We start from the raw sequence: 144,179 nt of genomic DNA on the forward strand, positions 1-144,179 counted from the left end.
TCTTTATGGCAAATTTCAACCTCATTTTTATACTGGTCCATAAGAAACAGTGCAGAAAACCAACTCTATTTATTGGTATTTTGACTTGAATGGACTGACCTGTTTCTATAAATAGCACAGACAGATATCAATTGAAACACATCCAGAGTTATGTTCAGCCATTGGACCTTCCAACAAACAACATAAAAATCTCAATAGTTGCTTTCAAACTGTTTAAAAATTGTGCATGGTTTTCTATCAGCTATCAATTAAAAAAAACACAATCTTATTTTTGAAAATGGTTTATTGCACAAAGTAAAAAAAAAAACAGTTATAAAATAAATACATTTTTTGGTGGTAAAAAAGACAAAATATTACATTCATTTCACATGATATTTGCTGCAATTAATTTTCTTTAAATATGGTTCAGTTTTTCTTAAAGGGAAACATATGTACCAATTTTGATGTTCGATAGGTTCAAAAGGGTAGCTCTTTAGTGCATACAATCTTTATCAATAATGTCATTAATTTTCATTTACAATATTGCAGCAAATTTCATTGTATTTTTATACTTTTTAGATGAAATAAAACAAAATGTAGTGAAGCATCCATTTGTTCATTTAAGCAGATGATACAAAAAAAAACAACAATATAACAATGGTTCATTTATCTGAATACAATCTTGACAATAAGAACAGTGTACCTGCCATTAATGTTCCCAAGTATTTCTGTATACATGTATAAAAAGTTCTTTTTGTTTTGCTTAGTAATAAAATATAATTGAAAATATCAAAAACCAACATACTTCTTTGCTGAAATCTGTGTTTAATTTAAGGATATTCGCTACTGAGACTGTTTCAAAATAACAAGCATTTTATAAGACTGTTATGAATTGATAGGATATGAATGAAGTAGCTAAAAGAAGAAAAAAATTAGGGGTCTGTGTGCTTGTTTTCTAGATATAAGCCATTGAAAATTTGGCGGGAAATAATTCTCACTAGATTTTTCATACACTTAACATTTGTACCTTTTTTCTTTATAAAACAATGAAAAAATAAAAAGGATTCTGTAAGATTTTCAAAGATGACATTTTAAACTATATTTTATCAAATTAGGGGTTAATGGGCAAAATTTTTAATGGCACTACATGGATAAAACCAGAGGATTCCGAATATCTGGCAAAAATTCAAAAACATTAGGAACAAACATCCTTAAGCTGAATAAGGTATAGAACAACCAACCTAGGAAACAACCAGGAAGAAAAAATAAGAGTAGTACATATTTCACACACAACAATTTTTACACATGGCTTTCAAAATTTGTAAAATATATGTGAAATGTTGGTATGAACTGTTGTTTTGACATGAAATGATTGTCACTTTATTTAAATAAATGGGTATAAATACCTGAAATAGTCATTGATTTATACAAATTAGAAAACAATGGAGTCATGAATTAGTGGTTTGGTACTGTTGATTGTCAGAAAAAATAAGGAGTTTTGGAGGGGCCTTGAATTCCTGTTCCTCTGGCCTCTGTTCAGTCAATTATAAGTACAGAAACTTTACAATTCAATAAATCAAAGAATAGTTTATTTTACATAAAATTGCTAGATTACAGGAGATATGTACCTAATACTGCTTATGTCTTTTAAATTACAATTACAACACAGAAGTGCCATTTTTATCAAATTTTGCAAAAAAACAGGAAAATATATTAATTTTAAATCAAATCAGACTTCAACACATACATGCACAGTGATAAAAGCTCTCATCTACAAATACACATAAACACATCAATCAACAAAACAATGGTTCAGTTTAAGTCAAAATATAACAATTTACCGGGAAAATAACTTATCACAGAACACACTCTTGATGTAAAATGCCATTTATTCTGAACATCATAAAAGTTCCTTGTAGACTTATGAAAAGGAAAAATATGTTTGGCAAATAGTTAGATAATGGAAAGCTAAAAATAAAGTACTGCTGTTCCCTACTGTATATGTCAATTATTTTCATGTGGCCGTAAAGGGAATTGGGATTATGTTCAACTACCACCATTGAGCCAAATATTTTTCTTCTTCTTGTCACATGTATCTAGATTTGAGCTACAGCCTTACACAAAAAGGATATGCTGCAAGAAGTCTTACAGAGAGATTTAAAGAAGGTTAAATTGTCAATGAATCATTTGGAATTAGCTCTGAATTTACCTATCTTAATAACATTACGCATTCAGAGAGCACCAATCAAAGTGCTCGATTTGTGACATGCTTTTATCATATATATATGTTGATGCCCTTGTGAGTGGAAGAGTTAACCACAGGACGGGACTGGATTTTTTGGGTTAATATTTTATTTGGCTATTGAATTTTTTTGTTTATCTTCGCTAACCTTATGTAAAATTCCAACATTTTTTTCTCCTTTTCTCAAAAAATACAAGTCATGTAATGACGCAGGAAATATGCAACTGAATACTATGAATCCTGATCTTGATCGGAATGATGTTTTATGTGCCTATGACGTAAAAATGAATCTGAAGTATTATCACTATCAGGTAACAGTTCCTCTGTTGTTTCTCCACCTATAGTCTCTGTTTCACCAAACTCTGGTGAACTTTTGGATGTAGATAGTCTTTTGTCTGTAAAAATAATTGTAAACATTTTCATTATCAATTTTTGTCAATAAAAGTAGGAAGCATTATTTTAACAATTTTCCATAACAATCAACACAATTAAAAATAATATGATTTAAAAAGGATCAGTTTAGTAACTAGAAAAACACAATCATTCTATTTTCCTAAAAGAAATATCCCCATTATTTTCTGTCAATAGTAATGATATTATCGACATATACAAAGGGATCCAGGAACTTGACCACCCTTTTTTGTTAGATTGTTTTCTTTAACCATGTAAAAATATATCAAAGCTGGGACAAAAAATCTTGCCTGTCACAGGTGGCACCTACATTAAAAAAAATCTAAAATCAATGATTGGACATAAACATTGGCATGCTTTTCACAGAAAGGCGGATTGAAATTAGTACCTATTATGTTGATTAATGATAAATTCTTTACTCCATTTGATTCTTACAATACTAAAATAATGGACACACAAAAATTATAATTTAACAAATTACCATAAAATGTTAAGGCTCATTTGACAGTAGTAATAAGCAGGTGTCTGATGCTTGGTGATAACAGCTATTCCTACCCTCACAAAGTTACCAAAGGGGGTTATACAAGTAGTAAAACCATTTCAACATAGCAGATATCAGGGAATTTAGTTTTTGGACAACCATAAATTTTTGCATATTTTGCATATTTCTTTTAAATCAGATATTTCATATTCAGTTGTGAAATAGTGAGCTTACACATAGGAAATGAGAGGAAGAGTGGTTTTCAATCAAGTAGGAATAACTGACTCTCAATCTCTAACATTGAGACTAAGTCATTACCTTCTTTTTCTTTGTCCATCATTTTCCGTATTCTTTTTCTTCTTTCTTCCAATGATTCAAAATCATCATCATATGAATTGTATTCACTGCTGTTAGATTTCTTTGTTGACAAGCACTGATACCATGACAACAAGGCAATAAATAACAACATTACTAAATTACAGGAGATTCCAAACAGAGCAGACATCATTGGCCAGTGGTAAAGGAAATACCTGTAATATCAAAAAATGATACAATGACAGAGCAGACATCAGTGGCCAGTGGTATAGGAAATACCTGTAATATCAAAAAATGATACAATGACAGAGCAGACATCATTGGCCAGTGGTAAAGGAAATACCTGTAATATCAAACAAGAGTGCACACGCTGAAATGTCTCACCTTCTTTACTAATCATTGATATTATGTTGATAGTCCTAAATATAAAGCTTAATTACAACTGTCACATAAACTTAACATTAACTAAGAAAACTAAACATTGTCCAATGAACCATGAAAATGAGGTCAAGGTCAGATGAACCATGCCAGGCAGACATGTACAGTTAACAATTCTTCCATATAACAAATATAGTTGACCTATTGCTTATAGTTTAAGAAAAACAGACCAAAACACAAAAACTTAACACTGAGCAATGAACCGTGAAAATGAGGTCAAGGTCATATAAAACCTGCGCGACTGACATATAGATCATAAAATATTTCCATACACCAAATATAGTTGACCTATTGCATACAGTATAAGAAAAACAGACCAAAACACAAAAACTTAACTATAACCACTGAACCATGAAAATGAGGTCAAGGTCAGATGACACCTGCCAGTTGGACATGAACACCTTACAGTCCTTCCATACACCGAATATACTAGACCTATTGCTTATAGTATCTGAGATATGGACTTGACCACCAAAACTTAACCTTGTTCACTGATCCATGAAATGAGGTCGAGGTCAAGTGAAAACTGTCTGACGGGCATGAAGACCTTGCAAGGTACGCACATACCAAATATAGTTATCCTACTACTTATAATAAGAGAGAATTTAACATTACAAAAAATTTTAACTTTTTTTTCAAGTAGTCACTGAACCATGAAAATGAGGTCAAGGACATGAGACATGTGACTGACGGAAACCTCGTAACATGAGGCATCCATATACAAAGTATGAAGCATCCAGGTCTTCCGCCTTCTAAAATATAAAGCTTTTAAGAAGTTAGCTAACGCCGCCGCCGTAGCTGCCGGATCACTATCCCTATGTCGAGCTTTCTGCGACAAAAGTCGCAGGCTCGACAAAAATGATACAATGACAGAGCAGACATCATTGGCCAGTGGTATAGGAAATACCTGTAATATCAAGCATATAATGCAACAACAAGGACATAGACAACATATATATAAGTAGAGTATAAATAAAAGGAGAATGTGCCCATGGGACAGAGATGATGCCCCCGCTTACACATTACTTTATAAAGGAACTAAACTCGAGAACAGTAAAAGTAACGCCAACCAAATTCGAACTTGATCTGTGTTTTGTGTTGTGTATAACTTAAGTTTTTTTAACATTTGGTTGAAGCAAACTAAAGTTAGAGAACAGAAACCAATTTAAAAAAAAATGATATTGATAATTGTCCATTGTCTAGGTTGAATTCATTCATTACTTTTCTGGACTCCATTCAATGAAGAGATTTAAGAGATGATGTAGTGACAGATGTCATTCTTTACGGCTTGTACTGTGACTTCTTATTGCTTATGAAATTGTGTCAATGACTTGCTGTCTGATTAACATTAACATTACAACTCCTTTTATTCATTAAAAACAAGAATGTGTCCATAGTACACGGATGCCTCTCTCACACTATCATTTTCTGTGTTCAATGGACCGTGAAATTAGGATCAAAACTCTGATTTGGCATTAAAATTAGAAAGATCATATCATAGAGAATATGTGTACTAAGTTTCAAGTTGATTGGACTTCAACTTCATCAAAAACTAACTTGACCAAAAACTTTAACCTGAAGCAGGACAAACAGATGGACGAACGAATGGATGGACCAAAAAACATAATGCCCCTAGGTGGGGCATAAATACTTATTTCTTATATGCATTATTTGCTAGATTTATACATTACCTCAGCCCTGTAAATTTTGCATACATCTTTAGTACCATTGTATACAACTGTACATGTAAATTCTGAACTTCTACAATAATACCTACAGCTGGATTGTACTGTAATTATAGAATAATATACATCATTCAATTTTGTATCCCTGTATACCAGATACTGGTAATGACATTCAATTACAGAATTCCATAGCAGGAATTAGGTAATAATTTACAGTACACCTTAATCCATTGGGCACAAGTAATCAGCACTATCTGATAAACAGGACTTCACAGTGTACTTTATGTACTGCAATATGTTTTTGCCAAGAATGATGAACTTGAATACTTTTTTGCCAAAAATGATGAACTTGAATACTTTTTTGCCAAAAATTATGAACTTGAATTTTTTTTTTTCACCAAAAACAATTTTTTTTTTGGTCGAAATTGAGAACTTTAATATTTTTTAAGGTGAAACAATTATAGTTGTACATCCATTCTTTGAATGTTTTAATCTAATAGAATGATTTTTTTTCATAAAACTACAAAATTTTATTGATGTGAAATCATTACTTACTGCATCATCTACATAATTAGAGAAGAATTCTATCATCAACATCTGCTTCTGTTCTACAAAACCTGACAATAACAGAGGCGAGAAGACAAAGGTATCCAAGACTCGTAATAACTCAGATCTGTAGTGAAGCATTGTCTGTAATAAAAAAATAATAGTTACATATACTTTCTACATATATGCAGACAGAACAAGTATGGTGTAGCTGTATTATGCATTGAAAAGTTTCTGTCTACTTACAGAGGTAGATATATTTACAATTAAAAAACACACAATTGATCTTTTTGCGATGTCATATTTTCTGCCCACATTATTCTTCAGAATAAAAAATAAGATAAATAGCAGCTACCTCATATTACTCTTAATTATCTAATTACAAAAAGGAACTCCGACATGATGATATGATATGATCCTGAAATCTTATCTTCAGGAAGTCTTGGTTGTTAGCAGTTAAATGTTCTTTGACATAATCATAATGTTTGTCTCTGTTGCGTACTATATAAATATGTCTATCCTGTTTGTTTGAAATGAATGCAATCCCTTCTTTTCTTCAAATTTTGTAGTAATTAAAACAAATCTGGGTAGACATTTCCATATAATTTTTATCTTGATTTTTGACATTTAGGTATATCTTCTGATTTTTTTTGCTGTAATTTTTACCTTTGCTTAAAATATATCAGACATATTATTTTTTCAGTATTTTTTTGTGTCTTCAGACTGCTGTCTCGTTGAGGGCTATTCCATTAAAATGTATGTGGGAGGGTAGGAAATGACTTTCAAAATATCCCTACAACCAAGAACCATTTTTAGATAATTTGCATAATGGTAATAGACGCATACTGAAGAAAGACCTGTGACCCACATTCAATAATTAAACTTCCCTTCCTACCCTCCCACATACATTTTAATGGAATAGCCCTGATGTATACATCACCTATATGATTATTGGTATCTTAAAAAGCTATAAAAATTCATGATTTACTGATTGAAATCCTATGCCAAATTATTGATATATTTTGATAAGACTTACTTGACTGCCACAACAATCATCATCTCAACACATCTTGTCAAAGTAACAAATATATTTTAACACATTATAAAAATTTACATACAATGGTAAAAGTGATATCTTAAAAAAAAGACATGGTATTTAATCAAGAATCTATAGCATGGAATATTGTAAAGCAGTTCGAATTCTATACCTATAAAATAAATATATATGTATAGTCATAATTTTTTTGATTGATGCAATGTTGTTATCAAATTGCAAAATGCAAGTTTTTATTCAATTATGATTAATATTTCATTCCAGTCATATTAAAATAAACTTTTAATTTGCCCAATTCACATGATAATTGTAATTCCTTATTTGCATGTCCCAAGTCAGGAATCTTGTCAATGGTTGTCTTTTTTGTTTATCTTAGAGCTATTCCAGAATTAATTGAGCTTGGGAGTTCGTCGGCACCTAATATTAATGATAATGGGGTTTTAAAACATCTTTTCACAGAAAAGTGCATTCAATCTAAAATTAAAATTGTAGGGTTGGGGTGTGGGAAAGTGCCTTCAGTCTCCACCTTCATTGTTTTTGTTGGAGGCCTTATGATGACTTATATAGTTGTTGAAATAGGAATATGGTGGGTTAGTTCATACTTGACTTAACCAAAAGCTATAGGGTTTTTATTGCTTTTTTAAGATGATGTTTTTGGTTTCACATGCATTTTTCTGACACAGAATAAATGTAGTCAAAGAACTTGAAATTGGTTATATGATTTGAATTTATATTCAATTGAAGATGTCTTGCTGTTGTGCAATACACTGTGCTGTTGTGCAATACTTAGTAAATCTGTTTTCAGACTATATACAAAGAATTAGCAACATAAATTGTGACCCCCAATTTTTTTGGGGGAAAATTGATAATTTCTTAAATCTTGAGGGAAAAAAATGTTTCTTTTGTGCCCCTTTTGGGCCCCTAATTCCTAAACGGTTGGGGCTATCACCCCCAAAAACAATCCCAACCTTCCTTTTGTGGTATTGAACTTTTTGGTTAAATTTCCTAGAGATCCATACACTTAAACTAAATGTATTGTCTGGAAACTAAATGTCTTCAGATGTTGACGACGACGTGATAGCAATATACTAAATATTTAAAAAATGATTTGAAACAATAAACAATGATCAATAAAATAATCATTAAAAAGCCTTACTTTGTTGACTCAAAGCAAATGGTTCTAGTGACTAATGGTTTGAATGGTTAAGTGTGAGAACATGATTAATCTAGGATTAGTAAAGTAGTGCAGTGAAGATGGTTAACAGCCAGTAAACGGAAGCATCACTGTTTTCCTTCTTATATAAATCTATAAACAGTCATACTACTGATGATAAAGAAAAATCTAAATAAAACAAAACTATATAGCTAAGAACAGAAGAAATACAGTGATTGAAATGAACCTGAAACAAACCTGATTATTTTCCTTGCTTTCTCAGATAAAAGTATTTTGAAAATAGAAATCATTATACAGATAATACTTTTTCATTGTGAAAACCAAAAGCTTTAAGGTGGTGGTACCAAACACCTTGACTAAAATCAATTTGCCTCTTTTAATTTTCATAAAATTTTGACAAAATATTTACTTTAACCCTTTGACAAAAATATAAAAATTTCAAAAGCTTGAACCACACACTCGGAAAAATTTCATTGGATATATAGCAGTTTGACAAACACTAATTTTGATCATTGAGAAGCTTAATATTTCCTTACCAATAGAACGTGATTAAAACGATCAGCTGATTTTTCTCCCTGTAGTGCTATGTACCACCTTAATGTCACAATAAATTTTATAAGAATGAATTCAAAACTTCCAGATAAATACATGCTTAAGGAGCATGAGTTTTTTTCTTGGAAGATAAAATCAATTATTTTCCAAATTTAGGTCAGTGTAAATGTTAATAGGTTCACTGTTACATCAATGAAACATTGTTAACAAAGCTGCAAAGTTGTAAAGCTAGTTTTTTTTTTCAGTTGATTGCTATGGGCAATTTATTTCCAATCACAATAAATCAGATTTGAGTCTTCAGTGCAATAACTGTGCAAGGATTAGTAAAAGATCATACACCTACACTTACTGATCTTGTAGCCATAGACAAACTCTCGCCTTTCTTATTATACAACTGTAATTTTACAATAAACATTCCTACAAAAATAAGCACATGGTTCATGTCTATCATATGTGTTTAGTTTATATGTGTTATATAAAAGGCCATTAATTTCTCCTTTAAATTGTTTCACAATTTTCATGTCAGAGCCTTTTATAGCTGACTATACAGTATGGGTTTTTTTCATTGTTGCAGGCTGTCAGTGACCTATAATTGCTCCTATCCATATCATTTAAACTCTGGTGGATAGTTGTCTCATTAACAACCATACCACATCTCCTTATTTTAATACAGAAATAAAATTATTACATTTGTTTTAAAAGTATTTTTCAAAATGTATGTGATGTAGATTAATTGTTCAAAATTATATATGTTCTTATCAAAACCTTTTAAATAATGCAGGACTACAGGCTAGCTGCACTAATTGGTAAATGGTACCATTTCATTTCAAAACTTTTTGCAGTGAAGAAATGGCCAAACAAAAATTCAAATTGACCACTTGGTACTAAACATCTGTCTGTCAATCCTATGATACTAATATTAACATCCATCTGTTCATCCTATAGTAGTAGTACTAAAACATTCATCTGTCCATACTTTGATACTAACCTAATTCTTTATTTACATTAGATTCTGGTAAGTCTAAATTTAACACAATACTGTACAGCTGGCCTGTTACAAACATCTACAAAAAAAACAAAATGTTGAAGCTAAATTTAACACAATACTGTACAGCTGGCCTGTAAAAAACATCAACTAAAAATTAAAAAAAAAATTGGAGAAAAAAACTAATCAAAATGAATACCCATATAAAATATTTGTATAGCAATATAGCAAAGAAGGAGTAATTTGCTCTGACTTTAAATTGTCCTGATATACCTTTTCATTTTTGAGTGCAACAGTTAGATGGATCAAACTTTAAAAATTTATCATCAATTGTGCACTTGCTTTCTATTTTATACCTCCTTAGCATGGGAATATTTGCAGTTGTTGAAATATTATATGATACCAGTATACATGTATAACAAATTTTTTCCCTCCTGGATACCGGATTCGGCCCTGGTTTTGGTGTTATTATCTACCAGAGTTCAAATGATGAAGATAAAAGCAATTATATGTCAGCGTACGGCCTTCAACAATGAGGTAAAACCAGTTCTGCCAACTTTTAATAATGCAAATGCGTGAGATTTGGCCAAGATCGTAAAGATCAAAGAGAAAAAACAATAGATCAAAGGAAAATGCCGCCAAATAAGCATGAAAATGCGTGAGTCTCACGCTAAATGCGTGAGACTTGGCAGCCCTGTAAAACCCATACTGTATAGATAGCAACTGATTTTTTCTCATCAACTTATGGTTTAATTATGATAACCCCCTTGAATATTGGGCCTTGATATAACTTCTCCACAAAATCAACAACCTTACATAGCAAATATCATAGAATAGAGAATGGAAACAGGGAATGTGTCAAAGAGACAACAACCCGACCAAAGAGCAGAAAACAGACCAAGGCTACCATGGGTCTTGAACGCAGTGAAAAAATCCCACACCCAGAGGCGGGCTTCAGCTGGCCTCTAAACAATAATGTATACTAGTTTAGCGAAATGGACACCACACTAAACTCTGAAACATACAAGTGAACCAATATTAAAAAAACACACAACGCTAATAAAGGCTAGAGGTTCCTGACTTGGGACAGGCACAACAAAGCGAAGGGGTTTAACATGTTTTGTGAGATCTCAACCCTTCCCCTATATATACCTCTAGCCAATGTGGAATAAACAAACACACAGCAATACACATAGCAAAACTCAGTTTAAAAGAAGTCTGAGTCTGGTCTTAGAATAGGTAACAGAAGAAAGTAAGCAAAATGACAATAATCAACATTAATCAACAAAGAATCACTATCAATTACTGACATGCCACATTCTTTCTCCTGTTAACATTTGCAATAGGTCCAATATCATGGAGATATTTTTGAAGAGCTATTATTTGGTCTAAAACTCATAAGTGTTCCTCACTTTGAGGCCCATTAGAAAATATAGTAATATATTGTTCCTCTTCAATTCATATTGATTTTCTTATATCTATTATTTTGTTTACAATGTATTCATATTTTGATATACTTTTTGTTTTATTTTATGTGTTTCACAAGTTAAAGCATATGACTTACATTTTCTTGACCTGACTTTAACAGGGATATGTTAGCTGATGGAAAAGAGCAGGCACCCATTCCAACCTCACATGTCCTGAAATTGAGTACATGATATTAGTTCTGTATCTTAGCAACACCTCTTAGATTAATAAAGAAATCAACAACTCAATCTCCCATGAAAAATTAAAGGTAAAAGGTAAAATACATTTAGGTTCAAGATATCAGCATAAGATAATATAAGTTGTCGTTTGTTGCTGTATATCATATTTGTTTTTCGTTCATTATTTTGTACATAAATCAGGCTGTTTGTGTTTTGTTTGAATAGTTTTATATTTGTAATTTCAGGGCCTTTTATAGCTGACTATGCGGTATGGGCTTTGCTCATTGTTGAAGGTAGTACAGTGACCTATAGTTGTTAATTCCTGTGTCATTTGGTCTCTTGTGGAGAGTTGTCTCATTGGCAATCATTCATGTACCAAATTTTCTTATCTTTATATCTTTATATCAATTAAAATCAAAACATAAAACCTGTGATTGATTATTGAAACATTAACGTCTTCAGTACCCCAACACCACTGGTGTTAAACTGATAATCGTAACTGGAATTACAACGATCCCAATATGGGGACGGCAGAAATATGTAAAATCTTTTCAGTCATTTTTCTCAAATGTAGCCCGTTGTTGTCAAGAGTTACTCAGCTGCAAGGTTTTTCTATACCATTACATCATATTTGAATCGTAACGGTGCACTATAATTGTCTAAGAGCTAAGAAAATTGCCGTCGAAAAATTAGGGATGATAATCGTAATTCGATGGCATTTTTCTTGTTTGATAATCGTAATTTCTTTATGGGATAATAGTAACTGAAAAATAATAATAAATGTGTCTTCCAGCTTGTCAATGGTATTTTGTGTGTAAAAACTACAATGTCCAGGGGGGGGGGGGGGAGGGAGTGTTGTGTTATAAACTGAACGTTTATACTAAATTTCTGCGAGAAATGAACAAAATTTTCCATCAGTTACTTAACTGCATTATTTGATTTAACAGTTGATACTTTGATTGGTGGATATGAGTTTTCATTTTGCCCTTTTCCTTATATTTGGAGTGAAATGTATCCCGGTTAAAATAGCCGTTCATATTTTTCAAGTGAATTCACTTTTGTTCTGTTTTACACTGATATTTTATATGAACTTAAAAATTAAATTCAAATATTTTGATTAAATACCCATGTATTTTAGGACGTTTCTTTAAACAGGGTGGATGGTAAAGGATCTAGAATAGTTACCAGTTTATTGTTACTATTGTTTATTGTTACTTGTGTTTATTCTTCCTTGTGCTTATTGTTCCTTGTGTTTATTCTTCCTTGTGTTTATTGTTCCTAGTGTTTATTGTTCCTTGTGTTTATTGTTACTTGTGTTTATTGTTTTTATTAGCCTTAACTAAATGGCCCGTATAGTCTTGCGAAGCATTTGAAGGACTGAAAAAAACACAAATATATATTATATATATATGTGTATTGGTCCTCAGAAGGCAAAATATGTAGATCATCACGGTCGAAACTGGTTTAATTACAAAGATTTTAATAGACAATCAAACAAATATTTTGTGCTTCAGAAAAATGCATGACAATTATGAAAGGCTAATTTTTGTTTTCATTTGATAGAAAAGTACTAAGTATATGGTAATTATGCAAGTACAAAAATGTTCTTTGTTACCTTCAATATTTTTTCTCTACAATAACTTCCATGCATATGTATGCAGCATATTTTTCATATACCAAGTATTTATGAATTCTTGAATCAGTTTGTTTCTGATATGGTGGAATATGCGCTATGATTTCTTAAAGTTGCAGTCATTCTTTGAATAAATATAGCTTGTAGGGTAATTTAAGGCCACATCAATTTGATTTCTTGATCTTCGGGCTTTTGGCCAAACTATTAAAGAACACAAATCCATGTTTGCCAATGAACTCCACGTCACCATGTGCTTAACTCCATAACACACAAAGCATTCCAACTTTTCTCTACTCTTATATTATCATTAAACGTTTTAAGGATGTCATATTATTAGAATGCCAAACTAAATTGGTGTTGTTAAAATTTATAGTTATTTTCTTAGATATCGAAATGTCAGTGACGATCATGAAGTAGCTAAGCATTTTTATAGTATTTATGGGCTATACAACTATTTACACATTCAAAAAGGTGTGACATTTGTTTTCAAGTCTGTATTTAAATAGAATACCAAACAATATTTCTTTTTAACTCTAAACATGAAGAGAACATGATGACATTTTTTAAATTTTCTCCCATATTTTGTGACGGTCCTACATGTAGTTCCGGGAGTTTTCAGTATTTTAACATAGTTAGTGTTTCCCCATTTACAAATTTATTGAAGCTGGTCCCCCTTCCAATTTTATGATATATACTAGTATGTAGCTGTTTACATTAGAAGTGTTAATCATATATGCAAAAAAAGAAATGTCATAAGATGTGGGAACGTTTTCGTGATTAATTCATCACCATATTTTCATCATATGCTATTAGATAGACGCTTTTCGCGTCAATACCAATCAAACACTATCCAGTTACGATTATCTTCTTATTTATTAATACCGAAATTACGATTATCATTTTTGCGAGTTACGATTATCATCCCGGATTTTTCGACAGTAATTTTCTAAGCGCTTAGACAATTATAGTGCACTGTTACAATTCAAATATGATGTTATGGTATAGAAAAACCTTGCAGCTGAGTAACTCTTGACAACAAGGGGCTACATTTGAGAAAAATGACTGAAAAGATTTTACCTATTTCTGCCGTCGCCATATTGGGATCGTCGTAATTCCAGTTACGATTATCAGTTTAACATCAGTGAACACAATGCTGGACTTTTTAAAAATGAAGGATAGTCCATAAAAGCCATATACATGTAGCATATATTTCCAACAAGGACTTTGACAAGTACAATGTATCATCTTAAGTTGGGGTTTTAAAGGTAAATCAAAGTGCTTGTAAGCACTGAAGGGTAAAGATTGCTTTAATTTATCAGTGGGAAGTAAAATTAAATATTGCATTGTATAAAGCATTGGTTGTAGTTGATTCAGCTACAATTCTGGACAAAGGAAGATAACTCCAATTTTTAAAGATGACTTTAACAATGACATCATTGATATATTTTTAGAACAGATATTAAATTCCTGTACCTAGCAAAAGTTATGTAATTTTCTTGACAAGTATAACATCATTTTGTGACTTGAATCTGAGCATATATTTCATTGACAAATTTCTGGAAATGTTCATGGATATGATGTATAGAATGTTATGATCAATGCACTATATTTTGTGTATTTCAAAGGTAGTGATAAACCTTGGAAGATTTAGATATCAAGTCAGTATGATAGGGTTTCGATTGCATTTCATGCAATCTTTACCCAAAAGGATTGTGGTAATACATTGTACATGTAATAAGAATAAGAATAGTTATTCAATCGATAAAAAAAAATTACGCTTAGAAGTTTTTACTGGTACATTTCAAGTGACATCTGACCAATCTTTTCTAAACTTTTGTAAGCTGAGGGATGGTTTGAATTGAATAAGGTAGTGAATTCCAATCCATAATCAGGGTAATTGACCTCATTGACCATTGCACCTACAGCAATACAAGGTGCAAAACTAGAATACATGTACATTAATTCATAAATATAAAAATAAGAAAATGTGGTATGATTGTTAATGAGACAACTCTCACCAGGGACCAAATGAAGTAGAAGTTAGCTATTATAGGTCACCATATGGCCTTAGATTCAAAATAAATATAACAAGAGTGAACAGGCTGATATGTCTCACTTGCTTTACCAATAATATCTAAATGTTATGTTGAAAGTTTTTAAGATCAAGGTTTTACTACAGGTATAATATACACTTAACATAATCAGTTCAAGGTCAGATGACATACATGTGCAAGTGATAATCCTTTCACACACCAAAATGAAATGTAGTGGACCTATGGCTTACAGTACATGTATATTAGAAATGGACCTATAGGCTAACCCTGAAAACTTAACTTTGATGAATGAACCATAAAAATGAGGTCTTGGTTAAATGAAAAGGATAGACACTGAAACCTGACAATCATTCCGTACACCAAATCATTGGAACAAGCATTTTAAAAAAAAAGTTGTCTCATTTATTTCATATGCTTTATGCTATTTGGAGATTTTTTGTTTTTCAACTCGGTGCTATTTAGAGGTTGATAATAATACATTGTAAAGACAATTTGTCTATTGTTGAAGAATGAGGGTTAAAATGGCCTTTGAAGATGTCAAATGCCCTCTTTTTGATTTATGAGACTGAGAACGATATCTCTAAATTTTCAAAGCCTTATTGCTTTTTGGGAATCCGGGACACTTGTCCCAAGCTTTTGTGACTCTTGAACTATTCTCTTTTGAAATCATATTATTTTGGAAACGTGTGTGATATCCATTAATGGCGAGGAAATAGTAATAATATGTTTTATATTGGGTTATCTAGTCGATCTCTATCTATCTATCTTCCCGTCAAGGAGTGGACTCATTTTTGAGTGTATATACTCCAGCGTGAGTGAACAGCTAAAATCCTTCAAGTGTGTACAGTTAAAATGACATCTGTATGTACAGTTAAAATCAGTACTGTAATTTAGATGTGGAGTCAGTGTCGACACGCTGACATCTTGGATTTTTTACTTCCTGAGGACTCCTGAGGTTCCTATGCAGGAATCCAACAGATCTGGAGGCTTTTGCTGTGGTCTGGTTAATGTGTTCACGCCAAGACAGGTCCTTACTGATGTATAAACCAAGGTATTTCCCTCCTGGGACGCTTTCAAGGGTGTGGCCGTGCAGATGGTAATTGCATATTGTGGGTTTGCGTTTCTTGCTGATATGGATGGTGGCACATTTCTGTGGGTGGAATGCCATTTGCCAATCGTTTTCCGATTTTTCTAGTTTATCTAGGTCGTCTTGCAGCTTGGTTCACCCTGAAGGAAGCATACCCCACATGTCCCTATTTTTTTTTTTATCTATGCACAAATCCTTGCTATGCACAACTATTTTATGACACTTTTTATCTTGCTTTGTGCACAAATATAATTTAAAAATTACCTAAAGTTGAGATGAACTGGAAGAATATATGATTCTGTTGGCATATAAGAATAATAAAAACTGCCATACATGAAAACTGACAGCCATAATAACACTATAAATACAAATATCACAATGATAAATGTTGTTACAACATTTTTTAACTTGAAAAAACTTTTTTTTGTTGTTTCTTGAAACCAGTCTATGGTGTTTCTTATGAACATCAATATCATTGCAAAAGTTCTGGCTTTGTTTACATCTGAATATTTGTTTCGACCTTTGAACCTTAAAAATGATTTAGTTTCGAACTCATTTAAAAAAAAATCTTATTTTATAAGAAGAGACAACTTTTAATTTTAAATATTTTGAATAATTGAGTTTGTCTATTAATCCGTTTAATATAGAATAACGAGCTAATTAATTAATGTTGATATTTTTTGCGAAACAACAGATAAACTTAGTCCGCCATTTGGTTAATGGCACAATGAAATTAATCTATTTTACTGGTTTCTAGTCTCATTTTTACAACTCTTTTGTATCCATAAAGAGGTACTGATTGATATCACCCAAACAGATACATTTTGTTGAAAAATAATGACTCATAAGGTTATACACTGTAACACATTCTCACACACCATGTCCGTTTTGTCTTTTGACGGTCTGACTAACTGTTGAATATCACGTTTTGACATTATAAACTAGGGGTTGTCTTCATAGCGAACCCAGCAGTCTTTTATTTTCAAATTCTGCCCACGCATCAAGTCAATATTCGATTACCACTGCGAATTTTCATACTGCAGAGATATGCAGGTATGGTTCATCCTTTTCTATTTCATCATGTTCATGATTTAAAGTATTTCACAAAAATGGCTAAATGAATCAAAAGTTCATTTTTTTTTTAAATTCTAAATGAAAACAGTTTGTATCCAAGTAAAAAGAGTAAACTGACTTGGTTTTACATTGGTTATAGTGAAATCCCAGGATAAATAGATTATGATATGGACCAAACTGTGATTAAAGGGAGACCACTGTGTTCTAAATCTAATCAGAGTTGTGCCTTTGAAAGGCAGGACATTCATCAAGACAAGACAATCTAATAATGTATACCTTACATTGTAAATGTTATATTAATTTTAATGCATGAATTTAATCAAATGGAGAATATTTGTCAATTGATGTTAAATTGTTTTAACTTTACAGCCCTCAATTTAGGCTATTAAAACAGTCGCCTGGGCGACCTATAAAGCCTCCAGGTGACCTTAATTTCATTGTTGTTTGCCATTTGGCGACTGGTACTATTTGGACCTGGCGACCGTAAAATTCCGGATAATCAACCTGCCTCCGGTCGTATTTTATTAAGTTTTAATCACAGTCATACGAGCGCTTGAATGTATGCTAAAAATTGAATTTGATTTCACGCATTTCTAATCTTAACAGGGTCTATAATGCGCTTAACTTAACTGGGAATTCAAGGGTCTAGTGTTTTCAAAACAACTACCCAAAACAACGATGTTTCACCAGCTAAGAAACAAAAAGAAGGGGCCGAGAGTTCCTCTATAGAAACTCCGGCTTCTGAAGAGCCAAGTACATCTTCTAATGTTACGATTAAGCGAATAAGAAAAATATTAGAAAATTTTATTGATATGCTTTTTTTACTAGTCTTCATTAGCTCTACTGACTAGACTTTCATAACTAATTTCTAAGGCAAACTGAAATTATTTCCTGGCAACTAAAGTTTTGAATTGGCCACTGAAATTTTATATCTGGTGGCCAAAAGGCAACCTGGTCTTTCAACCTACTTTGAGGGCTGCTTTAAATGAAAAAAATCATATTGTTGTTATTGTGAAATTGTAAAAGAATTTCAGAAATTTCTTGTGTTTTTACAACTTTCCTGAACATACTGGCAATTTTTATCATGTTTAAGCTATTTACCATATATTTTCAGAATTGAGGACTTTTTAGATATCTTGGGTAACAGACCAATTTCAAGTTATTTTTTTCTAAAATCACGTCATTGAACAGTTGACTCATACTGTGGCATAATAAACATAAGCATTATCATATGACATAAAAAAGTCTGGGAATGTGAAAGTCTTCTATTGCATGGAAAATTAAAAAATTGCATATTTCAGAGTAGTATTGATAAAGCTTTAATTAGAGTGAACAATCTTGTGTCGGTCTAATTTTTTTCTCATAGGAATGTCTGACAGACCAAAATGTTTTCAACAGCTATGAAGACCTGGATTCATGTCATGTAATCTTTCTGCTGAGATAATCCATTCACACTAGGTTAGGCCAAAAAGGGAATGCATTTAGGATTTCCAGAAGACATTAAATTTGAGTGCCAATGCTTACATTTTCATGAGAATTTCTCCTTAAACCTTCTTCCAACATATCAGTTGTTGTCAACACTAACTTATTTCATCATATAATGGGGGGCCTCGATGGCAGAGTGGTCTAAGTAGTTACTACTGTAATCACTAGCCAGTCAACACTGAGGTTGTGAGTTCGAACCCCGCTCGTGCTGGTGCACTCAACTCCAATCTTAATTGACTAGGATTGTCAGTTTTCCTATCGAAGGTCGGTGGTTTTCTCCGGGCACTGTGGCTTCCTCCACCAATAAAAACTGGCCGCCACGAAATAGCCCAAAAGTGGCGTTAAAACACCAAAAATCAAAATCAAATCATCATATAATGTGACGGAATTGATCAAAACTTGTTTAATATCATATCTTTGTTAATTGACCATTTGCAAAAGTTCTGGTAATTTGATGTGTATTATATCAGATCCTTTGGCACAACCTACAAAGTTAAGGTTATCTTAAAAATGTAAAAAAAAAAAAAATTAGTTTACTTAAACATTAAATACATGTATTACAAAAATTTTATTTTTTAAGACTTTGAAGATATCCACCTCAAAGTCTTAAAAAATAAAATTTTTAGTTAATACTTAAATATCACATCTATGTATTAATGAAAGCAAACTGATAAAAGTTGACATGATACAAAACTGTTAAAGTAACATGTAGCCAAATGTTTGAGGATTGAATTAAAATATAAAAATAATTTGAAAAAGGACATTTTTGTATTGCGATTCCAAAAGAACTGAAGGGGGCTTGGACAATAATGTATTGTGTTTCTATTGTCTACATGTAATAACCATGTGTTAATTTAAATGTTTGAATTATAGTAATGAAAGGATGATTTTTTTGAGAGAATAACTTAATTGGAAATTTCTTTAGCTGTTTGCTAAAGCTCTTGCATTTAAATCATGATAGAGGCCATCATAGAGCATTTTGATTTATTAAGATTTTTTATTATTGCATATGAGTTTTTACTGTTTTTGATTCAAGTACATGTATTGTAGACAATGGCCCTAGATCAGTCAGGGCAAAAGATTTATCCAGGAGTGACATCTCCCATAAGTTTAGATGGCCCCAAGCCTTTGGATATCAAGCTATCTAACAAACTGGAAGAAGCTATGAGACCATATGGAGTGTTTGAAAGTGATGAAGAATTAGCTCATAGGTAATTCAAACTTTGCCAATTTTCCATCATGAAAGTTGCCATTATCCATTTAGTTTGGATACATACAGAACATATAAAGACGTACGGCATGTCACATGATTTGAAAATGACAGAAAGTCAACAATCAGCTGATTCAAATTGTTAAAACTTTTACAGCTACCAAATGTATGCAATCAAGAAACTACATGTTAATTATCTGTTTCATCTAGTGTGCTTGGTTGAAGAGCTTTCCTCTGTCACTTGAAGAACTTATTAAATGGCTTTAATTATCAAATCTTTAATCTCAACCCTGTTTTCTTACTGAAAGACAGAAAATGGATACTGAAACAATTTTCAGCCAGCTCTGTATGAATTAATTTGTAAATAATGAACTTTCCTTAAATAGACATGAATATGCATGAATATTACTGCCACTAGACATAAGCAAGCATCAATCAATCAAATTTTTATACTACCGCAAAAAAATTTTTGTGGTCGTATATTGGTATGACGCTCTAACTTTAGTTTAAGTGTTCTCAATGAAATTTTACCATAAGGTTCAATACCACAAAAGGAAGGTGGGGATTGATTTTGGGGGTTATGGTACCCACAGTTAAGGAATTAGGGGCCAAAAAGGGGCAAAAAATAAGCATTTTTGTAACTTCCAGACATAACTTGTGTGTAAGTGTATGGATCTCTCTGACATTGTACCACAAGGTTCCATATCACAAAGGGAATGCTGGGATTGATTTTGGGGGTTATTGCCCCCAAATTTTAGGAATTAGGGGCCAAAAAGGGGAAAAAAACAAGCATTTTTCTAGTTTCATGACAATAACTTGTGTGTAAGTGTATGGATCTCTCTGACATTGTATCACAAGGTTCCATATCACAAAGGGAATGCTGGGATTGATTTTGGGGGTAATTGCCTCAAAATTTTAGGAATTAGGGGCCAAAAAGGGGCAAAAAACAAGCATTTTTCTAGTTTCATGACAATATTGTGTGTGTAAGTGTATGGATCTTTATGAAATTGTACTACAAGATTCCATATCACAAAGGGAAAGCTAGAATTGAGTTTGGGGGTAATTGCCCAAAAAGTTTAGGAATAAGGGGCCAAAAATAAGCATTTTTCTAGTTTCCAGACAATAACTTGTGTTCAAATGTATGGATCTCTCTGAAATTGTACTGCAAGGTACCATACCACATAGGGAAGGCTGGGAATAATTTTGGGGGTAATTGCCTCAAAATTTTAGTTATTAGGGGCCATAAAAGGGCAAAAAAACAAGCATTTTTCTAGTTTCAGGACAATAACTTGTGTGTAAGTGTATGGATCTTTATGAAATTGTACTGCAAGGTTCCATATCACAAAGGGAAAGCTGGGTTTGAGTTTGGGGGTAATTGCCTTAAACGTTTAGGAATTTGGGGCCAAAAAGGGGCCAAAAAACAAGCATTTTTCTAGTTTCCAGACAATAACTTGTGTTCAAGTGTATGGATCTCTCTGAAATTGTACTGCAAGGTACCATACCACAAAGGGAAAGCTGGGATTGAGTTTGGGGGTGATGAATCATAAGGGTGTTCAAAAAATTGGGGGGGATTTTTTATTCCTTTTTTTTCTTTAAAATTTTCCATTTTAAATTGGTTATTTCTGATTTATATATAAAAGCAAATAATAATGATATGGTTTGAATAGGTAAATTAGACCACTTTCATTCTGTGTGAGAAACCCATGCTGTGTCAAATATTTAATTACAATCCAAATTCAGTGCTGTATCAAGCTTGAATGTTGTGTCCATACTTGCCCCAACTGTTCAGGGTTCGACCTCTGCGGTCGTATCAAGCTGCGCCCCAGGGGAGCATTTTATTATTTTTTGAAATCAGTTGCCATTATTTTTCATAAAACATGTTAAGAGATTTTTCCACAATTTTACCGAATTTGTTTGCAATTTACACAACATTCCTTTTCAACTTCCAGTTATTATACCCCACGCAACCAGTTGTTGTGGGTAAAATGTTTTTGACCCGTCCGTCCGTCTGTCCGTCCGTCAGTCAGTCCTATTTCTTGTCATCGCAACTCCTCTCAAACCACACAACAGAATTTCACGAAACCTTTTTAGATAATAAGGACATACTATGTAGTTGTGCATATCGACAGGAAATTACGATTCAATTTTTTTTCTAGGAGTTACGCCCCTTTGAACTTATTTACTTTAATGTACTACTGCAACAGTTTGTCATCGCAACTCCTCTCAAACCACACAACAGAATTTCATGAAACCTTTCCAGATAATAAGGACATACTTCGTAGATGTGCATATCGACAGAATATTACGATTCAATTTTTTTTCTAGGAGTTACGCCCCTTTGAACTTATTTACTTTAATGTACTACTGCAACAGTTTGTCATCGCCACTCCTCTCAAACCACACAACAGAATTTCATGAAACCTTTCCAGATAATAAGGACATACTACGTAGATGTGCATATCGACAGGAAATTACGATTCAATTTTTTTTCCAGGAGTTACGCCCCTTTGAACTAATTTGCCTAATATACTACTGCAACCTTTTGTCATCGCAACTCCTCTCAAACCACACAACAGAATTTCATGAAACCTTTTCAGATAATAAGGACATACTACATAGATGTGCATATCAGCAGGAAATTACGATTCAATTTTTTTACCAGGAGTTACGCCCCTTTGAACTTATTTTCCCAATATACTACTGCAACCTTTTGTCATCGCAACTCCTCTCAAACCACACAACAGAATTTCATGAAACCTTTTCAGATAATAAGAACATACTACTTAGATGTGCATATCGACAGGAAATTACGATTCAATTTTTTTACCAGGAGTTACGCCCCTTTGAACTTATTTGCCCAATATACTACTGCAACCTATTGTCATTGCAACTCCTCTCAAACCACACAACAGAAAATCATGAAACTGTGTAGATAATAAGGACATACTATGTAGATGTGCATATTGACAGGAAATTATGATTCAATTTTTTTCTCTGATACAATTTTTTTTATAGTACCAAACTCTTACTTGTCGGGAAAACTGTATGCCTCTTGCCTATAAATTGAACTAAATGACAAACACCATGACTGTCACTGCAATATTACAGAGAACTGTGCCCAGTTATAAACACCAAAACATCACCATAGTAACATAATGGCATTTAGTATAACCCAGGGCTTCCAAAATTATTTTTAGCCAGCCGGACATTTTATATATTATCCCGATTTTAATCCCTTAAGACTAAATAAACAAAGAAAAGGCAATTATGGTAATTAGTTGCCGAGTTGGCCATCCCAATAATTGATATTTAAAAAAAATGATATTAAACTTTCTTTGATCCAAATTCGAAGTTCTGACGTAAACTGTTAAATTGGCAGTGCATCATCCAAAGTGTGCAACATCAGCGTACTTATATCTGCCTTAGACTCTTTATTTGTGCAAAATAACGTTGTCAAAAACTTTACTTTCGTTTTTAAATCTGAAACCGGATGTTATCTTGACAATAGTAAAACATGGACCAGAGACGGATACGTAAATTCCGTGTTGGTTTGCAAAGCATGAATGAGTGTAAGTAGCTCATTCTACGTTATTTCTTCAAGAAAATATTCGAAATAAACGTGAGATAAAGGTATCAATGACAATTTAAGCATTTTTTTATAAGAAATTAGGATGCATAATTAAATTTCACACCTGCGCACATACACATACGCACACGTGTACTAGTTCAAACAGAGACATGTCTCTGGTTCAAACAACGTGGTTATGACGATTTTTCATTTTCACCTTCTTTAATTTTTTCATCAAATCTTATTTGTAAATGTATTTCTGATAATTTAAATCTTTTTGACTAAATTAATTAGATGCAAACTGGTGAAATGTAAGTAAAATAACTTTGAATAGACCGATCAATGTCCGGTTCAAAATGGTTTACCTGTCACCTGAACAGGTAAATTTCAGCTGTTCGACAACTAATTAGCCTTGATTAAAATGAGAAGGTATTAAAATAGGGGTTGTTTTGATAGTACTTAATGATCATGTCACTTTTATGACCGGAAATGTGTGGCTGTTAAAGGCAAAAGGTTTGGTCAAAAAGATCGTGAATTATGTTAAAATGACCATCTTTCAAGAAAGCCTTGAAATCTAAAAAGTAGATGACCGTTTCGTGCTTTGCCCAGCCGGACTTTTACCGGACATTATACAAATGTCCGGAATATATGACCGTTTTGGAAGCCTTGGTATAACCAAGGTTGCAGCTCTGACAATATCTGAATATAATAAGTCATTGTAAAATTAATATGATTGTGGTTTATATTTTGTTAATCATTTTAGAATGGAAGTACTGCACAAGATCAATACTATGGTAAAGAATTGGATCAAAGATGTCAGTCGCCAAAAAGTAAGATAGGAATACTGTTAACTTCATAATATTTTCATGCATTTATTATTGTTAAACAATGGAAAAAATGTGAGATTAATTATCCCTGTTTCATGAATTTCGGCATACAAATAATGGTATCATTATTTCAGGGCTCACCACACCAGATGAGTGAGCAAGATTATTGCCCTATGATTCCCAACTTCGCTCTTAGATGCATCAAGCAAAAATTTGGGTCGCCCTCTATTTTCAGTTAAATTCTCCAATGCCGCCTCATGATTTATAAAAAAATTCTCGATCTGAATGCACGATTCCAATATTCAATGAAATAAACATTTTACTACATTAAACCAAGGCTAAAATTATCCTTAGTTTTAAACATTTATTGCATAATAGTGGCGTTTCATTGTTTATTAACTGTCAACCAGGAAAATTTTAGGGGACAAATTTTTAGGAATCTTCCCTTCTCATATTCAGTAAAATGGAACAGTTCTTAATTAATTAACATGATCAAACTGAAATTGATAAAATCAGTGCACTTCATTTGTCCTTTAACAGAATAATATTCCAGAAGACAAGATTGACTCTTTTGGTGGCAAAGTGTGTACATTTGGTTCCTACAGACTAGGTGTTCATACAAAAGGTAAGTTGGTTCATACAGACTTGGTGTTCATACCAAAGGTAAGTTGGTTCATACAGACTTGGTGTTCATACAAAAGGTAAGTTGGTTCATACAGACTTGGTGTTCATACAAAAGGTAAGTTGGTTCATACAGACTTGGTGTTCATACAAAAGGTAAGTTGGTTCATACAGACTTGGTGTTCATACAAAAGGTAAGTTGGTACATACAGACTTGGTGTTCATACCAAAGGTAAGTTGGCATATAGAGCAAACATGTATAAGGAAAAAAGAACATTGATTAGCATAGATACATAGAATTTAAATACAAAATCACAATACAATTAGACTGTAATAAAGCCGTTGGTTTATAGTATATAATTTAGTTACATGAAAAATAAATAGATCTAACTCATATTGACTTTAATAAATTTTCCAACAGCATTAAGGACCTGGTTGTCTTCACAGGTTAATAAATAAACAAATTTTTGCTGATTGTCCAGTCTAGAAAAATGTGGAATTTTTTGGCAAACAAAGTCAAAGAGAGCATCTCTATCAGAGTTAAATTTTTCACATGAAGTTAAGAAATGGATTCCATCTTAACACAGCCAAAGGAGCATTTTTGCAAATTCTTTCAATTCTTGGAATATTTGAAAAATGGCCAAATTCAATTTGATGCTTATGAGCAGATATACATAATTTGCAAATAGCTGTTCTAAAATCAAAGTCCTTAACCAAAGAGAGATAATTTTCATAACCATGATAACAAAAATTTTGTTTTAATTTCAAATAATTTCTTTGGAGGAAGACACATGGTAATTGATAAAGTATTGTCCAATATGCCTGTTTTGCACTGATGTGATGTTGAGTAGTTATCAATGAATCAATCAGATTGACAATACAACCACATATGCCTGTAATGAGATGATATTATTTAAATAGCTAAGGTGTACATAAGTCATTTTGTTAATTTTTAACACTCTAAATATGTTTTATAGGTGCTGATATAGATACACTGTGTATAGCGCCACGGCATGTAGAAAGATCAGATTTCTTTTCTTCCTTCAATGAAATTCTTGCACAGCAACCAGAAGTGAAAGATTTAAGAGTAAGTTGATGTCGAATACTAGAAACAGAAATTAGATTGTAGTTAAAAGATTTGATAATAAATATATAATATATTTGCAAGACATATACTTGTTGAAAATTAACTTTGAAACCATCTTTGCATAGAAAAATTGATAAGTAGATGACTCATATTTATTTAAGAATAAGTTAAATTTGTTTTCCAATTTGTCCTGAATATGCATGAAATATTTGCATTATCCCTACTTTTATCTGTATGAAGGAAAAAGATTTTTAGTGGCAGAAGAAAAACAGAACTTAGTAGCATCTTATACCTTATTTTAACAATAAAAGGGCATGTACCAGTACTAAACCGGGGTAACAGGTCAAGATGAAGTTAAATAACTGTCCCAAAATAGTAACACATATTTTATTCCAATGCATAACATTTTGTTTATAATTTTCTTGTGTATTGAATCATCATTACAGGCTATAGAGGAAGCTTTTGTCCCTGTTATAAAGATGGAGTTTGATGGAATAGAGGTAAGGTTCTTTGTAGAAGTTAGCTGAGCCAAAACAAAAAAGATTGAGATTCAATAAGAGATTTATTTTAAAAAAAAATTCGTAAGGGTTCTACGGAACCCAGTGTCTCGCCTACTTTTTCTGTTAATCGCAGGCTCAACAAAAATGAGGAAGTAAATCAATAAAAATATTCCTCTTGATACTATCTTTTGATTGTAAGAACTTTCTGTCCAAGTTTGGTAAAAATCCAGGATAGTTTATGAATCTAATAAATGTTTAAAAACTTTATCTGCAGACTGAATGTAATGTTAACTTGAAGAAAACAAAATTTCCTTCTAGATACTAGCATTTGATCATAAACAAGCTTCTGTTAAAGTTTGGTGCAAATCCAAAATAGTATAAGAAAGTTATTAAAATTTAAAAAACTTTAACCACAGAGTGAATGTGTTGTTTCCTGACAGGAAATCTAAGTCCATTTAAAAGTAAAATACGGAAAAAATGGATTTATTATTTTACAAAATTTCCTTCTAGATACTAGCTTTTGATCATAAACAAGCTTCTGTCCAAGTTTGGTACAAATCCAAAATAGTATAAGAAAGTTATTAAAATTTTAAAAACTTTAACCACAGAGTGAATGTGTTGTTTCCTGGCAGAAAATCTAAGTCCATTTAAAAGTAAAATACGGAAAAAATGGATTTATTATTTTACAAAATTTACTTCTGGATACTATCTTATGATCATAAACAAGCTTCTGTCCAAGTTTGGTAGAAACCCAGGATAGTTTAAGAAAGTTATTAAAATTTTAAAAACTTTAACCACAGAGTGAATGTAATATTTCCCGGCAGAAAAACTAAGTCCATTTATAAGTAAAATACGGAAAAAATGGAATTTTATTTTTACAAAATTTACTTCTGGATACTATCTTATGATCATAAACAAGCTTCTGTCCAAGTTTGGTAGAAATCCAAGGTAGTTTAAGAAAGTTATTAAAATTTCAAAAACTTTAACCACAGAGTGAATATTTGTGGACGCCGACGACGACGACGACGCCGACGCCGACGCCGACGGAATGTAGGATCGCTATGTCTCGCTTTTTCGACTAAAGTCGAAGGCTCGACAAAAAGAAGTACGCTTCAGTTTTGGTGGATTAAGCCTTTTCCATCTATCCACTGTGGGTAGTCCACTCATATTTAATATCAAATTTGGTAAAAATATTGAATACAAAAGCTTTACTTATTTTTTCAAGATATTGTTTAGTCTGATGATACTTTTAAAAAATGGTTGTGGTCATTTTTGGGTCTTTTATAGCTGGCTATGCGGTATTGGCTTTGCTCATTGTTGAAGGCTGTACAGTGACCCATAGTTGTTAATTTCTGTGTCATTTGGTCTCTTGTTGAGAGTTGTCTCATTGGCAATCATACCACATCTTCTTTTTATATGTCTACTCTAAATGTCCTGCACAGGGGACATTTAAGTTTTAGCCTCTCCTATCATTGATGGGTGGAAATGACAAACATCCACTTGAGTGGTAGTGTAGCTTTACAAGGACAAACCATGACTTGACCGTACTAGAAAAACATGTTCATTTCAACATTGTGATACGAGGGAATATAATGTTGATCCTTATGTCAAATAATCTCCTCATTTTTAGTCCATCTTTTTATGCGACCGCAAAATTTTTTGGTGTCACGTTGTCGTCTTCGTCGTCCGAAGACATTTGGTTTCCGGACAATAACTTTAGTATTAAAATAAATAGAAATCTATGAAATTTAAAGATAAGGTTTATGACCACAAAAGGAAGGTTGGGATTGATTTTTGGGGTTATGGTCCCAACAGTTTAGGTATAAGGGGCCAAAAAGGAGCCCAAATAAGCATTTTTCTAGTTTCATGACAATAACTTGTGGAACAGTGTATGGATCACTCTGAAATTATACCTCAAGTTTCCATACCACAAAGGGATGGTTAGGATTGGCTTTGGGGGGTTATGGCTCAAACTGTTTAGGAATTAGGGGCAAAAAAGTGAGAAAAAACAAGGGTGTCCTGGTTAATGGACAATTACTTAAGTACAAATTACAGTGTAAGGGAGGTAAATCAAACACAACTTTGAATTACCTCCCTAACACTGCTTTTAAATTATGTATAAAGAATTTTTGTATTGTCTTGAGGTGATTAGCTGTCAATTTTAGAAGTTACTATTTTAATAATTTTAAAAATGCTGATTAAGGTAAATTAATTTTAGCTATGATTATGTATGTCATTTTCTATTTTAAGACATTTATGATGTATTTAAATGGGTTATTATGGTTGCAAACTCCAATGGAAATTTGAATTGAAATTATGACCATGACTGAGGGAAAGAATTTTTTTTTTTGGAAAAAGGGGGGGGGGGGGGGGGGGGGTAAAAAAAATTAATGGTGGTGGGGGACAATTTGTTCTCAAGATTTCAGAAATCAATAAGAAAATCCTTCAAATTCAATCGGGGGGGGGGGGGGGGGGGGGGTCAATTTGCAACAGCATAGTGTATAGCACAAAAGCAAAAAATTGAATATAAATTCAAATTTTATAACCAATTCTAAGTTCTTTGACTACAGTTATTCTGTGTCAGAAACCTATTATGTGTCAAATATTGAATTACAATCCAAATTCAGACCTGTATCAAGCGCGAATATTGTGCCCATTTTTGCACCAACTGTTCAGGGTTGGACCACTGTGGTCGTATCCAGCTGCGCTCGGCGAAGCAATTTATTTTATTTAAAAAAAATTCTCATGTCCTGATTAAATCTTGTATTTCTACAAAGAAAGTATTGAACTGTCAAAATTATCTGTCAGGGCTATCCTAGAATTAAATGTATGTGAAAAGGAGGGGGGGGGGGTTGTTTGATGGCCTTTTTTTTCCCGGACCCACACAGATGCAATTTTGATAAGAAATTCATTGTGTTCTTGTTTGAAAATTTGATTCCAACCTCACTACCCCTATATTATTAATAGTATGTGCGTTCCAATCCCCTATCGCTTTCAAACCTAAATTTGATATATTCCAAGCCTAAGAAATTGATATTTCGGAGAGAAAAAATATCCAACTGCCATAGAGTGTTGTCTTAGCTTTGTAAGATAGTGGAAATGTTATGAAACTTATACACAATGCTTATTACCACAAAACACATATGAAGTTTGAAATTGGGTGCCGTCACTTTTACCGTTCTTTAGTTATGCCCTTTATAAATGGAAAAATTGCTAAATCTGTCGTTTCCATTATGTAACTTTAGTTTGCCTTTAGTTTGCCTTTATATATAAAAAAGAAGATGTGTTATGATTGCCAATGAGACAACTCTCCACAAGAGACCAAATGACACACAGTCTGTCAGGGCTATTCTTTAGTTTGCCTCAACCAAATGTTATAAAACTTATACACAATGCTTATTACAATAAAACACAGATCAAGTTCGAAATTGGGTGGTGTCACTTTTGCAATTGGTACATTGACTCATGCAAGCGGGGGCATCTGTGGCCCATAGGCACATTCTCCATTTATTTTCCAATGATGCATCCATATTTAAAAATAATATTTGATCATGTTTTATTCTGATTCCAGCTTGATATGACATTTGCCAGATTAGCTCTGCCACAGATAGCTGATGACATTGATTTAAGAAGTGAAGCCTTGTTAAAAAATCTTAATGAAAAATGTGTTCGAAGTTTGAATGGTAAATATATTTAGTTTTTGAAAGACTGCCAATAATAATATATGCATTAAATTTGGAATTCATAGTTATTTGGAATTTATAAAACCATCAGTTGTTTCCAGAAATTGCAAAAAAACATTTTAGAAATACAAAGTTACATTGTGAACTAGGTGTTAATATTCCAACTCAGCATGTCGTTCTAGAACAAAGCAGAGTTCATATTCAAATCACTATAACATGCTTGTTTTCTAATATGCATTTAATGTAATTATTGCTGCAGAACATTACACATCAATCCATTATCACCATCAACTTTTGCTCTATAATTGTATGGTCTAATTAGCTAAAAAAAAAAAAAAAAAATCTTCAATGTTCTTTGTACAGCCTCCAGAGGTTAAGCTAACAACAATCAATAAATCCCTGTACACTGTCAAGTATATGTTCTATTAGATGACTAATTACACTTGCTATGAACTTGATTATGCTCAAGTATGAATTCTGTTAGATGACTAATTACACTTGCTATGAACTTGATTATGCTCAAGTATGAATTCTGTTAGATGACTAATTACACTTGCTTTGAACTTGATTATGCTCAAGTATGAATTCTGTTAGATGACTAATTACACTTGCTATGAACTTGATTATGCTCAAGTATGAATTCTGTTAGATGACTAATTACACTTGCTATGAACTTGATTATGCTCAAGTATAAATTCTGTTAGATGCCTAAATACACTTGCTATGAACTTGACTATGCTCAAGTATGAATTCTGTTAGATAAATAAATACACTTGCTATGAACTTGATTATGCTCAAGTATAAATTCTGTTAGATGACTAAATACACTTGCTATGAACTTGATTATGCTCAAGTATGAATTCTGTTAGATGACTAATTACACTTGCTATGAACTTGATTATGCTCAAGTATGAATTCTGTTAGATGACTAATTACACTTGCTATGAACTTGATTATGCTCAAGTATAAATTCTGTAAGATGCCTAAATACACTTGCTATGAACTTGACTATGCTCAAGTATGAATTCTGTTAGATAAATAAATACACTTGCTATGAACTAGATTATGCTCAAGTATGAATTCTGTTAGATGACTAATTACACTTGCTATGAACTTGATTATGCTCAAGTATAAATTCTGTTAGATGCCTAAATACACTTGCTATGAACTTGACTATGCTCAAGTATGAATTCTGTTAGATAAATAAATACACTTGCTATGAACTTGATTATGCTCAAGTATAAATTCTGTTAGATGACTAAATACACTTGCTATGAACTTGATTATGCTCAAGTATGAATTCTGTTAGATGACTAATTACACTTGCTATGAACTTGATTATGCTCAAGTATAAATTCTGTTAGATGACTAAATACACTTGCTATGAACTTGATTATGCTCAAGTATGAATTCTGTTAGATGACTAAATACATTTGCTATGAACTTGATTATGCTCAAGTATAAATTCTGTTAGATGCCTAAATACACTTGCTATGAACTTGACTATGCTCAAGTATAAATTCTGTTAGATGCCTAAATACACTTGCTATGAACTTGATTATGCTCAAGTATGAATTCTGTTAGATGACTAATTACACTTGCTATGAACTTGATTATGCTCAAGTATGAATTCTGTTAGATGACTAATTACACTTGCTATGAACTTGATTATGCTCAAGTATAAATTCTGTTAGATACCTAAATACACTTGCTATGAACTTGACTATGCTCAAGTATGAATTCTGTTAGATAAATAAATACACTTGCTATGAACTTGATTATGCTCAAGTATGAATTCTGTTAGATGACTAAATACACTTGCTATGAACTTGATTATGCTCAAGTATAAATTCTGTTAGATGACTAATTACACTTTCTATGAACTTGATTATGCTCAAGTATAAATTCTGTTAGATGCCTAAATACACTTGCTATGAACTTGATTATGCTCAAGTATGAATTCTGTTAGATGCCTAAATACACTTGCTATGAACTTGATTATGCTCAAGTATGAATTCTGTTAGATGACTAAATACACTTGCTATGAACTTGATTATGCTCAAGTATGAATTCTGTTAGATGACTAAACACACTTGCTACGGACATGATTATGCTCAAGTATGAATTCTGTTAGATGACTTATAGTAAAAAGGTATTAACCTGATAGTACAAAGGCAAACCTGATTATAGAAATAATTTGATATAAATTGTGTATTTTTTAGGTTGTAGAGTGACAGATGAAATTTTACATTTAGTTCCTGATAAGGATGCCTTCAGAATGACATTACGAGCCATAAAATTATGGGCAAAAAGTAAGTTGCGAACATGCTTGTATGTTGTAAGTACAATAATGTATATGCAGAAATCTAGAATGTGTGATAACTTGTGATTTTTATACGACCGCAAAAAAATTTTTGTGGTCGTATATTGGTATGACGTTGGCGTCGTCGTCGTCCGGCGTCGTCCGAAGACACATTGGTTTTCGCACTCTAACTTTAGTTTAAGTGAATGGATCTTTATGAAATTTTACCACAAGGTTCAATACCACAAAAGGAAGGTTGGGATTGATTTTGGGGGTTATGGTAATAACAGTAAAGGAATTAGGGGCCAAAAAGGGGCCAAAAATAAGCATTTTTGTAACTTCCAGACATAACTTGTGTGTTAGTGTATGGATCTCTCTGACATTGTACCACAAGGTTCCATATCACTAAAGGAATGCTGGGATTGATTTTGGGGGTAATTGCCTCCAAATTTTAGGAATTAGGGGCCAAAAAAGGGGCAAAAAACAAGCATTTTTCTAGTTTCATGACAATAACTTGTGTGTAAGTGTATGGATCTTTCTGAAATTGTACTACAAGGTTCCATATCACAAAGGGAAAGCTGGGTTTGAGTTTGGGGGTAATTGCCCTAAATGTTTAGGAATTTGGGGCCAAAAAGGGGCCAAAAAACACATTTTTTTCTAGTTTCCAGACAATAACTTGTGTTCAAGTGTATGGATCTCTCTGAAATTGTACTGCAAGGTACCATACCACAAAGGGAAGGCTGGGATTGAGTTTGGGGGTGATGAATCATAATGGGGGTTCAAAAAATTTTGGGGGGGGGATTTATTTTTTTTTTCCTTTTTTTTCTTTTTTTCCTTTTTTGTTTCTTTTAAAATTTTCCATTTTAAGTTGGTTATTTCTGATTTATATTTAAAATCAAATAATAATGATATGGTAGGAGATACACACCAAACAGGATGTGTAAATTATTATATAATAAGTATTGTGCAATAGCAAGAAATTTTCAATTGCACAGTATTGCACAATAGCAAGAAATCTTCAATTGCACAGTATTGCGCAATAGCAAGAAATCTTCAATTGCACAGTATTGCGCAATAGCAAGAAATATCCAATAGCACAATATTGCGCAATAGCAAGAAATTGTCAATTGTACAGTATTGCGCAATAGCAAGAAATATTTAATAGCACAGGATTGTGCAAAAGAAGATACTTCCTATAAATTGCTTATTTCTTGACCAATTTCAATGGGGTTTTATTCTTGATTTCATGGGGTTCTTTAATATGCTGAAAATAACCGTGTATTTAGTTTTTGGATTTTGGGCCCCGTTTTTAAATTGGTCCACATTGAGGTCCAAAGGGTCCAAAATTAAACTTTGTTTGATTTCATCAAAAATTGAATTATTGGGGTTCTTTGATATGCCAAATCTAACTGTGTATTTAGATTCTTAAATTTTGGTTCCGTTTTCAAATTGGTCTACATTAAGGTCCAAAGGGTCCAAAATTAAACTTAGTTTGATTTTAACAAAAATTGAATTCTTAGGGTTCTTTGATATGCTGAATCTAAACATGTATTTAGATTTTTGATTATGGGCCCAGTTTTCAAGTTGGTCCAAATCGGGGTCCAAAATTAAACTTTGTTTGATTTCAACAAAAATTGAATATATGGGGTTCTTTGATATGCTGAATCTAACCATGTATTTAGATTTTTGATTTTTGGGCCCCGTTATCAACTTTGTCCACATTGAGGTCAAAAGGGTCCAAAATTAAACTTTGTTTGATTTCATCAAAAATTGAATTATTGGGGTTCTTTGATATGCCAAATCTAACCGAGTATTTAGATTCTTAATTTTTGGTTCCGTTTTCAAATTGGTCTACATTAAGGTCCAAAGGGTCCAAAATTAAACTTAGTTTGATTTTAACAAAAATTGAATTCTTAGGGTTCTTTGATATGCTGAATCTAAACATGTATTTAGATTTTTGATTATGGGCCCAGTTTTCAAGTTGGTCCAAATCGGGGTCCAAAATTAAACTTTGTTTGATTTCAACAAAAATTGAATATATGGGGTTCTTTGATATGCTGAATCTAACCATGTATTTAGATTTTTGATTTTTGGGCCCCGTTATCAACTTTGTCCACATTGAGGTCAAAAGGGTCCGAAATTAAACTTTGTTTGATTTCATCAAAAATTGAATTCTTGGGGTTCTTTGATATGCTGAATCTAACCATGTATTTAGATTTTGGATATTGGACCATAATAGGTGAATGTCCAATTTAAAATTTTTAAGTTCTTAGACCACATTCAATCTGTGTTAGAAACCTATGCTGTGTCAAATATTTAATCACAATCCAAATCCAAAGCTGTATCAAGCTTGAATGTTGTGTCCATACTTCCCCCAACTGTTCAGGGTTCGACCTCTGCGGTTGTATCAAGCTGCGCCCTGCGGAGCATTTTATTTTATTAAGATAAGACTTTTTATACGACCGCAAAAAAATTTTGTGGTCGTATATTGGTATGACGTTGGCGTCGTCGTCGTCGTCGTCCGGCGTCGTCGTCGTCGTCGGGCGTCGTCGTCCGAATACATATTGGTTTTCGCACTCTAACTTTAGTTTAAGTGAATGGATCTTTTTGAAATTTGACCATAAGGTTAAATACCACAAAAGGAAGGTTGGGATTGATTTTGGGGGTTATGGTACCAACAGTTAAGGAATTAGGGGCCAAAAAGGGGCCAAAAATGAGCATTTTCTAGTTTCCAGACAATAACTGTGGAACGGTGTATGGATCTCTCTGAAATTATACTACAAGTTTCCATACCACAAAGGGATGGTTAGGATTTGCTTTGGGGGGTATGGCTCAAACCGTTTAGGAATTAGGGGCAAAAAAGGGGGAAAAACAAGGTTGTCCTGGTTAATGGACAAATACTTTAGTACAAAACATAATTTAAAGCAGTGTAAGGGAGATAAATCAAATACATCATTGAAATTATCTCCCTTACACTGCTTTTAAATTATGTATAAAGTAATGGTTAATGAACAATAAAGATAATCTAAAACAGTGTAAGGGAGGTAATCCAAATACAACGTTTTGGTTACTTCCCTTACACTGCTTTTAAATTATGTTTAAAGAAATGCATATTTATAAAGGAAGACCAGTAAAAATATCTGCAAATGTTTTCATCTTTTTTTTTTTCAAAAAAATCCATATGAAAGATTTGACACTATATTTTTATTAATTCTATTATAAAATAGATTAAGTTAGCACTATGGTAAATTTAAATGGGTAATTATGGTTGCCAACTCCATTGGAAATTTGAATTGAGATTATGACCATATCTTGAGGGAAAGAATTTTTTTGGGGGAAAAAGGGGGGGGGGGGGATAAAAAGAAATTGTGGGGGGCCAATTTTTTCTCATTTCAGATTTCAGAAATTAAAAAGAATTATTCTTCAAATATTATTTTTTTTTCAAATTTCAAATATTGAAAAATTTCAAGAAGTAATCTTTAATTGCACAGTATGTCGCATTAGATTTGTAAAATCTTTGATCACATTTATTTATTTGTTATGCCGAATCTAACAGTGTATTTAGATTTTTAATTTTGGGTCCAGTTTTCAAATTGGTCTACATTAATGTCCAAAGGGTCCAAAATTAAACTTTGTTTGATTTTAGCAAAAATTGAATATATGAGGTTCTTTGATATGCTGAATCTAAACATGTATTTAGATTTTTGATTTTTGGCCCAGTTTTCAAGTTGGTCCAAATTGGGGTCCAAAATTAAACTTTTGTTTGATTTCAACAAAAATTGAATATATGGGGTTCTTTGATATGCTGAATCTAACCATGTATTTAGATTTTTTATTTGTGGACCCCGTTATCTAATTGGTTCATATTGAGGTCAAAAGGGTCCAAAATTAAACTTTGTTTGATTTCATCTAAAATTGAATTATTGGGGTTCTTTGATATTCCAAATCTAACCATGTATTTAGGTTTTTAATTTTGGGTCCTGTTTTTTAAATTGGTCTACATTAAGGTCCAAAGGGTCCAAAATTAAACTTAGTTTGATTTTGACAAAAATTGAATTCTTGGGGTTCTTTGATTTGCTGAATCTAAACATGTGTTTAGATTTTTGATTATGGGCCCAGTTTTCAAGTTGGTCCAAGATAGGGTCCAGTATTTAAACTTTGTTTGATTTCAACAAAAATTGAAAATATGGGGTTCTTTGATATGCTGAATCTAAACATGTATTTAGATTTTTGATTATGGGCCCAGTTTTCAAGTTGGTCCAAATTGGGGTCCAAAATTAAACTTTGTTTGATTTCAACAAAAATTGAATATATGAGGTTCTTTGATATGCTGAATCTAACCATGTATTTAGATTTCTTATTTGTAGGCCCCACTATCAAATTGGTTCATATTGAGGTCAAAAGGGTCCAAAATTAAACTTTGTTTGATTTCATCGAAAATTGAATTATTGGGGTTCTTTGATATGCCATATCTAACCGTGTTTTTAGATTTTTAATTTGGGTCCCGTTTTTTAAATTGGTCTTCATTGAGGTCCAAAGGGTCCAAAATTAAACTTAGTTTGATTTTAACAAAAATTGAATTCTTGGGGTTCTTTGATATGCTGAATCTAAACATGTGTTTAGATTTTTGATTATGGGCCCAGTTTTCAAGTTGGTCCAAGTTGGGGTCCAAAATTAAACTTTTTTTGATTTCAACAAAAATTGAATATATGGGGTTCTTTGATATGCTGAATCTAACCATGAATTTAGATTTTTATTTGTGGGCCCCTCTATCAAATTGGTTCATATTGAGGTCAAAAGGGTCCAAAATTAAACTTTGTTTGATTTCATCAAAAATTGAATTATTGGGGTTCTTTGATATTCCAAATCTAACCGTGTATTTAGATTTTTAATTTTAAGTCCCGTTTTTATACGACCGCAAAAAAATTTTGTGGTCGTATATTGGTATGACGTTGGCGTCGTCGTCGTCGTCGTCGTCGTCGTCGTCGTCGTCGTCGGCGTCCGGCGTCGTCGTCCGAATACACAATGGTTTTCGCACTCTAACTTTAGTTTAAGTGAATGGATCTCTATGAAATTTTACCATAAGGTTCAATACCACAATAGGAAGGTGGGGATTGATTTTGGGGGTTATGGTACCAATAGTTAAATAATTAGGGGCCAAAAAGGGGCCGAAAATAAGCATTTTTGTAACTTCCAGACATAACTCGTGTGTTATTGTATGGATCTCTTTGACATTGTACTACAAGATTCCATATCACAAAGGGTCGATGATGGGATTGATTTTGGGGTTAATTTCCTCGAAATTTTAGGAATAAGGGGCCAAAAGGGGGCAAAAAACAAGCATTTTTCTAGTTTCATGACAATAACTTGTGTGTAAGTGTATGGATCTTTCTGAAATTTTACTACAAGGTTCCATTTCGCAAAGGGAAAGCTGGAAATGAGTTTTGTGGTAATTGCCCAAAACGTTTAGTAATAAGGGGCCTAAAAAGGGGTGAAAAATAAGCATTTTTTAGTTTCTAGACAATAACTTGTGTTCAAGTGTATGGATCTCTCTAAAATTGTATTACAAGATACCATACCACAAAGGCAAGGCTGTTATTGAGCTTGGTTTGGGGGGGAAGGGGGGGTGATGAATCATAGGGGGGGGGGTCAAAAAAGGGGTAATTATTTTTTTTCGTTTAAGGAATAAGGGGAAAAAAGGTTAAAAAACTAGGGTTTCCATTTTAATAGACAAATAATTGAGTAAAGAACATTATTTAAAAGCAGTGTAAGGTTGGTAATTCAAACTCATTTAAATATCTCACCTGCACTATGTTTGAATTATGTAAATTGGAAATTTGCCAATTATTTTAGTATAATAAACTTCATTGGAAATTTGCCAATTTTATATTGGAAATTTACCAATAGTTTGTTTATTTTTAGCTATGACTATGATGTCATTTTCTATTTAATTTTAAGGTTACAAATTAATTTCAGTTTTAAATATTATTGTAAAATGTTTGCCCAAAACATTTATTAATAAGTGGCCAAAAAAGGGGGCAAAAATAAGCATTTTTTTAGTTTCCAGACATTAACTTGTGTTCAAGTGTATGGATTTCTCTGAAATTGTACTTAAAGGTACCATACCACAAAGGGAAGTGGGTTAAAAAATTTGGGGGGGGGGGGGATTTTTTTTCCTTTTTTTTTCTTTAAAATTTTCCATTTTAAGTTGGTTAATTCTGATCACAAAGAGAAAGTTGGAATTGAGTTTGGGGGATAATTGCTCAAATGTTTAGGAATAAGGGGCTAAAAAAGGGGTTAAAAATAAGCATTTTTTTTTAGTTTCCAGCAATTAATTATATTGTGTTTAAGTAATTGGATCTCTGTGAAATTGTACTGCAAGGTACCATACCACAAACTGAAGGCTGGGATTGAGTTTGGGGGGGCGTGATGTGTGAAAATTTTCCACTTAAAGTTGGTTAATTATTTCTGATTTAGATATAAAAGCAAATAATAATGATGTGGTTTGATTTTATCAAAAACTTAAATTGAAGTTATGTATATTGTAAATTTAGGTTACATTGGAATTTAAGAATTGGCTTTGGGGTAGGGTTATGGCTCAAACCTTTAAATAATAAGGGAAAAAAAGGTGAAAAAACAAGGGTTTCCAGGTTAATAGACAAATAAGTACAAAACATTATTTAAAAGCAGTGTAAGGTTGGTAATTCAAACTCATTTAAATATCTCACTTACACTGCTTTTAAATTATGTAAATTGGAAATTTGCCAATAACTTTATTGTTAATAAATGCATTGGAAATTTGCCAACAATTTTAGTATAATAAACTTCATTGGAAATTTGCCAATATAAAATTTTGCTGATGAAGGTTTTTTGTTTACCTTTAGCCTTGACTATGAAGTCATTTTCTATTTTTATAGCCTTATGATGTAGTTGAATTATTTAATACTTTTATGATGTGTTTAAATGGGGTTTTATGGTTGCAAATTTATTGTTTTAGTTTAATAAACTCCATTTAAAATTTGGTAATAAAAAAAATTTTTGTTTATTTTTAGCTATGATTATGATGTCATTTTCTATTTTACTTTTATGGTTGCAAAGAAATTTTTATTTTTAGATATTACTGTTAAATGATGCTGATTAAGGTTTTTGCTATGTTTAGCCATGACTATGATGTCATTTTCTATTTTAATATCTGTCATGATGTATTTAAATGGGCTTTTATGGTTACAAAGGAATTTTATTTTTAGATATTACTGTAAAATGTTGCTGATTAAGGATTTTGTTTATTTTTAGCCATGACTATGATGTCATTTTCTATTTTAATACCTTTATTATGTAATTTCCATTTTTAGATATTACTGTTAAATGATGCTGATTGAGGGTTTGAATGCTGGGATTGATTTTGGGGGTAATTGCCTCCAAATTTTAGGAATTATGGGGGCAAAAAACAAGCATTTTTCTAGTTTCATGACAATAACTTGTGTGTAAGTGTATGGATATTTATGAAATTGTACTACAAGGTTCCATATCACAAAGGGAAAGCTGGAATTGAGTTTGGGGGTACTTGCCCAAAACGTTTAGGAATAAGGGGCCAAAAATAAGCATTTTTCTAGTTTCCAGACAATAACTTGTGTTCAAGTGTATGGATCTCTCTGAAATTATACTGCAAGGTACCATACCACAAAGGGAAGGCTGGGATTGTTTTTGGGGGTAATTGTCTCAAAATGTTAGGAATTAGGGGCCATAAAGGGGCAAAAAACAAGCATTTTTCTAGTTTCATGACAATAACTTGTGTGTAAGTGTATGGATCTTTATGAAATTGTACTGCAAGGTTCCATATCACAAAGGGAAAGCTTGGTTTGAGTTTGGGGGTAATTGCCCTAGACTTTTAGGAATTTGGGGCCAAAAAGGTACAAAAAACCCAAGCATTTTTCTAGTTTCCAGACAATAATTTGTGTTCTAGTGTATGGATCTCTCTGAAATTGTACTGCAAGGTACCATACCACAAAGGGAAGGCTGGGATTGAGTTTGGGGGTGATGAATCATAAGGGGGTTTCAAAAAATTTGGGGGGGGGATTTTTTTTCCTTTTTTTTCTTTAAAATTTTCCATTTTAAATTGGTTATTTCTGATTTATATATAAAAGCAAATAATAATGATATGGTTTGAATAGGTAAATTAAAAAATTTTAAGTTCTTAGACTACTTTCATTCTGTGTGAGAAACCTATGCTGTGTCAAATATTTAATTACAATCCAAATTCAGTGCTGTATCAAGCTTGAATGTTGTGTCCATACTTGCCCCAACTGTTCAGGGTTCGACCTCTGCGGTCGTATCAAGCTGCGCCCCAGCGGAGCATTTTATTTAAATTGGTCTACATTAAGGTCCAAAGGGTCCAAAATTAAACTTAGTTTGATTTTAGCAAAAATTGAATTCTTGGGGTTCTTTGATATGCTGAATCTAAACATGTGTTTAGATTTTTGATTATGGGCCCAGTTTTCAAGTTTGTCCAAGTTGGGGTTCAAAATTAAACTTTGTTTGATTTTAACAAAAATTGAATATATGGGGTTCTTTGATATGCTGAATCTAACCATGTATTTTGATTTTCGACATTGGACCATAATAGGTAAATTAAAAAAATTCAAGTTCTTAGACCACATTCTTTCTGTGTCAGAAACCTATGCTGTGTCAAATATTTAATAACAATCCAAATTCAGAGCTGTATCAAGCTTGAATGTTGTGTCCATACTTGCCCCAACTGTTCAGGGTTCGACCTCTGCGGTCGTATCAAGCTGCGCCCCAGCGAAGCATTTTATTAATCAATAATATAGCATTAGCTTTTAAATTGAAGATGAAGCAGAGAGACACTTTTTTATATATTCCACCAACAGTATACTGTGGATTCATAGTTTTTCTCAGGTTACTTTTTGTGGATTTATTACGTAGAGAAACCAGGAATTTAAGTATTCAACAGATTGTTAATTTCTTATTGGCTTGTATGGAGAATTTGATAATACCATGAAATTTATAAAGTATGCATGAAAATTTTTCCTTAATCCATACAAATTGATGCCTACAAAAATAAACTGAGTCCACAGTAATAGTTTTATATTTTGTTAAAAAAGATAAGTTTCTGTGGATTCATTGTTGTATATATGTTGTACATTGTAATTTATATTTTGTTTGTCACAAGCTTTACTTTATATGCTTTACGACAATAAAGATTATTAATAATTATTATTCGTGGGATACCAATTTTTGTTGATTACGTTGATAAAGGTCAACCATGAATTTTAATGTTCAACATATTTCAATTTTATATTGGTTTTGTATACTTTGGCAAAATTACGAAAAATCTAAAAATCTACGAAAACACAATTTTTTCTCAATCCACGAAAGTTGGTATCCAAGAAATAAATGAATTACACAGTATTGGACTTTGTTCATTTTTCTTAATTAAGACATTGCCCTAGATATATGTATACTTTGAGTAAGTGAGAAAAGCATAGGAGAAGCTGACTTGAATTGTTTTTAGCATTTTTGGCATTTACATAAAGGGTCTTTAAAGTTATACAACTATGCTAACGTTTCATTTCAGAAAGAGGAATATACTCCAATGTGTTAGGTTTCCTAGGTGGTGTATCCTGGGCCATGTTGGTAGCCAGAGTTTGTCAGCTCTATCCAAATGCAGCACCAGCAACTTTAATACATAAATTTTTCATGGTATTTTCAAAGTGGTAAGTGAAATAATTGACACATTTTCAGTGGTTAAATTATTCGTATTTTGGGAAATTTTGTGTTAGTAATAGATCCCTGCAGTCTTTGTTAAATCTGTTCACTACGTCTAGTTTCTTGATAATTGTGTTTTGTTGAGGAATGTATGTTGACCTCCTGACATCATTTGATTTCTTTGTTTTGTTGGGTCACTATCTCATTGACATATACTCCACATCTCCTTTTATTCTTATGGAATACTGAGTCCTGAAACTTTTGCAAGGCTTAGTCTTAGAGAAAAATGATCATGGTAAATTTTGTCAAGAGAGTTTTAATAGATATAAATTGCCAAAATATATAAACACTAAATATATCAAAACTTAAGTTTGTAATCAATCTTGCAAGAATCGAAGTGTTTTACCAATTTTCGTACACGTCACCAGAAAGGGAGATAATTAAGGACATTTAGAATTATGATAAATGATGTCATAATAGTTCATTAAATAGTTATTTATACTTCAATGAAATTGTAATTATATAGAAATTGGTACACTGAATGCAGTTAATTCAGTCATGAGAGGACTATAATATTTAATGATTTTATTGAGAAGAGAATAAAAAAATATTTCAAAGGGAGATAATTTGTTCAGTATGCAAGACTATTAAAAGTCAGCATAACAGGTTGTTTCTAAAACATTAATTACAGACACTAGGTTGCTTTTCTACAATTGTATTATTTTACTAAAAGAAAGAGCTGAGTTACAATAATCAATCACTGTTATGCCCCACCTAGGGGCATTATGTTTTTCGGTCTGTGCGTCCATTCGTCCATCAGTTCGTCAATCTGTCCGTCTGTCCCGCTTCAGGTTAAAGATTTTGGTCAAGGTAGTTTTTGTTTAGTTATGTTTTTATTTCATAGATGTGTGATATTTATTGTAGGGACTGGCCTCAACCTGTTCTGTTAAAACAGTTACTACAGGAAAACAAACTTGGTTTCCCTGTTTGGGATCCTCGGGTAAGAATATATTAGATATGATATTATTTAACAAATACTACTTTGTCATGTGTCTTAAGGGATTTTTACCAGTTTAAAGGGAGATACTAACCAAATAACTAAAAACTAAACTACAATTATATTGTTGGTGGCTGCGTTTTATAAAGTATTCCAGTTAATGTAATAGTATTGTAATAAACTGCTTCTTTTTTTATACTTCATACAGTGAACTTAATGTTTTGTTGTCAATTTGGCGGTATTAGATAGTTTTTATTGAACTGCCCTGAATACCATCAGTATCCATGCAAGGGAACTCTACCAACACTATATTTAGGAGTCATCAGTGCAGTAGTTCTTTTTTGTATTGTTATTGAAGTCATTAAGTCTCTTTCATATTTCACAGAAAATAAATGCAGTATTTCTGTTAAATCATTTTGATATATTGCTGAGATTTCTTATCTTATAAAAGAGCAAACAAGCTTCTTGGTAGGTCGTCAGTCAAGACCTGATGGTGTGTTTGATTTTGATTTTTAAATGCAAAATAAATTATGAATTTTTTATCCCTAAATGGATTAGGTTCTTGAAGGTATCTAGATGTTATTGTAAAATTGACATCAATCATATAACCCGATATAAACATAGGTATGAATAAAAATATACAGAAAAGCATGTGCAATGGTACAATGAAGATTTTTAAAGGTCTGTTTGATTTCATGTTAAAGATTAAAAATATATGTATATTATCATTGTTTTACCTGTTGAAGAATGATATTTTGTGGGCCGGATCAGTGTCCGAAATGTGATTTTTCCTGGTGTGTCCCTTGTTTCACTTTTTAATGAATTACCCACTTGCTGAACACATGCGTAACCCATCAACTAAAGGTAGAATTAAAAGTTGCATGAATACATATTGAAATGGGTTGAATAATTGACTTGCAAGCCGATTATAATTCAGCGAAGGTTTTTTTAGCTTATTTTGATGAAATTGAACCAATTCGACTGCTAATAGCAAAATATTATTTCTATATTCCACTTTTATAAATGTTGAAACAAAAAAAAATCACATTTTAATTTAATGAATGCCCTTTAATCAAACTACTAGATGCCACATTTTCATCTTTGCCGCAAAATATCAATGTAAGATTTATATTTGTTTATCAATGTCACATAGATAAGAGAAAAAGACAACACTATATATATAGCTTTGAAATTGTATGAATTTAATTTTTAGGTAAATCCATCAGATCGTTTTCATCTAATGCCAATCATCACACCAGCATATCCACAACAGAACTCTACATTTAACGTTACCATGTCAACACGAACAATCATGATGGAAGAATTTATGATAGGTAAACGTATGATATGGCTACAATAAAATATTAGATGTGGTTTATTTACCGATAAAATAATGGTCCATCATTTCACAATAATGGCCTTCAACAATGAGAAAAACAAATACTTCGATGATAAAATGTGAAAAAAATAATAATATAAAATAATTTTGTTTGCATATTTACATGTGAAGGTGAATTTGAAAAAGTCTACTGTTTTTCATTTTGCTAATTGATGAAGGAGATATGTGGAGTATAGTGATGTTAGAAGGTTGATCTCAAACAAACTAATGTTTAGAAAAAGAGGCAAGAGTAATCCTATAACGGATTTAAGGACGCTATCATTTATGTTATTGTGCAATCAGCCTTTTTACGGTAAAAAAATAAATATTGAGTATTCGTATAGTAAACAAGTATCCTCCCCTGATGCTACTTTGAGCAAGTGTTGATATAAAAATGACTATGTCACAGATCATTATTGGGTCTATGGTGGTCTTAGTATCTCATCTACTGTATCACTAGCCTATTAACACTGTGGTGTTGAGTTCTAACCTCAACTCCGATCTTAATTCAGTATGAAAGTATGTTCTAACCGATGGTCATGGTTCACCAATAAAAATTAACCGCCATGATATAGCCAATAAATCAATCAATCAAACTGTTTGGGGTTACATATGGTGGGCTTTTAAGTTATATTGATTCTTTTAAGATCAAAGATGGCAATTAGAAATAAACAAACTACAAGTTTAAGTGTCAGTCTTAAATTGCAAAACATATATATACATATACACTGTCAGAAAATATTAAGATGCAGTGTTCTCCCCAGAAATTTTTTAAGGTGCAAAAATTTGTAGCCTGTAACCCTTTTTTTTTGGAGTGAACTATCGTGACGCGAAACAATCCTTCAGACATGTCAGAACTACAAAATGAATTTAAAAGCTTTATGACAGTCTAAGAGTTTAATTATGCACACTATTTATAAAATATCAATTAATTAAATATAATCAATTTACACACATATAAAACACATTGATCATGCTGATATCACAGTCCATTTATAGAGTTAAAATTTAATTTAAGACACCAAATTTAGTAATTTCAAGAGAATATTCTTCTGTTCTTTTGAGCCTTTAAGTGCTGAACAGCTTTAAATATTTCCATAACCATGATAACTGGTACATCTGCTCTTTCTAAAAATATTGTATTATTAGCAGTTTGTAATTTTTGGAATACAACTTTTTAAAAGAAAAGATAAAATGAACAGTTGATCAATTTTGAAGTTTGACATTTCAAGATCACTTCTGTGTGTATTTACCACACTCTTTTCTTTGGCAGGTAGAAACCTGGCAAATTCTTCAAAGTAAAGTCCAACAAAATTATTTACATATGCTTCTGCGTTTCTGTTCCCAACTATTGACATCGAGTTGTGTATTGTCATAGTTTTCCGGTGCAAGGACCAAAACAGACACAACTGATTTATTAGGCAGTTAAGCTGCCTTATGCGAGCACCCTAGATTTGTGTTCTACCCAATAAATGCTGAAATACGTTCCATTGTTATTATCTAACTGGCTATTATGTTATTTATAACTAATTGGACACTTTTTTCATACTTTTCATTCTGGATTACAAAAAATATGACCAGAAAAACCTTAAATGATCGGCGATCCACCCAAAAGTTTTGAAGTTGCACATAGGAAGTAGTGCTCAATCGATATCCTTATGTAGTTTATTTTCCCATGTGCCTTTGTTTAAGACGTCAAAGAACAATTGTATGAAATATTTAATCGCTGAAAATCTCTAAAGACAAGTCGTTTACATTTCCCAAATGGCAAAAGTCGTAGTAATATTGTTTGTCGTCGATACGTATTAAATACGTCAGTAGTCTAATAATAATTAAATAAGTTGGCGGCAATTTCAAATTAGAAGACGAAATTAACATACCTTTTAAATTTGGAGAATTCTGATGATAGAAAGGTAATTATTGTTAATCATGATATCCTTTTATTTGAGATGAGCGTTAATAAATTGTGTATTCACATTTGAATTTCATTCTTTTATATTACTCTGTTTTTCACATATTAAATGACCTTGTCAAGTAATGCACCAACATATGCATGGTACGTGTTTACAATAGAATAAAACCGGAAATCAAGAAGGTCTCACTAATTACCGACAAAAAGATTGTAGAGACAATAAACGACAAGTAGAAAAAACTTAGGCCACTTAGCGACAGTAAGAACGAATTTGCGACAAAAAGATAAATTTAGAGACAAGAAAGTTTATACACTATTAAAATAATAAATTTATAGAAAAGTCAATTAATTACAGTTGATTATTTTCTGTTGTGTGAAGTTTAAAATTATGTTACATTTAACGTTTACGTACTTCTTGACGCTTCTTGTCTGTAATTAGTGAGACCTTGTAAACATTTTAAATTTGCCGAGAATGACAGTAGTATGTGATATATATGGATTTTAGACTCAGAAAGATCGTGTGATAATAGAAAGTCACATGAAAATGTAGAAAACCCATTCATATATCACTGTATACAGGTACGGATGTCTGAAAAATGTATAAAATCAGCGAAAATAAAAAAAAAGGGCAAATGTAAATTGGGAAATACATGCGGATAAAATAATTAGGTCTACATCACCTTGATCATGACATGAAGCCAGTGTCCTACTCTCAGGCACTTGTTTATATCCATGGGAAGATTTAGGAGCTCAAAATATACGTTGATAGTGGGTCTTCCATGCATAGACACAAGTGCCTGTGGTCCGACTTTGACATTTCAATGTCTACGATATTTTTTCTAAACCAGAACTTTTTTTATTTCTGGGCCTAAAACAAATCTTCATATATGGCCAATTTGAAAAAAGATATATCTTTCAAGAAGTATTAAGTCCAAGAATGTTTTACCAAACGTTTATTTATACCAATATTGGTATAGATCTCGAGTAACATCATGGACTTGGAGGGGGCGGGTCATTTACATTTACTAAAGTCAGGTCAATCAGACCTCACCTTTGATTCCTGTTATAGTAAGGCTTTGTCTGATTTGTGTCATACATTTTGTACTGTAGAACTTAAATTGAACGAACTCAGTGTTCTCCCCAGGGAAGCAAGTCAACGCGCACTATTGCAAAGTTGTACCATGCCAATTAACTTATACATGTACCACCAAAAGTCAACTCAAATCAACATTAACCACTAAATTTTGGAATTCACAATATAATTCTGTCTGATAGACCTATCAGAGACCATGTGTCAACTTACAACAGAGGCAGACTAGAGCATACTATATTACATGACATGTTCATTGTATGTATAAAATTGAATGAAAGTAATAAAAATTTAACATAATTTAATCGCTCTGACACTCAACAGGGACTTTCTATACTAACGTTAGTATAGAAAGTCCCTGCACTCAAACTGCTCATCTTTTTAATTTGTCGAAAATCAAACTTTGATCTGACCCTAAAAAAAGAATATCCCATGATCCCATAATGATTACTTTTCAATTTCATTGACAAAACTTGTGTAAATATATTTAATCATGATTGTATACATGTACATATGTCTAAATAAACAATATAAATATTTTTAGGCAGTTAAGCTGCCTTATGCGAGCACCCTAGATGTGTGTTCTACCCAAAAAAAATGCTGAAATACGTGCCATTGTTATTATCTAGCTGGCTATTATGTTATTTATAACTAATTGGACATTTTTTTCATACTTTTATTTCTGGAATACAAAAAATATGACCAGAAAAGCCTTAAATGATCGTCGAACTACCCAAAACTTTTGAAGTTGCACATAGGAAGTAGTGCTCAATAGAAATCGGTACATAGTTTATTATCCACTATGCTTTTGGCTACGATGTCAAAGAACAATTACATGAAATATTTCATCGCCGAAAATCTGTAATTACAATTTACAAGTCGTTTATATTTCCCAAATGGCAAAATGCGCAGGAATTTTGTTCATGTACAACAAATCTCTATGATAGAGGAAATAAAGTTATATATCTATATTGGTTATCTTGCCAAATAAGGTTGTTGTTATTTTATGAATGAAACGAGGTCATGAAACAGATCCGGAAATCGACGACACGTTGATGGGATGTTTTAAGTAATGTGGACAAGTCAGACAGAATCCACTCGAACCGTCTAAGAAGACAACTCTGACCGTTTATCAGATTTACTTAGGGTTTCATAAAATGTTAGACTAACATGTCTAGTGGAGCCATTAATCTTTTGTTTGTGCATTGGGGTCTATTTAGGGGTATTGGGAGGGGTTTACTATAGAACACTATGGGATTTTATTTTTTTAAATTTTCAAATGACTATTTCTCGAAAATAGTAAGTGACAGACACACGCATTCTTCAGTAATGAGAACAGGACGATAAAAAAAAATCAAACAAAATATAGGGTGAGTCCTTGGGGGTCATCCGAACCCCCTTCAATCTGAAAATGTACTTTTATCTTGTAAACCGTCGCGATCCCCACCCCTAAACAATATATATACTTGTATGGGACAATAAAACAAATAAAATTAAAATAATTTTTGGGAGTCTCCAGTGTCGTCCCACCCCCTCCTGTTTGAGAACTTGGAAATGGTCGAGATCCCCACCCCATAACCATTTATATTCATGTATGGGACAATAAAACAAATCAAATGAAATATAGGGGGTGTCCCCATATAAGGGGAAGTCCATGGGGGCACCCCAGCCCCTCCTGTTTGAGAACGTGTAAACAGTCAAGATCCCCACCCCTAAACCATATACATGTATATTCATGTATGGGACAATATACCAAATCAAATGAAATATTTGGGGAGTCCCTTGGGTCACCCCATCCCCTCCTGTTTGAGAACTTGGAAATGGTCAAGATCCCCATCCCTAAACCATATGTATTCATGTATGGGACAATATAACAAATCAAATGAAATATAGGTGGAGTCCCAGGGGTCACCGTCATCCCCTCCTGTTTGCGAACGTGTAAACAGTCAAGATCCCCACCCCTAAACCATATACATGTATATTCATGTATGGGACAATATAACAAATCAAATGAAATATTTGGGGAGTCCCTGGGGTCACCCCATCCCCTCCTGTTTGAGAACTTGGAAATGGTCAAGATCCCCACCCCTAAACCATATGTATTCATGTATGGAACAATATAACAAATCAAATGAAATATTTGGGGAGTCCCTGGGGTCACCCCATCCCCTCCTGTTTGAAAACTTGGAAATGGTTGAGATCCCAACCCCTAAACCATATATATGCATGCATGGGACATTAAAACAAATCAAATGAAATATAGGGGGGTCCATGGGGACACCCCACCCCCTCCTGTTTGAGAACGTGTAAACAATCAAGATCCTCAACCCTAAACCATATACATGTATATTCATGTATGGGACAATATAACAAATCAAATGAAATATTTGGGGAGTCCCTGGGGTCACCCCATCCCCTCCTGTTTGAGAACTTGCAAATGGTCAAGATCCCCACCCCTAAACCATATGTATTCATGTATGGGACAATATAACAAATCAAATGAAATATAGGTGGAGTCCCAGGGGTCACCGTCATCCCCTCCTGTTTGAGAACGTGTAAACAGTCAAGATCCCCACCCCTAAACCATATACATGTATATTCATGTATGGGACAATATAACAAATCAAATGAAATATTTGGGGAGTCCTTGGGGTCACTCCATCCCCTCCTGTTTGAGAACTTGGAAATGGTCAAGATCCCCACCCTTAAACCATATGTATTCATGTATGGGACAATATAACAAATCAAATAAAATATTTGGGGAGTCCCTGGGGTCACCCCATCCCCTCCTGTTTGAGAACTTGGAAATGGTTGAGATCCCAACCCCTAAACCATATATATGCATGTATGGGACATTAAAACAAATCAAATGAAATATAGGGTGAGTCCATGGGGACACCCCACCCCCTCCTGTTTGAGAACGTGTAAACAGTCAAGATCCCCACCCCTAAACCATATATATTCATGTATGGGACAATATAACAAATTAAATGAAATATTTGGGGAGTCCCTGGGGTCACCCCATCCCCTCCTGTTTGAGAACTTGGAAATGGTCGAGATCCCCATCCCCTAAACCATATGTATTCATGTATGGGACAATATAACAAATCAAATGAAATATAGGGGGAGTCCCTGGGGTCACCCCCACTCCTGTTTGAGAACTTGTAAATGGTTGAGATACCCACACCTAAACCATATCTATTCCTGTTCGTCATTTCAAAAAGATTTGAATGACATACAGTGTAAATCTCCTAGGTGTCACATATGCATATCACTTTACTAGATCAAACCAATATGAACTGGACTTTGCCCAATGTCAGGCGACCATGGGAATGACGAATAATGGGGGCTTTGTTTGGAAGACTTTGTAATGGCATCCTGTAACAACTATTTCTTGTTTATTATAAAATTTTATTGATGCAAAAAATGAGTCTAGGTTTATTGAATTTACTTTAATTATTTATTGAATTTTTTCTGGGCCTATAATATTTTTCATTTATGGCTCATTTTAAAGAAAACATATAAATCTTTCAAGATGTGTAAAGCCCAAAAATGTTTGACCAACTGTTTTATAAACACCTGTCATTTTATTCCAAACTTGGTATGGAGTGACATCATGGACTTGGGGGTGAAGATGGGGGTCATTTACATTGATATATGTGTTGCTTTTGAAAACCTTGATGAAATATTAATAGACAACTTTCGATTTCGATGCATTTCCGTCAAAAACTCTGGTTTTAGTGAACATCATTCGTGCGTTTAGGGGCGTCGTCACTTCCGTTCCCATGTTGAGCGAGTGGTTGGAAAACTATAAAGCTATATTGCATGAATTATTTTGCAAATTGAATTCTCATAATTGTCTTTCTGCACTGCTGTCATTAGGGAATTGTGATTAAGTACCTACAGAACAAATATTATTTCCAGTTTAGCCTGCACAATGACAATCACTAAGACGCTTGATGAACGTTAATAGTGCAGGGATACAGGCCATCCCCTCTATCTGGTAAATGACGTCATAAAGGCGAGCATAATTGACGAGTTTTTTCCGGTGACGGACAAACTCGAAAATGGTCTATTAATTTGCCTTAATAATCAATTCATTTAATAAACATAAATGTATAATATACGAATGTTTAATGTTTTTTCTTTCAAATCTTAAAAAAAAATTGAAGCAACACTGCCACAGTTTTCATAATTACATTTGCCTTGGTTTTTGGTTAACTGCCTACAGCGCTTACAGTGCTTTGATTTTTTAAAGATGACAATTTAAGAAGTATTTTATTTGCTAAGAACAAAATTTTACATTCTATCCCAAACTAGAGATTCATGTTATGAATTTACCATAAATATTAGTTTGCGTTACTTTTTTTCACGTAAAACGACTTCCATTCATAAATATATTTGTAGTTGTGTATTACAAAGTTAGCATGTGTTATCATCATGTTCATTGGTTGTATTAAAGTAGATTTTTACTATTGACCAATGAGAAAATTCGATATTTAATTAGGCATTATTATAAGGAAAGCCACACGTAAAAATGTTTCGTATTTGTATTTCGATCTTTTCTGTCTGAAAAAAAGTATCCAAGAAAAACATTTATCGATTCGATGATAATCTATGCAATTAGGCGATCTGATAAGGCAAATACAGGTAAAGGATAGACTGGAGTCAATAAATAAATGCGTAATTTGGTGTAGTATTGATTTTCATCTCAGCGGCGATCTTTAACTTTACAAAAGTTATCGAACAGTTCATAATTGAATATGAAAGTTAACACGCTGCGGGATCAAGTATTAAGGGACAGTGGCCAATTAAGGCGCTGCGGGATCAATGAAAATATTTTGAAGGCACTGCGGGACCGCAGCGTCATATCGGCCTGGGGAGAACACTGAGATGTATTTGTACTGGCTATGAAACAGAGAAAAGCGCAGCTAGCCAAGTGTTACTTCATTTTTAATAAGCTTGTACAAATAATTTTTACTATTTTGTAACAATGTGTGAGGGTGTTGATGGGTGTTTACAGATTAGAGAATAATGGTAAAAAATTATAAAGAATATAGAAAAATGGACCAAAAAAATAACGAATAAAGAATAATGAGGTGCTAAAATACAAATAATAGAGAATAATGGGCAAAAAGTATAAAGAATAGAGAAAAATGGCCTAAAAAATTAAAGAATATAGAAATGAACGACCCCCATTCAGACCCTCATGTATCTATATTGAATGAATAAATATTTGTATTGTAGAAGCAAACATAATGCTATAGCAAAATAACATAATATCTGTAATGACAATAATAACAGTAAATAGAGAACAACACAATAAAGTCATAGCAAGCACAGTCATACAACTGTTATGCAATTATAATTTGATCTTAGTTTAGCCTCTATGTCGCATCTCGAAATATACACTATTTTTTTTTTAATTCTTTTAGCTAGCACGCAAAAGAAATATAAGATTTCTATTATTTGGCCATATATTTTATTTATACAGTTTAGATAAAGATTGAATACTAAGTGCAAGCTCATACAGTGACACAACACAATAACCGAATAAAAGGGAAAAACAACAAGTTTAGTTTATCAGTATCAATTTGTTGGAAAAACTTTTAATTCCATCTATAAATATTTTTTTTTCTTTATCTAGGTTTAGAAGTAGTAAATAAAATATATACACCAGGAGACAGTTGGGATAAATTATTTGAGCCATCTGGATTTTTCCAGAAGTACAAGTAAGTTAGAGTAAATCGAGAATATCATATGGCTTTTAGAGTATTACACCCATATCAACCAGAGAGACCAATAAAATTTCAAGAGCTCTGCTCGAGGGATATTATAGGTGATAGTTGGAATGCTTTGTGATATTTAAGAAGTAATATCATATATCCTTTATAATATGCATTTATCAGACTAAATGACTTCTTTACACTAAAATCTGTTCGATGTGTACTGCTTGATACTTAAGTCTGAGAGAACATGATTTATTTATTAGTTGTAATTGGCTTTAAACTAGCTTCAGGTATTTGTGAGCACTCTTATAGGTGCTTTGTTTCTATTGTTTTTATGTTATATGATTTTTTTGTGCTTCATATTGATCTATTGATTTAAACCATTTGCGACTGTATCTTATGTTGTCCTTATACAACTATCCCATGTTAGTGGAGGGTTAAGTGCTCACGAACATGTTTAACCCCACCTCATTCTTATGTGCCATTTCCAAGTCAGGAGCCTGTAATTCAGTGGTTGTCGTTGGTTCATGTCTGTCATATTTATTTTTGTAAATTGTATTTCCAGTATTATAGATTAGGCTGTTAGTTTTCTCTTTTGAATTGTTTCACATATTTCATGTTGGCCTTTTGTAGCTGACTATAGGGTATGGGTTTTTCTCATTGTTGAAGGCCATACAGTTACCTATAATTGCTTACTCCACGTCATTTGAAATGTTGTCTTATTGGCAATCATACCACATCTTCTTATTTTTATATTAAAACAAATGTTTTTCTGTGTTAACTTACATGATGTAGTACAGATTTTAGGGTTAAAAATCCCTTGTGCAATGGTGACTGATATTGATATAATCACTGATGACTGATACAGCATGATTTCTATTATGTTTTCTACATACGAAATCTACTGATACCTACTACATAGTATATCATAAAAGTTGATGATATATAACAACAACCACTGATGAGTTCCTTATTTAGAACAGTCCCACAAACATGCTTCTTTTAAAAATCAAATTAGTTTTTTTTCTAGTCAGACAATAATCCTTGATTAAATACTATATCACAATAACATTGTACTTGTACAGTCAAACTTGTGTCATGTATTAATACACCATATTTCTTTTCAATGGTTATGTTTAGTTCGAGGTAAAGCTTTCATAAGTTCAAAAAAGTCAAGTCTTTTAACATATATTTAATGAAAAATAAATACAAGCACAAAACAGCTCTACTATACGCTTGATTCCAATCGTCATCTTTCCGTCAAAGTGTTTGGTTTTAGGTGACGTTATTTGACGTCATTTGTGTGTTTGTTGGGCATAAAATCTACGTCAGTACGTTGAGCTAAGTGATGAATATTCTAATGGGGATAACTTCCTTATGACTGCTTCTATAACTGTTTTCAAATGAGAAAATTGATATATTTCTTTAGGCAGGGTTGGATTATGTAAATAAGAATAAAGACGGGTGTATGAAAAATGTCAAGCAGTCACAATTACTTTATCAGTTCAAAGATTCAGGGATTCAGTTAGCCCATAAAATGTATAAATGGCATGATAAATTAGAGTATAGTTAGAGTATTTCTGGTAATGGAAATGATATGGATCAAATATATTGTTATATTTGATTTTGATTGCCTCTCTTGGTTTCTACATACTTTTTTCCTATTATCTGTTATGTTGTTTAGTTTATTTTCAATGTTCAGCTTGGCATTATTTTATTGTATTTTTTTACAGGCATTATATTGTGGTAATAGCTAGAGCAGATGAAGAAAAGAATTATTTAGAATGGTAATTTAACTTCTTTCTTTAAATTCCATTTAAAGACAACCAAGATTCAAATATTTTGTTAAAAATTGGTGGTGGTTGGTTGCATATTTGAGAGTGACTGTTTCACAGAAGAGGGTCTTGAAAACATGTAAATGGTGACTATGGCAAATATTTGAGTAGTACAAAACAGGATTCATATCTTATCACAGTCACATTAAAATGGTCTGATCCTGATGTGTTTGATTTACTGTATCAGATTCACTAGCCTGTCAACACTGAGGTTGTGAGTTAGAATCCCATCTTAAGTAACATAGATAGCCAGTTTTCCTGCCAAAGGTCGCTGGTTCTCTCTGTGCACTCCGACTTCCTCCACCAATAAAAAACTCTACACCACTATATAGCCAATACTTCGAAAGAGGCGTTAAACACCAACATGCAATCAATCAATCCTGATGTACATGTAATATTTGCAACTGGACGATAAAACTCCAATCCGTCGTCATCATATAAAATTGTTGCTTTTTTACACGTACTGATTACTGTAAATTCTGAAATTATTGCGAGACAAGATATTGCGATATGAGGGAAAAGCTGAGTACAGAAATATGTTTCAGATATCAGAATGTGAGTTCGAATTATAGCGAGACTCTCCCAGACGCATTATTCTCATCAATAAAAACCTTGCAATATTTTCTGAATTTACAGTAGTATGATTGAAGAATAAAAGTGGAACAAATTGTGTCTACAGAAAAATAACGAGTCTTTCAACTCATGTTTTCCTGTTTTTAGACTTTTCATCAGTGGATTTTAGTAGATTTTATATATACCTTTTTAATAACATACTCTCTTAAATTTAGGCATGGTTATATAGAATCAAAGATAAGACTTCTTGTTGGAAACTTGGAGAGAAATATGTTTATAAAACTAGCCCATGTAACACCGGAATCTCTGGGACCATTAACAGAAAGGTAAGTAATTGGTTAGAAAAAATAGATATAAAAAGATTGAACATCTATGTTTGAAGACCCAAGGCCTTAGGCTGTTTTCTGCTCTTTGGTCTGGTTATTGCCTCTTTGACACATTCCCTGTTTCTATTCTCAATTCTGTTGTATAATATTAATGGGAAAAGAAATATTTTCTATGAGGATGACAATGGAGAGTGTCTTTTAATAAAATGAATTTTGAAATATTCAAGGGCTGTTTCATTAAAACATATGTGGTGCTGAGGGAAGGCACTTTGAAAATGGGGTAACTCCTATAGAATAAATTTTAGAATCTTAATTTCATTGATCAAAAAGTATTTGTGACCCACCGGTAGTTGAGATATCCATGTACTTTCCCCGGGTCCAGTATGCTTATTACCACAAAACACAGATCCAAGTTTGAATTTTGGTGGCGTCACTTTTACCATTCTACAGTTATGCCTTTTACAAATGGAAAAATAGCTGAATTTTTTGTTTCCGTTCTCTAACTTTAGTTTGCCTCAACCAAATGTTATGAATCTTATACACAATGCTTATTACCACAAAACACAGATCAAGTTTGAATTTTGGTGGTGTCACTTTTTCTGTTCTAGAGTTATGCCCCTTTACATATGGAAAAATTGCTGAATTTTTCATTTCCGTTCTCTAACTTTAGTCAACCAAATGTTATGAAACTTTAAAGTTGTAATAAAAATAAATTGTTACAAGACAAGTCTGGGGATTATAAGGCCTCCCAACCAAATAAAACTTGCATAAAACAAATGGGGAATGTCCATGGCACACAGATGATGCCCCTCTTGCATATAACGTTATAACGGGACATAACTCAAGAACTGTAAAAGTTTGCATATAACGTTATAACGGGACATAACTCAAGAACTGTAAAAGTTTGCATATAACGTTATAACGGGACATAACTCAAGAACTGTAAAAGTGACTCTACCTAATTTGTACTTGATCTTGAGTTTTGTGGTAATAAGCATTGTGTAAAAGTTTCATAACATTTGGTTGAGGCAAACTTAAGTTAGAGAATGGAAACGAAAATTTCAAAAATGTTTCCTTTTGTAAAGGGGCATAACTCTAGAACAGTAAAACTGACACCACCAAAATTCAAACTAGATCTGTGTTTTGTGGTAATAAGCACTGTGCATATTAATAGATTACACCAATAAAAGGTTGAAGTGTAATTGGAAATAGATGTGATAATTTGCTGTTAAGAGTCCAGTTGCAAGTGATTATTTTATTGGTATAACTGTAAAAAATAATAGAACTTTAATTTGGGACTTATAAGAACAAGATAAGGAAAATACATTGATTCATAAATCTAAAGTAATTATAAGCATTTTGGTCATTTTTTGATATTTCAATATTTCTTTTGAATAAGTTCTCAATATGTTGATGGTTAGTTATTGGTTCTAAAATGTTTGCTATATTTTCAGTGAGAATCCATATATATGTAAATGGTTTATTGGACTTACGTTCGCTAAAGTAGAAAATCAAAATGTAGATTTGACCTACGACATACAGTCATTCACAAATGCAGGTAAGATAAATATCACCTTATTCAGGATGGTTTTGGATGGTGTTAATATCTTTCACTATAGGTGCATCTTTCCAAAGTTAAATCCTCTATACCATGTGACATGTGTGCTCACATATTGGAGAGTAACAGATTTTCATGAAAACATTCAATAACCTTGACCTAAATGTATTGCATGAAATATTGTGGTAAGATAGGTTCATGTTCTTGTTTTACAGATACAAATGTTTGAATAAAATTCTAATATTTTTCGTAAATTTCTGCCAGAATTTTCATAAGAAATGTATGACTAGAACAATAAATGAAAGAGTAAAATAATTCAAGAAGTAGTCAGATTCAGAAATTTTTGCCAGATTTTTTTTCGGATTGCGTATAAATAATCTGAATTCAATATAAAGGATGCTAGGTAATATCTTTAATGGATAGTTTAAAAAATCCAGGGAAATTGAAATCGAAAATGTGAGACAAAAACATATTTAATACTGTAATTTTCATAGTTACCTGTGTAACTCTAAAATAAAAGTAGGGCAAAAGCAATGAATAAAAGGAGATGAAGTTTGGTTTTCATCAATGAGACATGAAACCCACTGTCAGACACAAAAAGAGACATTTAGAGGTCAATTTTCAATATTAGTTTGTTTCTTCTCTCACACAGCAATTTACATGATTAAAATACATGTTGTTACATTTGCTTTTGCTAATGAAAGAGATGGATAAAGATTTACTATCATATGATATAATCCCTCCTGGTGATGTGCGTAAGACCCTGATCTTAATTGACTAGGATTGCCAGTTTCCTCCATTAATAACAACTGGCTACCATGACACAGCCAAGTGTCTTCAACGTGGCATTAAACACCAACAATCAATCAATCTTACTGTTTATAATTTTTAGTATACAGACAAGCACTACACATTAGAATTTTAAAAGAAGATATGAAAGTGGATATTCAGCATGTCAAACGGTAAGTCACATAAACACAGATCAGCATACAATAGGTGCCTTGGTGGCCAAGTGGTCTTAGTTGTTCATCTAAAGTGGATATTCAGCATGTCAAACGGTAAGCTATAGAGAATGTTAAATGGCTTTTTCAGTATATTCAGTCAGAGCTCAGACATAAATAAGTCTAAATCTGCTTTTGACTCATAGAGGTCTAAATTTGAAGATTCAAAGATTTGTCTCCCTTTAATTTAAGACAATTTATGACTTCAATAAGTCGATTAGTGTTAAGAAAGAAATATTTGACCTAAATTAAAAAGTTGCAAATATTGACTCCTACAAGTCGATAAGTTAACAAAATTGGTCAACTTCAAGACCCATGCATATTTATATAAAGGTCATGCATCTATATGAAATTATGACAATATTGAAAGACAATGCTTTGTCTTCTAAAGTAAAATAGGTATGCATGAGAGCCTAAAAAAACGGAAATAATGTTTATTTACTTTACAATGCAACCATCTATAGCCACACTAAATGAGGAAAATAATCTTATGTTAGGTAGAAATGTTCAATTAGATATTTAAATATAGCTAGCTCATGTCCTTGTGAACTTTCAGACAGGGTTATGATGTCATAGGTGGTGCACTTTGGCCAGCAAATAAAATAGTCTTTTCATAAACATAAATACACTTAAACAAGTCTGTCATTTTCTGACTTAAATAAGTCTGAAAATGAAAACACATTTTTATGATAAATGCATTTTTTGACTTCTGTAAGTCGAAAACATTAAACGACATGTTTATGTCTGAGCTCTGACTGATATTAGGAGATTATATTGCTGAGGGTTGATACAATGTGTGATAAATGAAAAATCCATATCATAAACACTTTATTATGAACAAAATACAGATGTTTTTCTGTTGAAGTTTGGTAAAGCCTGTGCAATTGTGATTGATAATGATTGCTATTGATTGCATTGCACGTAAAATTGACTTGTATTTACCACTAATAAAGATTGCTACAGAGACCAGAATACCGCATCCATATTTGCTTGCAAATAGAATGTTGAAGGAGCTATTGAAAGATCTCATTCAAATTTCAAAATAGCTCAGTTGAAATTAATGTAAAACATATATATTCTGTCTGGTCTGACTGTTCAACATGAGTGCTTTTGATTTTAAGAGGTAATTTTTTTTAAACAGAAAATGAAATTAATCTGATAGATTTGATCAAAAAATGTGCATTGTAAGGTATGCTGGACTTTGTGCCAAGAAATGAAAGAAGATTTCAAGAGATTCAAGTAGAAAGGTATTTTGTAACAGTAGCGGTCAAGTTGCTCAGGTTTAACCTTTGATAGATATTATCAACACAATGAAAGAGTGGAACAAATAAACCTTCTTTCCTATTGTGACTGGCCTGCGACTCATTTCACAAAAAATCTTACAAGAAAAATTAGTCGTAAGTCGTAAAGATTTAACAATTACAATCAATTTTTGTGAGAAGATCCCCTGAACGACAAATTTTAGATTGCACAATAGAACTAGCTTTATTTCTCTTGAAGGAAACAGTTAGAAATGTTTGTTCCACAATCAATATTACAGAGATGCAAAGGAGCAGAGGTTAAAAGAAAATCTGTAAGTTTATAGAAACATTATACAAACATTTTTATTGCACAAAAAAGTGAAAACCTGTTAGAATCTCCTCTCCTACTGTGAGAACTATGTGTGTCTGGTTTATTTTCTTAATTGCTCATGAATGAAGGTTCATCTTCAAGTGTGAAAACATTGAAATTTGAGCTTCACAGAAATAGCATAAATACTGGAAACTTTATGCTATAATGTGTATTTTAAAATTTAACTTTAAAGAATTAAGTTTTATGTCTGTAACTTCTAGGTGTTTTAAAAAATAATCTATTAAGTATTTTATGCTTTGATGACGTTTATCATGAAATATTATGATCAAATTGAGTTTATATGGCCATTAACTATGGTTAAGACAGCAAAGTTACATAAATTCACAATTTTCTTAGTTTTACATTAGTAACCATCTGTTCAACAAATTTCTTGTAAAGACAGTTCATTGCAAATTGTTAGAGACATCATTGAAAAGTTGTTAGCTGTTAAAATCTAATTTTTACATATTAAACAGCTTGATTCGTGTAATTTTAGTCTAAATTTTGCAGGATCAATTTTAATTTCAATAGCTACCAGTTTCTTGAAAAACTCTGTTAACTGAAATGAATACTGTGGATTCATTATTCCTGGGATACCAATTTTGTGGATTTCCTAGGTAAACGTGAACCACAAATTTAAATGTTCAACAAAGTATACATTTTTTTTATAGACTTCTATGCAGAGTCCGCAGAACCAAGAAATCAAATATCCACAAAAATAAAAATTTCCCTCAAACCATGAAAATTGGTATCTGCAAAAAATAAACAAACCCACAATAGACCAAAAGTTTGTTAACTGACGAAAGACATTAATTGTAACACAAGTATTTGTCAATCTTTTTATAGGAAGGAAAATCCAGTGCAGGCACTGGTAGTAAGATCTCACAAGCATTAACTCACAGTAAATCAGATACAGATTTAATACGCACAAGTAGCCATGTCATAATAGACACATCAGACGGAGAATCAAGCCATGATGCTCCAAGTTGTGAAACGGATACTAAAAAAAAAGTAAACGGAGAGGTACAGTATATTTATTGTATCATGTTACTATTTTTACTTAGCAGACACAAAGTCATTATGTACAATCAAAATGAAATTATGGTTATAAAATGAGGAGATAAAAGTATTGTGTCAGAAGAGATCAATTTAAAAAAACATACAAGTATTAAATTATTAAAGAATACATAACCAAGACCACCAAGGAAACTGACTTACAAACAAATACAATCAATAACAAACAAAACATATTAAATTGAGAATGGAAATGGGGAATATGTCAACGAGACAACAACCAGACCAAAGAGCAGAAAACAGCTGAAGGCCACCAATGGGCCTTCAACACAGCGATAAAAACCTGTACCGGAGGCGGGCATCAGCTGGCCCCTAAATAAAAATGTGTACTAGTTCAGTGAAAATGGACGTCATACTAAACTACAAAACATATAAATGAACTAAAATTATAAAATACAAGACTAACAAAGGCCAGAGGCTCATGACTTGGGACAGGCGCAAAAATGTGGCGGGGTTAAACATTTTATTACTTGTATTACTTGTATCTTATTACTTGTATCTAAAATTTCTGTAGTGAAATGACAAGAAGCAGAAAAGTTGATAGAAAATCAGCTCATTTACTCTGATCAACTTCAAGTATCTAGAGAACTGAATTATCTATCCACGTTTTGGACTGTGGTGGGTATTTGTGTCATTCTCTGTACCTTTGTTAATTGGTTTTAGAGAATAAAGTATCTGTCTATTGGCAATCATACCACATCACCTTATGATGATGATAGATGGCTGCATAATGTCCAGCGGTATCTCCTTATTTTGTCTAGTTTCCTTTTGATATTTCCATAGTTACCACATCCATTATCACCCACATCATCAGACAGTGCAATGCAAAGTCCATGTAGAAAGAGAGAGGGGTCTCCTTCAGGGGCAGAGAGTCCAGTTAAAAGGTCCAAATCAGAAGAAGAATCACAGGTATTGTGCAGATATGTTATTCTTATCAGTAATATTTAGGACATTACAATCAAAGTGGCATTCATCTCTGATATAAATTCAAATGTATGGGATTCAATTTTTCGGAAGCTGAACATACTGAATGACAGTGTTTCACTGTCTGTTTTTAAGTGTTTAAGAAAAACAGTCTATACACAGTTTGGAATAAAAAATTCAGTTAAATTGTTTTACTTAAAAAGTTGTTTTTTTTTTGGTTCTGAAAGTGGGACATATGTTGTTTTGTGTATTTTAGATAATTTTTAATAACATTTCATAATAAATTTACTTTCTGTTTTGAAATAAGCCAATTTAAGCTTCTATTCTCCAAATGATGTTAACTTTTAACCCATCAGTCCATGACTTACTTTAGTTACCCCACAGAAGATAATAAAATTTTCCAGTTCAACACTGTGATCATGAATCTTTTCAGAACATGCTGGGTTCACCGATGGTTGTAGATCCACAGTCACAAAGTCCAAGTCGGAAAAGAGAAGGATCACCAGTAAGGCCAGACAGTCCTGTTAAACGGACCAAATCTGTAAAGGATGTCCAAAGTTGTCAGGTTAGGCCAGGAGAATTCTATTTTTAGTTTGTCATCAAGTTACTCATTTACAAAATAAATAGTTTGAAAGGGGAGAGAAGCAGAATTCGGGTTCATGTAGCTATATACTGTAAACCAACTTATTTCCATAGATACTTCTTTTTATTTTTGGCACTTTGTAGCTAATTTCTCAAAGATTTCTTTTTGGCAATTTTCTAAGTTTGTCAGTGTATACATATGAGAGAAGATCTAAGTTTGACATATTCACGAAGAATTTGAATAACTTTATTTTCTATATGCAAAAGTTGAGAAATAAATGTCTCGCAAAAAAAATTAGCTGGTTAACAGTATGTAAATTTGTAAATTCAAAAATCATCACCAAGATTTTTTAAATTAGGAAAATGCGACAGTATCAAGCTCGCAATAAAAAAAACTCTCATTTATAATGTCAGAAGTGATTTCTGTTAACGAAATTTTTGCAATCACATTAATTAGATCTCAAATTTTTACCAGTATTAAATCAGTAATGAAAATAATAAATGTACACTTTTATTTCTGAATTTACAGTAGCCAATTTCTTGAAAATACTTTTTTCCAAGATTCTTTATATTAAAGAATGCTGTCCAGTTTCCATATAGTTGATTTAATTGAAGTAAATGCCTAGCATGAAACTTTTCCTCATACATTTTTGAAAATGTCATTTAGATAATGAGTAACAAAGGTGAAAGGCTAAAAATAGATAGAATTTGGCCTTTTTCCTGTTCGGAGGTTCAGACTACAGAATGTGTTGTCTTATATGTTGTTTTTTTATTTATTAATTTCGTTATTTTGCCTTTAGGCCAGGTGAGCTTTTCTCATCACTTGGAGTCTGTCATCTGTCATCGTCGTTGTTAAATTTTACAAAAATCTTCTCCTTTGAAACTACTGGGCCAAATTTAAACAAGCTTGACCACAATCATTATTTGGGTATCTAGTTCAAAGAATGTGTCTGATAACCCCGCCAGCCAACAATAATGGCTGACATGGCTAAAAATAGAACATAGGGGTAAAATCCAAGTTTTGCCTATTATTTTGAAAACTGCTATAAATAGATGAAATCTGACGGGGGCAAATATGTTCACAATGTTGAGCTCTACCTATTGTTCATTTACATCAAAACTCAAACAACTTCTCATAGAAGTAATTGCCCTTAAAAGATGAATTTTACCATTTTCAAAAATGTTTGCCTAATGTTTGCCTATTATCTCGAAAATTATAATAGTATTTTTCTGATAGATGGACTTAGTTTTTTTTTTACAGTTAACATTTACAGACAAATTGGGATTACATTTTTTTGACATGATAAGTTTGTTAATCTTCATGGATTGTTATGAAACTTGGATAGAAGCTAATCTTCAAGACCAAGAAATAGCATCTAAAGAGAAAGTTTGAATTTTTTTTTAAATTCTGAATTTACTGATAAATGGACTCACTTTTTAAGTCAACAGTACACTTTTACACTGACAGCAGCAATGGTAGGCTAGACACAGGGTTCCGTGGAACCCCTTATGAATCTTTACTAAAAAGTGGTTATTGTTCAAGATGCAGGTGAGCAACACAAACTCTTTAGAGCCTCTAGTTTGAGTTTAGTTGGAATTTTTTGTTGATAATATCTGAATATGGCTAAATAGAATTAATTATTTGGTTCTGAGATATATATATATAAAAAAATAGTTTAATTTTTGAATTCCTCTTAAAATTGCATGAAATATTTGCCACTGGATGTTATGCATACAACAATTAATCAATCAAACATTTGTAAAGTTCTCTCTTTCTTGGAGTTATGAATGAATGTTTGTCTAGAGGGGAGTCAAGATAAGTGTGTTAAATTGGAAATCTTATTTTTATCTGAAGAGACAAAAAAAAGAGAAAAACTTAAATTGTGCAAAATAACCTGATTTGTCTGTTTTGTTGAGATTTTCACTACATTTAATGTTATCAAATAAATATATTTATGGAAAAAATGCTACTAATTCTATTTTCAGCCTCCGATTGAAATAGGATCACCAATGCATATAGACGCAGAATCAGGCGATAGTGTGAAAAATGTTGAGGTATGTTTAAATATCTAAATGTCAAGAAATTGTTGTAAAAAGATTTTACATCTTATTTCAAATCATTTGTGTTCATCTAAGAGCATGTTTATGTCTTGGGAGTTTTAAAAAAGCATAATTTTAAGAATTGTATATGTTATGATAAAAGTGGGAGATGCAGTTTTCAAGGAATTTTCATAAGCAGTTCCTCATTAACTAGTGTGATTATTTATGCATCATGTAGGGAAAGTATTTTCCTTTGCAAATAAAGGAACATTTCTTTCAATGGTCTGTATGTGGCCTGTTGCAAGGCAAAATTAGTACCTTTATTGACATACCCTAATTTTCTTAAGGCAGTGCTGATTTCCTGCATCCTTGATGACCCTCTTTATAGTAATGTCTTCCCATTGGATATATTATTTATTTGTTCTCAACCTGATTAATCATGAAATATTTGCTACTGGATGTTAAGCAAACAACAACCAATCATTCTAGTGTGATTCTAAAATTGATCTTCTAGTATCTAAGTAACAGAAAAATTATAAGCAACTGTTCTGAATTCATTTATTTTTTGGGATACCAATTTTTAGCTCACCTGGCCCGAAGGGCCAAGTGAGCTTTTCTCATCACTTGGCGTCTGTCGTCTGTCGTCCGTCGTCGGCGTTAACTTTTTACATTTTGAACTTCTTCTAGAGAACCACTGAATGGAATGAAACCAAACATGGCATGAATGTTCCTTATGAGGTGCTGACCAAGTGTTGTTACTTTGTAGCGGATCCATCATCCAAGATGGCCGCCAGCGGGGGACTTAGTTTAACATAGGACCCTATGGGAAATACATACAAATGTCTTCTTTTAGAGAACCACTGAATGGAATGAAACCAAACATGGCATGAATGTTTCTTATGAGGTGCTGACTGAGTGTTGTTACTTTGAAGCCGATCCATAATCCAAGATGGCCGCCAGTGGGGGGACTTAGTTTAACATAGGACCCTATGGGAAATACATACAAATGTCTTCTTTTAGAGAACCACTGAATGGAATGAAACCAAACATGGTATGAATGTTCCTTATGAGGTGCTGACTGAGTGTTGTTACTTTGAAGCCGATCCATAATCCAAGATGGCCGCCAGCAGGGAACTTAGTTTAACATGGGACCCTATGGGAAATACATACAAATAAATGTCTTCTTTTAGAGAACCACTGAATGGAATAAAACCAAACATGGCATGAATTTTCATTATGAGGTGCTGACCAAGTGTTGTTACTATGAAGCTGATCCATAATCCAAGATGGCCGCCAGCAGGGGACTCAGTTTAACATTGGACCCTATGGGAAATACATACAAATGTCTTCTTTTAGAGAACCACTGAATGGAATGAAACCAAACATGGCATGAATGTTTCTTATGAGGTGCTGACTGAGTGTTGTTACTTTGAAGCCGATCCATATTCCAAGATGGCCACCTGCAGGGGACTTAGTTTAACATGGGACCCTATGAGAAATACATACAAATGTCTTCTTTTAGAGAACCACTAAGTGGAATGAAACCAAACATGGCATGAATGTTCCTTATGAGGTGCTGACCGAGTGTTGTTACTTTGAAGCCGATCCATAATCCAAGATGGCCGCCAGCGGGGGACTTAGTTTAACAGGGACCCTATGGGAAATACATACAAACGTCTTCTTTTAGAGAACCACTGAATGGAATGAAACCAAACATGGCATGAATGTTTCTTATGAGGTGCTGACTGAGTGTTGTTACTTTGAAGCCGATCCATAATCCAAGATGGCCACCTGCAGGGGACTTAGTTTAACATGGGACCCTATGAGAAATACATACAAATGTCTTCTTTTAGAGAACCACTAAGTGGAATGAAACCAAACATGGCATGAATGTTCCTTATGAGGTGCTGACCGAGTGTTGTTACTTTGAAGCGGATCCATAATCCAAGATGGCCACCAGCGGGGGACTTAGTTTAACATGGGACCCTATGGAAAATACATACAAACGTCTTCTTTTAGAGAACCACTGAATGGAATGAAACCAAACATGGCAAGAATGTTCCTTATGAGGTGCTGACCAAGTGTTGTTTCTTTGAAGCTGATCCATCATCCAAGATGGCAGCCAGCGGGGGACTTAGTTTAACATAGGACCCTATGGGAAATACATACAAATGTCTTCTTTTAGAGAACCACTGAATGCAATGAAACCAAACATGGCATGAATGTTCCTTATGAGGTGCTGACCAAGTGTTGTTACTATGAAGCCGATCCATAATCTAAGATGGCCGCCAGCGGAGGACTTAGTTTAACATAGGACCCTATGAGAAATACATACAAATGTTTTCTTTTAGAGAACCATTGAAAGGAATAAAACCAAACATGGCATGCATGTTCCTTTTGAGGTGCTGACCAAGTGTTGTTACTTTGAAGCTGATCCTTCATCCATGATGGCTGCCAGATGGGGACAATGTTTAACAAAGGACCCTATGGACAATACATACAAATGTCTTCTTTTAGAGAACCACATACTGAATGGATTGAAACCAAACATGGCATGAATGTTCCTTATGAGGTGCTGACTAAGTTTTGTTACTTTGAAGCTGATCCTTCATCCATGATGGCCGCCAATGGGGGGGACTTCCTTTAACATAAGACCCTATGGGAAATACATACAAATGCTTCTTCTAGGGGTGCACTGAATGGAATGAAACCAAAACATGGCATAAATGTTTCTTATGAGGTGTTGATTAAGTGTTGCTACTTTGTTGCCGATTTACTGTTCAAGATGGCCACCAGGATTTTTTATTAAATTACAGGACCAATATTAAACCAAATTTGGCCTCACTCATTATTAGGGTATCTGTTATGATTTTAATCTATTTTTACATGATTTCCAAAACCAAAGTAGAATCAGGTGAGCGACACAGGCTCTTGAGAGCCTCTAGTTTGTGGTTTGAGGAAAAAATGTATTTTCATTGGTATTTGATTTCGTCGTTTTTTTACCAAAGTCTGCATACATAACTATACATACTTACCTCTAGTTGATTTGTACTTTGGTGTTGACAATTATGTGGTTAACCTGTACCAATTAAATCCACGAAAAATTGGTATCCCACGAATAATGAATCCACAGATAATGAAGCACTATAGAAAACTGTACAAACTTTTTGTCACAGGGTAAAAATTCTCCAATGCAGACAGAGGACAAAAATCGTAACACAAAACCTATAATACCAAGAAGATTTGTAGTGAGTGACATTGTTCTTCCCCTGCTGCATGTATTTTATATATTGTTGATGATATAACACCACATGTTCATGTATTCATTTCACTGCTAATTTATTTGGGAAAGATGGTTATTTTAGCTCTGGATTTACATATTTAACTTCATTTAGATACCAGCTGATTGGGTCTCTCATCCAGAGATCGCCAATCAAAATCCTGGATTTGTGACACATTTTATCGTATCGGAAAGGCCAAAACTATTGAGATTATTTTAAGAACAGTTAATTCTGATATCAATGTCCATTCACTTTCATCAATAGACTCCAGACAAAAGTTAAAAAGCCATACAGGTTAATTTTACCTCAGAGTCAGCAGATGTAATTTTTAGGTAACTCTTATTGAAATCAATTTACATTTGATAAATTTGAAGCATTTTCAACGTTAAGTATAGTCAAAATTTTAATTATGGCAAAACAGCTATAGTTGATGATACCAATTTTCTTTTGACCAATCAAATCTGTTCATATGGCTTCAAGGGGAATCTGAAAAGGTGACCACAGTTGAATCCACTGATTGTCCACAAAATTATCTTACAGAACAGCTCTTAAATTCTCCAGTTTAAACAAAAATTGTTAATTATAAAGAAAATAACCTGCTGATTTGAGGGATCTCAGTTCTTCATTAGTCAAATTTAAATTATGACCTCAAATTTTCTGTTTTTCTCTGCCTTTCCAATTGCTATGTCTTAAAAAAATGGCAACCACGTCTGATGACGTCACATAAATATAACACATCTTTGTGCAAGTCATTTGCAAAGAAAGAGAAAATTTGTTTATATATTGTCTAAAAATCATTAGAGTAACAGATTTCACCACTGAATCTTGGGTAATGGGATATTTCTCAACTCTTGACTTTTAAATGTTAGGTATTTAAAACGCTCAGCAAGCCTTTGAAAATTTGAGCTGTCTCACAATATTGTATCATACTTGATGTAATGGTGGAATTTTATTTCATGCAGAGAAATTATTTTCATTATACTCTAGAAGAGGGTTGCTGAAGTGCTATTATTATACAACTTAATTATTCTTTAGCATAATAACTTTTTTGTTTGTTTTGCAGCATGTAAAACGACTACCAAGTGCTGAAGTACCAGATCTGATGAGTCCTAACGCAGCACCTGCTCAAACTGTTAATGTGCCTAGAAATAATATCAAACTGAGACTGAAATAAAACCTACCTCTAACAGAACAAAGGTCAATATGTAGGACACATTGTTAAAACCAGAGGTACTCACAAAATATGAGTGTTCCAGCAAAAAACAGACAGGGTCAGATATTTTTACGAATCAGGAAAATCTTAAACAGCAGGTGGCTATATGTGGAAAATCATCAAGCTTTCTATTCAACTCATTGTTAAACACCAAGTTTGTGACTTTCCAATTACTCTTGTGGCAAGGTTATTTCTCAAATTGATGAGTAGAACACAAGGAAATTTATGAAATCCATAAAAATGTGCAAATTGATTTGATTTTGAAATCTTGAAGTTCAATTGAATGTTTTTATGCGTCATTCAAGTTTAGTTTTGATATAAAAGAATTTGCGTTAGAAGCAATTTGATGTGTATGTAAATGTAAAATAGAACCAGAGTTGTGGTTTCTGTCCTGTCACAAGCTCAACATCTCTCGTTCTAAGAAAAAGAGATTCGTGAATTTAAAGTCTACTTATTTCTATTTTTTTATACTTAGTAGCAAAATAGATTTTTTTTATTATAACCAAGGAGCTGTTCAATTTTGTAGTCAACAACATTAAATTAAGGAAAATAATTAAATGTTTTGCAGAAATCTTCCATTATAAACACCAAATATACAGAGTTGAAAACAGAATTTCTATTTCTGACATTTGCTATCAAAATGTCATTATTGCTTTTAAGTAAACAAACTACATATGGTAGAACTTTTAACTTTAAACTTTATGTGGCTGCTTTGGTTTTGGGAAGGTAGAGTGGTTGTTGACATCTTCCTGTACATATCAGTTCATACTTTAGTTATTAAGGAAGGGGTTTGGGCAAAGAAATCGAAGAGGAACTCAAGCTACCAATATGTGCAAAGTTTACTAGTTGAGGTTGGTGGTTAATAGTTTATCCAAGGAGCTCCATTTGGCTCAAGCGAGACAGATTATCAGTTACTATTCAAAGGTCAATTGTAAAAGGTTTATCCTGGGCACATCAGTTTCCTCCCATATAAACATTTCTACAAAATACCATTAATGAAATACTTATAGAGCAATGTCACTATCTATTGTTTAAATGGAGTGGTACTATGATGTAAATGTCAAATAAAAATATAAAGTCCAACATATTTTTGAATTTATTTTAGTACACTTACAATTTCTAGAATTTAACATTATGAATTGAAACTTCATGGTGTTTTTTTTTCGACTGGATTTTGATGAGAAACTATCGTACTTTAACTTTATTAATTTGTGTAAACTTTGCAACATGCACAAATTTCATAGGAAAAAGGCAGTTCTTTGTGACAGTTTTGGTTATTTAGTAATGAAGTATAAAGGGCTGCGATAACCCACATAGTTTGTAATTTGTAATAGACAATCAATTACCACGGAGTTGATACTGTCCTTGAGAGTTACAACCCACTAGCGTGTCATTCTGTAATTGCATGATTCAAAGTACATTTTTGTCTGTAAATTTTCATTTTATAATAATAATAGGCTAAGATTGCAGCTACATTAGGCAAATTTGACCTGAAATGACCTGAGGATATTCTATTAAGACCAATTTGATTAAAATAAAGATCCTGTGTTCATGCTTTGCTAACGAGCATCTGACAATACTCATTTCTACTTTCTGTTCTAATGACCTTTCCGGATCCTCTGTTTTTTTATGCCCCTGCCAAAGCGGAGGGGGCATTAAGTTTTACCCTTGTCCGTACGTCCCAAAATTGGTTTCCGTTCTCTAACTTAAGTTTGCCTCAACCAAATGTTATTTGCTAAATTTTTCATTTCCGTTCTCTATCTTTATCTCAACCAAATGTTATGAAACTTATTCACAATGCTTATTACCACAATACACAGATCAAGTTTGAATTTTGGTGGCGTCACTTGTACTGTTCTAGAGTCATGCCCCTTTACAAATGGAAAAATTGCTTAATTTTTCATTTTTTTTCTAAAAATATCAATGATGTCATTGTTCAAGTAATTTTTAAAATTGGAGTTATCTTCCTTTGTCCATGATTATACTTTAATCAACTACAATCAATGCTTTATACAATGCGATGTTTAATTTTTCCTTCCACTGATAAAACACAGATCAAGTTGAATTTGGGTAGTGTCACTTTAACCATTATTGAGTTATGCCTTTTATAAATCAAAAAATTGCAAAAGTTTTAGTTTCTGTTTTGTAACTTAAGTTTGCCCCAACCAAACATGAAACCTATACACAATACTTATTACCACAAAACTAAGATCAAGTACAAATTTGGGTAGCATCACTTTTATTGTTCTTGAGTTATGTCCCTTTATAATGTTGTATGCAAGCAGGGGCATCATCTGTGTCCATGGGGACACATTCTCCATTTATTTCATAATGATACACCCTTTCAAAAATTGTAGGCAGGAATTTCATTGGCTGATCTAATAATTTGACCTTGGGTGGATTAACCGGTTTTATTTAGACCCTTCTGGTTTTAATGTTCTTCTTCCATTTAATTATTTTTGCTTTCCAAACATTTGTTCTGGAGATGCATGTTCTTGTTTAACTCTAAATGTATCTTGAAATCATATTTTAGGGATGATTATTAAAGTACATGTTTTTAAGTTCATTTTGATGTTTGATATACAAATTTTCAAGATGATGAAAAATATATTAAAACAGGCTGGAATTTTAACCTAAAATGTACACTGGATTCATTTATTTTCGTGGGTACCAATTTTTGTGGATTGAGGAAAACTTGCCTTTTTGTAGATATTTGATTTCTTGGTTTTGCCAAAGTCTGCATATAACATTATATCATCATTTGTTGAACATTCAAATTCTTGGTTCATCTGTACCTATGAAATCCATGAAGATTGGTATCCAATGAATAATAATGAGCCAACAGTATCTCATTTCAGTAAACCGACAGAATTAAAAAAAAAATCCTTTAACTTTATATCCTACATTTCTCATTTCAGACCATTAATCAATGTAAAAGACTGTATGCTCGTGTTTGTTATATTATATTGATTGAATGATTGATTGGTGTTTAATGCCACTTTCATGTTATATTATAAATGTATATTGAACCTCATTGAAAAGTGAATAAAATGTAGGGAGTGTAAAAAATCTGTCATGTTTACACAAAAAATCTTATGAGAATAGTCGGCGGTAAATGAACAATTCAGTGTTGTCTGTATGTTTACTATCAATTTTTCACGTAAGAATTTTTTGTGCTACAGCCTAATATAGTTTGATTAAAACTAGAACGGTTGATTAGTTTAAAATGTGTACACACATTAATACATACATGTATAAGTTGTAAAATAACATTATTGAAATATGTTGCTTTGGTCTTTCATTAACAGATTTGTAATACCCAGGAATAACACTGTTAAGATGTGGTACCAGAAGCAATTTGAACATTTCATGAGCTCTTTTGTTTGAAACACTTGTGTAATTTCTGAGTACTGTGTATGTAATGTTCCACATTAGATAAACTTATCAGCCTATATTAGGAATATTGTTTGAATTTTCAGCTGAATTTGAATTCAGGCTGGAGATTTTATTATTTTCATACATTTCAATAGTCAAACTGAACCTTTATAATGTAGAGAATTATACCTCCACACTGGAGAATCTTACATGTATTATTGAGATTTATACCTCCACACTGGAGAGTCTCTTATCTGTATTATGGAGATGTATACCAACTCACTAGAAAGTCTTGTGTATGTATGTTGTGCAGATGTATATATATTTCATTGTTATATTTTCTGTAAAGTTATTTATAGACTTTATATTATAGAGTTGTGTTTTCTTAACTTAGTGCTCTGATATGATTTCAATATTGAGGGTTATTCATGTTTAATGATATATATATAAAGGCAGCTCTCCACAAATTTACTGAAGGAAATCTTATCCACGGATTCAAATTTAAGATCAATATTTTAAGGCTAGATTACAGTTTCACTGAACCAACCTGTTTATTGTAATTATGTTTTAAGGACAAATTTGACCTTGGATGCTCTTTCAAATACTTTCCGTGGTTCTTTTTTACTCCTTTTTACTAAATGAAAAAATGAAAATAACTGCTGAAATGGCTACATGTTTTATTTACAAACCAAAAAAGTTGCTTTGTATTGTACATAGATAGTTCAAACACAATTGAAAAAGAAAGTATTATCTTTGATAATAAAAATTATCCACTCAAACATTCTACAAATTAATTTTAAATGTTATAGTTTTGACAATATAGTATTCATCATTGTCCAATTTGTTTCAAAATTTTTTTTTTTTTGTAGAGATTGTTTAGATGCTATAAAAAATGTCTGCTTTTATTATGTAATAGGTTAGTGAAAATGATAGCAGACTTTACAGTGTCTAAATAGTAAATCTATATATATAGTCATTATGGATAATAATTTTCTTATTAGATTTAGATACTATAATAAGAAAAAGATTGTTTTTAGCTATAAAGTGTACATTGGTTTGATTTTCAGTTATGTTCAGTTGTTCAGCTGCTAAGGATTATAAGTGGTAGACTTGTGTCAAATTAATAACTGTTTAAAAAATTTAGCCAATTTTTTTTTTTTTATTTTCACTAGCAATTTTATGTAGTATTGTATTTATTTAATTTTCCTATGCTTGGCTATATTATTCACAGGCTTAGATATATAATTGTGAAAAATCATTATTTTTAATGGAGAAAAGAAACACCAGAAATTATTTTGATTGGAAAAATTAAAAAAAAATTAAAACTATAAAGCTTCCGAAACACAAAAGAAGTAAAATGAGTTTTTGTGGCTTTGTTAGTATACTGTGGATTTGTTAGTTTTGTGGGATACCAATTTCCTGGATTTCATGGCTTTAGGTGTGTATGCAGACTTTGGTACTACCAAAAAATCAAATATCCATGAAAATACAATAATCTATCAATCCACAAGAAGTGGTAACCATGAAAACAAGGAATCAACAGTAATTTCTCAATAGAATGATTATTCTCTGTTGTATTGCCATTATCAATATACATAAACATGTACCATGTTTTTTCTTTGTACAGTATGTACAAAACTTTATAAGAGATATAAGTCTGTAAGTAGCCTGTAGTACTACTGTAATAATAACTTGACACAATTAGGAAAAAAGAAAAGGCTAAGGTGACAGGCAATTGTAATATTTAATTACAAACAATTTGTTTGTTCTTCAAGTAATTTTGTACTTGTTTGTTCTTCAAGTAATTTTGTACATACATACTGACTTTGTTTGATATTTAATGATACATGTAGAGGACTGATATATTATAGAAGGAAAGATAGTAGTTGGTACACATATGTTCAAATAGACTTAAGACATATGTAGAATGTATAGCACCAATATACTGTTTATTTATGGAAACCATGACCTGGTGTGATAATTACACAACAAATGCAATCTTTGAAGTTCAGTTGAACTAGACGTTAAAAAAAATAATAAAAAAACTTGTTTAGGGTTTCTCTACCTGCCCTTTTATTATTATAAAGCCTACCCTTAAGTTGTAATTGGCTTTTTTTATACGACCGCAAAAAATTTTTGCGATCGTATATTGGTATGACGTTGGCGGTGTCATCATCGTCGTCGTCCGAAGACACATTGGTTTTCGCACTCTAACTTTAGTTTAAGTGAATGGATCTCTATGAAATTTTACCATAAGGTTCAATACCACAAAAGGAAGGTTGGGATTGATTTTGGGGGTTATGGTACCAACAGTTAAGGAATAAGGGGCCAAAAAGGGGCCAAAAATAAGCATTTTTGTAACTTCCAGACATAACTTGTGTGTTAGTGTATGGATCTCTCTGACATTGTACCACAAGGTTCCATATCCCAAAGGGAATGCTGGGATTGATTTTGGGGGTAATTGCCTCAAAATTTTAGGAATTAGGGGCCAAAAAAGGGGCAAAAAACATGCATTTTTCTAGTTTCATGACAATAACTTGTGTGTACCTGTATGGATCTTTCTGAAATTGTACTACAAGCTTCCATATCACAAAGGGAAACCTGGAATTGAGTTTGGGGGTAATTGCCCAAAACGTTTAGGAATAAGGGGCCAAAAAGGGGCAAAAAATAAGCATTTTTGTAGTTTCCAGACAATAACTTGTGTTCAAGTGTATGGATCTCTCTGAAATTGTACTGCAAGGTACCATACCACAAAGGGAAGGCTGGGATTGATTTTTGGGGTAATTGCCTCAAAATTTTAGGAATTAGGAGCAAAAAAGGGGCAAAAAAAAAGCATTTTCTAGTTTCATGACAATAACTTGTGTGTAAGAGTAAGGATCTTTATGAAATTGTACTACAAGGTTCCATATCACAAAGGGAAAGCTGCGTTTGAGTTTGGGGGTAATTGCCCTAAATGTATAGAAATTTGGGGCCAAAAAGGGGCCCAAAAAAAAGCATTTTTCTAGTTTCCAGACAATTGTGTTCAAGTGTATGGATCTCTCTGAAATTGTACTGAAAGGTACCATACCACATAGGGAAGGCTGGGATTGAGTTTGGGGGTGATAAATCATAAGGGGTTCAAAAAATTTTGGGGGGGGGTAGGGGTTTCCTTTTTTTTTCTTTAAAATTTTCCATTTTAAATTGGTTATTTCTGATTTATCTATAAAAGCAAATAATAATGATATGGTTTGAAGAAGTAAATTAAAATTTTTTTAGTTCTTAGACCACATTCATTCTGTGTCAGAAACCTATGCTGTGTCAAATATTTAATCACAATCCAAATTCAGTGCTGTATCAAGCTTGAATGTTGTGTCCATACTCGTCCCAACTGTTCAGGGTTCAACCTCTGCGGTCGTATCAAGCTGCGCCCAGTGGAGCATTTTATTTGGGGTAGGGGGGATTGGGAGTAGTGAATCGTGACAAAATTGTAGCTGTTCCTGATGCTCTAGGGGGAAAATGAGCAAAATACAAAGTTACTTACCAGTACTTACCCAATTTTTCTGAAGGAGGAACCCTAAATACTTGTAATATTTTGTTTGGTCCAATGTGTAATTATGGTGGAATCTTAGTCCATTGTTGATTTTTAACGACCGCAAAAAATTTAATATAAATTCAAATCATATAACCAATTCTAAGTTCTTTGACTACAGTTATTCTGTGTCAGACCTGTATCAAGCGCGAATATTGTGTCCATTTTTGCCCCAACTGTTCAGGGTTGGACCTCTGTGGTCGTATCCAGCTGCTCTCGGCGAAGCAATTTATTGACATATGATAAAGGATACTGTTGGTTTTAGGGACCTGTTCATGATATATTGTAAACTTGGCGTACATGGTGTAAACTATGTCTTCTGGTTGTACTCTTTGTTTTCATAGTGTGAAGTTAGTTTAAATGGTGTGAACTGGATCTTCGTGTATACACTTGGTCAATAAGGTGTAAAATTGATGGTGTTAACTGCATGTTCATACTGTAAACTTTGTCATGAATTGGGTAGATTTGTTCTAGGTTGTATATACAGTGGCGGATCCAGAACTTTTTATAAAGGGGGGGGGGGCCACTGACTGCCATAAGAGGGGGCCCACTACAGTCATGCTTCAGTGATTCCCTATACAATCAACCAAATTTTTCCCACAAAATCCCCCCCCCCCCCCCCCCCCCCCTGGTTCCACTACTAATTTTGTCTAGTTTGGGGGCCTGCAGGCTCCCCTTTTTCAAAATCCTGCATCTGCATCTGCCAATCAAATCTTTAGATAGGTAACAACATGATGTCTGAAAAACCTGATTGGACCAAAAAACTTCTGTATTTACATTAGCTAACAAAAAGATTCATGCTTCTGCGAAAAATCAAGAAAGCTTAATTTTAATTTGATGTACTATTAAGTACTGTAAATTCAAAAATTATTGCAATTTATTTTAATAATGCAAAAAAAATGCGACAGTATCAGATTTGCTATAATATAAACTTATGTTCATAATTTCAGTAGTGATTTTTCTTAATAAAAGTTTTGTAAACATGTTCATTAGAGTTGACAATTTTCCCAGAAGGCAAGGAATCGTAATATAATAAATGCACACATTAATTTCAAAATTTACAGTATTCACTTAAATAGTTTAGCTGAAAAAAGTTAATTAGAAACACGGACCATGCTTATTAATATAATTTATACTTTATTTGGTTTAGAATGCTTTTTCTCTCTCGACTTTTACGAAGATGTCTGAATTATTGCTGCGATCATTATTATGTACATAGATTCTGTAATAATGCTATGTTATAATTTAGCAAGGTTTTAACAAACACAATACTGTAAATTGAGAAATTACTGCCAAGTTTATATTTTGTGCAAGAAGTGTGACAGTATCAGTTTAGAATAATAAAAGCTCGCAATCATAATTTCAGAAGGGATTTTCATTTACAAATGTTTGTAAGCACATTAATTTGATCTCCCATTTTTACCAGTATTCAGTGATTCCCAATGATAAATGCATGCATTAATACTTTAATTTCTGAATTTACAGTAAATAGAAGGCTGCCTTAATTGTTCCATATTTTTTTTTGAGATAATAGAAAGATATATTATATTTGTTTTTGAAGAAAGCTATTGTCACCACATTTTCACTGGTTTACATGGTTATGGAGAAACATTTCATTGTATGAGTTTGTACATAGAAGCAGCCTTGTCATCTGTATGTTTTATCTGGTTGGATAAATAATAAGAATAAAAGTGTAAGAAATCATCATTAAAGGGAGATAATTAAGTATGTTCAGAGCTGTCCTAGAAATGTTTGAAATTATTTTTCACTATTCACTTTAACAAAATTGAAATGGATCATTGTCTCTTTCTGTAGGCACTACTTTTCAAAAGCATTTACATCCCCTTACTTTTATTGAAGTGCATTATATGCCTCTTGTACAATCATTTACATTATGGCTAAGAAATATTAAAGAAGTACAGTAGTCAGATGTTGCAGAATGAAGACAGTTCCTAAGTATTAAACTTTTTATGAATGGAAGAAATAATCTACATAAAAATTATCTTTTTGAAACAAATATCCTCTTACCAAACTAATTTCAGTTAGAAATATTGTATAAAGATCAGCCTTGCTTATTGTTATACTTGGGTTAGTTTAGGTAAAATTGATTATTTAATATATTTTGTATGTATTTTCTAGTTTGTATTTTTATGTATTTTATGTACTTTTTGCAGTTTCTGACTATTAATTGTTTTGTACAGAAAAGGTTAAGCATTAATATTGCTTTAGTGTTTATGTTTAGATTTGACATTCAACTTGAGAATGAATTTCATCTTCCATCTCATCATTGCATTAACTGGTTCATATATATTTTTCAGATATCATAACTTGTGAGTTGTACAAAGTTCAGCACATATGTTGTATAAATTACTATGTCTATTTGTGAGGGAGGAAATCTTTTTACTTTATATGTAAGAATTTATGTGTGTACATATGTGAACATTGTGTTTCTGTAAGTGTGTTTGTATATATAAATGTGTAAAACTTGTACAGTGATGACAGAAAGTTGCACAGAGAAAGAAAGGTTGTGCGATGTGAAAAAGAATGAACAATTAATTGAGTGAAGTAAGCGAGAAATATATTAATTAAAAATTAAAATTAAAAAAATCAAGAAAACAATAAAAGATATGTGATAAACATTGGGTTTTCTTATCCAGGATGCATTTTAAGCCTTTCAAAAGATTACTAATTGATGGACATAAATCTCTCTGTTTCTTGGCTCACTTTAGTTTGATTGAAGGGAAAAGAGGCCCAGTACTTTGTCAGTTTTGTGGTTGTTTATCCTGGTCAATATGTTTTGTAGATTTCAATAGTATCACAATACTGAATTAAGAGACCTGTTTTTGCTTGTTGCTTCTTCATTTACCAGAGCAAATTAATCTGTATGACTCTTTATGTCACGAAGCTAGCATGCACAGTATAATTTGTTTTCCTTACTTTTCCTCATTTTGTATGGATAATTTTTGGAAATAATTTAACCGTTTTGAAAAGATAATGATTTCCAATATCCATCCTGTCAGTCGATTCAGATTTATGTCATTAATTCTGTATCCCATGAAAGCACACAGCAAGTAAAGATATGGACTGAATTATAACACCAACAGAGTTGGTAAAGTGTGTGAAAATGGTGAACTCAAGTTCTTTGAAAGAATAACCAGTTCCTGCTCCACTGATGGCACACAGGGTTATTCATTGCAAGTAAGATTGGTTTATAAGCGGGAGGTTTGGCTAGCCATAAAACCAGGTTCAACCCACCATTTTTTCTTAAAATGTCCTGTACCAAGTCAGGAATATGGCAGTTGTTATCAAATAGTCCGTTTCTGTGTATGTTGGCATTTGTTTTTGTAGCAGTTCAGTGTTTCTGTTGTTCCGTTGCTTTCCTCTTATAGGAGATGTGTTTCCCTCGGTTTTGGTTTGTGAACCGGATTTGTTTTCGCTTAATCGATTTATGGCTATTGAACAGCGGTATACTACTGTTGCCTTTATTTATAAGTCATATTCAGGTTTTTGCATTCGAATTTAATATAAAATAAGGAGATGTGATATGAGTGCCAACCAGACAACTATCCAACAGAGTAGTGGATTCAAGCAGGTCACTGTACGGGTTTCGATATTGAGCAGAACCTAAAATGTATAGTCAGCATTAAAAGTAACTGACATGACAAACTGTGAAAAAAACCAACAGCCTGATTTATGACAAAACAATAATCCAAAAAATAAATACATGAAATATGGCTGATAACTACTGAATTACAATCTTCTGACTTGGAACAGGAACATATAGAATGTGGCAGGATTAAATAAGTTTGTATTTTTATGCCCCCGCCGTAGCGGTGGGGGCATTAAGTTTTACCCTTGTTTGTCTGTACATCCGTCCATCTGTCCGTACATCCCAAAATTGGTGTCCGTCTCTAACTTTAGTTTACCTCAACCAAATGTTATGAAACTTAAACACAATGCTTATTAACACAAAACACAGGTAAAGTTTGAATTTTGGTGGCGTCACTTTTACCGTTCTAGAGTTATGCCCCTTTACAGATGGAAAAATTGCTGAATTTTTCGTTTCCGTTCTCTAACTTCAGTTTGCCTCAACCAAATGTTATGAAACTTATACACAATACTTATTACCATAAAACTCAGAGATCAAGTACAAATTTGGGTAGCGTCACTTTTACAGTTCTTGAGTTATGTCCCTTTATAAGGTTATATGCAAGCGGGGGCTTCATCTGTGTCCCATGGACATATTCCCCATTTATTTCCAGTATAATATGATATTGGATCTATTTTGGTTGGTGTTACTATCCCTTTCTCTAAAGTTGAAAAGTGCTCCCAAGTTCTCTAATGTTAGGTTGGTTCCAATTATGACTTTGTTCAACTCGCTAGTAATCCAAAATCCTGTACTAGGTCTAGCTCAAAATTTAGAAATCACTAATCAATCAATCAATCAATCAAAATTTAGTAGTTGATAAGATCTGTCCTGTCTGCATTGAATATTGACCAATCATCTATATACATGAAAATCTGAACTATTAACATCTGCAAGTATGCAGCTGATGCTGTTATTATTTTTGTAAATACAAGTCTTAGTGGAGAGCTTAGATCTATAACGAAAGGCATTGCATGAAATTGGTGATTCATAACTAGAAACATGGATCACTCTAACATTTTCTTTTAACAAAACGCTTATTACTATTAAATAACTGATTCTTGAATACCATATATTAGAAACGCAGGTTTCCTTAATTTTTGTACATTGCTGGATTGTAAATTCCAACCTTAATCCTTGTCATAAGGTATATTCAACAAGTGGTATCAATCAGATTTGGATTCTAAAAAATTCCAAAGATCTACTGCAAAATCTTCAATCAATTTTTTTAATGACTGTATAAATTGTTTTTATTTACTATTGTAGATATACAAAACGAGTTATTTAATAAAATATGTACACTAAATCTTCAATCACATGCTTTACAATTTTACAGCTATATCAAAACTTTTGATTTTTCTTCACTATTCCCCATGCTCAATTGAAAGATTGATTGCATTGTCTCATTTTACAGAATTTTATTTATTACCAAAAGTTAGAAATGTGGATATTGGATACAAAGGTCTTGTTTTTGAAAAATCTTACTTTGTAAAGAACTGCACCGATTCCATAAACAAATACACAAAAGATGATGTATTTGTTCAGTTTGTTGGGATAATATGTCAACATACAGTCGGTATTCTATTGGGTTGTGCACCCCTACTAGCCAACTGTTTTGTGTATTTATATGAAGCAGAATTCATACAAAACCTCCCCAAAGACCAACAATCTTACAAACTACTTTATTTTTTCTTTTAGATATATTGATGATGTCCTGTAACTCAATAACCCTATTAAGAATACTACAAGAACAAAAAGACCTCCTTTATAACCTTATCCTAGACATATTTTGCCTTAATGTCCTACGTCTTCAAATCCTATAGCAATCATCTTCAAAGGATTCGTCATAAAAAATATGCAAATCTAGAAAAATTGCTTGGCAAAATTGTCCATCGACGAAAACGTGGACTATTAACTCCAGATATATTAAAAGCACTTTTATGCCAAAATACCAGACCTTACTCAAAATTGTCATTCAAATTATGAGAAATACAGAAAGTCTTGCATGCATTTTTATTCGACCCCCAAAAAAACTGGGGTCGTATATTGCTATCACGTTATCAACGTCGTCCGAAGACATCTGATTTCTGGACAATAACTTTAGTTTTAGTGTATGGATCTCTATGAAATTTAACCTAAAGGTTTAATACCACAAAAGGAAGGTTGGGATTGTTTTTGGGGGTGATGGTCCCAACCGTTTAGGAATTAGGGGCCAAAATGGGGCCCAAAACACGCATTTTTCTAGTTTCAGGACAATAACTTGTGTATAAGTATTTTGATTGTTCTGAAATTGTACCACAAGGTTCAATACCACAAGTAGAAGGTTGGGGGTAATTGCCCAAACCGTTCAGGAATTAGGGGCCAAAAAGGGTCTAAAACAAGCATTTTTCTAGTTTCAGGCAATAACTTGTGTTTAAGTGTATTGATGTTTCTTAAATTGTACCACATTTTACAAAAAGAAAATTTCTTCAAATGTTATTTTTTTTGTCAATTTTCCAAACAAAAATTGGGGGTCACAATTTATTTTGATAATTCTTTGTATATAGTCTGAAAACATATTTACTAAGTATTGCGCAACAGCATAGTGTATTGCACAAAAGCAAGAAATTTCCAATTGAATATAAATTCAAATTATATAACCAATTTCAAGTTTTTTTACTACATTTATTCTGTGTCAGAAACCTTTAATGTGTCAAATATTTAATTACAATCCAAATTCAGACCTATATCAAGCTTGAATATAGTGTCCATTTTTGCCCAACCTGTTCAGGGTTGGACCTCTGCGGTCGTACCCAGCTGAGCTTGGCGATGCAGTTTATTTAATCGTGACGACCTTTTCGTCCATGTCACGTCCAGTTTTTTTTTTCAAATGCCCCTCTTCCCTTCTAACATGACAATCATGTCAATAATTGTACCTTCAAAGACATTTAAATTAGTGAATTTTTATCGGTACTATCAGCCTTAACCGTGGTGAAATGGATGCAGTAGATCCAACTTAAGCTGTAATCACTGTGGAGGCCAAACATTCAAACCATTACCTCAGGTTACTCTGGCATTTAAAAAAGGTGGGTGTAATCGAACATACATATTCAAGAAATGCCAACACAGGAACAGTTAAGTTAACATTAATCACCGATGTTTCTAGGATGGTGAGCTCAGTTGGTTTTGAAATACTTTTGGAATATGACCTAAGTCATACCATCTAAAGCAAATTTATTGGTTGGAGTGATAAGCAATACAGTAAGCTCTTCAAGAATCTGTACTCAATAAGGGGTCAAATTATTTCTATACGGTCGGAAAATGCAAGAGTCATAATCTACATCCATAACAATGGAAGTGCTCATTCCCCGATACTGTGTTATCTAACTTTTCATGTGGTGTATTCAGAACAAAAAGGATAATCTTGTAGTCCATATTTCTGACACGAAAAATATGTTAGCTGATGCGCTCGGAGAGGGGCAGAAACATGTGAGAATGACAGATTGGACACTCTGATATTTCACCACAGGGAGGCGAAAGACACCCAAACATAGATCTGTTTGTAATAGCTCGGAACAAAAAAGTCAGAATATATCTCACCACATCCGGACATGGAGGCGTTTAAAGTAGATGCCCCACTGTTAATTAGAGCGGCGTGTTTGCGTAAGCCTTTCTTCTTTCAATTATCGTTCCTCGATCGTTACAAAACGATTCGAGTAGAAAGGACTGTGATTCTGCTCATTGCACAATGTGGGCAGGACAATCTTGGTATCCTGAGTAGGTGTTAGATCTTCTGATGGATATCCCTATTACATTACCACATCTGTAATCGCACATTTACAATCGAGTAGAATTTTTTCATCAGAATCCAGAATCATTGAATCTTTCTTTTCTTCGTAAATTCCTCCGCATCGGAGCACCCGTGTCACACGGTAGTAAAATATAAAAAACAACCTTATCTTTAAAATATTAAAATTAATTTAAAAGAAAAGGAGGTTAGGGGATATATTTACAGCAGGCCATTATTTATCTTTTTATTATACGTTAAAGAGACATTAGCTATGGTAAGATACTTTAAAACAATGTTAAAAGAATAAAAATAAGTAAAATTTGTGCTCAACAATTTATAGTGGGAATATTTACATCATTAGAATTAATTGCATTAATTACATGTATATTGCAACTCATAAAATTCAAAAGTAACTCAAACCCTAAAATTATTATGATCAGATGTAAAAAATAGTAACTTCTACAGGTTTATACATGACACATGTGATAGTGTCCTCAACATGTGGTCCTAATCTTAATTTAGATTCTCAACCCTTATCTGATATGTAATTTCAATATTAAATTTATCAAAATTAAAAATAAAATGTGAAATATACAGCCAGAAGAATTTGTGCCCATTGGGTTAACATCACTTCATATAGTCTTAATCTTCTTTTGCATCAATATTCTCTGAGTAGGGAGACCATAGCACAGATCTCTACTGAGGTTTTCTATTTGAAGTCTTGTCTCAGGACTAAAGTTCATTTCCTGTGCCAATGCTGTGCAGTCTATAATTATTTGGATAATTAATGTCTGGTTCCCTTTGAATATTTCATTCCATTTGATGTATCCTACAGAGTGTATGATGAGTTTTTTCAGCTCTGGAATAGTATTTTGCCGTTTTTCATTTAGAGCTGGGCACCTGAGTAAAAAGTGTCCTAGAGTTTCTATTTCTAAATGACACAGAGTACAATTTCCTCTTTCTTGTTCCCTTTTGAATTTCTGTATGTCACATTCTAAAAGGTATGTACCGGTAAGTAATCTAGCTTTGATTTGTGCCTTTTGTACCTCGTATGTTACTGATGGTAAGGAGTTCCATACCGGATGAGTCTGATGTATTTTGAGCTGTGTTTTATTGCAGAATTTAAGAGTGGATTTTTCTTTCATTTCGGCTTGTAGCTTACTTGTCCATTTATCGGCTATGGCTCTTTTCTCTAGTTCTATTGGCAAGTCATTAATATAGGACTTGTAAAAATGAGTGGATAGGACACCTCCTTGTCTTACTCCGTGTTTTATTGGAAATCTTTTACTGATGTGATTATTCCATTTTACTTCCGTTGACATATTTGAATACAGATTTTTAATAACTTTCCAAACATCTGCTGGTACCTCATAATATAATTTTTCTAGTAAAATCATATGATGTACCACATCAAAGACCTTTTGATTGTCAAGGGTTGCTAAGATATAAGTTTTTCTTTTGTTGTTTTGCATGTAGTATACCATAAGACAATAAGAGCAGTCATGATTGGTGAGAGACCCTTTGTAAACCGAAATTGGAGTTCTGTCTGATTAACATTCAGGTCGCATTTTTTCTAGTAATGCGTATTCAACAATTTTTCCTAAGACGTAGGTGACTGTAATTCCTCTGTAGTTTGTTGTTAAAGATGGATCTTTTTTCTTTTTATGAACTGGTGTAAGAATGCCTGTTTTAAAGATATCAGGTATTGTCCCTATCAGCATGATATTGTTAAAGAGATTAGCAATATCTGTTTGAATTGTATCACCGGCATGTCTAAAGTGCTCAGCTGTTGAGGAATAACCATCCTCTGTTTTCCCTGTATTCAGTTTATTGATGACTTTTTTTTAATTTCTTGTTCTGTTAATTGTGTGATGTAATTTTCATTGATGGTAGATTGATGTACAATTAAGTTGATTAAATTGTATCTAAATTCACATTCCTCCATATAATCTACGTCAAAATGTTCCTCTGTAGCTGGGGTTGCTAATGTTTCGTAGAATTCTGCAAATATGTCAGTTTGCTTTTCTTGTTCTACAATATCCTTTCCATTTGTATTCTTTATTATCTGTGTTGTTGAATTATCTGATTGTGCTCTGTTTTTCTTAATCAGCCGGTGGAAAGTTTTCGAGTAAGGGTTATTCATCATGTTATTGTAAAATCTTTGGCTATCAAGATGATCTTCTTGGCGGACTTGTTTTCTTACTTCTCTTTTGCAATTTTTCATTTCAATATATATTCTGTTGTCCTGCGCTTTTAGTCTTCCATTCTGCTTCCAGCTATAAAAAGCATTCTTACTTTTTGTTATCAACTCTTTAACCTTCTCTGAGGCTTTCCAATTTGGTCCTTTTAGAGAAACTATTTTTTTCTTGACACTTGAATCTCTTGAATATCAATGATTTCAAATGCCTGTTCTTCTATGTCTGCTGTTAAATTAAGGTTGTTAATCTGCTCCTGTAGTGTTTCTATAGCTTTCTGATATGACCCTATGTTGGTTTCTTCCCATTTGAGTATGGTTTTTGGTTTTGACTTTTTCCCTTTGATCTTATCAGACGCTATTGACATATGAGTTTTCGCTCTTATTGGGACATGGGCTGATCCATTTATATGGTATTGATCTTCAATTGTGGTGCTCCTTAATATAGCTGTATCTTTATTCTCCAGGATATAGTCTATTTGTGAGCATGATTTACCATTATGGTGATAAAATGTAGAGCCTTGACTGTTCTCTAATGTATGGTTCAGATGATGTTTTCTGCAGAACTCTTTCAGAAGTGTATCATGGTTGTTATTTCTGGTTGATATTAGTGAACCATTTAGGTCGCCAGTTATAATAACACTATGCAATTCATCATACTTGGCAATTATTGATGAGATTTTATCCAGATGTTCTCTATATTGAGGTTCAGATCCTGTCATCATTGTTGGCAGATAATTGTTGATAAGTATTACATTATGAGTCTCTGCACATATTTCAATACACCTAATCGCTATTTATTCCATTCCGGATAAGTTCTAAAATTACACAACTTTTTCATCCAGTTGAAGCTATCTGGGACCCTGTTTAAACGATGCACCATGCATGATACTTTTTAAAGAGACCTGTTTAAAACATCGTAAATACTTCAAACACAATATTTTTTTACTATAATTTGAGTTTGGAAAAAGTGGATCACAATCTATCAAAGTTTCCTATTGATCGCTTTCTAAATTTTTCCCTCCCTCAGCTCGTTACTGATGACCTTTGTTTGCGGCCTGTTGACCCAAACAGGAAGTTGTCTAAATGACTGTTTTTTTCCGGATTGGACTTAATAGCGATAAGGTGTATTACCACTATCCTTTCCTCTTTTTCAATTTTTTTTTATTTTGTGCGAAAAAGTTTTTGGGCCATAGAGACACCTCCATTTTCTCTTCTATTGTGATTTTCTATACCAATGTTGTTATCATCAAAACAAGAGACATGGTAGTCATAATACGGAACAATTTTCTGTAATATGTTAGTCTCATATCCATGTAGCCAATGTTCTTGAAGACATAGACTATTTGAATCGGACTGAAATTCTTTGAGATATGGGGTGTTACCTTTAATCCCTTCAATATTAAAGGAGACAATCTCTAGCATTGTCTGCTGTTCTTTCTATTTCGATTTCTTCTTGATTTATGTTTGGAGGTATTGGAGACCGTCTCATCTCTAAAAAAAGTACTTGATATCTGTGTACTGTTTTTCTCATTGCTTCCTATAGAAGTCTTTTGTTCTGGTGGATTTTCTTTCTGTTGTTGTGGTATAGCTTGCTTTCTTTCTGCAGCTGGAGCTTTGTTGAAGATTACTCTGAATATATGGTGGTAGTAGTAGAAATTGTCTGTTTGGTATATTTCTGATGTCACATGTGGCTTCAGCTCTGTGTATATCTTGATGTTCCATACTTTGTGTTGGCAATTGATTAGCTGAATTTACTACAGGTTGTTGAAAGTTTATTGATTTACATGTATCCGCCGGGTAATTTTCCTTTCTATCTGATAAAAGTAGTTTGGTAGTTGTCTGTAAATGCTCCTGATGGACTGGTATATTCTGTTTTAATGACTCTTGACTTGAATTTTGCATCTGATGGTGTAACATCCAGTCTTTTGATCCTGGATCTTATTTACATGGTTCTTACGGTGGTATTCTTTTCTGGCCATATGGTGTTGATGTTCTTGATCACTTCTTTGTCTTTTGAAAGAGGGTCTACTATCTCTGTTGTGTAGAAGACCTGTTCTACTAGAGTTATAGTCCCTTTTTGATCAATGTTTATTTGATCCCATTTGTTGAGTTTGATGCACTTGTTCAGGTGCATGTCCTGGAAAAGGTGGTTGACTATTTATATTGCCTAATAGACATTTTCTGTTGGATTTATAGTCTGTATTAGGAATTTGATGAAATTGATGATCTTGGTTAATATTTCTGGCTAAGTGAATTCCATTACGATCTTGATGGTAGCCGTTCAGATAGTTTTCTTGTCTGGACAGGTGGTCTGTTTCTGGAGAGTGTTTTTGTGCTCCCGTCTGTTGCGTATTCCATATCTGATATAACTGATTAATTTTGTCTTCCCTTGTACTATGGTTGTTATCATTAATAGAATTTGTTCCACCTTTCTGGGATTGTAGCATCATTTGTGATGTGATTGCATTGTTTAGGCACATGAACTGAATCATTTGTTGTTCCACCTGTTTCACTCTCATTTCAAGCAGTTGGGTTTGCATTTCTTGCCGTAGCTGTGACTCAATTTCTCTTCTCATTTGTCCTGTATCTGAGTTTTTAGATTTACATGGGTTAGGGTATACTGCTGTGTTTCTTCCATATTCATGTGGTCCTTTATTTTGCAGCAGTTCCATATTTCATTTTAGAAGCTCAATGGTCTGGTCTTGTTGCTTGATACGTTGTTCCAGTGAGGTTATATAGATTGTTTTGTTTACATCGTTCTTCTGGTTTAGATTTGTTGAATACTTTCTTTGGGTAGTCTTTGTATTTTGTTTATTAATACTAGTACTTGATGTTATTATTTCTTCTGAGCCCATGTTGTTCACCTCTATTTGTTTTGGTATTGTCTCTTCAGTTGGGTTAATCATAGTTTGATTGGCAGAGTGTTGTTAAACGTGCCCTTTTTGTTCTTTTGTACTTTGAGCAATTTCTTCAGATATTTGTTCATTTTGCATTGCTTCTTGACTGATGTTTTGGTTCGTTAAGTCATCTTTAGAGGTTATGAGTATAGTTTTTTTTATTATTTTCATTGTTTACATTTATCTGTGAGTCTGGACTTCTGTTATCCTCATTATTTTGTACTTGAGTAGACATAGAATTCTTTTCACTTTTACTCTCTGGACTTTGTATTGGGGTAGTCTCTGGCTTCTGTGTATAGCTAGTATCTTCATTAGTTTGATCATTGTTTTCATATAAAAGTTCGTAGTTACACAAGTCACATATATGTGGAGGGTTCATTCTATTTACTTCAATTGGTGTTAGTCTTAGGCAGCTGTAATGATACCATTCATTCTATTCATCTTGTGCCATGGGGATTTTCAAATTGCGATACATGTCAGTAGAATTTTTGGAAAAAACTGTGAATATGGCAAAAGAAAGAAAAACATCAATACAAACAGTTTATGTTGCAAGACTCGGACTACATGAAAGTTGGTGTAATGAAAACAATATGAGTTCCTTTGCTCCAGCTTTGCCAGAAGGAGAAGACTTTTATATATATCCTTCTTCTGTCACAAAATGTAAACCGCAGATTATATCTTGTTCAAAATCATTTATATAAATAAGAAGATGTGGTATGAGTGCCAATGAGACAACTCTCCATCCAAGTCACAATGTATGAAAAGTTAACAATTATAGGTCAAAGTACGGCCTTCAACACGGAGCATTGATTCAATTGAGATTTTAAAAAGTTCTGAACTGTCGTCAGTAATAACGTGTCTACCATACGTCAGTTGACGCACGACTAAAATAAACCACCAGTTTTTATTGATGCTTATAAAAACATCCTTTCAAACCTCTGTATTCATTTGATTTAGTTTTGATTCTTTTTTAAACTGTTTTCCTGTAGCTTTTGCATCATAGAATTGATGTGTATCTTTAAATGATGGACACTTGAGAATGGAAAAAAGGAATAAAACTTTAACCAAATACGCACTGTCTTGCAAAAACACAAACATTGAACAAACCTTGGGAATTTTTGTTTATTCCGTTATCTAATTCTTATGCAACAGATTCTGAGAAAGAAACATTTTGTCCATGAAATTTTATATAGAAAGAACAATATTTAAAAGAAATGAACTAGACTGTATCAAACTTATCAGATGAACAATCACGATTTAAAGAAGCTTCTAAGGAATGTAATGTAAGATAGATAGTCTATACACTTCTGATTAGACATGACAGATCATTGATATGATCATATTATTATTAATTAACTGTTTACAAAACCTTGAATGTTTCGAAAAAACTAAGAATTTTCTACCCCAGGAATAGATTAACTTAGCTATATATATATGGCGAAACCTTTCGGAATTTTGAGTCCCCAATGCTCTTCAACTTTTCTTACTTGTTCTGGGATTTTTAACTTTTTTGCTTCGATTCTATTGTAGACGAAACAACCATATGAAGTACAAAATTTTAATCCTTGTATCTATGATTAGTTTATTTCTCTACAGTACTTTATTCATACGATTATGTAGATAAAGAGAGATTGAAAATTGTAAGCGAGCATGATACAAGACGGTTGTATGACAGATGACCACGGATATGTTCCAGTTGTCGTATTCACAATCCCGTCCTCTTTTCCTCGATGGTGTCATCGTCGAATTCATACTGGCATGAGCAACGCGACGGGTGTCACATGTGGAATAGAAATTGCTCACCCTTTCGGAGCACCTGAGTTCAACATAGTTTTCTATGTTATGTTTTGTGAACTGTTGTTTGTCAAAACAATACTTTTCTGATTATTTGTATAAATTGCTTATTTCTTGACCAATTTCAATGGGGTTTAATTCAAATTCTTGAATTCTTGGGGTTCTTTAATATGCCGAAGCTAACTGTGTATTAGGATTTTGGATATTAGGTCGCGTTTCTAAATTGGTCCACATTGAGGTCCAAAGGGTCCAAAATTAAACTTTGTTTGATGTCATCAAAAATAGAATTATTGGGATTCTATGATATGCAGAATCTAACCATGTATTTATTTTATTAATTTTGGGGCCTGTTTTCAAATTGGTCCACATTAAGGTCCAAAGCGTCCAAACTTAAACTTTGTTTGATTTCAAAAAGAATTGAATTCTTTGGGTTCTTTGATATGCTGAATCTAACGGTGTAGTTACATTTTTTTATTTGGTCCCGGTTTTCAAATTGGTCCACATTAAGGTCTTAATGTTCCAAAATTACGCTTCGTTTGATTTCAGCAAAAAAATAATTCTTTGATATGCTGAATCTAAAGATGTATTTAGATTTTTTATTTTTGACCCAGTTTTCAAGTTGGTCCAAATTGGGGTTCAGAATTAAACTTTGTTTGATTTCAACAAAAATTGAATATATGAGGTTCTTTGATATGCTAAATCTAACCGTGTATTTAGATTTTGGATTTTGGACCTCGTTATCAAATTTGTCTACATTGAGGTTCAATGGGTACAAAATTAAACTTTGTTTGATTTCATCAAAAATTGAATTCTTGGGGTTTTTTTTATGATATGTTGAATCTAACCATGTATTTAGATTTTGGATATTGGACCATAATAGTTAAATGTCCAATTTCATATTTTTAAGTTCTTATACCATACTCATTCTGTGTCAGAAACCTATGCTATGTGAAATATTTAATCACAATTCAAATTCAGAGCTTTATTGCACAATCAATAGAAATTGTAAGTAGATTCATAGTTGAAAATAGATACAGCATTAAATTCTAATTTCAGAGAAGAAATTGAATAAATTAATTTTCAGAATGCTAAATATATATATATATATATATATATATATTTTAATGAAGCGAACCCCTTAAAAAAACTTAGCTACTATTGTCCATTGATAAATAAAATAAATAAAATCGTTGGTGTACTTTGATATGTTGAATCTAACCATGTATTTAGATTTTGGATATTGGACCATAATAGCTAAATGTCCAATTTCATATTTTTAAGTTCTTAGACCATATTTATTCTGTGTCAGAAACCTATGCTATGTCAAATATTTAATCACAATTAAAATTCAGAGCTTTATTGCACAATCAATAGAAATTGTAAGTAGATTCATAGTTGAAAATAAATACAGCATCAAATTCTAATTTCAGAGAAGAAATTATGTACATGTATAAATATAGTTTTAAATTTACTGTTCATTATTAGATATTTGAAAAATAATTTAGGGTAAGTTTAATAGATTTTTAAAGGCATAGCATTATTTCCATTTTTGTTTTTGTAAATTTATTGAAGAATTTCGTTGTAGGTTTGTTTGCTATTCTGAATAAATTAATTTTCAGAAGGCTAAATATATATATATATTTTTTTTTAATGAAACGAACCCCTTAAAAAAACTTAGCTACTATTGTCAATTGATAAATAAATAAATAAAATCGTTATCTAACCGTGTATTTAGATTTTGAATATTAGACCATAAAGGGTAAAAGTACAATTTCAAATTTTGACCACATTCTTTCTGTGTCTGAAACGTATGCTGTGTCAAATATTTAATCCCAATCCAAATTCAGAGCTCTATCAAGCATCAATATAGTGTTCATACTTGCCCAAACTGTTCATGGTTCGACCTCTACGGTCGTATCAAGCTGCGTCCAGCAGAGCATTTTATTGTTTGTTACCTTGATTGGTATCTTCCTATCGAACATCGGTAAACTACTGTTGCCTAAGTCTGAATCGCGTTCTACACCACCAGTCTATTTTCCAAAGGTTGCAATTTTAGATTCTCGGTAGAGAGGACTACATAAATAAGTGGATGCAATTGTTTTACTTCTTATTTTATTGTTCTCCCACCAACTAGTGGGCTGCCAAATCCTTTGCAAAAAGTTATGGTAAACATTTCATGAACAATTAAGGATTTTACCCCTAAAATCTTAAATTGCCTTAATTTTTCTTCTACAGCCCTTGTGCTAAACTATGTAGTAAATGCCTTTCCACCGACTAACGTTTACATATTGCAAACAACAAAACTTACAGAAGACTTTTTATATGAGTTATTGCACTTTAATGATGATTTATCGATTTTTTTGGAGGTCAATTTGCCTACTATCTTGACAAGTATAATAGACAGTGATGTAGATAACATAAATGATCAGCAAGAAGTCAACACAAACAAAATTGCCAGTCGACTTCTTGTATGAGTTATAGCCCTTAAATCTCGAATTTCCCATGTTTTTCATTTTTGTTTTGTTTTATCTTGAAGTTTAGAATAGATAAATAGAAACTTTTGATATCAAAAATGGTCATCAAGACAAGATTTACAAATCAGTCAACATATCCGAAGTCGTAGGTCAACTCCATTGCACTGATTGATGATTTAAACAATATTTTTCGTTTTTGCCTTTTATCTTGAAACTGTAATAAATACATAGAAACTTTAAATTGCAAGAATGAGCAGCAAAACAAGATCTACATATAAATCATGGTTGAAATCTGACTGGTCGACTGTCACTCCTTCTATGAGTAATTGCCCCCAAATGACGATTAATACCAGTTTTGCGTTTTGTCTTTTACCTTGAAAACCATAATGAATGAAGGGACACGAACAAATGATCAGCAGGAGAAAATCTAAATTTTTGTCCAAAATGTCTGAAATTGTCGGCCTATACCTACCGCTATAGCGGTTATTGTCCCTAAATTTTCATTTTTGTCCAGACCTATAGTAGATAAAGTAAACATTATAAAACAGCAAAAAAAAAAAAAAAATCAGCAACACAAGATCAACAATTACATTCTAGCCTTCAATGTCGGAAAAGGCATACAGTTCAAGGTGACCGAAAACGGCTTTTTAGAGCCTCTAGTCGTCATAGAGCTCCTTATTATTCAACGTTTTAATACATCCATCGATTTCAAATGTTACGATTTGATTTTTTCTGATAAAGGTAAATCCAGAAAAGCCATTGGAAGCACGAATTATATAAAGTGTGTTTTTTTTTATTTACTAGCTCTGGGTCGAAATCGCTGTTAGTAGACTGTTGATCCAAGAGGATATCACCAGATAAGTAACAGTGCTTCGGCACTGGCATATGAGTTACAATCGCTAATTTTAAATATCCCCGTTGATGAATTAGGAATGAGAAACTAAGATTCAAACTACCAAAGGCAAAGTTGACCTTTGATGAATTTGGCTATTTTTTTTTTATGTCTCCTGACTATTTGCGGCCATTTTGAATTTTGGCGGCCATTATGGATTTTATTTAGATGGCTCCATATCAAAAAATGTTTATAAGAATCATAACTAACACTGCAAAATTTCATGCTTTTACCATAAAGTGATCACTTTTTGGTCATATAGATCATTACGTTTCTACATATTTATACATCCTTAGCTTATCAGTGTTTATAGGTTTAAGAGTTTCTGATGAAGGTAAATCTAGGAATTCAAAGCTCAGCGGACGCATGCAAACAATTCGGACCCCCCCTTGTCATTTAAAAAAGTTAAATTGTCACTTAATTAATTCAAGTTAAAACAAAAATAAGTCAACTATTAATATAATGAGTCAACACCTACAGATCCCTCAATGCGTTGTTGCAAGCGTTCTTTAACTGCAGAAAGTGTGTCATTCTCCATACAAGAGGCATTGGATTAAACGCCCCAATTGCGACCGCATAGTAAAATGGACTCGCCTATTTTCCATGATTTTTTAATTTTAAAAAAGTTCCGTACGTGGATGACTAGCTACTATCGTGTGTGAAATGAAGCTAGGATATTGAAAATAGATTAAATAGGTTTTGAGAGCGTCATTTGCTTGAAATATGGCGAAGGTTATTCAGTGATTTACACTGTAGTCTCTGTATATCTCTCTGTGTTATTTGTAAAACCTAACTAGGGGCGGATCCAGGATTTTTGAAAGGGGATCATAATTCCTGACAATTGAATCCGCTCGAAGAAACAATATATAGGCGATTTTATAAAAAAACATTTATATAGATAGTGAAAAACATAATTTTTTTTAATTCATTTTTTTTGCAATCAAAAAGGGGGGGTAACCCCTCTACGCCCTCCACTTGGATCCGCTACTGCAAACTCGTGCATTTGTGAAATGTAAGTTATTTGTTCTGTCTCCATTGATTTAAAACCTCTGACGTAGTTTTGATTGTTTTTGAAAAATACATAAACGTATATATCTAAGTACATTTTTATATAGGAAATCTATTATTATAACACTAACTGAAATATCAAGTCAATGTGTTCCGGTTAACGTTCGTGAAGAGGTAATTAATAGAAAATCTTGATCGATTCTTGTCAAACTGTTGTTTGGTAAAAGCCATGAATAGAATGCGGTGACGATATTTGCCATTGACACAACTATATACTTGCACCGAGATGTAAACAACTACAGATTATACCGTACGGTCTTCAATAATGAGCAAAACCCACGTGTGCCGTATAAGAAGTATTAAATGTCTTATTGGACCATTACCGATTCAAATTTATTCATAAACAGAATATACATTGCCATATACAATGCAACTGTTGATAATCTACTTGAATCCTTTGTTAGTCTTGTATCATATTTAATTTTAGTTTCTTGTGTATAATTTGGAGTTTAGTATGGCGTCCATTATCACTGAACTAGTATACATATTTGTTTAGGGGCCAGCTGAAGGACGCCTCCGGGTGCGGGAGTTTCTCGCTGCATTGAAGACCCATTGGTGGCCTTCGGCTGTTGTCTGATCTATGGTCGGGTTGTTGTCTCTTTGACACATTCCCCATTTCCATTCTCAATTTTATCTTTAACAAATTTCTCAACTGTACATAGCACCTGCATGATTGTCTTCACTGTTTATCATATACATAAATGTTTCCTGATTATCAAGTTTGTGGAACTTTTTTGATAGCAGAATCAAAACGTACAATCAATTCTATTCAAATTTATCGGATGAAGTAATGAATTATTTTCACCTTAAACATAGCCATCCGGAACATTTATTACAAATTCTTTCGATCTTTGGAATATCTGAACAACGGTCAAATTCATTTGAAGTCCTTTAAAGCTTTCATACAGACATATAAACAACGAGGAGCAAGTGCGGAGATTTGATTTTAATTAGATTGTCATACAGACATACGTAATTTACATAGTACATGGTCTACTAAAATCAAAGTTCTTTACAGAAGAATTTTCATTTTCACACGAAGAAGTATACAGGCATTTTGAAAGCCAAAATGTGAATTTTAAATAATAAAATTTCCCATTATGCAGAAGCATTGCAGTATTTCTCGTGTATTAATTTGCTAGACATATTAAAATATGTGTACTGTCTGAAAAATTTGAATTCTTGTTTGATTTCAAAAACATGTAATAACTTTGAAACCAATGAGTGCCAATATGTTTTATTAGTTTATGAAACTCCTAGCTGTATTTATAGTCGGCAAATAATTATGATTTAATATTAACAAATCCTTACCAGCGTTTAAGAATGATCGCTCCTCTTGTTTTTGAATGTTTGTCAGATATTCTGAATCATCTGTTTTTATCCATGTAGTGCCATTAAAAATTTTGCCCACTAAGCCCTAATTTTCTTTTCATGATTTTATAACATATAGTTTAAAAAGCCTTATTTGAAAATCTTGTAAAATCCTTGTTATTTTTTCATATTTTTTGAAAGAAAAAAGAAGCCAATGTTAATAGTATGAAAAATCTAGAGAGAATCATTTCCCGCCAAATTTTCAATGGCTTATATCTCAAAAACAAGCACACGGACCCTTCATTTTTTCTGCTTTTTTAGTTCCGTTATTTATATACTATCAATTTATAACAGTCTTTTAAAAAGCTTGTTATTTTGAAATAGAGTAGCGAACATCTTTAACAAGCGACCGCCGTTTACAATATCATAATGCAAGAGGAATCGTCCCAGTTCTGATATAACACGGCGAAATGAATACTCTCTTTGTGGACACTAAATATCAGGGGCGGATCCAGGATTTTTGAAAAGGGGGCGTAATTCCATGAAACTGAACATATACTGCCGAGAGGAGCGAGGCGGAAAAAATGTTAGTCGATTTTATGCCAAAAAATTGATAAACTTTCCAAACAACGGAGGAAGGGGAGGGGTATACCCTCATCGCCCCCTGAACCCGCCACTGAATATGAATTTAGAAAACTTGAGATATTTCTAACACTAAAGATTTTTATAAGGCATTGGCTATTTTGTAGGTTCCGGCAAAATAGCCTCTTAGGTGCTATTTTACCTGCTCTGGCAAAATAGCCTCCTTAGTGCTATTTTGCCGGCTCCGGCAAAATAGCGATTTATATAGAGTTTTGCTATTTTGCAGGTCTTATTTTTAGAATTTTTTTCAGACTTAATGAAATAAATATTTCATTGACATTCGAAAATGGAAGACTACACTTCTTTGTTAAAAATATGCTTGAAATACACGATATGTTCGACTTATATGAAGAGCTAAAACACGTTTTGGAGCACTTTAAAAAGGACAACTATGTGCAACTGTGGAAACATGATTCAAGGATTATTTATGAAAACAAAAGCATCAAACAAAACCTTTAATAACGATATAGTCTATGGTGCAATAAAGTACTGCTGTGTTCATGACGCAAAGACCACAATCTTCATCCACTAGTAAGTCAATTTGTCTCATAATTACATGTAGTATCTTCTATTTTATCGTGCAGCTATATGCATTTACATTTACGAATGGTGGCACGCATTTCAGATGACAAGCAGCACAGCGACTAACATTGTCAAAACTTTCGAAATTGTACGTCATTTCAACATCTTTCAATCGATTTAATCAAGCTTGGTATACTATTGGCACTAACTTGGCAAGTGCGTTCTAATGTAATGCATAATATTACAAACCTATAAAATAACAAATAAAACATAATTGTGTTATTCTCGCTATACTACAAATCATAAACAAACTGATCTAAAAACCCTATCAAACAAGTGTTATGTACAGTTTATGTCTGCAGTGGCTGCATTTTTCTTGTGCAAGACTAAAAAATGCACAAAAGCCAATTAAGGCACTGCATGGTTTTCTAACACTTGTAAAGCATTTTGCAGTTGTTGATGTTTTATTTTGATTTTTAATTAGAACATCAATTTTGATATGCATGCTTTGCTTAAATATCATATTTTTTAAAAAGGCATATTTTTTTGTATGTAAAGTAACTTTTAATTTCAAAACTTAATTATATAAATCGATATATTTTGACGGTGACTGCAAAATAGGGCTAAGGGACTTCTCATTTTTTTACCTGGGAAGGGGCTGGTCAAAATGTAGGGGGGGGGGGGGGGGGGGGGGGGGGGCAAGTTTTTTTTCTGTAAGTGGAAAAGGAAGGTTCAAATTTTTATATAAATTCAAAGTGGGGGGATCGACTTTATCTCTAATGAAACATTTGTGAACTTTTGAATCCTGAAGTATATCCTACATATCATGTGTGTCAAAGGTAAGTGTTTTGCATGTTAAAATTTTGGCATGTTTAATAAAAAGGGGGGTCACATTTTTTTAAATGTTTATTTTTTAAGGGGGGATAAAATAAAAATAGTGAAATATTATGGGAGGGATAAAAAAATTTTTATATGTTTGATTTCAAAATGACCCCCCCCCCCCCCCCCCGGTAAAAAATGATAAGTCCCTAAGGAGGCTATTTTGCCGGAGCCGGTAGAATAGTACCGAAGAGGCATGATTTTGCCGGAGCCGGCAAAATAGCCACTGATTTTTTAGAAATCATGATTTCCAAGGTAAAAGTTGAATAATCAGCCATAATTGTAGTTTATTACAATTAAAGATATATCACCTTCCCAAGCTCAGTTCTGCATTATATAGAGAATGGGTTTTAGCTGGGACTGTTATACTAATAGTTAGTATAATAGTCCCAGGTTTTAGGGTATGATGCAAACTGTGACATTATGTAAAATCAGAGGAATATATCAGATACTACTTAAACAGCATGCATATATATATAATCCATTCTACGTTTATAATAGGTTTTCATAGCCTTTAAGTTATTATAAAATCAGTCAGTCTTAGCCCTGATGTAGTTAAGTCAACCAACTTAGCTATTTATAATCTTATGTTTTATCACAATTTTCGCAAAACTTAATTCAATATATATGAGTGGGTTCGTTTCTCTTCCCCAAATGCTCTTAAAGGATATTCACACCGCCCCCTCCCCTTTTTACTCTTTTGCATTTTTTCGTGCTGTTTATTTGTCAAAAATTGAATTAGCATATAAACTAACGATATAAACTACGTTTATTCCCATAAAACCAATAAGATACATCAAAATAAAAAAAGGCTGATGAGTTATTTATAGAAATTCAAAGACCAATCAAATTAAAGGACATTCGGTACTTTTCTACGCTTATCACATTGTGAAAGTACAAATATGTTGGAGGGTTTGGCTTAGATGACAGTCAACTACAACAGATCGATAAAGAAGCATGCTGAAGATACAAGCAGGAATATTTGTGTTCTTTTATTTCTCAATTGTAAGTATTTTACTTTTTGTGTTTGCTTGTACATAATTGTGCAATAACAAAGCTGTTAAGAAAGGGTACGTGTCACGTCATCGAACAGTCAACGACATATTCTATCAACACGGATAAATTTGTTTTGAAAAAGAAAAGAAAACACTCTAATTTAGTGACATTAAATACTTTGTGTCATTGTTAGTGGCTTGTCATAAAAAATATCCCCGATGTACAATGCCAAGAAAATGGACAAACTTGTCACTTTACTTATTTACTAATAATGTCAAGATTTCAGAGCTGTTTTTGCTATTTAAAAGGTATATGTATTTATATGTACATGAATATTCTCACTTCAGTTTTCACTATTTATGTATTTCATATAAAACCACAATTTTCAAAATGTTATTCTAAGTTAATTTATACTAAATCATAGACTTCAAGAAACACTATATTATTATTAGGTTTATATTAGTTTCTGGTGAAGCATTTTCATATGGACTTGTATATCTACAGATCAGGCCTTTTCTGACCTGAAGACAATTGTCCCTATGATTGTATTTTCATTTATGATCAATGAAACAATATTACCCCTAATAATTCTGTGTCTTTCAACATTATTTTTGTAAAAATCCAACCTTGAATTAAACACTTCCATTTTTTTTGGGTTAAAAATAAGAATAAATATATGAAATATTTATAGCAAAAATTTGTTTGTGACAAATACTTATGTCCATGCACTAAGGACATGAAGGATGTTCTCCAAATCTATATTTTTAATGACATAATGTAATATATTTCAGTGAATTTGTAGAATGTTATTTTAGATATATAATTATCTTAAGGACATTTACAAGTGGAAACACACATATTTATTTTAAGGATATATACCCAGCATGGTAAAGTGAAAAAAAAGCAATTTATCATATAAAGCCATATAAGTGACACTGGACTACTTTTTAGTATTTTTAATTCATTTGCAGCAATTAAGCATTATGAATGTTCCATGATGGGTACAAAAGTGAAATAAAACTGTTGTTAAAATGCAAAGGCTTAATTTGTATCTGTTGCTTTTAAATTTCTGATGATCTTTTCTATTTGTACAACTCATTTTAAAGTTTTCTTTCATGGTAACTCATAGGAATACTTTGTGTAAATCTAGATATATAAAAATCTTTTTATCTATCATTTGAATAATTGCAAAGGTTTGCCAATCTTCAGAGAGTTGAAAGGTACATGAAATTGTCCAAGGCAAAAAGAAAATAATTTTTGAAATGAATTGATTACCAATAACAGTCGTTGACTGACAGTAATGTTTTATTATAAATGAACAATAAATGGTCATAATGCTTTAGCCTATAGGCATTATATCTATACAGCATGTACAGTACAGTTCAATTTAATCATTCAAAACAATTGTCATTTAAGACAGGTCAATAATCATGGAGAGTATGCAGTTTTTTCTTGAGGGAAATATCGCTGTGATTTAGCCATTTTGTGCTATGGTGGTGTAAAGCAAACATTATTCTATCAATTTTTTGTTTATTACCTGTCGAGGTGTTTTTATTACTTAACATATAAATGTGGTAGTGAAATATCAGATTGAAAGCATTACTTTTTAATTAGATTTTTTAAAACTATTGTTTTTGTCATTATATCTTATATTCAGAAACTCATTATACAATATTAAGACTAATAGTTAGGTTGTTGCAATATAATCAGAATGTTAATTTTAAAGCAAAATATACACTTTTAAAAAATGCTCTTTTTCTTTTGAAATTTTGACATTATTTTACTTTTAAGCATGCAGTTTAAGTATTAATTTTTTTATAAATAATTTAAATAATATTTATTTGCAGGAAGACATTAAAGTACAATAAATAGTTATGGCAATACAGATATAACATTACAATATACAAAATGTACTAAGTCAGGAGCCTGTAATTCAGTGCTTGTCGTTTGTTTTTGGGTATCATATTTGTTTTTCTTTCATTATTTTGTACATTAATTAGGCTGTTAGTTTTCTCGTTTGAATTGTTTTACATTTGTCATTTCAGGGCCTTTTATAGCTGACTATGCGGTATGGGTTTTATTCATTGTTGAAGGCCTTACAGTACCTATAGTTGTTAATTTCTGTGTCATTTGGTCTCTTGTGTAGAGTTGCCTCGCTGGCAATTATACCACATCTTGTTATTTTTATAAATACTAAGCATAATTTCTTATAAAAAAAGCTAAATGATACATATGGAATATAATCAAGTGTCGGATTAAGCTTGCATACTTCCTGTTTTTGTTAGACATGTATTAAAAAACGTGCAGTTAATTTTAGAATTATTGCTGAATTGTGATTTATATATATATATATTTATCTTTATAAAAGGTTAAAAGTAGGCATAAGTTTACATGGTTTAACAAAATCTCTATATTCTCTTATCTAATTTCAAAACCTGTAAGTTACACCATTTGATAGCTCAATTATCAAATGGTGTAACTTTCATATTGAAATGAGATCCTATTGTTAATAGGATCTCATTTCAATATGGCTATTTCACTATGATGTAGAGTATATGGAGTAGACAAATGATCACAGATTAACATTTATAAACATGATGAAGAAACAAATAATTATTCATTTACTGAATTCATAGCTTCAGAAAAACAATTACAGAATGTTAGGGGCATTATTTTGTTCCCAGCTGCTATATACATTGTAAGGCCAAAACTCCTATAAGGATTTTTGTTTAAGATTTCACTACCTATGCTATTTATTATTCCTTGAAGTACCTACCATTCAGTTGCTACTGGCTTTTAGTAAATTGTGATATGGAACTACAGGTTTTCTCATACTAAAAGTCATGAAGGTATGAAAATTGATCAAAATAAAACAAAATCCCAAGTAACTTCCCCTAAACACACATATATTTTTCTTTGGTCTATAGTGTTTAACTATTTTTGCTTATGATCTATATTAATCCAAGCTTTTGAGTTATTGACTTTGGAGAGTATTTTGCTCTGAAAGACTGTCTATTTGTTTCTATAAATATTTTTTTGTTTATTCTGTGCTTTTTGTCCATTATTTTCTTTTCTGTTAACCCCAGCTTCCAGACCCTCATGTATTATTGATAAAGCTGAAGAAATAAAAGCATTTGATACCGTAAAATGTTGTCAGACAAAAATTTAAACCAAGTGAAATTTTGTTCAGTGCTATCTTGTACTCCGGATTTTTGTACATGTGAATTTTTACATTTGCTAAAATTCAGATACCAGATCCAATGGTATAATTCAGCATTTGTTAAAATTTGTCAAGCACAATATATTTTGTGTTTAATTTCATACTATTTGCTTTTCATTAATAAAATGTCACTGGAAAATAAAACAACCACAAAAACTTCTCTATTTACCATAGCATTTCCCCAATACTGTAAAATATATAGAGAAATATGGATTTTATATTCCCACGATAAAACACCTCTGTAATGTGTAAGATAGGAGAATTAAAGTCTAATTGTTACTATCTGTTTACTGCATCACATTTCCCATCAAGGATGATTAAAAAACAAGAGAAATAAATATACTGTAAAAGACAAGTCATGTCCGATACTACCTGATTAGGAGTTCCTGATTAGGTTTCAGAGATAAGAAATAAATTTCGTCTCATGTCAGTTCAGTTCTTATCTTTTACTGGTATTGATCATTTATAGGTCAGGAAAAAATTAATTAGTTTCCAATCCAGTTTTCATTAACAGCATCTTTGATAATTAACTGTAACTAGAAAAATAATCATATCCTGTCTTTGATTTGAAAATAATTGATATTAACGCTTGTAGCTTAGACTGTCATTGGCCGTAAATTACATTCATGTTTTTGCATATGAAACAATCCATATTCCTTATTCAACATTTTCGTTAAGGATTATTTTATAGGAACAAATGCAGGGTTTTGTCATTACCAATTGTTTACAACTCATCAAGATTTGATGAGGGGATAATGGTGTTTTAATCGTGTTAGGTGTCTTCAGTTGACAGAGAATTCTTTTTACTAGCTTAGCTTAAAAAAATAACGCTATTGATTTTGTGTTTCTATGAAAATGATAGTCAGCAAGATGATAGCTGACTTTGGTTATGAAGTTCGAATAATTTTATTTAACACTTTCACTGTGTATGGTTATTTACACCATAATGCCGTTAAATGTTATTGAATATCCTGCATTTATCATGCTTTTACCATAAAACTATCAAATTGCTGTAGCAGAACCTCTTCTTAAATGATTGAAATACATCATAATTTTGAATAAACCTAGTATTATGGAGTAATTAGACTGTAGATTCAGAAATTTTCAAGATTCTATCATTATTGCAAAAAATGCCACACTCAACGGGAAAGATGTTGCAAAAATAAAAACTGGCATTTTAAGCTTTGATAGCATTATTTGTATGAAACAGCTACTGAAATAGTTAAACATTTTTGTCAGTTGTCAAAAATATCGCAAGCAAAATTTTCTTGATTTATAGTACATCTCATCATGATAACACCTTTAGGGGTATATTACTAATGATAAGTATATATTTTGTTACATATTGCCTTTCTTTCCAGCATTACCTTGTACCATGGCTTTTATGTGTTTTATCAATTTGAAAAATGAAATTTTATTTTTCAAAGACTATATTTTCCTCAGTTTAACAAGTATATAACCCTCTTATTTTAACTTCAATTAATGAATAATTCTTGTTTGATTTGCATATATATATATATATATGTATATATTTACAAATGCTTAAATGTTTTTAGTCAGAATTTTTCCCTTGGTTTACACAGCAATAGGCCATGCTGCCAAAGCTATTTTTGTAACCTATGTAAACACTTAAGTCCATTTTACTGTGCTATATTCATAGGGAATACTGGGGCTCTTAGAAAAATGAAATTGAAAGAAATGTAAAAAATGTTTGGGTTAAGAAGTATAATGATTAAATACAGTTTTCTTAAAGGGACACCAGCTATGAGATATGAAAAAATAGAATAAGATTTTGTTTGGTTCAATCATTAATATAAGTGAAATGTTGAAATAATAATTCGTTTTTAGCAACCAATTTGGTTCAATTTTGTCAAAATAAGCAAAGAAACATTGCTGATGAATTATTCACTTGCAAGTGAATAATTCGACCTCATTGAATCCCTATTCATGTGACCTTCAATTTAACCCAATAGCTAAATATTGGTTCCTCATGTATAAATCGTGGCCAGCCATTAAAAGGAAAAGAATGTCAACATTGAAAGTGAAACAAAGGTAAACCATTTCGTTGACTGATTCGATCCACCAAAACTCATTCTTATACAGGTAAAAACGATTATTAACTTTTTATTTAACCTTTAACATGAAATCAAACAGACCTAGAAAAATTCAATTACACGAGGTCGCTAGTTATTTATATTTATGTTTATGTCTATATTGGGTTATATGACAATCAGCAGTCTCCAGTGGTCATCTCGAAAGTTATTTAGATGGCGTCTTAGACTAAAATACACACGAAATTCTGATATATATTATCGAGTACATGCAGTGTTAACTGTTTATTTCAGACTTATTGTAATTTGGATATACGTTTTAGTATGTTATTAATCAAATATGAGAATTTGAGTCAAATCAGTGAACATAAATTTGACAGCTAGTGCCCCTTTAAAGTAATTGATGTGTTAACTTTGCTGCTGACTCACAAACTCTACATTAAAGCCATTCACACTTTTTTTTCAGTTTGTGAGTTAATGAAATATGTATCTCAATTTCTATATTTGTGAATAAAAGGACTTAGTATGATGTGAAGTGTCTAAAATTCTTGAATTTTTGCCTGTTATTCTCTATTCTTTATATTTTAGCACCCCATTATTTCTTTTGCTTTGTATTTGGACTCATTTTTCTCTTAGTGTGACCCATTTTTCTCTTTGTGTGACCCATTTTTCTCTTAGTGTGACCCATTTTTCTCTTAGTGTGTCACAGTTTTTCTCTTAGTGTGACCCATTTTTCTCTTTGTGTGACCCATTTTTCTCTTTGTGTGACCCATTATTCCTGATGATTCTGTAAACCCCATCCAGACACTCATTTAAAAGTTCTTGATATTGTGGGATATATATCACTAAGTTGATATGTAACTGTAAATCTGTTTGATTTATAAGGGTTTTTATATTATCATACGGAATTTGACATATTGTGGAAATTTGATTTTCAGTTCAGCTGCTAAATTGAGATTTGATTTAGATATTATGTAATAATTGTGTGTACATTTAGACGTGTGTGTACATTTAGACGTTCTTAATGTTTTAATTCCTATTTATGGAATATGATTCACTAACAATAAAAGAAATTGCATAGTTTATAAGCAGGAAAAAGTGACATGTAAAAATGGATCGTTACACAGATTATCGGAGTACTGCATCTCTGTTTACTAGCCTATTAGAGTGGCATTCCATCACCTACAATACATATAGGAATATAGAATAACCATACATTGTCTTGAAAATATAAATTTTATTTGTACAAGGCTTAAGAAACAGGTAGAAAGCGAGTACAAATAAAATTTATATTTCGAGACAATGTATGGTTATTCTTTATATACTGCAACTCCTGTTCCAAATGAAATATTTAGGGTAAAAACCATCATTTTTTTAATTTGGAGCGAACGACGTGAAAATTCCGCAAACCTGTACCTTTTAAAGATGTCATAAATAAAACTCTACGGAAACCCATTGTCAACATCATAGACAAGACGATATACGGTCAGTGACAGTATATCTCAAATGATTATACGGTCAATGCTATTTGCGCAAATAGCACAGCTGCAGTATATATATTTATTTTATGCTAAGATGCCATTCTACATGTTCTATGTAATTGGATATCCTGCATTTATCATGATATACCATAAAATAAGATAAAAAAAACCCCTCCTCCTTAATTATTGAAATCTATCCTTTTTCTTCAACCATAATATCTTGGTGTAAATTAGATACACCAAATCAGGCTAGCACCCTTATGGGTGTATCAGTCATTCTGATACATGTTCTTTGAAGGATCCTCAAGAATAAAATCTTCTGATAATCTCCCCCTTTTAACAACTGGATTTATAGATTATCGATGGTTTTTCAAACGAGAGAGTGTTTCTCAGCTACAATCTCATCGAGGGGCCCTGAGATGAGATTTGGCCGAGAAACATCCTTGAGTTTGAAAGACCATTGATAATCTGTTTATCGGTATTTTGCCTATGACGTCCTTGATGTTTACATTGACAACATTGCATGCGCCCCTAGTTTCTGACGATAATTCTCTATCTCAAGCGAGTTGTGTGATATGAAAAAATATCGCAAATAAAGATCAAAGGAAGAATACACAGAATAGCGATAAATTTTAAGACATAATTTCCTTATGTTGTGCTCACCTAAGTCCCAAACATTGTTTTGATTTTAATAGTACATTTAATAGCTTGTGTAAAAATAATGTTGTCACTTCAAACCCTCAGGTATCTTTTGTTACATAATTTAGGCTTGTTATTTATTATTTAACTAGCTCGGAACACCTTTTTTTCATCTTTTTATCATCTTTACAAGTGTTTGCTATATAACTACAATTATTATACAATTATTATAACATAGATGATTAAAGATGCGTGGAATATAAGGTCACCTCTCAAATCAGTCCCTGACAGATGAGTCTGCAGGGTGTATAAACATACCTGTATTGTTTTATGCAAATAGAGAGATTTATTAGCTTTTCATTTCTGTTAAACTAAATGTTTTATCTTTCGGAATTTTGGGTTCTCAATGTTATCCAACTTTGTACTTCATTTGGCCTTTTTTACTTTTTGAATTTGAGCATCACAGATTAGATTTTTTGGAGACAAAATGTCCATCTGGTTTACAAAATTGATGATTTTATTTATAAATTTTGTTGGATAAATATCCTTGATAAAACTAGAACTGTAATGGTTCATGTAAATTGAATGATATAACAAATTACGCTTAATTAGATTGTTTATACATTAGTCACTGGATTGTATATACCTATAAGATTGATTGATATTAGTAGGTAATGTACATGTTACTTTTATGTTCATTTATCAATACACATGACAGTCTTACATGTTCAGTAATGTAAGTTAATCTCATTTTGAAACTTGTGGAAGAAAATTTCAGGTATTGATTAAATGGAGTAAGAAGTAACTGTATTGTGAAGTCTTCCGGTGTTTTTGTGTCACAGAGGATGTCTACAATTGAGGGCAAAAAGGGCAACAATTGTTAAGCAAAAAACTTCTTCCTGTCTAGTGGATAGTTGTTTCATAAATGACAGTCATACATCACCACCTTATTATTGTATAAATAAGAGAAAATTTACAGTATCTTTTCACTACCAATAATCACATTTAAAAAACTTACAACTTAGTCAAAATCGTCATTGGAGTTATTGCCCTTGAATAAAAATTTTAATCATTTTTTTTATGCCCCATCTAGGGGCATTATTTTTTCGGTCTGCGTCCGTTTGTCCATCAGTTCATCCGTCCGTCCGTTCGTCTGTCTGTCAGTCTGTCCCGCTTCAGGTTATTAAAGTTTTTGGTCAAGGTAGTTTCTGATGAAGTTGAAGTCCAATCAACTTGAAACTTAGTACACATGTTCCCTATGATATGATCTTTCTAATTTTAATGCCAAATAGAGTTTTGACCCCAATTTAAAAAACAAAGATAATCAGCAAACTATATGTAGTTAAACAAATAGTATTTGTCAAATACATGTTCATGTACTGACTAAAACTGTGAATAGGAAAAATGATCAGCAACACATGATCTTCTAATAAAGCAGATTAATAGGCCGAGTGGTCTAAGTAGTCTAACTACTGTACCACTAGCCTGTTAACATTGAGGTTGTGAGTTCGAATCCCGCATGTGGCAGGTGCGCTCGGCTCCAATCTTGAATTGACATGGATTGTCAGTTTTCTATCCAAAGGTTGGTGGTTCTCTCAGGGCACTCCGGCTTCCTCCACCAATAAAAACTGACCACCATGAAGTAGCACAATAATACTGAAAGTGGCGTTCAACACCAACCTGTCAATCAATTTATGAAATGAATCAATATGAATGAAATCATCCAATGACTCCTTACAGGACTTTTTTGACCATTTTTTCCATCTCTGCTCATTTTAAACTACATGAACTACTGTTTACAGAAACTTGGTCTAACCAAAATGATCTGCAATACATTGTACATATTTAGGTCAACACAGGTTCAAATCACCACAAATATTCTTGTTGCATTGTATCAATTGTCCTATGCAAAAATGCCAGGTGATCAATGATACAAGGAGCCTCTAGTTTTATTAAATGTGAAGTACATACTATTTGATTCTGTTCTGTATCATTTCTGAAATACTGTCACAAACTGTTATTGGATCCAGATATTTTGAGCACAAACAATAAACATATAATCTTAAGCCTCTACGTCGTACCATTGATTAGGATATATCCATCCATATAGTTTAATTTTCAAACTTTATAATTCATTTTAAACTTGAAACTATTGAGACTTGAAGAATATTGTAGTCAACATGGTAAAATGGTAGAATCTGTGCCTCTATTGTTTTAATGGAAAATGCCAAGTGCAATGTTCTGAATGGATATGTTAGGAAATTACATTTATTAAGACAAATTTAATAAAAGTGATGGAGGTATATCAAAATTTATCAAACTGGTCAGATCAGCATACATGTAGATTCATACAGAATTAGAGATGTACTGAGTCTACATCGGCATCAAAAGTTACAGCGATACAATTTTTCTTCTCTTCTCTGAAGATAGTTCAATTTTCAAATTTAAAATTTGTTGTGGTGGAATCTGTTTCTCTAGTGATTTTAAAACTACAAGTACATTTAGACCATATAAGGGCAAAATTTATCTTTTTTTTCAATTTTAAACATAAAGATAGTGTTATTTCTATATGTCTGAAGACTTGGTCACTGATTTTCATGACATCACACTATAGAAAGGAAAGCAAACAATTTGATGTTTGACCAATGATGATATTGAGGTTAAGTTATCCAAACCTTAGTTATAAAAAATAATTAACAGGCCAGGGAAAATATAAATTGGCTAAGAATTAAAGGTTAATCTCACCTCAGAGTTATATGCTTATAATAAAGAGTTTTACCTACTATTTATCTTATATTAAGTTATATTAAAGAAGTTTAAAATATCTAGTTTCAAATATGTGCATTTGCTCACCTTAAGCGTACAAATTACAAAAAAGAGTAAGGACTGCCTCATAACTTTGTGCAGGAAGAACTCAACAATGGTTCTAAATATCTATAGGCTTCTAGAATAACACGGGAAACCGTATACATTTTGCAGAAAATGTTTAAGAACACATGTTTTGGTTCTTTGTCTAGTGCTTTTTATGCCCCCACCATAGCGGAGGGAGAATTAAGGTTTTCCCTTGTCCATCCGTACGTCCGTTTTGGATACGTCCGTTTTGGATATGTCGTCCGTCGGTACGTCCCGAAATAAGTTTCTGTTCTCTAACATGGGTTTCCCTTGACCAAATGTTATGAAACGTATACACAATGCTTATTACCATGAAACACAGATCAAGTTCGAATTTGGGAGGCGTCACTTTTACAGTTCTCTAGTTATATCTCTTTATAAGGTTATATGCAAGCGGGGATATCATCTGTGTCCCTGATGGACACATTCTCCATTTATTTAATCTAAAAAAAAAAGCTGAAGATACAATGGGACATTCAAACAACTCATAAGTAAAAATAAAACTGACAACACCATTGCAAAAATGAAAGACAACAAAGAGAAAAACAGCTCTACAAAACACTAGATAGAAAACCTAAAGACTGAGCAACACAAAAAGGAATTCGTTATAAAATATCTTGACTATGCTGTATACAAATGTACAATGTTTAAAGTGGTATTACAGCTATTTCTGGTGAGTGAAAAATTCATCCAAAATTCACAAAGAGTGATGTTTAACTGATTCACCTTGTGTATACTGTAGATACAGTGAAACAAAGAGTCGATGAGTCCATATGGTTTACTAGTACGGTACCCTTAGTTATTTTGAAACAGGTAATTAAAGTACTTCTATAAAATTGAAGTTTACCATTAGGCATAGTTATAGTGCTCATATCTAAGTGGTTGAAATGGCAATGGTATCAATAAGAATATCTAATTATTATTGAAAAGTTGATTAGAAACAGTTTTAGAAATAAAATAAAACTAATTGCTTTCGATTGCAAATGATAGAGTGCCATAACCCTTTCTCATTGTAAATCAATTCAATGAATTCCTATGTGTAATCTTCCACTTCCTTACTAGTGTAATCTTCCACTTCATCGTGACCAGTTGTAATCCTAAAGGTTAATGTCAATGCTTTAAAATTGCAAACTGCAGAGTGAAATTAAGGTAATCTTCAAGCTGACAATGTCATTAAAATTGATTATCCCACTGTTTGAATGGAACATTTTATAGAATGACAGTTATGAGATTTAGAGCCCCTAGCTTAAAATGTGCCATTTATGAAAGGCAATATTCCTATTAGTGTGGGAGGACTTTAATACTTGTTGTTCTTTCTTTTAAATTTAGAATGCAAAGGAAAGTGCGATTGTTGCTTTTACGTGACATAACATTTGATTCAGATCTAAGTGAAAAAGGTGTTCTAATAAACAAATCCAGACAGATAAATATGAATTTCATGGGCAGTTAGTGTTACTAACCCTGAAAATTGTGTCCAACCAGTTTATAAGTTCATAAAAAAAAGTTGGTTAATAGGACAGCTAGACTTCGCACAGCAATACATTAAAATCAAAAATAACCAATACTTGTGGATTCTTGAAATGAGAAGATCTTAACCTTTATTACATAGGCAGATTGATATGGAAACCATACAACCTTTTGTAAATTTTATTGAGTATTGAAATCAAATTATTTAGGGGGAAAACTGAACACTGCAAAAAACAAGCACTTAGAATAATGAGTCCTTTGTCAAGTTTTCTTCTGTAATGGCAGCCATCTTTAACTATGCATTGAATTAATGGTATTAAAGAAAAATCATGTTAGTTAAAACTACTTAGTTGTTATGAGAATTTGATTGCTTTGAAGCAGGAATGGCTAATGGCTAATCCTTCCTGAGCACCTGGGTTTACCCCCACTCTTTGGTGGCCTTTGTGTTGCTCAGTATTTAGTTTTCTTTGTAATGTTTTGTATACTGATGTTTGTCATTTCATTGTTTTCCTTTTTTTGCCATGATTTTGTTGGTCTGTCTTTATCTAATGAGTTTTTCCAATTGGTACCTTCAGCCTCTTTTTGACTTGCCATTAGTACATTTAATGAATTGATATTTTCATCCTTCAATCAACATGTGAAACTGTATTTGGTTAGTCTCTTCTTTTAATGACTTATAATGTTCTGGTGGCACCTAATAAATTATTCTGTAGACTGCAGTTTATTTTTGTGTTTTCTTCACATGCAATGTCTGTTTCTTTGGAATAAAAATTAGCTGTGTAGGATGTACTTAATGTAGCAAGGAAAAACAATTAGCAACTTTTATCAAATTGCAGACTAATATATATATATATATACATAATATTTATATCTATGCTTTGGAAAATATATTTTCTGTCTACTTTTAAAGGTTGTACATGTACCAGAAAATTTTGTTTGATGCGTTGACGTGTTAATACATACAATAACATAGAATTAGATTCATAACATCAATCAACAAGTACGAAAAAACTGTATTTTTGTTAGAAAAGAATAACAATTGACTCCCACAAATTAACATGTCCTCAAATGTCAATAATTAATCCCTCTTTTTCATGAAAAGATCAAAGTTTGTACCAGAAAAGAAAGATTTTTTTGAAAGGATAAAACACTCCTACACTTTTGGACTCTTAATCCCTTTTTTGTTTAAGCAAAAATGACATTAGCTTATGCTAGAAAGAAATTAATCAAATGTTTATTCACTTTCATCATCGCTGTTGGAAGAATTATAAGCCAAGTTTATCCTTTCCATTCAATGGCAGCCGATTGACATGGTGTTAATCTTCTAATGTTTTTCTTTGAGGCCTTTGAAACGTCCAAATGTCAAAAACTATCAAACAGTCCATAATCTGATAAGTTTTGAAATTACTTTTTCATTATTTCAATACTTTGGGGGAAACAATTAGCTAATGGACGCCTTCTGCAGTATTTTTATTGATATATTAGTGTTTTTAAAGATAAATAAGTCTATTCAATTCTATTCAGATGGTAAATTAGTTTTTCTTAATTTCATTAAGATGAAAAATTTATGCGTTAATTTTCAGTAAAATATTAGAAAATTTTGTAATTGAAGTTAATGCAAATTTTTTCTTTCCAAGAACTTATCAATCATGTCATGTTCAAATGAAGGCATGAATAGAAAGAAACATTGGGTATACATTAATGAGACAGCCTATGTAACACTTAAACAATAATGACAAGGGACATCTATATACTCTGATAAACCAAGTACACAGAAGAACATTGATCTTATACAATGATACAAAGGTACATACGTTGAGGAAATAAACAATAAATACATTAAAGATACATAAATATATTTACATGTTAAAAATTACCAGGTATATTAGGCCAATTAAATTTAATTAGTAGATTTTCATCCAGATTTTTGAAAAAAATGGGGCGGGTGGGAGGATTTTATTTTTTAAATTTTATTTCATATGAAACACTCTTCTGACGTGTTCTTCATACATGCAAGTGTAATAATAAGCTAATATCATGTATATACATGTATAAAGAATCGTACATTTTTTTAAAATTCTTAAATAAATATCTCTGATTGGCAACCACTGTTTTACATGCAATTGCCGCTTTAGAAACCTATTAATAGTATACAACAACAACGTGGATAAAATTAATGCTCTCTTCAGTTGGACTGCCTACACCAAATTTATTTTGCTTTCCAAGCTACGGTTTGTAGTCCCCATAAAATGAAGGAAATGCATTGGTATGCAACACAAGTATTATGAGTACAGTCTGAGAATAAAATGAAACTCAAACAGTGTTGAAAAAAATAGGGTTGGTGCTTATTGAATATGCAAATATAATATTACAATGTAAAACATGAACTTAACAAAAAAGAAGTTGTTTAATGACTCTACTGAGGGTATAGGGACAGAGGGTATTTGCTGATTGTCAACAAAAAAAGACAGCCATGTGTAAATTTTAAGGGATTTGTCGACTTTTTGAACACAATATACGTTCATAAATCTAACAACTTCGTGCTCAAGTTGTGTCAATTTCTTTAATCCAGTCATGTTTTTTGTACCAATGTGTTCCACGATTCTTGCGCTTTGGATATCATTCACAGTCCAAATTTCCCGAGACAAAGTCATTGGATAAATAAAAAAAAATCCACGGTTTTCTAATCACAGAAATTTGTGAAATACCGCGATTTGCATTCTTGGACACCGCGTATTACTGGTAACCCGAATATTTAACGCCCTTCTCATAATCAATCTCTATTCTCAGTAAACGATCATATGGTGTCATCATAGAGCAGCAGAATATGTCGACTTCATCATTTTGCATGTTTGGTTGATTACTCGAAGAAATGCGAAAACCGAAATTTGAAACAGGAAGTTTTGAATGAAACAAAATTTTTGACGATTACCGGTAACGGAAATGAACAAATTCCGGAAATTGTAAATTTTTTAAAATAAAAAAAATCGGGGCGGGACGATTTCAGAGGGGCGGGCGGGGATGAAAATCTATCAATTAATTTTAATTGGCCTTAAATGGAAGGCCTTAAAATATGGGAGAGGAGGGAGAAGGTTGAAAGAACTTACACGTTTGTCTAAGCTTATATTGTGTAGATCTATGTATTTATAAATTTCCTGAACTTAAGAATATTACAATTTTTCATTAATTATATAACCTAAGTAATAAGATTTGAGGAGATAATGGTATTCATCACCAATATCGCAATCTTCACATGAAGGACTGGTTCGATTTTCTTTTGGAGTATGAGACCACCTCCCACATTCTATTGGCAGGTTATGATTTACCTAGAGGGTAGCATTTATAGTCTTCAACATCAGATTGAGAGCTGCCTATACACTACTGGTATCTCAAGCTCTAAATCATCCTGAGTTTCTTATATATTAAAAGTACCAAAGTTCTCAGTGCAGAGGGCGACCAAATTTGAAAAGTTTGAGAAAGGCAAACAATACTATGGCAAAAGGTAAAGAAACAAATAACAGTCCTCAACATAATACGTGTCTAATGTAGTGAATCTTTGATTTCAATAAGTATAAACTATGTATTACTGGTAAATTATTAAGTAAGGGATTTCGTTGCCACAAAATACTTTAAACCTTACTAAATTCTTCCATAGATACAAAGATTTGGTTTGAAAGTTTGGCTGTACCTGTAGAAATCTTATTTCATCCAGAATAGCACATTCATATTTTTACCGTGATGTTGTTTATTAAACCTGGAGATTTAGATACGATCATGGTAAACTTATCAATCCTTTAAATAAACGTATTCTAAAAGGCTATCAATTCAACATTGTAATTAAATCTTTGAATATTGTTTTTATTGGTATAAATATTGATTTTGTTATCAGTAAATTGAAACCGTACTAAATATTATTATATACTTAGTAGTAAATACAGATAAATTGTATGTGTAATACAATCATTGGCAAGCGTGCTGTATCAGCCACCCGTGATGATATCGATATCAGCACGGTTGCAAAGGCTTTATCACACCTTTAATCTGTATGACGTCACGTCATCGATTGCAGTCACTGTTGCAAAGGCTTTATCAAACCCCTAATCTGTATGACGTCGTGTCAAACCTATAATCTGTATGACGTCATTTCAAACCTCCTTACCTGTATGACGTCATGTCACATAAAAAACAACTACGTGAGGTATATGTATATAATAAAGTGTATATGATATGGCTTTTTCAATATCACACACCGTATCAACCCTCAGAGCAGAGCAGAGCTCTTGGGATTATATTGGTGTCTCGGGTTGATACGGATGTGATATTGAAAAAGCCATATGATATTCTCTATTTATTGTTATACAAATATGCACATTCATGGTACTACAATCTGTCAATACCTTTATTTTGGCATTGCACAAGGTCATGTTTTTCTCTGACTGTTAATGACATCTTTGCACTAAATCCATTGGATGTTGGATGTGTACTGATTGATATTTTGTCTTAGACACATGATTTTTTTATTAGTTGTTATTGACTTTGAACTAGGTGTCAGTAACTGTGAGTACTCTCAGATCTGTACTTTGTGTCTCTTGTTTTTAGGGATGTATAAATACCCTGTCACGTCAGGTCTGTGTTTTTGTTAGAGATTTTTTCTGTTGAGTTAAGCCCTTTTGAGCTGATTTTTATAGTTTGTAAGATTATTTTGTTCTGTTACATGTCTTTCGTTGTTTCATAATTTTCATGTTGTGCCTTTTATAGCCGACTATATGATATGGGTTTTTCTCATTGTTGAAATCGTACCAAATTTCCTTATTTTTATATAAATAACTATTTTGTCATCTAGGGAATTTGTTAGAACTTTGATTAGTCATGGCTTTACCTGTCTATTGTGGAAATTTATATAGTGACAACAAGATGTCATTTGTTTTTATTTTTATATGTTGTTGTGTTGCTGTCGCCTTTGAGTCATAGAAGAATATATATCATTATTTTCATAAAAGAACAAGAAAATCGAGTTTAACAGACATGTGCTGTGACTTTGATAGAAGCTGCAAAAAATTAAACTATTCACAATAGTGAATTGGTGCATTTTCAAAACGTAATTGGAATTCAACATATTTTGTTGGCTTGTATTATTCACAGACATTATTTGAAAGTAGTCCAAGTTTTTAGCTGATACATTGTATGGTAGATAAGAGGTCAGCAGAATTCTGTTTGAAAACAATATTTTGATAAGAACAAGCTTATCTGTTGCACTACTTGTAAATGTTTTGTAGCTGTTGATTAAGTAAAGGTAAAACGACAAAATTTGTGGGGTATCAGTTATCATTGATTTGTACCTATTAAATTTTATGCCAGTTATTAAGGAATGTATTTTTCATGCCTCACAATGTTGCAAGGCAAAATTTCTGTCCCTATCAGTATATATGTACATTCATATTTCAATGACAGTCCAAATTTCCCTGACCTTCATCCCAGAAGGCATCTATTACAGGATTACCTATTGTATTTATTGGTAATTTGTTCTCGTATTGAACATGCATGAAATATTTGCCACTGGACGTTAAGCAACTAACAATCAGTCCCTCACCTGTGATACCTGCTTGTATTATTATGTTTTCCAGTCTGTATGTCTGTCTGTTGGTTTAATTGTGGTCACATGACCTTGAAACTCAGTGCCCATGTTTATTATTATATGCGTTTATTCAAAATATATGCCAAATTAAGGTTTTGCTTAAGATTTGGTTGTTCACTGAACACAGCAATGTTAAATTACAAGCTGGAAATGATGTCCTATGGAGGCAAAATTTGATCATTGTCCAGTTTGAACAACAAATTAAGAATGTTTACTTCTTATGTTTTCAACTTTATATGATAATTTGTATCCTCTCTGGAGTTTTTCTAAGTTATGCATTAAAAAGTTTTCACTTGCAACCCCTATATTTCTTCTCTTTATTTTTAGCTCACCTGACCTGAAAGGTCAAGTGAGCTTTTCTCATCACTTTGCGTCCGTCGTCCTGCGTCCGTCGTCCGTCGTCCGTAAACTTTTACAAAAATCTTCTCCTCTGAAACTACTGGGCCAAATTTGACCAAACTTGGCCACAATCATCATTGGGGTATCTAGTTTAAAAAATGTGTCCGATGACCCCGCCAACCAACCAAGATGGCCGCCATGGCTAAAAATAGAACATAGGGGTAAAATGTAGATTTTGGCTTATATCTCTGAAACCAAAGCATTTAGAGCAAATCTGACATGGGGTAAAATTGTTTATCAGGTCAAGATCTATCTGCCCTGAAATTTTCAGACCAATCAGGCAACACTTTGTTGAGTTGCTGCCCCTGAATTGGTAATTTTAAGAAAATTTTGCAGCTTTTGGTTATTATCTTGAATATTATTATAGATAGAGATAAACTGTAAACAGCAATAATGTTCAACAAAGTAAGATCTACAAATAAGTCAACTTGACCAAAATGGTCAGTTGACCGCTTAAGGAGTTATTGCCCTTTATAGTGAATTTTTAACCATTTTTCGTAAATTTTTGTAATCTTTTACAAAAATCTTCTCCTCTGAAACTACTAAGACAAATTTAACCAAACTTGTCCACAATCATCATTAGGGTATCTTGTTTAAAAAATGTGTCCGATGACCCCGCCCGCGAACCAAGATGGCCGACATGGCTAAAAAATAGTACATAGGGTAAAATGCAGTTTTTGGCTCATATCTCTGAAACCAAAGCATTTAGAGCAAATCTGATGAGTTTAAAATTGTTCATTAGGTCAAGATCTATCTGCCCTGAAATTTTCAGACTAATCAGGCAAACCGTTGTTGGGTTGCTGCCCCTGAATTGGTAATTTTAAGGAAATTTTGTCGTTTTTGGTTAATATCTTGAATATTATTATAGATAGAGATAAACTGTAAACAGCAATAATGTTCAGCAAAGTAAGATCTACAAATAAGTCAACTTGACCAAAATGGTCAGTTGACCCCTTAAGGAGTTATTGCCCTTTATAGTGAATTTTTAACCATTTTTCGTAAATTTTTGTAATCTTTTACAAAAATCTTCTCCTCTGAAACAACTAAGACAAATTTAACCAAACTTGTCCACAATCATCATTAGGGTATCTTGTTTAAAAAATGTGTCCGATGACCCCGCCCGCGAACCAAGATGGCCGACATGGCTAAAAAATAGTACATAGGGTAAAATGCAGTTTTTAGCTCATATCTCTGAAACCAAAGCATTTAGAGCAAATTTGACATGGGGGTAAAATTGTTCATTAGGTCAAGATTTATCTGCCCTGAAATTTTCAGACCAATCAGGCAACACATTGTTGGGTTGCTGCCCCTGAATTGGTAATTTTAAGAAAATTTTGCAGCTTTTGGTTATTATCTTGAATATTATTATAGATAGAGATAAACTGTAAACAGCAATAATGTTCAGCAAAGTAAGATCTACAAATAAGTCAACTTGACCAAAATGGTCAGTTGACCCCTTAAGGAGTTATTGCCCTTTATAGTGAATTTTTAACCATTTTTCGTAAATTTTTGTAATCTTTTACAAAAATCTTCTCCTCTGAAACTACTAAGACAAATTTAACCAAACTTGTCCACAATCATCATTAGGGTATCTTGTTTAAAAAATGTGTCCGATGACCCCGCCCGCGAACCAAGATGGCCGACATGGCTAAAAAATAGTACATAGGGTAAAATGCAGTTTTTGGCTCATATCTCTGAAACCAAAGCATTTAGAGCAAATCTGATGAGTTTAAAATTGTTCATTAGGTCAAGATCTATCTGCCCTGAAATTTTCAGACTAATCAGGCAAACCGTTGTTGGGTTGCTGCCCCTGAATTGGTAATTTTAAGGAAATTTTGTCGTTTTTGGTTAATATCTTGAATATTATTATAGATAGAGATAAACTGTAAACAGCAATAATGTTCAGCAAAGTAAGATCTACAAATAAGTCAACTTGACCAAAATGGTCAGTTGACCCCTTAAGGAGTTATTGCCCTTTATAGTGAATTTTTAACCATTTTTCGTAAATTTTTGTAATCTTTTACAAAAATCTTCTCCTCTGAAACAACTAAGACAAATTTAACCAAACTTGTCCACAATCATCATTAGGGTATCTTGTTTAAAAAATGTGTCCGATGACCCCGCCCGCGAACCAAGATGGCCGACATGGCTAAAAAATAGTACATAGGGTAAAATGCAGTTTTTAGCTCATATCTCTGAAACCAAAGCATTTAGAGCAAATTTGACATGGGGGTAAAATTGTTCATTAGGTCAAGATCTATCTGCCCTGAAATTTTCAGACCAATCAGGCAACACATTGTTGGGTTGCTGCCCCTGAATTGGTAATTTTAAGAAAATTTTGCAGCTTTTGGTTATTATCTTGAATATTATTATAGATAGAGATAAACTGTAAACAGCAATAATGTTCAGCAAAGTAAGATCTACAAATAAGTCAACTTGACCAAAATGGTCAGTTGACCCCTTAAGGAGTTATTGCCCTTTATAGTCAATTTTTAACAATTTTTCGTAAATTTTTGTAATCTTTTACAAAAATCTTCTCCTCTGAAACTACTAAGACTAATTTAACCAAACTTGTCCACAATCATCATTAGGGTATCTTGTTTAAAAAATGTGTCCGATGACCCCGCCCGCGAACCAAGATGGCCGACATGGCTAAAAAATAGTACATAGGGTAAAATGCAGTTTTTGGCTCATATCTCTGAAACCAAAGCATTTAGAGCAAATCTGACATGGGGGTAAAATTGTTCATTAGGTCAAGATCTATCTGCCCTGAAATTTTCAGACCAATCAGGCAACACATTGTTGGGTTGCTGCCCCTGAATTGGTAATTTTAAGAAAATTTTGCAGCTTTTGGTTATTATCTTGAATATTATTATAGATAGAGATAAACTGTAAACAGCAATAATGTACAGCAAAGTTAGATCTACAAATAAGGCAACATGACCAAAATTGTCAATTGACCCCTTAAGGAGTTATTGCCCTTTATAGTCAATTTTTTACAATTTTCATAAATTTTGTAAATTTTTGTTAATTTTTACAAAGTATTTTCCACTGTAACTACCGGGCCAAGTTCATTATAGATAGAGATAATAGTAAGGAGCAAGAATGTTCAGTAAAGTAAGATCTACAAACACATCACCATCACCAAAACACATCACCATCACAAAACACAATTTTGTCATGAATCCATCTGTGTCCTTTGTTTAATATGCACATAGACCAAGGTGAGCGACACAGGCTCTTTAGAGCCTCTAGTTAAATCTTTAGGTAGCTGATCTCAAATATTTTTAAACTCATGGTATTTCTTATTAAAGTGTTATACATGGAAATCTTAGATATATGTACCCTTTGTGAGGTTTGCACATTATTTTAGATTCAGACAACTGGTAATTTTTCCATAGGGTGACAGAGATATCCTTGTTTTGTAGTGTTCTCAGTGTTTTGATTCATAAGTTCTTTCAATGGTCTTTTGTTAGTGATTGGTGTCATTGACAATCACAGCACATCATATTAAAAAACCTAATAAGGAACTCTCCCTCCCCCAAACGCCCTCACTCCCACCACCACCCCATGTACCGAGTACAGTCAATGTCATTCAAGAAAATCACTATTGGTAATGATTTTTGACATTTAATGCTGGTGATTTGCAGTGATTCACTTAGCAATCTATCTCTGTATATTGTGGATTGTTAATTACTGTCATCTAGCTATTTAAGGTTTAATCACATCACCAGATATTAACCTGAGTCACGTTAAATATCACAAAACCAGCATTCATGATATATATATAAGTGAATCACTGTTAATAAATCAGTTTGTTTTTGTTGACTTGATGGTCTTATGGGACATGTATATGAAATTACTTGACAGCATTATAGACCAAGTAATTTCACTAACGTGTCATATTTTAGTCTACTTTTGGACCTATTGGATCTATGAAATTTCTTGGAGAGTATTGTATACCATATTATTTCACGATTTTTTTTTTACATTTCAGAGCAGTACTGTAACAATAAAATGGGGATCAACAAAAGTGATGGAAATATTAGCAAAAGAATACACAGAACACAAAACTTTCAAAGAACTACTTCAACCTATATTGGTCCCTAGAATGGTAGATACAGATTCACATCGAAATGTCAGAGAGGTAGGTCAAGTCATTGTATGTTTGGTTCCCTGAATAACTTTAACCTGTACTGGGCCCTAGATTAGTAGATACAGACTCCTACAAGATGTCAGAGAGGTAGGTAAAGGTATTGTAAGTCTGGTTCCCTGAATAACTTTAGATTAAACTGGTTCCTAGAATGAGAGATTAACCTCAAGGTGAAGTCATTATATATATTAAGATAAGGAGATTTGGTATGATTGCTAATGAGACAACTATCCACCAAATTTCAAATGACGACAATAAAAGCAATTATAGGTCACCATACAGACTTATATGTCTGGTTTCCTGTATTACTATAGCTTAAAGTAGATCCTTGAAGAATTAAATAAGAATCTTATTAAGTTATCCAGACAATGGCATGCTTTTAAGTCATAAAATGTTACACTAAAACATGTTTAGAATATAAGAAGAACTTTATTTTTTTTTAGAGCAGAAATATAAGAATATTGTAAATTCAGAAATTATTGTGAGGTTTTTTTTATTAATGCGAATAATGCGACTGGGTGAGTATCACAATAATAAGAACTTGCATTCTGATACCTGAAACATAGATCTGTAAAAATTCTGTATGCAGATTTTCCTGAAATCGCAATAATTAAACTCATAGTTTTGTCCATTCTTCAACAATCACAATAATAAATGCACACAATAATTTCAGGCAGTAGTCCTTTTTTCTCTTAATTTGTTGTCATTAATTCAGGAGTTTCCTATCTTCCAAAATATTGTACCGAAACATGATTTAAATAAACAAACAAGCCTATGAATCCTAGGAAGATTGAGAGTGGAAGGGGTTGTTAAAAATAGTTCTCAGACTGGTAGACACAATCAGTATTGTCCGTCTGTCCGTTCTTGTTAGCACTCTTGCATGTACTATTCTTGGCAGATTTTTATAAAACTTATGTCATAGGTTTATATCAGCAATGTCTTGGACGAGTTCGAAAATCAGTGCCGATCAATTATTTTTAAAAGAGTTATGCGCCTTTGAAACATTGATTTTATGAAAAATTGCATTGTTAGCGCTCTCATTTGTACAATTCTTGCCAGATTTTTATGAAACTTATATCATAGCTTTATATCAGCAATGTCTTGGACATTTTGAAAATCAGTGCTGATCAATTATTTTTAAAAGAGTTATGCCCCTTTGAAACATTAATAATATTGAAATTGCATTGTTAGCACTCTCATGTGTACAATTCTTGCCAGATTTTTATGAAACTTATATCAGCAATGTTTCGGATGAGTTTGAAAATCAGTGCCGATCAATTATTTTAAAAAGAGTTATGCCTCATGGAAACATTAATTGTAAGGAAAATTGCCTTGTGAGTGTACAATTCTTGCCAGATTTTCATGAAATTTATATTATAGGTTTATATCAGCAATGTCTTGGATGAGGTCGAAAACCTTTGCAGATCAATTATTTTGAAAAGAGTTATGCCCCTTGGAGATATTAATTATATGGAAAATTGCATCGTTAGCGCTCTCATGTGTACAATTCTTGCCAGAATTTTATGAAATTTATATCATAGGTTTATATCAGCAATGTCTTTGACACTTTTGAAAATAAGTGCTGATCAAATATTTTTAACAAGTTATGCCCCTTTGAAATATTAATTATATTGGAAATCACATTGAATTTGTTCTGAAGCATTCAGACTCAGACTTCTTTTAAATTGAGTTTTACTGTGTGTATTGCTGTGTGTTTGTTTATTCTACATTGGCTAGAGGTATAGGGGGAGGGTTGAGATCTCACAAAACATGTTTAACCCTGCTGCATTTTTGCGCCTGTCCCAAGTCAGGAGCCTCTGGCCTTTGTTAGTCTTGTATGTTTTTAATTTTAGTTCATTTTATGTTTTGGAGTTTAGTGTGACGTTCATTTTCATTTAACTAGAACACATTTTTGTTTAAGGGCCAGCTGAAGCCCGCCTCCGGGTGCAGGATTTTCTCGCTGTGTTGAAGACCCATTGGTGGCCTTGGGCTGTTTTCTGCTCTTTGGTCGGGTTGTTTTCTGTTTGACACATTCCCCATTTCCATTTTCAAACTTATTTCTCTTAATATATTTATCAACAGTTTTAAAGTACAAAAAAAAGTGTATTTATTAGTTATTACCCTTGATCCTTGGATAGATAAAATATGTGAAACGCAGGGGACATTGGAACTCTGTTCTTTTATTAGTTCTACATTGGTATTCATGACAGAAACATAGATGTGGACATAATTTTTTGGATTTAAACCGATAATTTTTTTTTACCAACCCTGATGTGACATAGATGAACATTGACACTTTGTATAAGATTTTTTACTCTCAATTTTTGAATAGAAAAAAAAGGTTATCAACCCTGATGTATTTGCTATAAGCAAATAATTTTTACTGCAAAAAAAAACAACAAAAAAATCCTAAAAAACAAGCTTACTGCTGCTTTTGTCTGAAATAACATTTGGAACACTGTATTAGTTTAGATTATAAGAAAACAAAGAAAAATGAATGAAACACAAAGCAGCGAAAACAAATAAAAATGAATGAAACTTGATCAAATTTCGTCAAATTACACAAAGCAGATATTTCATTTCATGCAGAGAAAAGAAAATTAACAATATTTGCTTGGTAATTTCTTCAAACAATTTAGTTTGTTTATTGCGAAAAAAAGATTTCATTTTTGTATTATACCTAATTGAATTTAACCTAACACAGTATGAAATATACGGTTGAAGTCAACACTGTATCCCTATATAGAAAGTCAATGCTGAGCATTAATCGTTTAGTGAAAGGAACAGTTTGATAGCATCAATTTATTGGGTGTTAAATGTCGCCATCAAAGAGGCATTGTTCCGAGTCATTTAAAGTCGGATTTCCTGCTGTGGTGGATAAAATCTACGGTAAATCTATAATGTCCATTAACGGAAATCTGTGATTCCAATTATTACCAATACACCTCCGTTCTTCTTCTCTAGAGACAATACTACAAACGCTAATTATATTTCGATACATATTGATTAGAATAACTGGCGTAAATGGGATTCGGCCCTTCATCAAGAGGGAGTGTAATTATCGTCACTTCAAAACTGGACAGCATATTGATTCAGAATTGTTGACATATACCTTGACACCTTCTAAACATTTCTGTATGTATTTACATAGAAGCATTTATTTTCTCATGTGTTGATGTCATTTAATATGGTCAGATGTTACTTTAAAGAGCAAACAGTTACAAGACTTTTCCTGAAGAGCATTTCTATGTTTTGAAATCAAGCACTGAGAAGTATTAATGGAGAAAAAATGTTTCTCTTGTCAGTATCAGATAATAGTTAAAGGGAGAAATTGTTTGGAGGCATGTTTTACATGATGTTCTTCAAACTAAGAAATAGGTTGTATTAAAAACAATGAAAAATGTAAGTTGGTAAGATGAAATTGAAATGGAGGTCCCCTCTCCAGTTGGTTTTAAATGCATTCTATACATTTTATATCTAAAGTTCTAAAAAATAAAGATTTGTAGAAAAGAAACATTTTGTAAAATTTTTCTTTTCTCATATTTCCTCGTGCAGTGTTGTTAATTTGAATTTGAATCGGAATATTGGTGTTATATTTGCTGCTGGACATTAAGCAACCATCAATGAATCAATATAAATGGCAGTATCATGAACTTTCCTTTTATATTAAAGGTAGTATATTGGTAAATTTTTTGTTTGTAATTTTTTTTTAGCTAGATTTTTTTATAAAATTAAGCTTCATCTAGATCTGATCATGGTTTGATGTTCTACTTCCTGTTTGCTGAAAACTTCAATCTTTCAAATGGCTTGTGAATAGCTTCATCTGGTGTCCCATGTGACAATTTTTTTATGTCCTACTTCCTGTTTGCCGAAAAGTTAATCAGGGGTATAATTTACATATTGTTATTGCTTTTGTCATTTATTTTTAATTTGCACGATAGGTTAAATGCGTTTTTTCAATTATGATTCAACACCCACTGTTTGATTCTGAGAAATGCTCCTACTGCTGGAAATTATATGTTTATAGAACAATACTGTAAAATAAGCATGAACTACCAGTTGATTCACAAAAATTCAGACTTTAGGGAAATGTAATTTTGAATTCTCTGTGATTAATATCTGAATAATCTTGAAGCTGATTTAAGTGTTAGGAAAAATTCTTTCCCAATGGAGTTCGTATGATACTTTGCATAAGCTGACTTTAAGGAGAATTTAATTAAATTTGCATTTTAATTCATTCAAATTCTTATTACGTGTTGTTTTTCATTTTCTCTGTTACATATTGGTGCCAGTTTAACATTAAGAATACAAATGAAAGTTAATAAGTGCTAAAATAGAGAATTATTGGTAAGAGTAGAAATTAAATATTGGCACTGACAACTTTAATTTGACTTTGACATATTTTTTCCAATTATTTTCAATTAGAGAAAATTATGTTTTCCTACTGATTGAAAAGAATGAATAAGGTGATGCGCTATGATTGCTAATGAGGTAGCCTATAATTCTTTAGAGACCAAAGGATATGGAATTACCCAGATTAAGGGCATGTATGACCTTCAACAATGAGCAACACCCATACCAGCTATAAGCTATACAAGGATAACATAATGAGAAACAGTTCAAAAGAGAAAATTAACTGCCTGATTTAAAATAAAGGCAGCTAGAAGATGATGAAAGGGATATTCAAACTCATTAGTTAATTACAAACGCCAAGCCATTAAACTGATTAAATAAAACAGTTCAGAAAGATTTTTTCTTACTTTCATAATTTAAAGGATATGTGAGATAAAAACTCATTAAAACATCATCATTAATTACATAGGCTATTTTTGAAAAAAATGAGGAAAACAGTTTTCTTTTTTTTGTAAAATTACATTTATGAAAGAAAAAGAACAAATTTTTTGTGCAAATTATAAAATTATAAGCTTTAAAGACAACAGTTACTACTTTAAAATATTTGTTTGTTCTTAACAATTTGTTTTTTATCCAGAAATATGCCACCAGCAATTTTACGTGATTTCATCGTAATTTTCACACAAATTCAAAGAAATAATTTTCATCTAATAAAATATTTTATGACTACTCAGTTGTATTTTAGCGTAAAGTAATCAATATTAGAGCACGACTTTTCATATGATTGTTACATTTATGAGGGATAAAGGAGTGTTGTTTAATTGTTTTCCTGAAACTCTATGACGATCTGTTTCAACACTTCATGTTTACAGTCCAATTTCCATATTCAAATTACATCAATTAACAAGAGTACAATTAAAAATTGAAACCTTTGAAGGATGAAAGAATATATGGTGGTAAATCATGTCAAACAGTGTTTGCTATTATGTTCCAATAGAAATTAAATTGATTTTTATGTTAATAAAGTGTGCTGTGATGTTGGTGATACAGTTATTAAACTCTGTTCAGAGACAAACAGAATTTACCTTGAGTGTCACAGTGTATAGATTCCTTTATTTGAGACTAGCAAAACTTGAACTTCAAGTAAAGTTGAATATTCTTTAACAAGTTTTTAGGAAATCTGTCCAAAGTTTAACTCAAAGGTTTCTGTCTTCAACTAACTCATTTTAAGTGAAGTTGACTATTCTAGATTAACAAATTTTAAGGAACTTCGAGTCTGTCCATAGTTTTAAACTCAAAGGTTACTGTAAAGTTGATAATTTTTGCGGCGTTTAAATTTTACAATTTCAGGTGGAAAACCTAAAGCTCACATGAGCTAGGTTTAATTTTTGTGTTTTTCTTGTCCATGATTGTTATTGTCTTAAGACCAAATTTACACGAGGGGATATTCTTCCAATTTTATCTTAATTGCAAAATTATCGACCCACTCCCGAAAAGTCCCATTCGACAGTATTTATTTTTAATTTGCTAAAACTAATATATTGACCGATTTCATTATCTTATGGTAGTTCTAAACAACTTTATGTATTGTTTACCATTTACATTGAGGATAGTCATGTACACCGTAAACACTTGTATTTTCCATAGAGATAAAGAACTGATAGATTTATTACAATAAAACTTGACTGCAGTTATTGAAGTTATACATATTTGTCTCTGAGGAAAAATGACTTGATTTTCTTGTCAATTTTGATTAGTTTCAGGCATTTTTCTTCACAATCTGGTATTGTATTGCTTTTGATATCAGTCAATCGTTTTCATGGCATAGACCAATCTGAAGACTGTTAATATAGCGATTTCTTATCAGATCTATTAAAGAAGAAATATTGTTCATTGGGTCTGTCAGTATGAAATATTGTTGTCCTTTAATACTCAACTTGAGGCCATTTTAAATATTCCAGTCATAGTAGGATTCAAACTTCTACTTGTAGATTTATTAGAGCTATTTTCCTAATGCTTGTAGTTTAAAAGTCTGGTTGGGTGAATGACATTTGCGCCAATTTTTAAAAATTTCGATCTTTCATTTGCGGGGATTTGATTCTTTCATTAGTGCCGATTGTGTACAGGTGAATGTTATTTTTTATTTTTCATTATTAACCTCTTTTGTTAGTCAGGGGCCAGTTTCACAGAGCTGTCTTAGGATGGTCTTACGACATATCTTGACATTTGCACCAATTTTTAAAAATTTCGATCTTTCATTTGCGGTGATTTGATTCTTTCATTAGCGCCCATTGTGTACAGGTGAATGTTATTTTTTATTTATCATTATAAACCTCTTCTGTTAGCCAGGGGCCAGTTCCACAAAGCTGTCTTAGGATGGTCTTACGACATATCTTAGTCCTAAGTCAGGGTTTCACAAAGTAGTCCTAATTAAATCAGGACATCTGTTACAGTTGCTCATAAAGTTAGGACTACACATGAGGTGTCTTATGATGGTCTTATGATAGTTATAAGTTTATTTATATAAATTACACTCATTTTTTATATCAATTTTGCAGATGGTCTTAGGATAGTTATAAGTTTATTTATATAAATTACACTCATTTTTTATATCAATTTTGCAAATTATCTAATTATTAACTTATTATCTATTCTCCTTTTTCCTGCTCATAACTAAATCTTTATAGATTGACGGATTATCATGATTTGTCAACAATGAACATTCGATGTATTGATATCAGGAATGCACGATTTTATCCTTTGACCTAATATTATAACCGATACGGTACAAGAAAAAATGTCATCATTTTATTCTTTTTTTCTCAATTTTGTATTTAAAGTTTCATATTTATATTGGTGTATTATTTATAGATTATTTATATAAATTACACTAATTTTTTGTATTAATTTTGCAAATAACTAATTATATTAATCAATACGTTGATTGATTTATGGGAAAGACATACTACATTTACATGAATTTTTCCATAAATCCATGTTAATATTTTAAAATTTAAAGAACTTGCGACAGGTTCAGGAAGTCTTTTCTAAGATCATCCTAAGACAGCTTCGAGGCGATGTCTGAGATATGTCCTAAGATAGTCATAAGAGTATCATAAGACATGTCCTAAGATATATCTTATGACAGGTCCTATAATCATATAATCATGCTCTCCATGGGAAGGTGGAAGTAGGATTTCGAGCAGGATAAGTCAATTTGATAAAAGCACTCTGTTTACATCCACTAAAATCACGGAGTAAAAATCTATTTTTTGTTTGTTTCTCGAAATCCTACTTCCGCCTACCCCTGGTGAGCAGGGGACAACAGTTATATACATCTTATAATTGACAATTCACAACATATGTACAACTGGCTAAATGATAAATAAAAAATAACATTCACCTGTAATTTACCTGTACACAATCAGCGCAAATGAAAGAAAAAATCGGCGCAAGTGAAATGCAGATCACTGCAAATGCAAAACGCCGTTATGTTGGCTTGTTTGCTTTGTTTGTATAAATGTTTCTCAAGCATTGTAATTAAGATTGACATCTGCAATCAATAGATAGCTTGTATACATTATACTCTGCATTATACTTAACATGCATCCAATAACATTTAAGTACAATATATACAAGCTGAAGCCCCGCCTATCTAATTGATTGCAGATGTCAATCTTAATTACAATGCTTGAGCAAACATTTATACAAACAAAGCAAGCAAGCAAACCAAACCTTTAAACTACAGGCATTAGGAAAATAGCTCTAAATAGATAAATAATGTTAGTGTGGATTCATATGTGTAGGTGTCAATTTATTTTCGCACTAATTTTGCAGTCTGGTAATGGAGATGAACTGAATTTAGTGTATTACAACAACTATAGAATTCTTGAGGCTTTTCAAAATGACTGTTAGTTAATTGATGAATGAATAGGATGATCAGTGGAAAAATTAAATTTGTGTGGGGTGTGGCATAGAGGGCATACTCACTTTCCCAAACCTGGACCTAGAAATGTAAAATTTATTAGTGCTCATTACAAAACAGTATAAAAAATCCAGCCTCAATTTCTTCCTTTTTTCTGAAGCTGATACAAATATATGTTATATCTTTTAAGAAGATAAATTTCAGAAAAATATTTACATGACATCATAATCCTGAACTGAAAATATGTCGATACATGGGGGAAAAACCCTAAGCATCAACAGCATCTGACAAGTCTATCAAGTAATATCTGTTTTCAAATACCCTATGGTAATTTCAGTGCATTAAAGGATGTTCCCTGCTGGTATTCCAATAACTACATTTTTACGATTGACGTTTTTTTTTTTTGTTCAATAAATAATGCAACCATTTTTGTTCAATATATCATGCATAATGCAACAAAATTATTTGAAAGTAAAGATGGGTTTATGTACTTGTTATTGAGATTCCTGGAATTCAAAATTCAAATTTTTGGTGGGAAAAATAGATTGCTGTGTAAAACTTAATCTTGCTCATATTCATTTCAATCAATTAAGGTATTCATTAATTAGGATCAAGGATCCCCCTTCAGAGTTTTAAGATTATCAAGTCTTTTTCTTTGATACAGATTGGCAGCTCTAAATATGTAGATTGATAGTTGACGGTAAGTTGTCTGATGATTCAGACATTCTTTTAATCTTTTATTCTTTTGTTCATTGTTCATCCATCAACATTTTTTTTATCTGGAACCAACATAAACCAATTACTAGATATCAATGAAACTTTCCTTGAATCTTAAGTACTTCTGTGCATCTCTTATGAGGGTCTGGATGGGTGGTCCATCATTTCTGTATTCTTAAATATTTTAGGCCATTTTTCTCTATTCTTTATACTTTTGCCCATTATTCTCTATTCTGTAAACCCCCATCCACACCCTCTCTAATTATATTTTTCATTCAAATGACTTTTTGGAGTTTCCCAAAGTAACACTTGGACTTTACCTTTTGATTTCTCTTTAGAAAAACATGGAAATTTGCTTTATTTATACGGATCAGTAAAGTCAGTAGTTTATAATAGCCGGTAGATGAAGAAGGCATCTTGAATATATCATCTCATTATATTTTCTCAATGAAAAAGATCAGAAATTGTATAATTATTATCAATTGTAATATTTACTACCTAAAAATTCAAAAATACATAATGGTTGAAATGTTGTAATTGAATTGAGATTTAAACCTTCACAGATTTGTTTTTTTGTTGTTGTTGTTGTGAAGATTGACGTGAGGCCATACGGTGACCAGTTTAGTTGCTAACATATACATCATTTGGTCTGTGGTGGCTAGTTAATTGTCTCATTGGCAATCATACCACATCTCCCTATTTTATTTCCACGATTCTTTACAATTTATAAATACTAATGAAGGGATGGAACTGAAAAAGGAAAAAAAACAGTAAAATATCAATCCATTATTTTCACACTGTGGATAAATGAATGTCTGCATGCTTTGTTTTAACACCAGATTTACGCATGTTTATGAAAGAAATAAAGTAGAAGTGACCTTTTATTAACAAAAGCATCTGATTTTATGAAATCAGGGATCTTATACAGTAGAATTATAAAAAGCTATAATTGAAATGTCAGACATGGAACTATATGGATAAACTGATTAGGTTTATAAAGACATTTGTATAGGGGGAGATATTTGTATGATGTAATAATTGAAATAACTTTTAGTGTGGAAAAAGCTGTCTTTTTGTGGAGTATTATTGAGAAGGGAATCAGACAAAAAAACCATAATAGATTATCTAAAATTATCAAAGTTGTATTGCAGTATATTAATGTATTTCAATTGGATGTATTTTTTTATACTGTCTAAAAAATGAAAAATGAAAAATTAGGCTTAATTAAACAATAGCTTGTATGCAGGATTATGCTAAAACCACAATAATCAAGTATTTACAAAAACACACTTAATTTTTTATGCCCCCGCCGTAGTGGAGGGGGCATTAAGTTTTACCCTTGTCCGTCTGTACGTCTTACCATCTGTACATATGTCCCGAAATTAGTTTCCGTTCTCAAACTTAAGTTTACCTCAACCAAATGTTATGAAACTTATACACAATGCCACAAAATACAAATCAAATTTGAATTTGGGTAGCGTCACTTACACATTTCTTGAGTTATGCCTATTTACAAATAGAAGAATTGCTGAATTTTTCGTTTCCGTTCTCTAACTTAAGTTTGCCTCAACCAATTGTTATGAATCTTATACACAATGCTTATTATCACAAAACTCATATCTAGTATGAACTTTGGTAGCATCACTTTTACTGTTCTTGAGTTGTGTCCCTTTATGAAGTTATATGCAAGCGGGGGCATCATATGTGTCCCATGAACACATTCCTCATTTATTTTTCAATACATTTAAATCAGTATCAACCAAAATAAATGAATCCACAGTGCTTAATTTGGACAAATGTGGATTTTAACCATTTTTACCTTTTTAGAATTTTATATGACTTCTAATTGTTATCTTTTCTATTTTTTTTAGCATCTTATTAATACATTAAAGAGTTTGAATTGGCACGTAGAGGTTGACGAGTTCCAAGATGAGACACCTTACGGAACAAAGACATTCCGTAATATTATAGCAACATATGACCCTTCCAAACCACAACGTCTAGTCCTATCAGCTCATTATGACTCCAAGAATCTTACTGACGGCAGAAAATATTTTGTAGCGGCCACAGACTCAGCTGTTCCATGTGCTATTTTACTGGACATGGCTAAACAACTAGATTGTCTTCTTACTAAAGAAAAGAGTAATAGAGTAGGTCATTATACTGCTTTGTTAGGTGGGGACATGTTTAGAAATTTATCAGGAAAATACAAGTATATCCATTGATTTTTAAAACTTTTGTTTTTAGAAATGTATTGTAAATGTATAGTAGAAATTAGATATGAGACAAGGCCTTTCCCAATAAGATATTTTGATGCAGATGTTAATGTAGGCAAATTTTTTTTTGGTTAAATAAAATTGAGAATGGAAAGCCTTGTTTCATAAATAACAATGCCCAGATCTGTGTGTAAAATGGCCATTTTAAGTAACATATGTCAATTTCAACATGCTTAAGATATCATATTGACAGCTATCAACAGACATTTCTATTCTAATCTGTCTAGATTATATTATCATTGATAAATAATGCTGCGTTCACAAGTTATTCGAATTCGATTCGCTTTAACTAATTCAAATTAGTTTAATTCGCATTTGAAACGTTTTTCGTCTGAACGTAAATTTTAATACGAATTGCAATGCGCATCAAATTAATTTTTTTCCCTGTTATTTTGCACATACCTTTGTTAAAGGAAAAAAAAAACAAATTTTGTTTTGTCTTTGAAATTTTGCCCAGATTTATCACTTCTTAAGAAAACTTCTTGTGTAGGGTACAACGATTTGATTTTTTATGGAGGGTGCTAGGATCAAATTTGAAATAAAAAGCCTCTCAAAAGGCTGTAATATTTTAACTGTGTGATTCTTTCAGTTTTTTTTTTTTGCATTAAAGAATTTAAAAAGCATCCTAAAATAAAGAAGTTTATATTAGATTACACAAAGTAATTTTCCCCCACAAAAAAAAACAACAACGTAATGGAGATGGTGTAATAATCTCCCCTGATTACATGCAGCTGTTTGAAGTGTGAATTGAACATTTATAGGACTTTCCACGCTATTTCTGTAAAATGATTTTATGACGTTGATCGATCAATACATACTTGATGTCATACGGAGCTCTTTAAGTGACTTTTATCAGTAATATGTTGAATTTTGCACTTTCTCGATAGCCCTCATTACCACCTGGATTGAAGTTGTGATATACACGTATGACGTCAACACCACAATGACCACTATGATGTCATTATGGTTTTCGCCTATGATATTTTCGCGGACACAAATTATTAATATTACGTTTTTAATTTTAAAGAATCAAGAAATAATAATAATATTCTTTTAATTTGTCCGTCCAAGCACTTGTTAGGATAATTCGAATTGCAATTTAGAAAGTGTCCACACCACAGTTTAATTCGAATGAAGCAAAATTAACGAAAATGCATTTCTAATGTGAATTGGATAATGCGAAATTAGCCAATTCCAATTCGATTCGAATTAAAAAAAGAAAAGTGTGTGAACGCAATGATCGCAATGAACGAGGCATTAGAAGATGTGGTATGATTGCAAATGAGACAACTGCCACTAGAGACCAAGTGAGATAGGTGTTTGTTAGCAACGGAAGGTCAATCAATGTAAGGCCTTCAACATTGAGCTAAACATAAAATGCATAGCAACCTGTATAAAGCAAAGTTAACAAGACAAAATGTAAAAAATTCAAATGAGAAAACCAAAGTTTATTTTCAAAAAGATAAACAAAAAACAATATTATGTACAGTAAACATATGATAAATATTCATTTTTCAATAGAAATTTTGAAAGGATTGAAAATTTTAACTTTTTTATGAATTTCTAAGGCCATTTAATAGCTCTCATTTTACCTCCTCCTCAACATACATATAATTTCATTTCTGCCAATATCTAAAGCACTTGCTACTCAAATAATGCTTTTAAAAAATTTCCAAATAATTTGAAATATAATATGAAAGGTTTATGTAGCATTTGTTTTGGACATATCTTTCAAACCATGTGCAAAATTTCATTTGGTATCGGACAATTTCCTGCCATAAGTGGTTGTCTTCAATGCTGCCACATTTATCGGTTTTCCTATATGATTACACAGTTGCAATGTAATCGCTGTTGATTAATTTCATGCTTAATCAAGGTTTTAATCAGGTGTAAAATTCAATGTTTTAGAAATGTAATCACCTGTGAGAGTATAGCTTGTAATACAGAAAATATTAATAAACTCGTGTAAACAGATCTGCCATTGTCTTGATTAGAAATATACAGATTGTGTCATTTTATATGGTCCTCTGATGAAATTGATTCATGGTTTAATTCAGACTAAGATGAAAGTGACAAGTACATGATCTCTATATGTTGATGTGCTAAATAAAAAAAATTAAAATAGAGATTATTTTTGTAGCCACACATTAAATTTCATTGTTTTTTGATATAATCTTGGATTTTAGAATGATGAAAAGAGAATGTGATTAATTTGTTTTTACTTGAAAAATTACAAAATGGAGCCTTCATTATAATTCTGGCTTAATGCTGTTTTTCAAATAATCCATATTTTGAAGGAAAAAATTACATATGCATTAAAAAATCTTAATATAATTACAGTAACTTCATAAATGTGAAAGTTACTTTGTTTGTTTTGAAATTTTTGCAAGTAGAATAAGATTCAGGTGATTCTACAAATTGTTTTTTTTTTTCCAAAAAATTAACATGGCTTAAAAAAATCTTAAAAATCTATTACAAAAAAGTCAGATAATTATATTTTTGTTGAATTAATCTTCAACCAGTAAAATAAAATAACAAGTTGAGAATATAATGATAAAGATAATAAAAAGCTTTAAAAAAAAGGAAAATGTAGGAAAAATATTGCTTAGCATAACTAAACAAATGATATGTTGGAACTGCAGATTCACTTGATTTATTTGTTGGTACCATCTTTAATGGATTGAGAAAAAAATTGCTAACTTTATTGATTTTACAAATCTGCATATAGGGCCACAGTACATATACTTAAATTTGTCCTAACTACACCTACATGACTCTGGTATAAAGTGTACAGTAAATACAAACAACTGGTACATAAGTGTATGATGATGAGTTTGTGTTTCATTCTGGTTTACTAGCTTACAAAATTATCATAGAAAAACAAAGGATATTGGGTATCCATCCATGACACAAAATCGGTACATGCACAGAAAAAAAAACACACCAAAAAGACAGTGCTTTTATTGCTGTTTTTCATCTCAAAGTCACAGTGCGGCCTATAACAAGGAGCAAAAACAAAAAAAACAAAAAAAAACATCTCACCTCATTGCATTACTCCATTTAATCAATATCTGAAATTTTCTTGCACATGTTTCAAAATGAGATTAACTTACATTACTGAACATGTAAGACTGTCTCACCTCACTGCAAGTTAACTTAAGACGGTCTTTAGCACTGGCTTTAGGGGTTTAGGGGAATTCTTTGCAAAAATAATTCAGATAGACTTTATCATATACTTTTCTCTAGATTTCATATATAACTACCCGTATTTGTGTTTTTAATCAGATTTAATCTACCTTTTAGTTTCTAGGATAAAATGGATTTCCGTTTTAAAAGGAACAAAAGTCAAAAATGGTAACATTATTTTTTATATATCAGTGCATGTATTATAGAATGTAGTTCTTCCACTGAGTTCTGAGAATAAATTGATGCCATGGATGTTTCAACCGATTTTTTAATTATTGCTGAGATATAAGGCCTTGGGGCATATTCCTTTATAGGATAAAAATGTAATTTTAGAAGGACTATTACCGGAATGATGTATACTAAGCAAGAAAATATATTTAATTTCAGAAAACAGACATTACTCCACAGATTGTATTTTTTGATGGTGAAGAGGCTTACAATCAATGGACAGAAACAGATTCTTTGTACGGAGCCAGACATCTGGCTGATAAATGGCAAAAAACTACTGATCGTAATTTACAAACAAAAAATAATTTACAAACAATTGTAAGTTTTAGTAGTATTATTCCTCTATGTTTATTGAAATCTAGAGGCAAAAAGTTAGAGAGCCATGAAGAAGAAAAAAAATCAAAATAACAAAAAGCATCAAAGGACATAGAATACTTCCCAGTTTTTGTCATATTCTTCTAGGAATGCAAGTCTCCAGAGGGATTTACCAGTGTATCAGCAACTAATGTATTTCACAAGTTCTGATTTGTCCTGAGTCTAGACAAGATCTTAATGAATTCAAAGAGAAAAACCAAGATTCTACCTGAGTGAACACCAGATTGATAAATACATATATCAGGGCAACATGAGTTATCTCCCATGTCAAATTACAGAAGGTCTCATTGATTGTGTGAAAAGCAGTTTGGAAAAGTACCTTTTTTTTGGCATAAAGCAAGTAAAAAAATGCGACACATCAGTGAACTGAAAATTCTGGATGAGCATCTGCTAGTCACTGAAAAATAAAACTAAAAATAAAAATAAAACTCTAGAATCATCAAACAAAATTACATTCACAGTGACAAACTTTTAATTAATGAAATTTCTGACTTAAGACAGACTGGATTAAACAAGCATTTCTAAAACTTAAACTTTCCTTAAATATATCAAACCATGAAGAACAAAATTTAACTGTTAAGTTATATATATATACCATATAAATAAATCCAGAAAAAAATTCTGAATTTATACATGTACATCTAATCATGTTTAATTAAGTCTCCCAAACGAAGTTTGGGAAGACTTATTGTTTTTGCTCAGTTATTATTATTATTATTATTCTTCCTCTTCCTCTTCTGCCGCTTTTAAATTTGAACTTGTCCGCACCCGTTCTCCAAAACCGCTTGTCAGATTAATTTAGGGTTTCACAATATGTTAGACTAACATGTCTAGTGGTGCAATCAGGGTTTTGTTTGTGCAATGGGGTTTATAAAGGGGTACTTTGAGGGGCAAAAAGAAAAGAGGGTTTTACTATAGAACCCTATGGGATTTTATTTTTTTAAATTTTCAAATGATTATAAATTGAAAACCGTTTGTGATAGACACAATCTTTTTAATTGAAAATGTTCTAAATGATAAAACCCATTATTGCGAACCCAATGAAAGTTTTCCACAGTGCCATCTCTATCTTGACCAGGTATTTAAACTTTTGCAAGTTCACCTGTCCTATTGAATAAATACAATAGCTATTGTTCTCTGTGTAGTTTATTCTCTGGGACCTTTAAATTTCTTCTAAGAGAAATCTATCATTCATTGATTAAATTACCTGAGTAAAAAAAAAATCTTATATGTAGACAAAAATACTTTTTTTATACTCATTAATTGCGTGTGATGATGTATTTATTCAATATTAATAATATATTTTCATTCAGTTAATTTCTAACAAAAGTTTTATCAATGTTCCTATTGAAATTTGATTTTTTTTTTGTTTAGTTATAGAATACATTTAAGAAGATCTTAATTTGAAACATCATTATTTTCAAGTTCTTATTCATGTCAAACAATCTTTTTTTTAAAAGGAACAATGTTGAAAGTTTTGTCAGAAATCAACTTTTTATGATTGAATCAATGTTTATATTAAACTGAATGAAAATATATATTATTAATATTGAATAACTACATCATCACACGCAGTTAATGAGTATAAAAAAAAGTATTTTTGTCTACATATAAGATCATTTTTTTACTGAGGTAATTTAATCAATGAATGATAGATTTCTCTTAGAAGAAATTTAAAGGTCCCAGAGAATAAACTACACAGAGAACAATAGCTATTGTATTTACTCAATAGGACAGGTGAACTTGCAAAAGTTTAAATACCTGGTCAAGATAGAGATGGCACTGTGGAAAACTTTCATTGGGTTCGCAATAAATGAAATACAGGGTTAGTCCCCAGGGGTCATTCCCACCCCCTGCCATTTAAGAAAGTTCTAATACCTTGTAAGTGGTTAAGATCCCCACCCCTAAACCATATATATTCTGGTTTGTCATGCTAAGATGGTTTGAATGATATACAAGGTTAGTCCCCAGGGGTCATCCCGACCCCCTGCGATTTGAGAAAGTTCTAATATCTTGTAAATGGTCGAGATCCCCACCCCTAAACCATACAATTCTGGTTTGTCATGCTAAGATGGTTTGAATGATATACAGGGTTAGTCCCCAGGGGTCATCCAGACCCCCTGCCATTTGAGAAAGTTCTAATATCTTGTAAATGGTCGAGATCCCCACCCCTAAACCATATATATTCTGGTTTGTCATGATAAAGCACATGAAGTGAAATACAGGGTTAGTCCCCAGGGGTCACCCCCACCCCATGCCATTTAAGAAAGTTCTAATATCTTGTAAGTGGTCAAGATCCCCACCCCTAAACCATATATATTCTGGTTTGTCATGCTAAGATGGTTTGAATAATATACAGGGTTAGTCCCCAGGGGTCATCCCGACCCCCTGCCATTTGAGAAAGTTCTAATATCTTGTAAATGGTTGAGATCCCCACCCCTAAACCATATATATTCTGGTTTGTCATGATAAAACAAATCAAATGAAATACAGGGTTAGTCCCCAGAGGCCACCCCCACCCTATGCCATTTAAGAAAGTTCTAATATCTTGTAAGTGGTCAAGATCCCCACCCCTAAACCATATATATTCTGGTTTGTCATGCTAAGATGGTTTGAATGGTATACAGGGTTAGTCCCCAGGGGTCATCTTGACCCCCTGCCATTTGAGAAAGTTCTAATATCTTGTAAATGGTCGAGATCCCTACCCCTAAACCATATATATTCTGGTTTGTCATGCCAAGTGATTGAATGATATACAGGGTTTGTCCCCAGGCATCACTAATGCATATAACTTTACTGGACCAAACCAATTTTCACTGGACTTTGCCCAATGTCAGGCGACCCTGGAAATTACGAATTATGGGAGCTTCGTTTGGGAGTCTTCGTAACAGCATCCTGTTACAATCATTTCTTGTTCATATTTGTCTTTTTGTTTATGTGTATCATAATTGATTTATTGATCTTTTTTGATGGTTTATTTGCATTCTATATTTAATTGGCTCGTTATCTTACCCATATGCAGTCACTTCTAACGATATTGAAATTGAGGAAATATTTTTTTGGCTGATAAGGACACTAAAGATAGAACTGAGTCGACATCTTTAGATGTATTTATTTTTTCATTATCCTGAAAAAGACCTCTTTAAAAATACTCATGTACAGAAGCTGTGCTGCTTAGAAAAGGACACACATTTCTTTAAAATTTTCCTTAACAGCATAGTGAGGGCTTCAGTAGGGTACCCTTCTTAGGTTGCAACGTCACTTTTAAGCAAATTTAAGTAAAAAAAAGCTGTAAATTAAAACTCATACTAAAATGACCAATTGTAAAAAAAAATTAGACAACACACTTACTGTTTTTATTGTAATGGAAAAGTAATTTTTTAAGAATGGTTTTTAAATTTTCAAAGGTTGCAGGTCACAGGTTGTTTTAAATGAGACATAAGGTTGCAAGGTCGCTTGCCAAACCTCCAAGGGTGCAGGTCACCGAACACTTCATCTGTACAAACTTGCAGAATACTGTAATATTGAAAAAGTATTATATCTATTGAACGATCAGATCTTTTTTTGTTGGGAGGATTTTTATTTTGGGGGGAGGGTGGGGGGGAGGGGAGAACTAAGTGGTTTCAAAATCTATCCCAATGCTGGATGGTTTATTGAATAATGCTGACTTTGCAATAGTAAATTAGTAAATGTTAAGATCGATTCAATGTCATGGGATAGTATTTAACAGCTTTTCTTGTTTGGTCATTTGGCATGTGATATTTACTAATTTCTCAGAGAAGGTCCATGGTTCAAAATTGTAGGTACTGCAGTAAACAAATTCATTTTTGGAGAGATTTAAGCTTTGCTATTTCTTGGACCAAACTTGTTTGCAAGATTTGTTATGTGTCGTTTTACTGACCATAATTTTAATTGTTCTTAAAGTTCAAATTTACATAATTTTTTTTTTATTTTGCAATTTTACCTTCATTACGCAAGTAGCTAAAAATAAACCTCTCGGAAAAATTTCCCACATGACAGTATAAAAGACTGACCTAAAATTGTATGAATGAAAGAAAGTAATTTTATATCATACCCTTTCTTTTCCATTACAATAAAAACAGTAAGTGTGTTGTCTAATTTTTTTTACAATTGGTCATTTTAGTATGAGTTTAAATTTACAGCTTTTTGAACAATTGTTAAGAATTGAAAACAATATTTCTCAGGTGAAATAACTTGCTTTAGGTGACTTTTGTTTAAGATTTATCTGATTCTCACCAGAGCAATTCTGCTTTCAACAGCTATTGTTTTGTTTGAAGATCTGTTGAGTAGAATTAAACATCTGAAAGAAATTGATTAACAGATGCATAGTTTTGGGGGAGTGAAACTAATCAGACATACAAAAATGAGTTTTCATATACCATTCTGTGTTTTACTGTTATACCTTTTTTTCCAGAAACTTCTTGTGTTGTTAGATTTAATTGGGTCAGCTGATGTAGCATTCAGAAATTTTTTCCCAGAGACATCAAAAGAATTTGAAAATTTAGTGAAACTTGGTGAGTGCTTTTTGTTATTATCAGTAATGGATGTAATGTGATTGTGGTTTTGAAAAAAAACCTTTTATACTCAATTAATTCATTTAAATAGGCTTTAGAAATGTTTATACCACAAGTAATTTTGCAAAGAAGTCCTCTGAAATTCATTCATATCTGACCAGTTAATTTAATTAAGAAACAATCATCATAATCAAACATTGGTTAAAACCATACCAAAGAATAATGTATCATCAGGCCATTTTTTTGGCCCCTTGCTTTCCAACATAAAAAGTTATTGTAGGCCTTTGAAATCTTGTAGATCTTCACATGAGACGATCTGTGTCAGATATCTAATTTTTATGCCCCCGCCGTAGCAAAAGGGGGTATTAAATGTTACCCTTGACCATATGTCCATCCTTCTGTCTGTCTGTCACTCCATCCCATTTTAGTTTCCGCACTCTAACTTCAGTTTTCCTCATCCAAATTTTATGAAACTCATACACAATGCTAAGAACCACAACACGCAAACAGAGTTCAAATTTGGCTTGTTAGTCATTTACCTTTCTAGAGTGATGCCCCTTTTGAACTTGGAAAATTGCAAAACTTGAGCAGGGGCATTTGTGTCCTCAAACACATTCTTCTTTTATTTAATTTTTGTATAAACATTTTTGTTTTTAATTCATTTAATTTTGTCTATATATTAACTAGAAGTCTTTAAAACGTCTTGCATTGAAAAAACAAACATCCAAAAATGCCAAAATAGCATCAATTACATATCTTTTCACTATTACTATTTAAATATGAGCAAGAGCCTTTCTTCTTACAATATTTTTTTTATAGATTATTTTTATTTGAGATAAAATTATTTGGGTAAGAATGCTGCTTGTATTTAATTTTACCCATTTTAGGTAAGGAGCTGTGGCATGATTACCAATGAGACAACTGTTCATCATTGTTTATTTCAGGTCAAATATGCCAACTTCAATTCCTTGCTAGTATCATCATGTCCGAGTGACATCAGCAATGACACTTCTGTTCTATTGCCGAATACAGTATATTTTCCCTTTTAATTGTTTTTTATTCCCCGAGGGGAGCATTATGTGTTAACCTTGATCTTCCATCCTCCTGTCTTTCCATCCTTCAGTCTTTCATTCCATCTGTCTCATTTTCATTGCAAAGCTTGAGCAGGGGCATTCATGTCCTTAGACACATTCTTCTATTATTGTTGTTTGATTTGGTAACTGTTCCATCAAGATATATAGCCCATATATTTTTTAAAGTTTTATATTTTATAATTTATTGAGCCTGTCGAATGAGTTGTAACCTTATATATAAAAAAGAAGATGTGGTATGATTGCCAATGAGACAACTCTTCATAAGAGACCAAATGACACAGAAATTAATAACTATAGGTCACCGTACGGCCTTCAACAATGAGAAAAGCCCATACCACACAGTCAGCTATAAAGGCCCAGAAATGAAAATGTAAAACAATTCAAACGAGAAAACTAACGGCCTAATTTATGTACAAAAAATGAACAAATAACAAATATGTAACACATAAACAAACGACAACCACTGAATTACTGGCTCCTGACTTGGGACAGGCACATACATACAGAATGTGGTGGGGTTAAACATGTTAGCGGGATCCCAACCCTCCCCTTAACCTGGGACAGTGGTGTAACAGTACAACATAAGAACGAACTATAAAAATCAGTTGAAAGAGGCTTAACTCATCAGATGGATAAAAATACAAATACTACAAATACAAGTGGACGTGGCAGGGTACTTGTACATCCAAACAACAAAAAGACACTAAGTACAGATCTGAGAGTACTCGCAGTTACTGACAGCTAGTTCAAAGCCACTAAAAACTAATAAAAAAAAATCATGCATCTAAGACTTAATTATCAATCCGTACACATCCAACATCCAATGGATTTAGTGTAAAGACAACTTTAACAGTCAGATAAAAACATGATCTTGTGCAATGCCAAGATACAGGTATCAACAGATTGTAGATCCATGAATGTGTATACGTATATAACAATAATATTTAGTTTGCTTTTAATTTACTGATAACAAAATCAATATTAGTACCAATAAAAACAATATTTAATGTTCTTATTACAGTGTTGAATTGGTAACCTTTTAGAATAAGTTTATTTAAAGGATAAGTTTTTATGAAATTATTTTGTTTTTGGGGGAGGGGGGGGGGATCTAGATCTATTAATGGTAAAGATCATTTGGTTATTTTTTATTCTCTTTTTTTCAGAAAAAGTTCTAAATGAAAAAGATTTTTTGAATAAAGAAGGTATACGAAAGAGGTCGCCATTATTTGTAACAGATAATAGATTTTCCTACTTTGGTGGTGGAATTGAAGATGATCATATTCCTTTTCTTAGAAAAGGTAAGATATAATTATATAACTGTGGACTCACTATGATTTTTATGGTACTAATTTGTATAAAGTCCATTGGTATAGTCATCAAGAATTGAAGTGTTTAACTGCTTCAATTTTCTATAGGTTTATCATGTCAATATGGATTATTTTATTTAAACCATGAATTCAAGTGTTCAGGAAAATACAATTCTCCTACAATCCACCAAATTTTGTACCTTTTAAAAGTAGATAAATACACTCTACCGGTATACATCAAAATGAAAAAAAGACAAAAAAGATGATCTTCCTCCCAGTCATTTAGGAATCAAGCTTATATTTATGTTCTTCTAAGCACACACGTTACAACAGTATGGTATCTGAATATTTGTCGGATTTAATTTGATAACTTTGAATCACAAACTGAGTTTGCTAGCAACCTTTTTTGTAACTATCAAATACAAAATGGATGCCCCAATTCATATTACAGTAGTATACCAATGTTAAAATCTCAGAATTCCATTTAGAAGATTCAAGTCAAGATAACAGACACAAACTAAGGGAATCACATGAACTGTTCAAATAAGTAAGACTTGGTCCGTTGACAGGGTAAGCTTCTCCTGCTTAGCATGCATACTCAGCCAAGTGAAAGCATAGTCAGTCAGAATGTCGAAATCAGGAATAGGACACAATCGTAAGGAATTATTATAAAAACTATCATATTAATATGTTTTCTTTTGAAGGTGTAAAAATTCTCCATCTGATA

General features: G+C 32.3%; 3 protein-coding genes across 9 annotated transcripts in view; 2 read left to right on the forward strand and 1 right to left on the reverse strand.

The window, feature by feature from the left end:
* Positions 1–271: 271 nt before the first annotated feature.
* LOC127699204 (seipin-like) lies at positions 272–16,791 on the reverse strand. 2 transcript variants are annotated; one of them, XM_052202972.1, is made up of 8 exons: positions 16,547–16,791; positions 11,427–11,502; positions 9,866–9,941; positions 9,227–9,294; positions 6,107–6,241; positions 5,558–5,655; positions 3,432–3,643; positions 272–2,616 (listed from the first exon to the last, which is right to left on the reverse strand). In XM_052202972.1, exons 1-8 carry the CDS (start codon positions 16,756–16,758, stop codon positions 2,453–2,455), a joined length of 1,041 nt encoding a protein of 346 aa, XP_052058932.1. In that variant the 5' UTR covers positions 16,759–16,791; the 3' UTR covers positions 272–2,452. The 2 variants fall into 2 exon arrangements, with proteins under 2 accessions (XP_052058932.1, XP_052058931.1); XM_052202971.1 differs by having other exon boundaries at positions 9,221–9,294.
* Positions 16,792–17,006: 215 nt separating this feature from the next.
* Positions 17,007–73,227, forward strand: LOC127699189 (poly(A) polymerase type 3-like). 6 transcript variants are annotated; one of them, XM_052202942.1, is made up of 22 exons: positions 17,007–17,074; positions 19,892–20,052; positions 24,383–24,449; positions 24,987–25,071; positions 26,045–26,154; positions 26,601–26,654; positions 30,226–30,337; positions 32,560–32,649; positions 42,235–42,373; positions 43,290–43,365; positions 44,576–44,696; positions 53,390–53,474; positions 55,205–55,258; positions 56,095–56,205; positions 57,660–57,763; positions 58,656–58,725; positions 60,265–60,337; positions 61,222–61,398; positions 62,233–62,358; positions 62,807–62,938; positions 64,942–65,010; positions 69,340–73,227. In XM_052202942.1, exons 2-22 carry the CDS (start codon positions 19,895–19,897, stop codon positions 69,448–69,450), a joined length of 2,124 nt encoding a protein of 707 aa, XP_052058902.1. In that variant the 5' UTR covers positions 17,007–17,074; positions 19,892–19,894; the 3' UTR covers positions 69,451–73,227. The 6 variants fall into 6 exon arrangements, with proteins under 6 accessions (XP_052058902.1, XP_052058904.1, XP_052058905.1 ...); XM_052202944.1 differs by having other exon boundaries at positions 62,807–62,878; XM_052202945.1 differs by lacking the exons at positions 17,007–17,074; positions 19,892–20,052; positions 24,383–24,449; positions 24,987–25,071 and adding an exon at positions 25,095–25,147.
* Positions 73,228–99,393: 26,166 nt separating this feature from the next.
* Positions 99,394–144,179, forward strand: part of LOC127699203 (glutaminyl-peptide cyclotransferase-like) — a 45,006-nt gene continuing 220 nt past the window's right edge. The window contains exons 1-7 of the mRNA XM_052202970.1: positions 99,394–99,528; positions 121,301–121,450; positions 132,323–132,601; positions 136,301–136,459; positions 140,952–141,051; positions 143,309–143,443; positions 144,157–144,179. The exon at positions 144,157–144,179 is cut by the window's right edge and continues 220 nt beyond it. Coding sequence (XP_052058930.1) covers positions 99,481–99,528; positions 121,301–121,450; positions 132,323–132,601; positions 136,301–136,459; positions 140,952–141,051; positions 143,309–143,443; positions 144,157–144,179 — 894 coding nt within the window. The 5' untranslated portion in view covers positions 99,394–99,480. The remainder of the gene's footprint in view (positions 99,529–121,300; positions 121,451–132,322; positions 132,602–136,300; positions 136,460–140,951; positions 141,052–143,308; positions 143,444–144,156) is intronic.

Source organism: Mytilus californianus, unplaced genomic scaffold (genome assembly GCF_021869535.1).
Source record: "Mytilus californianus isolate M0D057914Y unplaced genomic scaffold, xbMytCali1.0.p SCAF_4, whole genome shotgun sequence".
NCBI classification, from domain to species: domain Eukaryota; kingdom Metazoa; phylum Mollusca; class Bivalvia; order Mytilida; family Mytilidae; genus Mytilus; species Mytilus californianus.

Excerpts from the sequence above, each read along its gene's own strand:
- LOC127699204 (XM_052202971.1), bottom strand. The coding sequence starts at position 16,758 with ATGATATTGATGTTCATAAGAAACACCATAGACTGGTTTCAAGAAACA. Across the intron at positions 9,295-9,865 it reads TAATGTAAATAAAGAATTAG|GAATGTTTATTGTAAAATTA; the intron begins GTTAGTATCAAA and ends TTATTTTTGTAG. Across the intron at positions 6,242-9,220 it reads TGGCTACAAGATCAGTAAGT|ACAATGCTTCACTACAGATC; the intron begins GTAGGTGTATGA and ends TTTTTATTACAG.
- LOC127699189 (XM_052202942.1), top strand. The coding sequence starts at position 19,895 with ATGGCCCTAGATCAGTCAGGGCAAAAGATTTATCCAGGAGTGACATCT. Across the intron at positions 32,650-42,234 it reads CATAAAATTATGGGCAAAAA|AAAGAGGAATATACTCCAAT; the intron begins GTAAGTTGCGAA and ends GTTTCATTTCAG. Across the intron at positions 62,359-62,806 it reads AATCAGAAGAAGAATCACAG|AACATGCTGGGTTCACCGAT; the intron begins GTATTGTGCAGA and ends GAATCTTTTCAG.